This window comes from Battus philenor, unplaced genomic scaffold (genome assembly GCF_028537555.1).
Source record: "Battus philenor isolate CCGP_79_NKW_IND1 unplaced genomic scaffold, ilBatPhil1.0.hap1 SCAF_4, whole genome shotgun sequence".
NCBI lineage: Eukaryota > Metazoa > Arthropoda > Insecta > Lepidoptera > Papilionidae > Battus > Battus philenor.
Window position 1 is genome coordinate 3,949,164 of NW_027181704.1, and position 144,179 is coordinate 4,093,342.

The following is a 144,179-nucleotide window of genomic DNA, read 5'->3' on the forward strand; positions in this document are numbered from 1 at the left end:
TACAAAATAAAAAAAAGCATAAACTTATTTTTATATCGAAAACATTGTTAAATTCAACAGTTATGTCGGCACTGCTTCCAATTATTGGATGTCGTTTACTAGTGCACTCGGCTGGATTGGTATTTTCTCGCGTTTTCAACACAGAAGAGGAAATTAATTAAAACACGGATCTGAAATTGAAATCTTGATTTCATGGAAGTAGTGGATTATTGTTTTTACATTTTATCTACTTATTTATACAGTTACAGCACCGAGGCTAGCAATATTTGGAAGAGGCACTTCGCTGTAATATGCCGCTGGGGAACGATATATCAGAATACTTCTAGTAGTTATAAATAGAAACTTTTAATGCTAATCGGTGAAATCAATACGTTGTTTTAAATGAAAAATAAGATTATTGCTTTTTAATACATAGAATATATAGGGTCTTTCTTGTTTTTTAAAAGGGTGAATATTTAGCTCATTTGTTATCGAGAAATATATGGTAAACACTAAATAAATTTATACTTTCAGAAATAAGAATTAAGGCAAGGATAATTTTGTAACAAAAAGTTTTAAAAATTCGGCTGTATACATATTAAAATGAATAATCATTTTCTATCTTTCCCTGCAGACTTTATATTGCTAGAAGTTATTAAACTGATGAATTCTTGTACAAAATATTAAACGAATGTGACATATTTTAAAGTGAACACTTTGTACAAAGTGATTAGAATCTGTACAGAGTATTAAAGCTTTTTTCTGGCAAATGTGTAGCTCTCATCTTATTAATACGTCTACCTATATAACGAATCAAAAAATTATAAAATAGAGCATACATTATAAATTTGACATAATTGATATTATTTCTATTGTCAACTATAATTTATTTTTATTACCTCAATTTGAACATAAACAGGATTTATTTCGAATATTTTGATGACGATTTAAAGTTGGAATCCAATAGTTTGAACAGAGATGAGACCTAGATTTCGTAACCTTGATGTGCACGCTATTCGCATCAAATCAAAATACATATCGTAGCGATATTAACAAACCAACGATGCACCCATGTTTGGCACATGATACCGTGTCAGCCATTTCCGAATCGTCCAAATTGTTGCATTCGCCTTTATCTGAAATTGTATTGCATGAAGCCTCTATAGCGAAAGCAAGATACGGTCTTATCTGATCCAGTTATCCGGGCTGCGGGTTCAATTGAGCTTGTTGGTATTTCAAAAGAATGGGAAGTCTTGCTCGAACGTTTAGTAGATTGCTGATAGCGAAGTTAATTTGATAAAGCGACTCTATTGTTATGATATATTTCGTTTTATGGACAAACATAAAAGCTTATGGTGTACCAAAAAATATTTTCATTTCTCTCTATGTTAAATTTGAAATGGTTTTTTTTATAAATACAATATACTAAAAGCCTGTCAGCAAGTCTTTTTTTACTTTAAACAAACCATGTAGTACTGAAAAACTGTAGGAGGAACGGACAGAGATCGATGACCTACACGGAGGTCTGACATCGTCAAAAAGATTGTAGTAATCCTTATTACTGATACTCTACGATATATAAAAAAAAAACAAAATACCGTGAAAGACGCTCCAACGCTTAAACAATAATGAAGAAGTAAGATCATGCAGGGTCATTTACAAAAACAACTCGTGTACTTCATGTAAAGAAGGCCAGAAGATCTCAATTTAAAAGAAACTAGAATCAGATTAAGTTACCCTTAAATGGTAACCTTCAACGTGAAGCAAACAGGGTGTTAAAGGCGCTCTGGTCTGAGAAGAACCTAGAAGAAACTACGACGGATTTTATGTGGCACTTTTAAAATATCCTTAATATAGTAACAGCTTAAAAAAATACAACTTCAAGAAAAGAATCACTCGTCGCATTCGAGAAGCTTCGAAACATCTTTTCGTCAAAAATAACACAAAACTTGAAGACGAACGTCTTTGGCAAGTATGTGTTGACACCAAGAAAATAATGTTCGGAGTTTCCGATAAGGGTCTAAAAATTGATCAATTGAAGTAGCAGTAGGCAGGCCACGTCGTTCGTGCAGCCGAAGGCTGTTAGGGCTGAGAGGTTATCTAGTGACGACAACGTAGACACGGCATGGATAGGCCCCGATTAGGACCTGTCGGGAAGTCGCTGGATACGAGTCCGGTCATCGAGACGACCTTTTGAGCGGCCTATGTCTTGCAATGGGTGTCTATCGACTGAAAATAAGAAGGAGAATGATAAAGCAATTGATTTTCAAGTTTTAATAACAGTTCTATTGTACAAGTTATTGTAACATATATTTTTTTAGTTTTTTATTAACGGAAATGTATTTCATCACCGTAAATTATTTTAATAATTTTTGGCAATTTAACAAACGTATTTTTGCTAGAAAATATCTTTAATTAAAGATATTTTGGTGCAACGTTATTGCTATTTTAAGTTAAACTTTTATAAATTACATGCAACCGGTGTGGTTGTAAGATTTATACGAGCAATAAGCGTCATGTTGAACTACGTCATTATCGGCTGGACTCAACTGTTGGCGAGTTTTGCACCGGTCCGTGCGACGACCGAACTATATATCGTCGTCTTTTATTTTATAATTAAAATGAGGTGAATTATAGTTACAGTTTTCACTTACAAGTATTGATATTATATTATTATCTCCATATGATCATGTACATCCTTCAACTTAAAGCTTCATGGTTGCTAAGTATCCATAACAAATCCAGACTTTTTTATGTGGTTATTGTTACAATATCCTTAATATTAATAGTGCAATTCCAAGCTATATTACCACTTAAAATATTAAAAAAAACTCTTTCACATCAAAGAATGATTTTCACAAGGTTTTGGTAAATAAATTCCTTCAATTAATTACGTAATTCACTTAATTTCTCTACTCTATGTTATAGTTAAAGCCTTCATCAATTACATAATTGACTTCTATACATTTTAGAGTAGTGATATTCCAGAGGTAGAGAAAGACTTGCGACCTAAACGAAAATCTAAAAGTAAAATCACACATTGTATATTACTTATAAAGAATTGCCGCTGCTCACCAACAAATTTCTAGAGTATGGGCAACAGCGTCCTCTGCGTAGTGTAATACTGAACTGCGACCGTCTTGCCAAGCGTGACTATTGTGCTATATCCCCCATAAATATCTTTGCGAGAATATACCATAATGTCATGCAAAAGATACAAAAGGATGAGAATAAAGTTGTATACTTACACCATTTTTTGTAATTTGTATACATAACTAAAAATAGTTTGAAATAAATAAAAAGATTTATCTCACTTTTATTTGACATTTTAATTACATGCACTGAATTATTCATAACTTTGCCTTTGAGTTCCATACTTATAAGTACTATTCAAAAACGTAATATATGTTTAGGAAATTGGTCAGACAATCCATGTCACAGATCCTATTTATCAAACCGACGACGCATTTTCGATTTTAAAATTCGAGAAAAGCTAAACTAAAACTCATCATCTTTATAGTCGTGGTAGGCTAGAGTTAAAGGAATGAGACTGGTGATCGTAGGTCACGGCTTCGATTCCTATACCTACATCCTAAATAAGAATGCTACAGCCCACAAACAAGTTTCTAGATAATAGACAGCATCGTCCTGCCTATATCATAATACCATACTACAATCGCCAACCTGTCTGCCAAGCGTAGCGAATTATGGTATATTCCCCCATAGACATTGTTGAAGGAGGCATGTGCCTTGTAGGGGGCGTCTATGGGCTAAAACCACTCTGGGATAGTTGAACCAGAGTTCCTCTCGTTTTATATTTAAACAAAATTATACGGAGTGAACACCCGTCAAACCTTACAAACGTTTCGAGAATACATGAGTCTCTTTCCCTCGTACAATGCGTCAGCTGTGAACGCTGCAATTATCGATAGCACGCACGTTAGCGTCTTTAAAATAATTATCATCACTGGAACTACAGTATAAACAGCAATGAACATAGAACATGCATTAATGCGCCACTCTAAGTTGAATTTTATCATTTTTAATCGGTGGCTCTAGCATCATTGTTCTGTAGTTAAAAAAAGATCTGTTTTAGTAAATAATACTTGGTTAAAAGGGAAAAAACGTCGTACACTACTGTGTATGTAATGTTTCTTATGATTATTTACCGTAGTTTTTCTTTATCATTTTATGGTATTAAATTAGGAAACATGGTTTTTGCTGTTTCTAACATAAACCAAAAAATGTAATTGTCTAATATTAAAGTATACACTAGTTTTAAGATACATTGTATGTTTTTTGAATGTTTGTATTAACATTGTTGGTGGATTGTAACTTCTAAAACAAAATAAGCTTACACTGGCCATACGGGTAGCACAAGACGGCTCATGCTAGTGATATTTTAAGGTCTTGCAGCGGATGTGTATTAGCTGACATAATGATGGTGATGAAATAACTTTTTGACATCATGTTAAATTATTATTATTCTCTTTGTGCTGTACTTTTATGCGTACACAAACTCTTTACTTACACTTTACCCAAATTCAATTTTTGATTAGTGATATATGCATGAAATGTATACCACGACTTTATAGCCCGGATTTATTTTCTTCGCTGTTTGAAATTTTTTATTATGGTATCGATCTTAAAGACTTTTATCTACTAAGAGTAAAGGTAATTAATATAATTGTAAATAAATTTTAAGAGATATAATTCATTTATATTTTTAATAAACGAATAAACTGATAATAAAGGATTATTCACTGCCTTTGAAAACTAACAAAATAACGTGTTGCAGCCTTATCTCTGTGAAAAGAAGAATTTAAGTTTAAAGTAACATTGCGTGTAGTGAATAATTTTTAAAACAATTTATTGCACTAAAACAGTAACATAATTGCTGACGTCATTTAGTGTAAACCAGTAGTTAAATTCACATTTGTATCTTTAGGGTAATCAAGCGGCCGCCGAGCTTGCAAATGAACTGACTACACAGTACAAACGACTTCGAGTTATTACGCGATGCGGCTAGCTCTACTCAAACGGTTATCAGCTATTTTGATCAGATTTAACGCTTTCATAGACAAATATACACATACTAGCTGATCCCGCAAACGTTGTTTTGCAAAAAAAATTAAAGTTTTTAATTAACAAATGTAAGATAAGGGTTGATCGTAGAGGGGTGAAAATTTAGATTTATATGTATTTTTGTAGGCTGTATCATAATAAAATAAAAACCAAAAAAATTGTCTAAAAAATTAAAAATAAAATTTAGGGGTGGACCACCCTTATCACTTAGGTGTATGGAAAATAGATAGTAGCCGATTCTCAGACATACTGAATACGCATGTAAAATTTGGTAAAAATCGGTCAAGCCTTTTCGAAGGAGTTCAAGTTCGAACACCGTGACACGAGAATTTTATATATTAGATAAAAGTACATTATATTAATTTATATTAAATTATAAGTTTATTTGCATATTTATGTATAATATGTATACATACATGTATTTTTTATTTACATAACGGTCGATTGTCCCGAGATAGGTAGGTTGGGAGTACCCACATACCAACCTCGTGAGAAATCCAATATTACTGAAAATTCCCCGTGTAAACTCAACAATGTAATGCGTGACATGAATTTAGATAATTTTTGCACAAATATTCCGAGACTCAAAAAGATTATGTGTGACGCATTATACATTCAAGTTGAATAGTATAAATATTTTACTATTATTTAATCCTAGATTCAAAATTTTTGATAATATAAACCAATACACGGAGCATTGGTTATTATTATCAAAAATTTTGTCATATATTCGCACATTTCTATTATTTTTCTCTGTTATTTTAGATATATATTGTATCAATTCTAGGGTATATCTATATATACCGTTAGTCTTCCCTTACAAATGAAACAACATGATTTCAATTTTTCTGAATCGCTTCAGAAAATAGGACGTTGAATTGAAAATAAAAGTAGAAGGTAATTACATTTTTTTTCTCAATTTACATTGTAAAAGGGTCCTAAACAAAGATATAATAAAGATTGAGAAAGGTATTTCACTCGTTGAATATGTCGAAATAATGGATGTTGAGAGATTGACGAAATTACTACGCGAAAAAAAAAATATAAGAATCAACAAGGGGCGTCCCAAGTGACTTTAACCAATATGAAAACTGTGCAAAGTTAGTATTTCTGAAAATAATATTACTTGAAGTAAATTACCGTCAAAAGTAAGTATTGAAATATTCCCTGTCAGTTTTATATTGATTTATAGTAGCATTAAAGTTCTTTAAAGTATATTCAAACATTATTCAATATACTCTCTAAGTAGATAATATGATTTACAGTTTAACAGACTGATGGTAATGAATATAAATTTAGAATAAATTTGAATTTTAACTTATTACGCATTGAAGTGAAATAAGCATAATAGGAATATTATACCTTAAATAAGCTTTTGTTTAAAATTTTCAATAATCGCGAAAACAAATTCCGCGAACAAAATCTATTTAAATTTAATATATAGGCCGGAATTTTCGTAATGTACTTCGACACAAAGTATGCATATTTTAAAAATTAGAACGTGTATTAAAAATATAGCTAAGGTCAACGAAATAAATAGACGTGAACTTGTACGGCGAAGGTAAGGCGTGGAGGTATGTTAGCAAAATATCTTAATAAACTGATAGAAGAATTTAAGTCTATCAACATTAGTCTGAGATGGAATTATAAAGTAAAATTGGTAGGATCATTTAAATAGATTCTGGTAAGAAAGGGAGAGAAGTCAGGTTGGCGAAGAAGAAAGACAACTACAACGCCAATTGCAAGGAGGCCTTCTTAAAGGCGAGTCGACAACCATTAGCACCGTACCTATCCACTTTCACTACAACACGATGAATTCTTGGAATGCTAAGTAGCCTTTTTCTATAAAAGGAAATTTCAAAGCTAAACTACGATTTAATGTATTCTTTGTGAATATTATTTAAAACAAGGCACGTTTGTTTATAACATTTTGTACGTTTATTTAATTTATCGCCTCGAGAAATAAAATAATAAAATAACTTTTCTTGAGAATAAAATCTCTGGTAAAAAATAATCATGCGAACGACAGTTTTATTCTTTATATTGTTTTTAGATCTAGAAAATAAATCTAATAAATGGGTCTTAAAAGTTTTAATGATCGACTTATAAGAAAATATTTTGAAAGATTTCATCATTGTCATATCAACCTATAGACGCTCTATGTAAGATATATGCCTCCCCCAAAGATTGCTACGATTATCGGCCTGGCTGCTCGAATCAAGAGACTTCCCCCGACCTTTATTATATCGTCAGTCCGCTTAGTGGAGGAGCTATCATCGCAACGTCTACCGGCAGTGGTTTTAAATTTACGCACAAAAACAGTAAGTAAAATATTTACTTCATTACACCATTTGCAACAGTTTCATACCGTCGTTATTTTAGAAAATCTTTGTACCGATTTTATGTAGTTGTAAATCCAAGCAAAAATAAATATATAACCCAAAGGGACAGAAACAGACTCGCTGGTAGTATACTAGGTTTTGCAATATTTACGCCGATGTTAATATCAAAGGTAATTGGAACGGCAGAAACTATTGGATAAATAAAGTAACGAAAATTTTATTGCTCCGAAAAGTCACGCAACGTGTTACTTAAGTTTCTTTCTTTGCTCGTTCCAATTCGTGATATCCGAGAAAATTTTATATACGTAAAAAATTGGACGCTTGAAAACTGTTTTTATTAATTCTTACCTATGTATATTATATAAAATAACTTTGTGTTATATGACGAAACAAGAAACTTTAGTAACACAAATGAGCCGTCGTCATCGTCAACATATCAGATGATAGATGTCCTCTGCAAGGAATAGGTCTCCCCCAAAGATGTATGAACGGTTTTGCGCTTCCCAGAGTACATTATATAAACTAATTATTAGAATTAATATTTACTGTTGAGTATCTAAAAAAATTGTTTCATCACCTTCATTTCAGCTACAAAAACTACGAATATTTCTGCTTATTTAAAAAATGATAAAAACTTGCGCTACTTTTGTGGAAATGTCATGTGCCAGAAACCTAAATGAGATATAGCTAGGATCTTATATTTTAAGAGATTGGGATAGTCTTTGTAATAGACAATTGTTTGGAATTGGTGAGAATCATCTTCATCATTTCAGCTGTAAAACCTGTAGGTGGTGGCTTATAGCATTGAACGACACTATAAATATAATAAAATCTAACTCGACCAAATTTAATTAACGAACTAAAATTAACTTTGTCACCATCGACAAATTATGTTTTGAAAATAACCGAATCATTTGCAATTCAGTTAAATTAATTTAATAATATTTAATGATCTCAAATCAGCAATTAACTTTTACGATTAAATAGGTATTATGTAATTTATTTTAAAATGGAATCATAACAGTATTATAGAGGACATACAATTTTGTATTCATGTATATATTATCTAAATATGATTACATTTTTAAATATTTTTAATAGTAAAAAAAATCGTATTAGCTAAAGAGAAAAAAAATGTTTTTATAACTATACGTAAATACATTTTGTAACGAATTAATAAAAAAAATAAATTGCAGTTGATGTATACATAAATAGAAAATTCACAAATAGAATAGTAAAAGAAATAATTTATTTTCATTCTAAAAACAAAACAAAAGTCAGTAACCCGATAGAACCGAACTTGCATCAGCTAATTAAAGAGGAACAAACTAAAAACAATGTAAAAGTGCTCGTGAAAGCCATCAACCGTGGACCCCGATCGTACGTGCTTAGGTTTTTTAACAATGCGAGTTGTAGCGATTCTATATGCTGGTATTTCTGAAGGATGCTAAAATGTTATTAATTGGATAAGGTTTTTGTTCAACATACTAGTAAGAGAGGGTTAGTCATGTTCTTTATACCTTATTGTATTCGTACATTGAAAGGCATTTCATGTTATAAATTCACAAATAGTGAAATTTTAGTCCACTGAAGTCAGTTTTAAGTTATTGTTACGGGTGATGGCTTTCGGCGCTGAAACGTATGTTTACCTCGGGCTTGATCGTCAAGCTTGATCAAGGAGTTATGAAGACAGCCATGCTCGAGGTTTAAATACGAGATCAAATCATGAATGAAGAGATAGAAACGAAAATAGCCGACATATCTCGACCGATTGCTAAGATCAAGTGGCAGTAACTCTATCGGCAAAATATCTAGTACATTTGAGCTACAGATATTATTTTATTTCCTGTATAATCTTCGGTGGTAACATTTTTTAAAAAAAAAAAAACCGTAATGAACATTTCGGTGAACACAAAATGTAAAAAATGAAACATGCACTCTTAAGCACACTTTTGCGTGACTTTAAATGAGTTCTGCTTTCATTGCAGTTGTAATAGTGTTTGTAAAGCTATCAGCGAAAATTACTTGTATTGCGTTTGTAGCACATTCCAGTTAAATTAAAATCAATGTGTGATTTTTAATTAACATTTAATACGATGACTACATATATTGCATTTCCACTTTAATAATGAATGTTTGTAGTTCGACTGAGATAAATATTGTTACACGTTATGTTTTCCTTCGTTAACGCTTCTTTAAGTTATTCACCTCAGGTCTACGTTGAATAACGTGACATGGCAATTAATACTTGTTAAAATCTTTAGACTCCTTGACAGACGATTTAAAATTTAACGAAGCAGTGCCGATTGATAAGTAAAAGAAATCTATGTAAAGTAAAAAGAACAATAGTGTGACTAACAATATAATATTAACAACAATAAACTTAATTCATCCAAAGATTGTCTGTAGAAAGTTACGAAATGCGATTACAGTATTGCATTGTGAAGGTCGCTGGGTGCAGGCCGCGAGGCCGAGAGGTCAAATCTAACAGTGGAAGTCTTTTGGCTAAAATGTTTACGATAGTGATGGCACCGTAAACATTCTGGTTTATGTTAATAATACAATTTATTAATAATACAGACGAAGAAATTACGGAAACATTAAATATAAATAAAATACATTTACATATATACTTTAAATATCATATTAAGTAAATGCTAAACAAAAGTTAAGTGTTAAACACATTTCTACGACACTGAAAAATAAAGCAGCTTTATAAGTATTTTTTGCAACTCCACATAGGTTTTTCAATCGTCGCATGTAGCACACTGCACGGACAAGCAGTATTACTTTTTGAGGAACTGTGTTAAATGTTCGTGAGTTTCGAGCTCTAGAATAGATTATTTCAGTGATCGCAAATTTCTACTACGGAAGAAGTGAAAGATACTCTTAATAATATTAGGACAATAAAAATACTAATAACTTATTAATTAATGTACTAAATTACCGCGAATTCGTTCAGAAATAGAATGAAGTTGTAACGTGTTAAATTAGTCATATAATATTGTAGGTTATTGTATTACGAAAACAAAACACGGAAATTTTCTTTGTCAAAAATATTATAAAAAATTTCTAGCTAAAATAATAAAAGCAACTGCCGCGTGGACGTAATATAAGTAAGGATAATAAATATATAAATTATTTATGTAGGTGCAGAATCAAACTTAAGTAAATTCCGGCAGTTCCATAAAAAAAAATTACATAAAATAATATGTAACAAAATCGAATATATCCGTCCAAACGAATAAATAGTATAAATGCTAATCGTAGCATTGCGTGATGATTAGATCAACAAATTCGGTTCGTATGCAAATAAATTGCTTTGATTATAAATTACTTTCACACCAATCCTATTAAAAACAACTGACAGTTGAATAGTTTTTATAGATTCAGTTTTATTTATTTCTCTATTAACATGCTACAACTACATTGCTACCGATACCGCTATACCGCGCCCCCGCAACTTTGCCAAGACCAAGACGCGTCTCAAAGATGTACTCTTCACTCCCATTCAGACATTCATAACACTTCAAGCGCTAACCATACAGCATTAACAGCCAAGCCAACACTGCGTTCTACACCATAGAGCAAAATATTATTTACCATACCACAAGATTCTTATTGAACGCGGTAGATATTGGGTACGGCCCGGATCCTTCCTTGAATCGCCGAGTGGCACACGCTGCCGTGCCAAACCGCAAACACATCAAACACACTATACACCTCTACACGAGTAGAGCTGTCTAGTACGTGCATGTTTGATCACTTTACCGATATTTTAGTTCCGTGAACTCAGATATGTTGAAGCTTTAACAGCCTCCGAGCTAACTACATCTACATCAAAAGCAACAGTAGCAACACGGTTTCAGTAACACGATAGATACACGTTAAGACAATTTTTTTTTAAATATATATACCATTAGAATATACAAGAATTTTTATGTTATAAAACTATGTAGCACTGAGTCTACGGTTAACATTAAAAGATTAAAAATAGTACGTTATTAGTTATGTTATTTCAAACAGTATGCATTCAGCACTATAAGACGACAGGTATCAAGCCAATAAACGCTAACGCAGTCGTAAAAAGTGTTATAAAGTAACACAAAACTATGTAATATAATTTTCATTTAACACTATGTCTCACAAATACGACAGTTTTTGAAACTACGCGTGAAAAAATACAGAGGAATTCCTTCTGATATTTTTTCCGTCGAGGAGCGTGAACCAATTGCATTTCACGTGTCTAGAAATACATTTTGAATTGTCATTCATAGTTTGGATGAGAGTTACATAATCGTTTCAGCCGTGGGATGACCACCGTTGGACATAGTCCATATACTACGTTTATATACATTGCGGTTTATATACCGCTTATTAATCAATAGTCATAAAGAAATTAAATAAATTTATTATTAGAATAAATTGTCAGGTTACTATTTACATTAACATAAAAGTATTTAAAGGTCTCTCTGTCTTAATGTGGTCCAGTTCATTGTTTAGAACGTATTGTGTTTTTAATAATTAATTATGGATAAAATTACCTTTCAAGCGGTGGCCAATATATATTATAATATAAATAAATTAATAAATACAAAAAGTGAATAATAATATATTATTCTCTTTTTGTATTTATTAATTAATTTTACAGACCTTGTGTAATTTTCAACATAAATCAATTAAATGCTATCGCTCTAAATATATATACATGAGAGATTTATAAACATTTCTACGTTATTTCTTTTTTATTACTGTAACCTTGATCACCCGAATACATTAGATATGTACTTATTTACATATACCTTAGTAGTTATGTTGTACCTTAGTGTTATTCCAAAGCAACAATGAATTTATGAACAATGTAAAATAATATCACAAATTCTCATTATATCTTTATTTTGCTTTCAATTTAATACAAATTTAAAGTAAATACACAATTATTGAACGGTTAGCACTGGATCAAATTTTATTTTGCTTTTGATTGAAACAATTACCGTGGCTTGCTATTGTTATGTTGACAGTTGATAAACAGAACGATCGTAAGTAGAACTTCACAATACATTGCACAATGTACTAGTCACTACGAACCGACACGCAGGAGATAAAGTGACTACAATGAGAAATAGAAAAGCATGTACATTATAGAATCTAGGATATGCATATTTTTTAAATTAATAATAGTTAAGATTAGTCAATATCAAACATATTGTATATATTATTGGGTATCTAGCTGTAGTTTCAAAGAAAAAATAAATAAGTAAAATTATTTCTGAGTAATTACACAATTGATTGAAAGATTTTGTAATATTATTTATAATCTTATTTAAAAGATATTAAATTTATTAATTATCAACTATTCCGTAACTGTTTTTGTTCTAATAAAAAAGATAAGTTAAAAATATATTCTATTAGGTATACCGCCAGTGAAATTAATATTTACATATAATTATATTTTAATTGCAGAGCATTACAGTACACGATCAGTGATAGTCCAGCGGTAGATGAAGAGACACTGAATACATAAGATTGCACACATTACAATCAAAACAACACAAAATACAATCAAAATTAGAAATAAAATTAAAATTAGATTACGATAGTAATGAGAATTATTAGTAGTGGTAGCTTAGCGGCAGAGGGCTTTGATTTGCGATCGCACGTCGCGACTCGACTCCCAGGATACAATATGATGTAATTCACACCTAGTGCATTAATTATACAAGATTGCCACTGCTCACAAATAAGTATTCAGAGTCGTGTTCTCGTGTCGTATCGAATATACAAACAAAAAAGTTGCGCTTAAGTACACCAACACCCACACATCCGTGGTGAGGTTGTGAGTTCTTTTGACCTCATGTATTATATTTTATTAATACAACAAATGGAATCTGCTACCTTCAATAACATAGTTTTTTCGTAAGCTACTGCTCTATATTAATGGTACTAGTGCAGAAAAATAAAATTGTTCTAAATATAAAAAAAACATGTAACCAAACAAAAAGGGATATTGTAAGTAATACCAATAATTAAAATATTGTTAAACCGTTAATTATTTTCTCAAATCCGATGTTAGGTAGACTTGAGGAAAGGGGCAGCTTGGGTAGCCCCCCAAAGGTGGAATAACAACATAGTTAAGGGGTGATTAGTAATTATTAATAACAACCTAAAGACGTGTAATAATTAAAAATATAACTATTAAGAAGTACACGCATAATCAACACATGATGTTTAAACACAGATATTAGCTGTAAAATATCAAGTGTTTGTACTTCATAGTATGGACGACTTTGAGAAGCAAATGACAGGGGTAAATGTCAAACGCGGCTTGACAAGCAATACAAAGTGGATTAGAAGAGTGATGTGTAAACGTCATTAGATTTGAAAGGGAGTTAATTTCGGCGCGGGCTGAAATAAAATTGTTCAAATACGCGTTAAGGTGGCTTTTACGTTCGACATATTTTTTCTGACGTTTCAATTCACTTTTCTTTGTTTATTTTTGTGTTAATCCACCGCAAAAAGCACAATTTTTCATTGATTTTATCAACATTGATAATTAAATAATGTTTAAGTGAATCATGTTGAATATTGGTTTTAGAATAAAAGGCTAAAGACTCAAGTGAAGTATCTGGTTGAATTACAAAAGACTGATTAAAATATCAGAAAGATATCATAAATATTAATAGTTTTAATTAGTAATATTTTGCGTTCATCTTCATCTTTAAATAAAATTTATAGATTTTGCAATGAATAAAAAGATCCTTAAATAATAATCTTGAATATGCCAAGTCTCAATAACGGGAACTTAGCAATCTTATTTATCTGTAATTAAAGAGAACACAATTTTCTTTCAAAATTATTTCTTCATTTTTTTATCTCATTTGTATTTCTGCCTAGAACCGTTTTCAATTATAGATAAAAGAAAAAAAATCCGGTGATTGTGCGGATAAAGTATTTAGTTTGAATTAGAAAGTGTTGAATTGAAAAGATTGTTCAATTGATTATAAATGGTACGTCCATTGCGCGCGGTAGCGGTATAGTCCCTATCCGTAAATACACTTAATATTTAAACACTTAATATGATATATTAATAATATTAAAAAAATAACTTGGGTAAGTTTTTATATTAAGTGATTTTTTTTAATTAGTGTTAAAGTTAAATTGTATGACAAACTAATCAATAACTAATGAAGCCTTTAAGTAAATTTTGTTTGTAACTTACTTATATTCTATGGATTCACTAGATTCTGAAAAAAAATTATTCATTCAATAAGTGTATTGTTATGATCGGAAGTGTCCGTGTGTATAAGAATGTGCTCCATTAAGGCAACGCCACCTTGCCGTTACCAGCGGGTATTGGTGTGATACCTTTGGTATGATTACTATATGCTCATTTATATACACTACATATTAATGACTACGAGGTAGTATCATCGCCAAATATTTACAAAAAGAGAATATCTATCTTTTGTTGAAATAGAAATATAGTACGTATGTCAATTTTGCAAGGGTCAAAGTTCAATTGAGAATACATCACGCAATGTGGCGCTTAAGATTTTATTACCTCCGTCATTGATTTCACAGCGGCCATATTTACCAGAGCGATTTCATGAAACTCCTACAACATGGAATCAGACCATTAGATCAGTTGATTGCTACCGAGTCGTAAACTTCTAAGGCGATACACGTGCGTTGTGGTAATTGCTTACTGTTTAGTATGTGAAGGTAACGGCAAAGGTTTTGTAATTTATCGCTTTCATAATAAATTCAACATACTGCCTAATATTGCTTTATAAAGTTTTATATCTCATTTACTTAACGTGCTCAAGTAACTTACAATTTTGTTTGAAAGTAGCTAACACGAGAAAACGCTTAGGTTTAAAATAACGAAAGGTTTTTTTTTAACTTAAATCTATATTAAAAACAAATATAACTTTGCTCTATTTTGCAGTTATAAATAGACTCTTTAAATATAAAAAAATAAAACGATACATTACTGTCTTTTATGATAGTGAAGATTAAACATAAATAAATCATTCACAGCTGGACATAGGCAGCCCTTATAGATTTTCTACAAAAACGGTCATATTTGGCATGTATCCAACGTCTTTCGGTAAACTTAACAAGGTCATCTGTCATACTTATGGGAGAACTACGAATCGCCAGTCCGTGGCGTCTAGAAGCACATAGCAACAGCGTCCGATTTCCACATACCACGCTACTGGGCTATCTATTCGAAGCTGTAGAGAAATTCCGAGCCAGAAAAGCCTTTGATTGGTCGTTGAGTTGACCTGACACTGCCATAAGTCGTTACTGTGTTCATAAACTGTTCGAAAATCTTCACCTTAAGGTACTAAGTGTTATTGACGACAAAAAATGTTATTGGATTATAATAACATAGTAGTGTATTCTTCAAGAATTCTCTCACTTTATTTTAGCCGGAACATTGTCAATATAAGAAGTTTATGAGCACTCAACAGTACGTGAGTGACTCCACTGTAGTAGCACTGTTATTGTAAGACTTCAACAAATTGCTCGTACAAAATCACTAAATACGATTTAAAAATTTTAGCAAAAAAATAATTAAAAATTGATATAAGTTCTTGCGTGCATACATGAAAATGTCTTTCCTTTTTTTGTTTAAGTATAATCTTCTATAGAGGATAAACTTTGTCATGTACTATTCAGTAATAGACAATTCTAAAACAACTAAATATTACATTTTCAGTAATTTTTCATATAAATTATAGTACATTAACAATGTCTAAATTATTTTAATAGTGTTGCCTATATTATTAACAGATTAGTTTTATTTTTCTTTTTGAATCTATTAGTTGAGCTAGCAGATAAAAAAACATAAATGCTAACATAAAAGCAAAAGTTATAGTAAATAGAAAAAAAAAGAATATTACAAAGTCAAATATTTTCTGTAATTTTATAATGTTTTCACAACGTCTACCATTTGTAATATAACATTATTTAAGATTGAAAACTAATACTAAACATTAACTTTAACTAAGGTGTTAACAGAAATAATAAAACATTTGACAATTTCAAACCAAATAGCGAAATAAAAATCAACATGACAAAAAATAATATAAAATCGTGTTTACTTAATTTTTACTCCGAATAATAAGTCGAAATGTGAATTTTAAACATAAAATTTCTCACCCACGGTTTAGTTGAATTTCTGAACTCTTGTAAGAAAAGGATTTAGACAAATTTCTACCACAAAGAGTCACTGGTCTGACGCTTAGCAAATAGACTTCCTTCCGGCAAAGAGAACATCTGGCAAAGGAACCCGAATGCAGCGAATCATTCTATTGATTTTTCGCGCGTGAATTTTAAACATATCACTTATTTTGGAAGGAGAATAAAATTTTGAGCCGGAAAAAAATTATGTTTTGCGAGTGTAAAAAAAATACTATGTAACAAACACTTAGTCAATAACGTTCTCTATTCTATGATCTCTCGTGTACGTAATAAAAAGAACGCAAGAATGGGTCAATTTACAGCAATACTTGAAGACGAAAATCTTTACAGCAGTTTTTCCGGTGATGACTTATGGGTCCGAGACGTGATCGCTTACGGTTGAGTTTATAACAAACTCAAGGTCACTCAGAGAGAAATATAGATATGAGTTTCCCTGCAAGATCGAATCAGAAATCAAGAGATCCGCAGAAGAATCAAGATCATCAATGTAGGTCGTCTGAGGTGGCAGTGGGCGTGGTCAATTATGGCCTCTTTGGTATTCGTCTGGTCGGAATGATAAGCACATAACGAGTTGCAATCCAAACTAAAATCTCTCGGGAGCTCTTTACCGGGAGATTTATTTTGTAGCCTACAAATACGGTTGAACAGACAAAGTAAATTAAAGCAGAGGCTTTAGAAAACGACCTTAAAGTTAGTAGTAATAATGCGGCCTAAACCGCTGTACCGCACCTTTGCTTTACACCGGGGGATGGGGGAGAACCGGCCACTACATTCCGTCAGCTTGCTATCATCGCTCGCGGTGGTAGCACCGATGCTCTTTACTCTTCAGCTCTCTCATCGTTGCGCTTTCTTTAGGTGCCGTGCAACGGTTTTGACAGTACTACATTTTTTTTACTTTAAACTATGCGTCTTCGACCCTCTCCTGTAGTAAAGCATGATAGGAAATAAAAATGTGATAAAGAATATAATTCAAAATTTTAATGTACTAAATCTGTGTTTAAATTTTAAAATAATGATATAAATAAATATGTATAATAATTAAATTGCCAAAAAAAAAATGTAAAACGCGAGGAATGTGGCGACAGATTGAATTCGATATATCCATGAATTGTAAATAAAAGGCGCGAGGGAAAGAAATTATGAAGGATTCAAGGTGAGAGAGCGGGAAAATCAGATAAGAGAGGGAGAATGCAAAAAAAAAAACAAAAAACCGGAAAAAAAAACTTAAAAATACGAGATCCTTTTAGTATAAGAAACAGGGGAATGAGCAGCCTCCAAAAACGGAGGTCATTTAACAAAAATATATGGTTAAATTATAGATAAACGGAACGATAGTAAAAGAAAAACAGTATTTCAATTAGAAAATGACAAAAAGCAAAAAGACAGATTCGCGAACAAAGACAAAATAATTCTGCAAGACAACGCCCGGCGCGGACTGTCGTATTTAACACTAGTACTTTTTTCCGGATATTGCTCTTTCTGTTTACTGGCTACATCGAGGAATGCAACACAAGTTGGTAAATCACTGTTTCTCTTCTATAGCAGATATCAATTCAATATATGCTTCAAAATACAAGTCAATATTTTAAGATTACTTCAAAAACTAATAGTGATAAAAATAAAACCAATGATGTTCGTTTGTGATAAAATGTATAAGTAAACCTAATTTTTAAAAATTAAGTTGTGTATCAGATACAGATATTTTTTTAGTGCGTACTCAGACAGATTTATTATATTAAATAATAAGAGAGAAACAATATAGAATCCCTTAGGATAAGGAGGTGCTGTCTTCTAGATCTGAATTATTGCTATTTTCAAGAACAATGAAATGTATTGTAAGTACTAATAGAATTTACTGTTCCCCAGATAAGTTGAAGGAATACTACGACGTAATCAAAAAAGGACTAGGAATAAATTTGAAGGAGTGAAAAGTTTATCAGGGAAATATCTCTATAATCTGCTAAAAGATTTAGGTTTGTTAACAAGTAATATGTGTTGATTTCTGTAACAGGTTTCTAATGAGTATTGGATAAATCATTAAAAATTGGTCAAATCGGGAAGTAGGTTGGACGGTGTGGTTACACATCGATTCATTAAAAAGAGACCTCCTAAACCTGCAGGTCGTCAATACAGAGCAACGTACTCAGTTCCTCTTACTACAAAGCGGTAGATCCAGTACCAGCATGATGAAACATGGAATACTGAAGAGTTAAGTATCTAAAAACGTTTCATTAGCACACATATTGGATCACATGGCTTGAAATCGAAAAAAATATCTCTTTAAAAATATTTCATTACGATTAACATGGAAAGTTATTCAATGAATAATATTAACTTTTTAAATTTAGAACACATGCTATGAGAATACTATAACAATATCGATAAAATATAAGATGAAAGTACTGAAGGCGCTTAGATTAAGTCTTTATAGTAACTATGCACGATGGCTCCTTCAGGAGTCTCGGCCTGGGTCGTTATTTTAGAAATGCTACAGTATTGGGAGGTCGTCAAACTTAAGTTACTTACATGAGAGCTTTGTGAAGTAACTCAGCTTCTCGACCTAGGACTGATTGTACTCCGGTATAAGCTGTCATTCGGTTTACGGATAAAATTCTGTTTCAAGGGGGTCAAATGATCGAATTTTGTCTCGTAGTATCAAAACCGTTGTAATGTTCTTCCGGTAAAAGCGCAGTAATGGAAGAGAAAAAAATAACTTGAGCCGTGAGCGTTGCACCACAGTAACGGAACAGTCTGCCAACATCTCAAAGGTACAGCGGTTTCGGAACAACTGTAACATTTATAGTAACTACTTGCGTAAGTAATGAGAGATAGAAAATGGAATCATATTGAGCTTCCTAACAATAAGCATCTATCAAGTTAAAGCTTTGAGATCCTGATCTGAGAAAAGCCCACAGTAAACTAAGAGATTTTTTTGTGTCGTCATTGTCGTTGTTTCAACCCATCGCAACGCTTGGCAGACGGGTGGGCGATCGAAGTATGCTATTATGATACGCAGAGGACGCTTATCACACCGTTTTAGTGGTTACTTTTACAATATTTTCAAAGCTATTTTATAGCCGACAAATTTTTTAAACTACAAAACATTTTTTACAAATTTTTGTTAAATGAACTTCTTGAATTTATTAAGTTATAAATTTACCGAGGTATTGATTTGAGATATTATGTTGCACAGTACTATATACTGTATAAACTAAGCAAATCACCAAGCCTTTATGGACATATAGCAATACTTATCATCAAGTGAATACGCTTCACGTCTCTTCGTATAAAAATATCAATAAAATCCAGACCTCTTCATCTCTCAGTTTCATGTATAGTAAACAAAGTACTATATTTAAATTTAAAATTTGCATGTTTCTTCCGAAGTTGTGTATTATAACTTGTGCAATAATGGAAGTGTTCTGACTTGATAAAAGCCAACTTTACGTTACACAAAGAGCTAACTTCGGACGATGAGTTCCATTAGTTGTTTTGAAGCTGAAAACTAAATGTTGAATACATTTTACATACAGCCAAAAATATTTATGTACAATTAAATTATAATTTATTTATTATCAATTAAAATATTTTTTTTATTCTATATCTTTAATAATGGTTGAAAAATCAAAACAAAAATTTCTAGACTTCTAATGTAACGTAAGGATGTTAAACAATGTTTTTGATTTATCTTTCTATATTTTTAAAATGAAGGATGACGTTAAAGTTAAAGTTATTTTGTTTTAGCTATTATAAATTATTTTTTTGGTATTCTCCCCATGGCGCATATAAGTGATCAGAAAAATGATCCAAGCGAGTAATATTTATATATTATTATTATAATCTTTATGTCTGGATTTTTGGTTCATCAAAAAAATAATCATCAAAAGTATTTTGTTAAATTTATTATTTTTTAAAGTATTTTTACCATACAATATAACTTTTTTAAGCATAGCGTGCATAAATCATTTTAACAAACCTAAAGAATAAAGAATTATGAGCAATTTAATGTACATTATTTAAAAATTAAAAATAGAGGATCATCGGTAAATGCTTGAAACGAACAAACACGACTGCGGCAAATTGTAGCTTTCACAAATATGTTTATATTAAATTCCTTATGCACAATAATGATTCTTATTACAATAACCATAGAGGCCACGAGTTGCAGTGCGATCTGACACCGCGGGTCGACTTAATCAAATTATTCAAATAACGCAGACTCCACTCGCCTTCCAGGCACCCGTCGAGTATTCAACAAATACGAGTATTTACTGTGTAGACTACTTGTTCTGGATTTCAGTCCATTCTGCGCACCTCAGTTTGCACGAATCTCGTGGACATGAAAGTTACTGAAACTTTGTGGAAACTCTAAGTGAAAACAAAAATGGAATAATTGTTGCAACTTTTACAACCGGCATAGTTGCTGTTTTTACAAACTTTTTCCGCTGCCAGAGTTCGCTATATTTTTAGCCTTTGTTTCGGTTTTAAACTATCAGCATCTACCGTGTGTAAAATTTATATTCTGTTATTTGATATTACAAATTTCAAATTGATTAATTATTTGTTATTGTAACCTCTATTTTTTATGTATGTTATGCTGTTTTCTTGCGATGATATTACTTCTCCATGTAACATGTTGCTTATGCTTTTTTTTTCTATTGAGAACAACTTTAATAATTGTAAGGTCTAAATCTGAATGTTATCGTTGTAAAAGATTTGTTGATAGTACAAAAAAATAATAGGAAACTGGTTTCCAATTGTAATGCATAAAGTGATTCATTTGAAATAATTTGGATTGTGAAAAGCTAATTTATCAGTGGATCCACGAGAATGAACGTTAAAAACTATATGTAAAAAATGTCTTCAAAGAATTAATAAAACAAATGAATACTTTGCTAAAGAAAATATGTAATTTTACGTTTCAATGTGTATCTACTCCTAAAGCTTTTATACTCATTAACAATCACTAAGTATAAATATATTATTATTAGTACTCGCTAAAATAACGTGGTTAAACGAGTGCCTATAGCAAGTGTTTGTTAATGTAATTATGGCGTAAACTGAAAGTAGTTATTAGTAGGTAGTAGTAGTAGTGGGTACATCAATTATAAAAGCGGGCCTTAGTATCACAGAGACACCGTTCGACATAGAACGTGATTAGAGACAGAGTCTTGTAGAGTTATTCTTAGTAAATACAATACGTCAGGTGTCACATGTGTCGGAGATTTTAATTTTAATGTATTAACACGCGAATTTTGGATTCACGAGTTTAAAGAAACTGCAAAAGCCAAAAAAGCTAAAGGCTGAAGGCTAAAGTTAACAAAACGAGTCGAATAGCATAGACATGGTTCGACGAGTGTTATTAAACGCGTACTGCTATAGTTTTCTTTTCTTAAGAAAATAGTATATTAAAGAAATGTCGTTTTCTTAAGTGAAATTCACACGGCTACATTAAAAAAAAAGTTTTTATTTCTAATCAACAATACATTAACCTTTGTTATCAACAACCTTTTCCTATCTAAAATACAAATTTTCAATGCCGGAGCGGTAAAAATCAATCGATTTTTCTGTAAAATATTTCGACAGAAACGACATTACTTTTCGGTCCTTTTAAAATATCGTATGTATAGTTCCTTGTACTAACTTAGAGTGTAGTGCCTTTTATTAATTTCTTATTTATGAATAGTTACGAAGTACAGAGCATGTCTTACTTTAAGTACTTCACTCTTACGAATAAAAAACATACACATCGATCAGTATAATCAACGGTAAAACTAAAGAGTTTAAAGATATTTAATTTAGTACCCCAAATACTTAATGAAGTGAAGCAAATATCAGAGAGCCTCATTAGATTTTATGCTCTATAAAAACGGAATAGTACCCACTGGGACCGCAGCCAACGTTTGTGAGGTGCGATAAATATTGCCTCGAATAAAAGAACATTTTAACGACAACTATGTTCATTTAATCTCTAAACATTTCAATGAGATTTTATCATGATTCTAGTAATTTTTCATTTATTTAATAAATTAATTTCTTTTTCGCTGAGAGATTTGTTACTGATAATTCTATTATTTTAATACAGTTATTGATTAATAAATATGAATAATTCTAGTAAAATGTTATTAATCTATGATTTAAAAGCAAATTGTCGACAATACATACGTTCGGTTTTATCACACACTCCCATCTAAAATCATTAACTAACATGTAATAAATAAAAAAAATGTAAATAACGTTACAGTCGTCGGAAGACGCTTCTGTCTAATTAAAACGTATGTCCAACCGTGGACGTCTTACAGATGAAACGATTTAATAAAACGTGACATGGATGGGCTCCCCACAAGGGGGAACAAAAACGTAGTCAAGGTCGCGAAAAGTCATCATAGCGATCTTTGGGGCAGGCCTGTTCCTTGCAGTGGGCGTCCATCCAAAAGAAGAAGTTAAACAAAAACTTAAGCGATAATAAAACTTTGGAATGGATTAGTTAACTTCTTTAATATAGATATCATAAGTGATCAAAACAAAACTAATCGTCTGAGTTGATTGTAATCTCTTCTTAGATCAGAGGGAATTAGAATCTTCGTAGCTTCAAGTTGAAGAATGTAACTATCATCATTATAGCCGATAAAAAACTGTTGCTAGGCATATGCTTTCCTCATAGATCGTTCTGATAACCAGTGTTGAATTGCCTGCATTAAGCGAAATCCCGAGACTTTGACTATATCTTTAGTTCACCTGGTGAAGGGGGGTACTCACGCCGCGTCAACTACTGATTCTAGTACTTTTAAATTAAATTCTCCTAACATCTTTCTCGTAATTTACTTAGTATATGTGATCACTGTAAATTTTCGGAAGTGTACAGTATTAAAAAAAGTGTTCTAAAATTTTTAAGGTAAATTTTTCATTATACAAATTCAAATTTTCACCAATCAATATTTTTCAATATTAAGGCAAGTATTAAGAAATGTTATTAAATTAAAAATGAATATAATAGAGAAGTTGTAACAAAAAGGCTTCATTACATCCCCGCACCAACAAATACTAATTAAGGAAAAGCGGAATAAAAACAATAAGCATTCTTGAAAACCATCAGCCTCGTATCCGGGACGTACGTGCTTAGCATCTCAACAATGCAGAGTAAGTAATAAAGGAATTGTTGGCCGGAATTTCTAGAAAAAAAAATTAACGATTGTTACACAATTCAGTATAAATTCACTCGACAGTTATTTACAGTTAACAGTTGAATGACTTTATTGGACGCGTCCAAAAATCACTAGCTGTTACGTTAAACTACACTCTAACCTAAAAACTATTAATATGCTATTTAATTACTTTCAAGTTTATGTGAATAATGTCATTTTAATGCAATCGTTCATATACAGAGTAATTGATTATAGGTGTAAAAGCTTCAAATGGGTGAATGTACAGCTCATTATTAATTAATTTATGATAGCCAAAAATAACTGTTTCAAGAATAAAAATATCGTAATTATAATACAATAAAAAAAGAGTTTTCAAAGTTCGAATTAGTATAAATTAAAATCAATTATTATTTACTGTCTCTGCAGAACTTGTACTTCTTGAAATTATTAGCCTATCGCATTTAAATAGACAAAATTAATGTAACCTATGTAAGAGTGATCGTGTTATACGGGGTGATTAGAAATATATATTTAAAGCGGTTTTCTGACAAATTAGCCATATATTCACATCCGTTTCAGATGAAGGATTTACATAAGTTTGAATTAGTATATTAATATCAATTATTGTTTACTACCTGTCTCTTCAGAATTTGTACTACCAGAAGTTATTGGCCTATCGCATTTATCTTCAATAGATGAAACTAATTAACGTAACATATGTCAGAATGATTATTTTATATAGATTGACTGGAAAAAGGAACTAGAGCGGTTTTCTGGCAAATGAACCATACATTCACCCCTTTTACGTTACACCTATAACCACTTACCAAATAAGACGATAGGATAGAAAAAGGTAGTTGTGAATATGACGTTGTTCTTGACCTTTCCATCGCCAATTCATGCCTATGTTCAGCAGTACAGCAGAAATAACTACAATGATCGTCTATTCCAGACAAGATTCAACAATGTAATGTTTAGGTATAACTTAAAAAGGAATAAAATAAAAAAGAACCTTAGTTTATAAAAAATGCAATATACAGAGTAAAGCTTTATTTAAAGATATTTAGAATTAAATTTAGTTGTCATTTATATGAAATGCTTACATTGGTCTAATACTGTCCATGACTGTAACAAAAATCAATACATAACTTTCTCTCTCTGCCCGTAACTGGCAAATTAAACTGTCAATTTATTTACTTTGGCAGATGGATCGTTTCCCGTCTGGCGATACCGTGGCAATCATAACTTGAACCATTTCAATACGTCAACGTTTTAGATAGAGCTCTTATTTTGAAGAATATATATAGACGACGGAGTTTCTGCAGGCTGGTGCGTGCAATGCTTGTCAGTTTTGGCGGACGGGCGGACTTCCGAGGTCACGTGATGAACCCATTCCGTATCCGGTGACTGCTACGTTCGACTAAATATATACACAATTTTATTGTTCACAACATTCAAAATATTAAATGTACCTAGCTTGTAAAATTTAACTATAATTTGTTATTAGATTCCAGATTAGATATAGACGCAATTAAAATGTGCACATAATTATATTAGGGGTGGTAAATATTTTAATATCTTACTAAATCTCTGGCTTAATTATAAAATATATTACATAACATCTCATAATATATCTTTAAAACTTGACTACGATTTAAACAATCATGAATGTAACAATCTTTTTTAAATCAAGAACAGCATTGCGTATCACGTAATGATGAAACAAATACACCAACACCTTACTTTGCGTTGTGTCGTTTTGCGTATTTTCGAAGTAGCGTCGCTGCTTAATTAGTACTAATTTTCACAGTACGTCATTAGATTTTCGAGGTGGCATTGTTTTGGATTCGATTCTTTATTTATTTTTTTATATTTTCTTTTTGTTCGTAAATATGGCAACACTTTTGTTTCTAATTGTGCCATGCCATCAAAACTCGGGGTTCCATTTTTAAATAACAGCTGTTCAGCAAACATTGGACCAATTTTTGTGAAAGAAAGCCGGTGACGTGATTAATTTTAATTTTTACATGGTTTGCTATAGAAAATCTTAATTTACTTTGCGTCGTGTTTTTTGGAACGTAACCACTACGCAAAGTAAGGGATTGGTGTATCTTATTTTTTAATAACATATTTATGAGATATTTTTGTGAGATAGAATATTTATACCATTGAATTTCTGGAGATCGAAATGCTGTGACTGACAGAGCTCTTAAAAAATCTGCATTCATTCATTAAACGTATTTAAAATATTCATCGATGAAAAAAATTGAAGATTATTTTTTGCTTTGCTTAGTTATAAAAATTTTTTTCTTAAAGTTTAACTCGTAATTTAGCTGAAATTTTATTACTAATTAAAAATAAGAAGTATCTTTTGTAAGAGGCCGTTTAGGTGAAAGTTATTGCTGTGTCTAAATCTGCTACAAATCAGGAAAAGTTTCAGCTTTTCTTTCTTCAGGTTTTATAATGACAAATTATCATTAAAGAAAAATTATAATTGTATATATTTCTTACAGAAGGTCATTGTTACCTTACTGACATTCACAGATTCTGCGGATTTAAGGCAGTAGAGCGAGAGCATTTAGCCTTGACCTAGAATTTGATAGTGAGGCTCGAGGACTCCCTCAAGAACTTCGATTCGGACTGCTACATATTATTTTCATTCTTGGATTGCCATTATCTTATTTCACTGTATTTGAATTTCATAATTCTATTGCACTTACAAAATACGTAGGACAGATGGCCGCTGGGGCATTAAGATTTCAAAATGGAGATCTCGAACCAAGAAATGCACCGCAGGATGTCTATCAACTAGGTTGATGTACGCTGGTCGCTTCTAACCGGTTTTATTGGAAATCTATGCGAGAAGCCTATATCCAGCAGTTGTCGTCTTATCGCCGATTATAATGGTGACAAGCTATTCACTTCTATACAACAGTTTTGTAAAATCTTATATTCAAACAATGCTTTAGTGGATTAAGATACATCTCTCTTCTTTTTGACTCTTCAATGCGACGTTATTTACGCCCGCCTACTTATATTCATCTGAATACAGATTACAATGACAACTACCAAATGTAAACCTGCACCTATCCTTGTCATTTGTAAAAATAATGTTAATTTATTAAAAGCAATTCGTGTTAAAGTTGTAAAACTCACGGATATCACGCAAACTGTTAAAGAAATGCCTATTTAGGTCATGAACGATTGATTGATCGGCCCGTCTGGTCGTATTTCAATATTTGTCAGACAACGCAAACATTTGTTCTGAAAGTAATAATACTTTGTGGTGGGATGCGACAGCGAATTTATATTTATGTGGGCAGGTATGAAAGTCATAGGAGTGCCTACGTAAAGTACATCGGCAACGATATAATCCTGTTATAGCTTTGTGAGTGAATTAAAAGCAAATACTTCTTATCCTTGATAATATATTATTTACGTTTTTATTTTATTACTATGCCTTTCGTCCAATGCTACAAATTTATCAAACATTTACTAGTAAAATAGTTCTATACATTTACACCTGCTTATTAATCGTGTCTACAGTACTATGGTACTGACCGGTAGATAATGCCTATAAGACGTTACATACGCTCTGCACGTGTAAAAAGAATAAAATAAACAAAATCTTATTAGTTGCTCTCTCTATTATGTCCCTAAGATATTTGTGGAAGCGATCACATAATTGAATTTTTGTTGGTTTTCTTCAAATCCAAATGTTTTTGTCACCCTATGTGGGTGTATCATATATTTTGTCGAAAAATGCCATACAAAGGTGTTCCATTTAATTCTAATTTCTCTCAAATTTTACTCTTCTGGAAATTTTATAATAACATACACTAGCGGTCACGATAAATGATCCTATGTCATTAAAAATAAAATGAATAAATACCACTTATTAGCTAATAACACCAAGTTAGTCGGGTGGTTTATGAGTAGAGATACCATTCTAATTTTTATTTCTATGCATTGTCCAATACAAGCTAAAGCAGCAGTTATAATAGCAGATAAATTTAAAATATATGTATATATGTCGTTACTGTCGCGGAATACGCGATTTTTCGGTCGCGTAGTTAGTGAAAATGTATTAAACCTCTTTTGTCACACTGGCAATGTATTGTCGCTATGCAATTTTACTTTTTTATAAGAGATTATTTCAAGATGAAAAAAGAATGAAGTACGAATTTTCTTTGGGAAGACAGAGCGAGTATTTTTTCAGGATAAAGAGGACATGCGTTGGTGAGGCATGTGTTGGCGCACGTAGTGTGCGCGTGTGGAGGAGAAACCAACATGCGTTGGTGAAGGATGTGTTGGCACACAAAGTGCGCGTATGAGAAATGCACAGGTGGCGGCTCCACCAGTGTTGTGCTGTGACCGATTGGTAAAACTGTTACAGGCCTCACGTGGTAAGATTCTTGCACGATGACGGTTTGTTCGTACCTACCCTTGGCCCGGGTAAATTGCACAATCCATTGGTACATTGATTGATATTATGAGATGATGTATATCGAGAGACAGATTAGAGACCATATTGAGATGATGGTGGTTGTGGGTCTGCAGGGGCGCGTGTGGAGGACCCTTCCGGATCAGTGATCCGCCCGTGTTTGACGATAGCTTAGGACGATGGACCTACCTGATTTAAACGGGAGCCGTGCCCGGGTTTCTGGGACTAATGGGTAGGACTGGGTATCCTAGGTATATATGTGTGTGTGTGTATATAAATACATATAATTTTCTATCAATTAATGTTCTATCAAAAAATAATGGTTTTATATATATACAGTTATAATAATTTAATAGAAAAAAGCGTTTTAAAAAATCGTAAAACTATGTTTTAAAATCGATTATAGTTTACTATCTGTACACGCAAATTTTGTACTGCTATTATAGAAGTTTTTTTTTATATTTATTACCTGTTCCCCTAACGTGTGTGGTCAGGGAGATACACAACATATACAAATAAAAACATCAAACTGTTATTGAACTAAATTTGATTGCAGAACTAGGTTTGAGAGCCTATCTCTGTAATTATTATATGTAATATTTATAAATAAAATCATCTTCATTATGTCTAAGTATATATGTTACGGCTTACTTTTAATTACTATTTGTTTGATTTAATTACTTTGTTATCTAAGTTATACAGAATTTTATAAACCTATGTTTACTCTTTTATTGCTAATCAGCTTGTGTATATTGGACTTCTTTATCTATGTATTCAATTATATTTCTAAATCATTTGATATTCTACTCTACAGAGGACAGTTGGTTATAAGTATTACATTTTGACTCTCCTCAGAGGCGCAGGCGCACGTCGGGATGTCCTTACATTTAAACTTACATAATTACTAAGAAAACACGCCGTATTCCGTAAGCACTTTATTGAGGACTGTGTCGAACTCCTGTTTTTTAACTACCCGGGTGAGCATCAACCGCGTCCGGAAAGGTTATCTTAATGGCCTATCGGTATCTACCCCTGCACGGGTAGAAGTTACTGGTCTGTCGCATTCCAATAAAAAAATATAAGTGTAATATATCTACGGCTGATATAATATATCTATCTTTAAACTTTCTACAACTTCTTTCGGGTCATCCTACATATGATCTAACAATGAGAAATTCTCTGAAAATTATTTATAACCAACTTAAATTTAAATACATTTAACAGATTGCTTAGTTCGTACTTTAAGCATGGAATACGTAAAGGTATTACGTCATAATTTTATGTATTCTATGTGTCGGATAATCTTTACATAAATCTGCCACGAAAGTTCATATAAAATGAATCCTTATTTTCCTTGGTTAAGCAGTAACTTTCACGTGAAATTTTATTTGTTCATAAGTTTAAAAACACACAAAAATTAAAAAAAAAATTTGACCACTGTTATACCTTACATGTGACAGTTTGCTATAAACTTCGCGCCATCGACAGTTCACTTTTAAATTGATTATTCATATCTTAGTATGGCAGATCAGTTATTTGGTTATAAATGTATCGTATGAAGCCCTAAAATTCAAATATAATCAATATAAAAAACAATTATTGTTCATTACAACTCTTGTCGTGAAAAATAGATTTATTAATCGAACTATTAGATACCTTTAAAATTAATTTAGAACCTTATATCTTTGATATTTTTAAATATTATTATGCGTAAATATCTCAGGCAAAGGTTCTATCTATTAAACCAGATTGAAAGTGAACAGTCTAGGCATATTACTAACTGGCCTGGCATGGCGCCAAGCGTCCCTTTCTGTACTGAGAATATTGAAGCAAGATGACCATTCGATGCAAAATGCATCCGATATAATTAAATATACTTACTGTTGGGCGGCAAACAGTTAATGCGAGGCTACTTAGACAGTCGTTATAAAAATATCTAAGTATTATTTTGTATCAATGGGCACTGAAAGAGGAATCTTTCGAGTCAATCTTACTAAGCCGAACAAGTACACCAAGCGCAACGATAGCCCACAAGATTGACAGACAGCTTCTTTAAGATTGTCGGAAGACACTGAATGCAGGCCGCTTCCACCAAGTCTTATGGGAAATCTGTTAGGGCAGTCCTATGTCCAGCGGTGGATATCCGGATGAAATGATAGGCGTGATAAAGCTAAAAAAGGTACTCATAAATTCATTTAACTTACCTGATGTAACTTTTTACCACGGAAGAGTTACTATAATTATTTTTATTTATTACGTAATGTATTGTAATAAAGGTAAGATTTGAAAAAGGAGATAAAAATAAATTGAATCAAAAATCAAAAGTGTTTAACGACGATCTTCGCTTTATGAATGGTAAAGAATCCGTAGCAATAAAATATCCCATCCTTTATACGTTTTGAGTGCCGTATTCTTTGAAATAAATAGCAGCTATTTGAACCCACAAATACAGGGAGCACAAAGAAATGGTACATTATATTCACGAGCTCGGCGATGTCGTTCGGGTTTTTATATTACAAATTATATCATATTACATACATTTACAGTTCTTGTTAGTTTAAAAATTACATTTAGACTTTACCTACGTATGTCTGTTACTTATTTTGGTAATCAGATTAAAAATCCTCAAAAACTAACCTGCGTTTGTTTTACGGTCAAAGTATTTTAGTCAAAGGCGTCGTTATATAAAGCTGCTGTATACGCAATATAATTACTTTTTTTGTTAGGTTTTAGTCCATCTTCTTCTTTTTTAGTGTTTTTCTTATTTCTCAACTTTTAGTGAACCGTACTATATAGATGACAGTAACTGTCACCGCCTTACGTAGAATACTATATAACACTCTACATTAAGACTGTACCGTCATAAAAAGTGTAATCTACAATCAATCTGCTTCGCATATCAACTTTAAGTTTAAATAGAAATTCAATTTGGTGACAAAGGCACGTTGATATTTACCGAGAAATCGAGACCCAACACAAGTAAACACATGTAGCCGAATCCGCATTGACATAAGGTCGCACCCGGGAGCCACCAAACGGTGCACGGCCTCCACAGGACGGGCACGCCTGCCGCCAACCACGCTTCAGCCACTAATGTTTACCAATTCACATCACTACAGAGTAACACCGATAGCGGAACACCCAGATACACCCAGGAGTCCCAGAAACCCGGGCACGGCTCCCATGTTAAACCGGTGAACCCACTGTTTCAAACACATCGGCTTCTACCTAGGACACCCAGTCTTACACAGGGGTCCCAGAAACCTGGGCACGGCTCTCAAGTTAAGCCGGTGAACCTACCGTTTCAAGCACATCGGCCTCTACCTAGGACACCCAGTTCTACCCAGGAGTCCCAGAAACCCGGGCACGGCTCCCATGTTAAGCCGGTTAACCCACTGTTTCAAACACATCAGCTTCTACCTAGGACACCCAGTCCTACACAGAGGTCCCAGAAACTTGGGCACGGCTCCCATGTTAAGCCGGTGAACCCACTGTTTCAAGCACATCGACCTCTACCTCGGACACCTATATATATATATATATATATATATATATATATATATATATATATATATATATATATATAGCAAGCTTAGCTCCTTCAAAGCTTACACACATAGACAATTATCCAGTACAGTGATTATAAAGAGCAAATTGGCGTTGTTGTACGTAGGTTTCCATATCGTGGTTTATTATTAAGCCGTCCGAATAATAGCGAATTTGTTACAAAGTTTCAATTATACAACTATGTTTTTGTGTCCCCGCCCTAATTCGAAGTTAGGCAAGTCACGCGGGGTAATTTGGTAAAGCGCCGACCATGCATAAAAGGAAATGGGTGCGTGTAAAACGATCGATTGCGGTGATTATGGCCGCCTTTACCTTTACGAGTTTACACGCCAAATCGTTGGACTTCGTAATGGCCGGAGGTCATTTTAAGAGAATCGACAGGCCCCAATTATTTTTGAAGGAGATGTAAAAATGATGCTTGAATCGTTTAAAGTATAAAAATCGTATTTTTTACACATTTCCATGCAAGTACATAGGTACATTTTTTTATCAGTTAGCTAGAGGATGCCTGTCTACCGAGCTGCTTCATATTTCGTAAGACAGCATTTTTATTTGTTTATTTAAAACTCTTTATGTTCCATGTATATAAATTGAAATGAAAAAAAAATGTCACTATGATAAAGAGAAACAGCAGCAATAGAAAGTAACGAAAAAGTCAAATTATACGAAAGTTTTATTAAAAAAATTATAAATGAATGTCTCTTTATGATGAACGTATAACAGGTCGCTAAAATGATTGTGTAACAAAATACTTAGACATCGTCGTTGTTTCAGCCCATAGACGCCCACTGCCAGCCGTGGGCTGATGTGAAGATATCAATGGGGGTATACCATATTAGCCACGCTTGGCGGTGGGGTTGGATACCGCTATGTGGTATAATAGTTACGCAGAAGTTACAGCTGCCCATTCTCTGGAAGCTTGTTTGTGAGCAGTGGTAATCCTATATAATTAAGGCAAGGTGTAATTTGTTTAAGGCAAGTCTCAGTCCTCTACCGCTGAGCTACTACCGTTCGCTTCTATAATTGTTTATAGAAAAGTAATATGTGCAGGCCATATGATAAAATGCCAGCAGTCGCCATCGTAAAGAGAATATGTAACTTTTTTAAACTTTATTAAATGATGTGTTGGTTTATGTGGAGTTTCTTCCTGCTTGTTATCCACAGCTATAACACCTGAAGCAGAATAGAGTAAAAAAAAATATAGGTAAAAAATAAATAGATAATAAGTTGATGATCAGATCAATAAGAGTTCTGTTAAGAGTTACAATGTTGAATAAACGAATTTTATCTTTATCTACACTTAGTTTATTCACACGAAAGTATCATATAAAATGGCGGCCGGATTTTCGCCTATAAGCGACGACTGATTCCCCGATCACTTTTAAATATACGGTTATCGCAGCGTGTAAAAGTCTTTGTGAATTAGAGAATACATATTTTATCTTTTTTTCGGTGCGATTAGGTATTCATACGACGGGGTTTGGTCCGCCCGCTTTTCCGACCCTGTTTTTTCCAACAAATGGATTCTGTTTTTCTCCTCTATGTAAACAAAAACTTTCTCTGCTTGAGAGTAATATGAATCTATAAAACATTTTTTCTTTTTTTTTCATTTTTCTTTGCCCAAGGGTGTTATCTGTGCTTTATTTTTACCCTTTTGTAAATCGCGAACGTTTCGTTCCTTCAATCTAACATTTATATAACGGGAGTGAATGAAAATCATTGCTTTTTTTAAAACTTTATTTCTTTATAATGTTTATCATACATGTATTTTATGATGTACTTTCCGCACAGTCAAATATCATGATACATACAACAAATTTAAATACTATTGTTACTTGTATACAATAATAAACTTCTGACATAATAATAACTGGTTATATCAAGTTCTCTATTTTGATACCATATTTCGAGAAGACCACTTCAATGAAATAGTTCATATTATAGATAATGTTACATCAAGATTAATGAGTTACTGAGAATTCTATTGGACAACATGTAGATGACTATTTACAATTGTATCTAACGTCTATATTAAAAAATAAATAAAGATTTATTGACAGTATCTGTCTTTAAAAGCACTTCAATACCTCGACTTACAAGACGTGAGGTAATTTTATAAGACATGTACAGGGACGGGGAACGCGACTAGATTTATTAATTCAAAAATATTATTTTTCACTTAAGCGAGAAAAAAATCATGTAACACAACAATCTATACGTTACTAAGGAGAGTAGATAAAATAATATTAATTATTACGTCGAGTATTGGAAAGTTTATGCTGGAAGGGAAATATTTTATTATTTATTAGTACGAAATATAAATTAATTTTTATATTAGCCTTCTAGTTTTTTTATAATTTCTTATAACTACTCAGCTTACTAAGATCATAGTTTAAGTTACATGAAAGATCTACTACACAGGAAATTTCCACTAAAATTGCGTTACTGTTTAACGTGCTATTTCAAATTTTTTAAACAAAACAGACATTTTATTATCATTTTTTATTAGACAGAGTAAATATAACAATATATAATTTTTTAAAACCAGAAACTAAAGTCACAATAAGTTAAATGAAATGTAAAAATATTGATTAAAAAAATATTTTACGTAAGCCTGTGCAGTGTCTTTCAACGATACAATATTTACAAAAACTTAAAGTTTAATCACCGAATGCTTTACGCAAAGTACTTACAATTTACATCTCTTAATATAGTACAAAGCTAGATATAGTGATTCGTATATCTTGGCTCATCATTACACGTTTATGTACAATCAATGTATTCTCTAAACATTTGTGTTAATATAGTATTGTCAGCTGTTTATCATTCCTGTGTCGTTATCCATATGTCTCAGTGGGTATTCTTCAGACGTGTTACGATAATCTGTAAGGAATCCTCTACTCTTATAGTTCCCCAATCTCTAATTCCAATTTTGAATAAAGGATCGGTGCTCCGTCATAATATTGTTAATTTAAAACGATTATGACATTTGCAACGTTCATTTTAACAATAGAATCAAATGAAATCAATACAGACACTTGAATATCTTAACTAACAATATTTACAGTTCTAAATGAGTGAAGCATTTGATCTATTTGCACAGGGTTTAATATTTAATTTTACATAACACAACCCAACCCTATAAAATAGCGAATATCTTTTTTACCTGCTCGCAAATACATTTGTGATCAAATTACCCAATATAATATTTTTTTTTGTTTATTTTTCTTCGTTTCTCAGATTTGGTCACAAATATTATAAACAAGGAAGTACGTTTAAAGTCTATTTACACCGCCGCAGTTAAGTTTATTTGTCAGGAAAGAGTTATTAGTAGACTCACGACAAGGACAAAGCAGTGGGCGGGTGACGTCGGAGCAAAGGCTTGCCCACCTCGCTGCATCGCCGCCGGGTATTCACCTGACAAAGGAAATATCGAATTTGCTTCTTTGGCAAAAATTAAAACTGTTCTCAAATAAACCAATAACTTTCATTAGTATGATATGAAAATAGTTTAAACTTTAATCGCACCTAACGTTTGAAATTTGATGTCGATTCGTATTAGTATAATGTGAATGTAAATGATATTACGATTGGAATTTACGAATCGTGATTCGAAACATCGATATCAAAGTTTGGGATTGCAAATCGCAGATCATCATTTAGGGGTTAATCGCCCATTGTATCACAATTCGAGAGTTTATTTCATTCATTTGATTTATTACTGCCGTTCTTCTAATCCTAGCGGTATGATTCTAAAAAACACGCTTTTTCTGACCGAATTTATAACGCCATTGGATTTTTTTGTAATAAACTCATACTATTTACGGAATATTTAGCAAATAAAAAACGTTACAGTAATTGCCCTCTATATTACAGGTGTATTCAGTTCAATATTCAAATTATAAGTAATAGTTATTTAATACGCAAGTATTTAAATATACTGTTAGTCTATAAACGTTTATGGTGCGAATGATTAATAATTTAAAAAAAAAGAAGTGAAATAGTCATAGAAATTGAGTATACTCACCATTTAAAACATGAACCATGACACTTTTGGATTGTGCGTTACTCGGATTACACTGATAAGTCCCGGAGTCCGACGGTCTTGCTTGTTGTATAAGCAAAAACGATGTAGTCGTCTCTCCCTTCTCCGTCACTACTGATACTCCACCTCTCGGGGAGTCGTAGCTGATTATCTGTTGATAAGTATAAATAGATAAGTTCCTACTATTACTGACTTTCTTTGTAACTTTCGTTAAAACCATCATCATTTTAGCTGTAGGAATATCACTACAGGACTCGCTCCATAGATTTGTAATAGGATCAGTAAGAAGCGGCCTATGTTCAGTATATTTTGATGACCTTAATAAATTAGTGTGTCCACTTTGAATGTGCGCACCGACACTGCCCTTGCCAAAGTTTTGGGCGCTATGTGGCATTTGTTATTGCAAATTATCAACATTTTAGCTAAGCCGGTTACCTTCGTTCGTCTACAAATCTCATTTTTGGTACAATCTCGCCTTAATAAATCTCAAGCATTGCCTTTTCTATAATATGAGCTCACCAATTAGGCTCAAAGTGGGAGATCACATTTCAATGCATATTCATCACTGGTAGCACACTAATCGTAAACCTTCATCTTAAGGCATAGAGGGATATTGGTCTAGAAGATGTTTGTTTTGTAGTTTGCCGTAGTATTACAAAATTACAATGGTTAAAAATTGTATATACCAAAAGGAAACGGATGATATCAGACACAGAAACTACTATGATTTAAGAGTAAATATTTTAAAGTATAGGGGCGTTTAAATCTGGTTTATAGTGACGTCTCTGCCCGTTAACATTAAAGCTAAAGTTAGTTTAAATAATTTATTAAAAAAAACTTAATGTATTTTAAGTACCTTTTGTTAATAATAAAAGTTACGGATGTATATAAATCAACAAACTTTACCGCATCATTATGATTCCAGAAAATATAGGCCGGTGGTTCCGGCGAGTACAGAACCACGCACGTGAGATTTATGGTGCTCCCGCGATCTATATAAAGGTCCGGCCCACCAATTATCTCTGTGGTCGGCTCTGAAAAACAATCGCAGTTATTTTGTTGTTTGAACGTAATATATGTAATTTAATATATGTTTTTATTTTATAATTAAGCGAGAGTAAGCAAACAATTTGCTTAATTAAAGGCGTGGAGATTAATTAGAAGAAGGCGTCATTTGTGTCAAGCCGGAATCAACGCCCGGACGAGCCTTGACTTTAGACATTAAGCTTTCGCTATAAACAACGTTGATTAAACCGAATTAAAAAGTAAAACAAAAAAACCTGTTATGAATGATTGTTGTTTTTATTGGACTATTAAAGATACTATTGTTGTACTAATTATCGCCATAGCAATTTAAAACTATTTTTAAAATACAAACATTTAGACAATTATTATAAAGCCATACAAAAACTTAATATAACGCTTTCTCGCCAAATTTTTTTTAACCATTTATAAATTTCATACTTTTATATTTGGAAATAAAGTAGAGAAAAACATAATAAAACAATTCAAAGGAAGTTATTTTAATCCAATAGTTTTACAAGTTTACCTCTGATTTCTACACAACTTAGAGAGCTAGAGAAACTTCAATAAAGAAGAAAAAGAAAAAAAAGAACTTTCATTTTAACGTAACACTTATAAAATATTTTTAGAGTTTGTCTAAAATTGTTATCAAAGTTGAAAAAAATATTTGCAAAGATCTTCTTTAATTAATAAAATAGAATAGTACAAATATTTGTAGATTACGCTGGTTCTTGCTACCAAAACTTCCAACTAAAATATATAAAATATAAAAAAAATTTTTGCTATTTCAAATAACATACCAACAACGTTCAAGTGTATGAAATGACTCATGTGTGGTGTTGTTGATATCTGGCACTCGTAAATACCCGAATCCCTGTGCTGGGGATATTTTATCTGAAACAATTATTTACAATGGCATTATTATGCAAAATCCGAACTCACATAGTTGACTTTTCAACGAAGTTTAATTTTACCGTCTGCTGCGCAAATTCCTCAACAAAGGATTCTATTTGCAGTTTCGCTTGTCGCTCCCGGTTTATATTTAAAGGATAATCTAATAAATAAGTTTCTTACGGTTGAGATTACATTTTTTGCACTGCGCATTTCATAGTTCGCAATTTCAGATGCACCATAAAATGATAATTTTTAAACAGTTTCATTCTTTACTACGATCTCCATAGTCGAGTCGTAATACTCACGTTTTTACGTGTAATCGTTCTCATTTAAGTGTTATGAAAGCTGTAGAATATTTTTTATAGTCACTTATTTTAGAAAACGTGCTTACATTGAGTAAACAATTCTAAAATCAAATTGTTTTTTTTTTATCAACTATATGCGAAAATGATTTATTTTTTCTATATTTGAAGAAGAAACCTTTTTCCCATATATCTTGAAATAAAGGAAGATATGTTTTAATTTCAAAGTAGGGAGCCTCAAATATTACGAATAGGAAAAATCATAAACAATTTATCTATTAAATATACGATTTTATTCACGTTTACTCGAGTACTGTCTTATTTAGATTAAGTTGTTGACTTTGAATACTACTTAAATACGAATTTATATATTGCAAACACTCCTACCTGTAATGTCCAATCCTCGGAGTGTGGGAGGTGAATTGCTCGAAATCTCTGGTCACTTGTGTAGGTATATCTCCCCACAGTCAACAAATGAATATCTCGGTGCCGGACCCAAGAGACTTGCATATTAAGCTAGATATGAACAAACCTTAGTATTAAAACAGGACTGTTTAATATATGTACATATATACACAAGGAAAAAAAATACATGTTACGTATTAAAAAAATTAAAAGCAACCGACACAGGCTTGATTTCTCAGCCGGATTTAGGCCTCCCTATAGATTCCCAAGAGGACCGGTTGGAAGCGGCCCGCATGCGGAGTCTTCATCACATACATAATCATCATAGGATTTAGTAGGTTGAAAGCTAAATTCCTCTCAGACGAATAAGTTTTTATTAGTCGACAAAATAAACACTTGTATTCAATAACTATATAGTCTTACTATCATTTATATTTATAAGAAGCATTCACAACATTAATTTACGTCGATTAACAATCATATGAAATACAATTAAAATGTATTAAATAATGAAATTTAAATCAAAATTATAATCGAAATCAAAGATGAAATTAAAATTAATATTACCATAGCAATGATAATTAACAGTGTTAACTCAGTGGTAGAGAGCTGAGACTAGCAACCTTAAGTCGCGAGTTCGACTTCCGGGGACACAATCGTATATAATTCACACATTGTGCTTTAATTATATAGGATTGCTACTGCTATCAAACATGTTTCCAGAGGATAGGCAGAACTATCCTCTACACACCATAATATCCTCCGATCGACAACCCGCCTGCCGAGCGTGGTGATTATGGAATACCCTGCCATTAATATCTCTGTGCTAGGTCTATGCTTTGCATTGGGCGTCTATGGGCTGGAAACGACATCGAAAGATGACGATAGTTTTAAAAGGTTTTTCTTGGTTGCTATCAAATTTTCCTAAGTAGAGATTTTTATGCCAAGGTACAGTTGGAGAATTTTTCTGAGTTGGTTTTTTACCTCGTTAGTTGTAGCATATTGATTAAAAATAAGCTTAACAGGGGAATTAAGACTGGTGATATTGAATTGAACGCCTTCCAGGAGATCAGCACGCTATCATTCGGTTAGGATGTTACCGGTGATGACAGATGATAGACGAATATTATTTAGAGTGTCAAAAAACTATCCGGGTAGGAATATTTACAGTTAAATTGACTACATTTAACAATAGATACTGTTAGCTAAGTGTCTGTTGAAAGATCACCGAAGAAACACAATACGTTGGGGACATTTGTAAGACCGATATGAAATTACGCTACCAAATTCAGGAATACTTTATACTAATGCATTATATAACAGTATTCAAATACGCGAACCTGAAGTCTTTAGTATTACGTATAATGAAACAAAACAGTAGAGAGAAAAATATTAAAAAACAATCGAGAACATGAGTATTTCTATGAATTACGGCCCATATTCATAGTCTAGGTGTCAAAGGCACAAAGCCTGAAGGTTTATACAGTGACATACACGATGACTAAATGAGTAGCTAAATTATTAAACGACCTTTTGTAAGAAACCACTTATTAAAGTACTGTGTCATTAAATCGATCGATAAGCAACTAAAATATGTTTAAACTTAGTAAAAACATTACAGAAGAAGCTACAGAAAATTATTTTACGTCATCAAGCGATTCTAAATAACATCAGAAACATCGCAATTTCTTATAGTTATTTAAAATATATTATTCAAGAAATAACATTCCATAGGACAAATATGTAAGCCACAATCATAAATCATTAACCGGTCAACAGGGGCATTACTTCTTCTCCTTTCGCTTTTCAGAACGTTCCATTTCTCTAGGCTCTCCAAATTCTTTATCACAACTCTTACCCTCGTTCTCGTTTTTCTTAACAGCCTATATCAATGTCATTTGCAGGGGCGTTTTTGGTTCAGTAACTTCTATTATAACCTTTCCGTCGTGTAGTTTGTTATTTCGGCATCTTATTGATGCAGTTCTTTTGCACGATGATCTTAACGGTGACCATGAAAATCTTTTAATCTATTTTAAGTGAAATATCTCTTCGAATTCATATGTTGGAGCTGGTTGTGCTTCCTTTTTATGAATATTTCCTTTGACCTCAAAAGCACATTTCTTGTTCGATAAAATTTTTACTTTTATATTTTGTAACTTTAATTTCCAGCGGTTACTACGTAACACAGTTTTAAAGTTTAAGCCGAGCTCGTAAACGCTTAAGAGCAATTTTGTTACAATTTGAAGACGCCATTAGCGCGGCGTATTGTTACAAATAATTATAGCCCCTAACAGCGATGAGGTACTGTAATTGCGCGTTACACGCACTACTTACTGTGACGTGCTCAGCTGTGCTAAATAGCCCATGTTTTAAGTGGTTTTAAAGAGATATGTACTGAAAATTGACAACGCTCTATCTATCTAGGAACGCCATCGTCCAATCTAAATCCTTTTATTTTAATATTTTGCCACTCTACAGATACCAAAATCATGGGAACTGAAAACAGACTACAGTTCATCAGTTCATTAATCTATATAAATTATATTTTTCTTACTGTGTAATCTTTCTACATTAATTGCTATAAGTTTTGTAAAAAAGATCACATTATAGAGATGTCGATTTATCGATATTTATATGCGCGTCTGTTTGTTGTGTTTATCTAGGAATAGGCTTGTTTTCTGCGTAATACTTTCTATATATTCTTCTTTATTTCTTCTAATTTATTTTTACATGTCATCTTTACTTTCTCATATATTTTTTTAAATTATTCCTTATAGGCACCTTAGTATATTCTTATTGTTGTGATAGTGTATTCTGTGTTCTAAAAACTATCTATATTCAATTTATATTTGAATTTACCTTTTTCAGCTTATTATTTTTTACAATAAAGATTAGGCTTCTTAATGTTTTTATTATTGCGACAAGAATCTCTACCTAGATTTATATATCGGCTTTAGACAAACATACAAAGTAAATTGGTGGATAGGATAAACTTTCCAAATTTGGTCAATATATTCAGTTACGACTTTTTAAATCAAGAACCTATTGAGGATCGAAACTGTAATCTTTGAAAATCAGCTATAATCTCTAACTTCAGCTCCTATAGTTTTTGTAAATTATCATATTAGTATTTTTAGTAATGAATCTAAATTATCCAACGATTGGAATTCAATCTAATCTTAAATGCAAAGTAGTTTGTATATATTGCGCAGAAGTAAGAATATCACACTAATGTTACGTTACATTAAAAACTGATAAGAGTAAAAAGCGAGTTAAGGAACTCGTTAGGTCGCCTTATTTATGGAGACGTGGCATCGCAGTCTAATGAGACTTATATTTATAAAGTTGGACTTACAATGGGGGAAGGTCTTTAAAGTTGCATTGTACTATTGTTATATCTCATTTTAAACGAGGATTTTGTGGTACGGCGCTATGTAAATTGGACGTTGGCTTTGGAATAAAAAGGAAACTCGTTAGTGCGAACGCGTTTCACTTATTCTCATTACTGTGAATGAGTGTTTGCGACAACAATACTTTAATTTCAGAGGACAAACGCATTTCACGAGCTTACTGTGTCTTTTACTTTTATAATAGACAAAGATAAGTTAAGATACCCTCTACTACTAAGCTACGGCTTGCCTTTAACAGTTTTTCGCTTTTCGTCAGTAATTTAATATTATGGCATCTACAAACTGGAACAGTAATGTAACCACATAGTTATATATAGGTACCTAGCGTTTTTTTTTTGTACAAATATCATCCTAATCATAATAATCATACATATTTTATGTTTTGCACAATAAGATGAATCTGTTTAACTGCACTGCGACTATTTTTATTCCCATTATTACTAATGCTACTTAAAGAAGTATTAATTAACTAACAGGATTAATAACTCTGTTAATAAAAATAATAAAACAATAAAATTGCTTTTATAAAAATCGAAATACATTTCTTTACATATAAATAATTTACCAAATGTACAAAAATTAACTTTCGCCGAAGTCTTATTAAGAAATTTTCCTAAGATTTATTTAAAAATTGTGTAAAATAAATTTAAATCATATCGAATAACGGATCAACATGTAAAATATAATTACAAGGATAAATAGGGAACTGAAAAGAAAATAAGCATTGAAAGCCAATAATGATCTTTGTGGTAAACCGAAATATCTTATTGAAACCTCTTACCAATAATGGATTTCTATAATCAAAATCGAAGTAATGCCAAAAGACCCAATTATCGTTCAGAAAATTTCTTAAAGGAATATTTGTATGTTTAAAGAATAAAAACTTTTACCGTTTTATTTCCTAAATTCTTCACTCGGCAATTTAGATATGCGGTCTTGCCAAGAAGCGCTGTGACGTTCTTCGACGCGGCCAAGTCAAAGAAGGGTCCGGTGCGCGGAGTCGGTCGCGGGCCGTCGCCTGTCGGTCCGGATCGTATAGCGTTATCTCCGGAACCGGGCGTGGCTGTCGCCGAGGCATTTGCGGGAACGCCCTTGCCTAGTTCCCGCTGCGCCGACGATACTGCGTCAAAATGAAAGGGGAGATTTTAATTAGCTTTAACTGGAATTTTAAAAAAAGAACCCATACACAAATAAACGTTTTCCATTTTGCTGTCTACATAATTATTTTTAATTTAGTTCAAAAATCAATAGTATTTACTTTTCATGACTTATCAAATAAATACTTAAACGTATGGTAAGTAAAACGTTTCCATTTATACATTGATTGCACAGTAAATTGGTATGCGCAGAGACGTGTAAAAAAATATTGCAAATATTAATTTAATTCATTTAAAAACAAATATCGTTGTAGCAAATGCGGAAATTGTTTTAGTGGAAAGAATTTTAGTTAGGAAGTTATAAAAAACCGAAAATAAATTAAGCCATTCGAAATAAAAAAAATCTCTAATCATGTATTGCTTATATCTGTGGTAGCTGTACAATCTTTTTGTTTAATAGGTAGGTTCTTAAATGCTATCACAAGTATAATTCTTCATAAAACTAAACCTAAAGCTTTTTTATATTCTATTGGCTGATATACCAGGCGTACAGAGACATGCTGAGGATGCTACTGCCCATTCTTTGGTAACTCGTTTGTGAGCAGTAGCAATCCAATATAATTAAAGAACAAATTGCGAATTATATTGTATCCCAGGAAAAGAATATACATATACATATACTATCCTGCTATCCCGCTACCACAACTGGATTATCGGTTGGTTTTACAGTTATCTTAGCTTAAGTCAAAATATGTTCAGATATCTGGTGTTTTTCGCCTTCACGACCTTGACTATGTCATTTGTCCGCCTTGTGTAGACTCTACTCACGCCGCATCTACTGGCTCGTGGTCACCGCTCGAGAACCTTTCGGCCTCATTGGCCGATGGTTGCATATTTGAGTGGAGATCCGAGTATAGTCGTCTCCATTGCTCTTTATGTGACTTGGAGGCGTCCTTCAAGGCTATTATATAGACTAAAATATGAAAGCATCTGGAACATTATTAAATAGAAACGGATAATTTAAATCGAAAAACACTTACGCGTATGCGAATCAGCCTATATTTCTAAAATGCTTGATATATTCCAAATACATCCAAGCATTATTGAAACCTTTCAGAAGCGTATGCTTATACGACATTAAGTGGCTCTTGTCACTGTCAAATGACATGTCATTTTGGCATTCGACGGCAACGCGGCTTTTAATAGCGTTCGAAGTACGACTCATCCCCTTTCATCCCGAAATTATGGCAATTTGACAGTAATTACTATTATCAGATATTGCTTTTCTCCTTAAGATTATGTTAACATCGCGTTCTGTGGTATTCCATTATTTTTTATCGCGTGGATTCAACGCGGTTACGTATACTATATAATATTTTTTTTGTTTAAATTTATATTTTACAATAGAGTTTCATAGTTATTCAACGTTTAATTTATCGACTCAATCAATTAAGTAAAGGATATTTGTACCTTTAAATAACATAATTAAAAAAATAAAAGTCATAGTTTCTCCTTCAGTTTATAGCTAACACTCCAGTTACGAGTAAAACAACTAAAGACTTTTCACCGACGGCCCGAAAACTAATCAGTAGGGTGATATTCATTGCTGATACAAATGTTTCAACGTTAATTTACGCTGACGCATTAATATAAGGTAAATATTTTTCCTAAGTAAAATGTTTTTTTTTTTTTTAATGAAAATGGATGTATTTTATACCACTTTTTAGATCTATAACAAACCCCACGAAAATCTGTTTGAAATGGTCTAGAGGTTTGATTGTCTCATGAGAGATGTTAATGACAGTAAAGGTCACTCAATTTTGTATTTCAAATCTTGGGTCACAATTTGTTTCATTAGGGAGATATTTTATATGGTTGAAACAAAATAACAAAAAAAGAAATTGAAAACATGTAAACATAATACTGTATACATATGTTACTTTAGTAAGGTGTATAAACAGAACAATTTGCCAACATGTAAACATAATTAATAAATAAACAGCTTAAATAAGAATAGTATCTTGTAAATAGCAAAATTCATGGCACATAAATACGGCCCATAATACCGTAGTGTCTGGATACGTAGGTGTTTGACTAATGTGTGTTGTTAGTGATGATATACGAATCCGAGGTGTGGTTGTGATGATGCGTTACGATGGGCCTCATAGGCAAGCTCAACCAGAGTCACTCAGAGAATAATAGAGAAGCCTTTGCTTGAAATTTCACTGCCTGATCAAATCGGAAATGACCGACGTAGCTCGAAGAACTGCCGAAAGGTGCTCGTGTTGGTAGACGCAGTGTGGGTAGTCCAATGGGTGGACCGATGACATATATAAGGTCGCGGGAAATCGTTTAATGCGGGCAGCGCAAGATCCATCATGGCGACGATCTTTGAGGAGACCCATGGCTTGCAGTGGACACCCACCGGATGAAAAGAAGCAAAAAATGGTACAATATAAAATGATTAAGTTACTTTAACAACATTTATAGGCTTGTTTTGATATTCTAATAATATATAATAGCTAATGATATAAAATAAATACACTACGAATAGTGTTTTTTATACCAAGTGGTGGAACAATGTTACTTCCGTACAACGGTAAAGTACGAGTAATGCCAGTTACCTTGAAATAAAAGGTCGATGGTCTACAGCGCCTACAACGCCTACGCTAACTGTCTTTACTAGCTACGACGCTATGTCTAACAATGGCGTAGTAATATTTACACAATATTCTTACATACAAAATAGAGTCGTAGAAGTGTTAGTCATTAAAACATATAAAATATTTTTATAAAGTATCCTAATAAAAGTAAAATAATGAAACACAGACGTACTCGTAAGAAATTGTTATTAAAGGGGCATCGGATGCACAAACGATGTAAAGGATCTACAAGATCTACAATAAGCTCTTTACATGATTCAGAGGCTGTATTGCTACCAAACCTGTTTTTAATGTTAGTAGTGCAATTAATAAGAAATATAAATCGTTACAAAAATGATTTCTAATTACACAAATAATGTATCTATCATACGAAATTACACATGTTATACTATAATCGTAAAAAATAAAACAATATATATATAGATGACAATTTTCTCAGCTTTTCTAAGAATTTGTGAAAAATCTATATCACACCAGGTTATTCGAAAGTGAGCGCCCTCGAGGGCCGACAGGCATTTAACCGCGGAGCTCTTTGGCGTCGAATTTTATTTAAATTTCAAAGCTTATAAAGTTTAAAGTACAACAGAGGCTACTTGCCTTTTATTTAGGAGGTTCTTTCATATTGGCTAACCGAAACTTTAGTGAACCCTTTCGCTAATAAAAGATACGTCAAAAATTTTTCTATAACATGCCCACTATTGGGGAAACAAGTCTTTTACCATAGAGGTCTGTAGTACAAAACATTATCCACACTACAGCGTGTGCCTATTCAAGCAGTTGAACGCTTAATTATATTTTCTAGACCCTGTATTCATGACACCGTAAAGAACAATTCACATAAAATGACACTATTAAGATTTATAATTAAAACATTATTGTTGTAATTTCCTTTTAAATTATTAATTTCTCCATTAATATCTTTTATAAATAATCAAGAAGTAATGTCTTATTTATAGAATATCTAAGTCTTGTTCAAAAATTAATTTCTTAGTAATAAGTAAATTATATCATTGATTTTTATTTAAACACAAACAGTCAGCTAATTCGAAACTAACCGTAAATATTCATCTTTGAACACATAAAAATGTTATTTGAAATTTCCTACGTAAATTCAATATAAGGAAGCGGATAACAATGTATATTAAATTGTAATATATTTTGATTGAATTTTAGAAAAGGGGGTTGCGAATGTCGATTGAATATCTGGCCATTTATAATACTGCTCACAAAAGGAAAAAAGGAAAAATGTCGCCATGAAACCAATCCGCTGGTTCCGTGATGAAATACAACCTCTCAGGTAAGAAAGGTCCTAACCTAATATTTACATTTGCACGTGGATAAACCGCATGGACAATAGTAAATTGGTAAGGTATTGTGTAACTCTAGTTCAATTTTAATCTCAAACAAGTATTGTTATCTATTTTCCATTTGTATATTGATACTACGTTAGCTATAGAGTAGAATTGTAAACATACATTGTTTTCTCCGAATACAATATGACGTGTACAGTTTCTGGCAATGGAAATTTAAATGCAGGCACAAAATTGATCTATTGTTTTAGATGTCCAAAATTACAACCATCGCGAACAAAAATTAATATTTCTATTTAAAAAAATTGAAGTAATATTAAAAATTATCAAAATCGACTCAAACGCCTTATATACTTAATTATCCCTCTATGAAGTGTGCACTACCATGACTGAGATATCGATATCACATCGACAACTATTGAAGGCTCTTAAAGAGTCATTTAGTGCAAAGTGTACCGTTCAAGAATCACGCTTAAAATGTCTCATACGATAGAGCGTATCACAATGGCTTATAATTAAAATGTCGTTCAAAAGAAAGAAAATAGTTGGAAGAAGTGGAATAAAACAAGTCGATCATGCTCGCGTGATATTTTTGTTTTCTGATAACGCGGCATTCGTTGTTCATACGCTTTACTGTTTACACTATTTAGACCTTTATTTGATTTTTGTTTTTCTTTTAAGGTGAAAGACGGCCTCTGCAAAGCATGGGCCTTACCCAAAGACTGTTACGATGATCAGTCTTGCGCTGCTCGCATCCAGCGATTTCTCGCGACTTTATTTTTTTCTTCAGTCTACCTGCTAGAGGATAGGTAGGCCATGTCGCGTCTAGAACCTTTCTGTGCTAATGTTAATCGGTTGCACGAGCGACGTAATCCACCCACTTCCATACACTTCAGACATACTTTCTGCCTTTTTTATATACTATTTTAAATTCGATGATGTCTTGGCTAAAATCTTGATAGAAAGAAAGAACTATGGGATCGCTGTTTTTAATACTTCACCGAGGTCTCTCAAAAAAACGCGCCTATAAGATGTTTTAGTATGTCTAACCGCCTGTCAAAATTTAAAAAAAAAGTAACAATAATGTGATAAATAATCTGTGATACTTTAGAAATAGAGTAGAAGGATTAAAGGCGATGGTTGAAAGAATGACAAGAATACTTAAGTAATAAAAGATTTAATGATAGATAAAAGGAAAAAAGCGTAATAGTCTTTGTGAGGGAATAAAAAAGACAAATGTAAATAAATATATACCTGAAAAAATTATTACCCGAACTTGTAAAGTCCCTGTCCCAAACAAATTGGGGGGGACGAGAGACCCTTAGAGGCTATTACAAAAAAAGAAATACCGCCGGATCTTATACATGACACCCAGCTTTATGCCAGCTAATTTAGCCATACAGTCAACAACCAACAAGTCAACACCAGGAGCTGAAGGTAGTCCGCCGCAGGTACAGTTTATTATTATAAGTAATTATTGTTATTATATCGACTTATTACTGATGTGCCCACATAGGCTAAATTTTAATTAATCACGAACCTTAAACTTGCTGGGAAGGCTCACATCGATCTTCCTTTAGCGAATACGAAAGTTAGTATCGCTTGATGTACTGTTGAACAATTAGTTTTGCTTCTACTAATTAGAATATAACATATATCTTACAATACGCCAACTGGACCAACAAGAAAGTGTATTCAAGTTTGAGGCTTACAATACATAACATTGACTGATAGAACTTTTAGAGCAGTGGTAGCCCAGTAGAGGATTTAGACTCGCGATTGTAGATCTTGGATTTGATTCTCCCTATGCAGTCTTATATAATTCACACATTATACATTAAGTACATAGGATTGCCGCTGCTCACAAACAAGTTTCCAGACGATAAACAGCAGCCTCCTCTGTGTACCTTAATACCCTACTGCGCTCGCCAATCCACCTGCCGAGCGTGGCGACTATCTTATAGCCTCCATGGATATCTTTGCGGGATTCTTCGGAACTTTGTTGTATTAAATTGTTTTTTTATGATTACTATCTGTCCATGCAGAAGTTTAATTACCAGGAATAATGGACCTGCCGCGTTTATATATATTATAATTATATATAATATTTCTCAGTGATCATTTCATACTAAGGGATCGAAAATCGTTTTTGGCTCATCTGACAATATTTTTGGTGTCAAATAAGCCAAACAACCTAAAAAAAGTCATGTATTCACCCCTTTGTAACGTTTGCACCTATAATCATTCAGCCTATATTAATAACGACACAGTACAAAGTTTAAAGCGTTCAGACCTTTCAAGACGTTGTGACGCTCATATTCGACTAAATATGGGACTCTTCGAATCTTAGTAGTTCTAATATTAAAAGTTTGTTGGTATCACCAAAATTATGTTAGTGTTTTAAGGCTATTTCACTGCCTTACATAATATTTACCACGTGTGTATAAAGAACAAATATATTTATATATATATATATAAATATATATATATATATATATATATATATATATATATATATTTATGTTCTTAGTTAATAGGAATATAGCCTTAAGATGTAAATGTAAATTTACATTGAATTTTACCGTCTTAAAGAAATCATCAAGTTGTCGTTCCAGCTCATTGACGCCCACATCTGGGAAAAGGCATACGCCAAAGATATCTCCATAGATATCAAGCGTGGTAATTATTGTTTAATCTCCATAGATTAAACAATAATTACCACGCTTGACAGGCCAGTTGGTGATCGCGGTGTAGTATTACGGTACGCAAAGGACGCTGCTGCCCATCCTCTGGAAACTTGTTTGCGAGTAGTTGCAATTATATATCATTAATTCTCAAAGTGCTAATTATATAATGATTGTTTTCTGGGAATCGAATCCGCGACCTACGATCGCTAGTCTGTCATCTACCGCTCGGCTATCATTGCTCAATTTATTAATACTTAGAATCTTCCATTTTGATCTGCAAAAAATGTGTTATTTTTACTCATCAATTGTTAAGTTTAATAATTCTCAGAGAAATACATTTGCTATAAATCTAATGTGACGTGTTTGGTAAACCCTGTTTATTATATCTTCATTTTTCAGTAAATATGACCAAGTAAAATCGCGTGACTAGCTTATAGTGCAATAAACGATTCAGTGATCTGAGGCCATTAAATAAAAATTTGTCTTCGAAACTAAACTATAAAGAAACTTATATAAAATTGCAACAAAAACCAAGTTATAAAAGATTTACAATCGTCTTTCAAGCTAGCATATCCATTTTTGTTATTATATATATATATATATATATATATATGTATAAACATATATGTATTGTAATCCATCATTCGAAACCGCGACCAACTATCACAGCTTAAGTCCTCTGCCGATGTGTTATTACTATTAAGTTAATTGTTGAGTTGGCTGATTCATTATTACAATGAATATACCTATAAAAGATCGACCAAACATTGTTCATAGATAATTATTTAACACAACCATAGACAAATTATTGATAAACGTAACAGAATATATTTCACAATGAAGAAAATTTAACATACATTTGGAACTGAACTCTTTAGCTATAGCGATGATATATAGAAATGGCGTGGAATAAAATAAAACCCTAGAATGGATAGCTATAATAAAAGTGACCGTTACCAAAGTAAACAATATTAGAGAAGGACTCGTAGCCATAAATCTCAACTCGAATGTCTCGGCAACGTAAGGAGCTAAACGAAGGTTACGACTACACAACATCCTTTGCAATATAACATTTTAATTCCATTATAAAATATTTACTATCAATCGATTTATCTTTATCAAAATTTATGTATTTATTCGGCCTGTTTTTATAGAAATAATTCCTTAGATTTTGATTCGAACTCGGACAAGGCCAGTTTCTCTCTACTAAAAACATTACATGGCAAATAATAACGTTGACAAATAAAATGATCTCTTTTAACATGAGTTAAGTATGAACTTATACCCGTAAGTGTAATATTAACCAAGTGAAGCTTACAAACAGTTAATTTCTAAGAGGTAACAAAAACACCGTGTTCATATAATGTAATACGCGCTGGATGTTTTGGATAAACGCTAATCTAACTTCTTAAAGTTAATAAAACTTTCCTTGTTTCGTATTCGCATGAACATATTTTAGGAAGCCATGAATAATTTTACGCGTGGTAACATTACATTGAAATATAAATGGAATACGTTCATACATTTTACTCAAACCGGGTAGACAGTAATCAAAACTGCATACACTTTACAGAGCAATTTCTAATAAGAAACATTGTACGCCTTGGGCGCCCACAGCTGCATATAACATAGGTCTTTCTAATACTTACAGTAAAGAAACGGCCTGTACCCAGCGTCTTTCGACGAACTTATCACGATCAACTGTCTATTTTGTGAATTTTTTTTTATTCAGTCTTGTTACTCTTGAGTATTTACGAAAGCCAATGTAGATAAGCTTGACCAGACTAAACTTACCCTGAGACACTAGGACCTCTGTGAATTGAAGTAGCAGTGGGCAAGCCAAATAAAGAAAAGTTGACCGCTGCAGCTATAAGATTCTGGATTGAAAATGATGGTTCGTGGTAAGCGCAGAAATTAAAGCATAAGCCGTTATGATGAATTTCCAATGTAATCTGAGAAAAGCCTGCATTCAGCGTCTGACAACGTTTACAAGGTCCAACTTGTCGGTGGACTCCCAAAACACTTGTGGGTCCCTTTTTTCCCTTCAGAATCTTATAACCCCAACATACATCAGTTCTTCATTCTGTATAATATATTATTAAAAAATATATCGGCTGATATCTTAAGCAATATTTTTTTTTAAATTTATCGATCACACATTTATTTAAAATAGATTAATGTAAACGGATCGAGAGCTGAAGGATTTTAATTTCAATGAACGCTGCCTGAATTCAATTTCCGATACTGATGGCATCAAAATTGTTATTTCCAATTCAAACAGCTGATATACGTGCTCTGGTGTAGGATAAAACCCGCAAGAAAACGTTGGTGTAATAAATAATATGTGACGCAATATCGCCGGCTAACCAAGTCAAGACGAAACCGGAGGGCTCATCGTCTGGCGTTATATATTTTAGTTGTATAGAAGAAAAATAAATACGTATTGTTAATAATAAATCACGATAATATTAATTACTAGTTTAACCAAGGAATAATTATAAATCAATTATAATCAAATATTATACATAAAGTGTAATTGTTACTGTAGAAACTTTTTAGAGATAAGTACCACAGAATAAAAAAAATTTTTTGGAGGACCGGTGTCCTTCCCTATAACGACAGTTCCTCTCGTGAAGCGAATCCGTACAAATTTGTCGCATAACAAAAGAAACCGAACAGTTATCAGAATTCCGCTGCATGACCGATCTTGATCTTTTGGGGGACGTTTATTAGGCGTCTCTTGTAGTGGGCGTCTATCGGCTGATGACGATTATAAAGTGAAATCTTTTAAATGCTCATGCTCATGCGTCTTTTGACAAGAGAGTATTACTTTTATCCATATAGTTAGACAGGAGTGTTCATTAATATCATTATAATTTCAGGCGCACAACTTCCTCTGCTATACATAGACCTCCGCCACTGATATCCAATAGGATTGGTAAGGGATAATAGGCTAATGTCATAATAAAATCATAAAAATCACCTTCCAAGGAATACCATAGTACAATTGTAAATTCATATAAAATATATTAATCGTATATTTGTAATATTTAGTATGCATTAATAACAGTCCTATTACAATGCCTTTTAAAAAAATCTCTATTATTTTTAATAAGTGTCGGGTTTTGTCCGTAGATATGACAACTCAATAACTCAATCAATCCTATCGCCAAATATATCATCATCATATTAGTCGATAAAAGCTCACTGGGAGGCATAAGCTTCCTCCAATTATCGCCTTAAAGACCGGCCTTCCGTTGTCCACATTCAGCGACCGGGTGGTGGTTGGTGCAACCTTAACTATTTCGTATAATTTACTAGTGATAAGCCTACCCACACAGCGTTTACCACCTTGTCTACAATTACAGGCAACAATGTTATATTTATTTAAACATAGTTTACTTGACGTGAATATAATGACACTGTTATACTAATTTTAATTATGACGTATGTACAAAGTTCAGCGTACAATCTAAGCCGTAGTGCCGTAACAATTAATATCTGCGGTAAGCGGTTAAAGTTCCGCACTTATACCTACAGCGCGAACTATCGCTTACAATTTGATTAATGACTGCGCAACGTAATAGAAAACTACTGTATTAGTTTCGTTTTAATTAAAACAAAAAGAGAGAAATATTATAGAGTTTGTTGTTTATGTTTATCGCGTTATTAAAGACAAAACTTTTGATTAAGTTTTATCTTCATTTAAAGTTTTTGATGTCAAGTCTTTATTACGTTTCACTGTTTATCATAGGCTATACTGGATGATTAGTTATAGATATAAAAGCTTTAAAGTGGCGAAAATATAATTCGTTTGTAGTCAATTAACGTGTGATGCAACATATCCAAAAATCAATAGTTTCAGAAATAATAAAAGTCGCGTGTATGAAAATCCTTTTTTAAAATTCGGATTACAATTTTTTTTTGTTATTTAATATCTTTTCCTGCAGAATTTCTGCTGCCAGAAGCTACTGGCCTATCACATTCCATTACGAAAATTAACTAATGTAACAGTATTTCAGAGTGATTGCTTCATATAGCATATTTGAAAATTGGTATAACCCTTTCAAAAGTTTTTATATTTGTAACCCATCAACCTATATAAAGAAGTTAAATGAAACTATTGGATGAATTTGGCTAGTAAGGAATGTGCGTGTATACATATTATAGATTACTAATAATACAAGGTACTTACAATAAAAAATATTACATAATGTTATAGTGCATAATGTACACATACGAGTAATACAATGTATGATATGTCCAGATACATGCAGAATTATTCATTTCTTCTTATTATGGTAGATATGAAAAATACTATAGTGATGATTTACTAAGCAGAGTCAATAATAATCTAAAAAAATTAATAAGTTAAAAGTTACAATGTTGAATAAACGAATTTTATCTTTATTATTAGTCATTAATATTAACACTATTTTTGTCATAGTATTTTTTGACATAGTAGGTCTTTATTGACATAGTATTTTTTTCACATATTTTTTATTCATACTCATGTTTCGGTCCTCTCAATGTCTTTTATTCTTTCATTTAATTTCCTTTACAATATCTCTCATTGCTTTCCATAATTTTCTTCCATAAATCGCATCACTACCTTCGCCTTCCCACCAAGGTTTTACAATTTAACATTAATTATTTTTAGAGAGTTTGAACCTATGCATGTAACCGGAGATTCCGACATGCTCCGTGAATATTTAGACCAGAAGTCACGATTATAAACACGTATTTAATATCGTCTAATTGAAGCTCTAAAACTGTTTTTAAACACAAACGGAATGAATTGGTGTTGAAACAGAGGAAAAGTACAATATTCCATACACACTCAGGAACCGCCCGTATTTAAAAATTTACGCACGACTTTTTAAAAACCTTACGTAATTTTATTAGCTATGACACCTTTAAAACTTAATCACACTCTATGTAGAAGTCTTCATCAGTAAGGCTCATTGAGGGAAATATTTCCAGAAAGTCGTTATTAAATAAACATATATATTAGAATCCACTGGGTGTCATGTGTCATCCATCAGGATGAAAAAGTGAAGAAAATTGCAAATATACTTTATTTTTTTTAATAACATATATAATGTCTAGACGTGTATTTAAAGTTGACTATGAATATCGCACGATTGTCAGTATTAATCGATGATAAAATTATTTATTCATTCCCCATTTATTCAATAAATAAAGAGATCACATAGAAAATGATACATTTTTTTTCTGTTGGAATTCGACCGATCTATAACTTCTGGCAGTACAAAATGTATTGGAACAGCTAGTCCTTCATAAAAATAGAATTTATTTATGGCGTCTTTATATTTATTTCGTCATTATTTATATAAAAGAGAAAGTTATGAGGAAATACTCGGTACTTACTACGTATTGTCCCCATTTCATTATTTCGGCGTGACAAGATTCGTCGACAATTTTGATACAAAATTAATTAGGTTAGCGAATGCGCCGAAACGTTGCCCTACTTGCTGATCGTGTCGCTAATAAGAAACTTGCCTCGCGTTATTACGTGAGTTTACATAGTTGGTTTGCGACTGAATGTCGTTATACGAAATAATATGGCAAAGACTTTCCTAGAATTTAACTTGTATTATTTTGCAATACAATTTCGTAGCAAACTTTTCCTTTAGTTTCGTCGACGATTTGAAGTTATTTTTTTTAGTAATACTGGAACTTTGAAACCATACAGGCAATTTCTACATACAATAGTCAAATATTGTAGGTATACTTTGTATATTCCGTGAAAATTATAAAAACAAGAATAAAGTAATCTTGTCTTTAAGATTCGCCTACTCGAGACTGAGGGTCGCGGCTCTTATATGTGTCTTCTTTATATCCATGATCATTACAATCGTAAGATGTCCGCTGCAAGATGTTTGCCTCCCTGTAGAGATTTACAATAGGATCATTTAGAAGTGGCATACATCACGAGGGTGTCATCAAACGCAGAGCTTTCCAGTCGGTGGTCACCACTATAATAAGATGAGTCCGTAGCTGCCACACGTTCTATACTGCGTCTTCTTGTGTGGTATAAATGCGTGATGATAGATATAAGATGGTTAAATACTTTATGTAAATTAAAGTATCTATTTTGATTATTCTATTTATATAATATCACTGTAATGGAAGTATAAAATATACTATTAATCTACATGATTGTTTTTATAATTAATTAAAATTTGATAGCTTTTTTTGTTGTTATTTGAAATTAAGTTTCGTTAAAGTTTTTTTTTTCCTTTTTTTCATTTAGTTACACCTTCGCATAATTATTGCCAAGGCTTTGCGCGCCTACAATAAGCAAATATTTTTTAAATTTGTACAATGTTATACGAAACTTATGTAACCGTATATTAAGTTTTGCTGTTGGCGTGCCTAATTAAAATAAATAAATAAAAAGGTGCCGAGGAAAACAACAGCCAGATTTTACTGTAATTTAAAATTTCATTGAAAACTTAGCCAGACCTCAAAAAAGATCAGCTATTTGACAAAACTTAGGCTATTAAAATATGCTACCTTCTTTCAATATTATGCGACGATTCTGTAGTCATTTGATTTTAAAATCTAAACTTAGTACATTTATACTTTGATTAAAACTCACTTTTAATTTTTCGCTGTCATATCTTAATACGGATATTTCGTAGCCAGATTAACTATTTTAAAGTATTTCTAACAACATTATCGGATAAAAAGACAACAATATCTTGTATCCTTTGGACTCTGTTTACACTAGATTACATTACTATACACATAAAGTATATTTCATATTTGAAATTAGAAAAGTGTCGATTGTATGATGAATGATATGGTCAAAAATTGAAGGTTTTCTGAGTACTTGTTTACGTAAGACCGATTAAAGTTGATGGTGTTGAACTTATGGTGACTATATTAGAAATGGACAGTCCGTTTTTTTATTGTTTGATACCAAAATTGTGAATTTACTTTACTAATAAGATGCACCATTTTATTTGCCTCTCTTTAATTTATTTTGTATCACGTCATTGCGATCAGATTTCTCGTATCGAAGCGTACAAGGAGTCGACACAGTAAGTAATGAATAAGACATGAGGAGTGCCGATAAGCTAGAGACAATGCCTAACATAAACTGCCGACTCTCCAATACCGGCTGTCGCGACTGCTCTGGTGACTCTACCACTTATCTAGTCTCAGTCTTTTTAAAAACCTGTTTACTTCAAGTGTAACGTACAATCTTCTGTGCAGAAATTCTTGGAAGAGCACAAAGATGCTGCTCCCGTCCTTCTTCGGTGTACAGAGTAAAACCCTACAGGACTACATATCTCGGATCACATAATCCGCACTGGTGCAGTCCCAAACAGACTTTTTATTTTATATGTCACATTTCTCTTTACTCATGGACATAACGCTTACGCATTTCATATAAGCTATAGAGCGTTTCTTCGCGGCCTTTTTGGCAAAAAATAATTATCATAAGTAGAGGTCACACTTCCAAATTCTCAGCATGTACAATTCCTGAATATTTCCTCGTCTACGTGGTCACCATATTTTACATTAGATTAAGTGGACGGATAATCGTACAATTGCGTGTGTAGCTATGGGTTCTTATTTTGTGCGGCCTCAGCTATAATTATGTTTATTGAGTCCGGACTGTATTCGATTTCTGTAATTTAGCTGAGGGCTTACTATGATTTAATACAAATTACTTGAAAAACTTTTGAAGTCTGTTATTTGTGTATTTTGTTTATGTTAAAGTGTTACCTTATGACACGATATAAGCCGAAAACGGTTACGATGTTGGTATTGATTTCAATGAAATTGTTTTTCTCGACCCTTATATGATACTTTATCATATATATATATAGTTAGTGTACATATAAAGTCAAATATATATATCAAACTCTATGATTATCACCTTCATTTCAACAGTAATATACCCACTGCCTCTAAAGCCTCGCATTCCATTCAAAATCTTCGAACGACCTTAACAAGGTCGTCTGTCTACCTCGTGACTGCTCATCCTACGCTGCGCTTGTCGGTTCATCGCCTCCACTACAGAAGCTTACAACGACTATACGTTTCGGATCGTTAAATAAATACAAACTAATTGCAATTATAAGCAGAGTTCAAAAACCTAAATAATCTACACAGAGACCAGCGCTAATAATTATTAATATTTTTATTATTAAGTCCTTGAGCATTAAAAGCACGCACTCGAGGAATAGATTTCGATTTTGTGCATAAATTAAATGTATCGCTCGGTTTTTTTTGCACGACCATTCTTTTACTTCATGAAATTAGTTATTCGATAGACTTCTATGTAGTGCCTCTGGATTGTCATGTAATAAAATTAATAAAAAAAAAAAACAAAAACTTGTTAAATCGGAGGTAATTTCTCTTCTACTATGTTGAGAATATTGTAAGCGGTCAAAAAACATAACCCGTCCGAGTATGTTTTGGCTTCTTCTCAGATCATGGTGCATTTGTGATTCTCGTGGAGCTCAAACAGATTCTGGTTCCCATCAAATTGAGCTTTCTGGTATTATAATGAGGTAGACAATTTATCAATATAAATGATATTTTAATATATTCACGTTTAACACTTTTAATAGAAAAAATCCAAGTTCCTTTCATGTTATGCGTCTAAAAAAAATTAATCCGTTAAGCTTATAATTAAAAAGTAATTTTCACAGATTGCAGTCCGCAGTCACATAAACGCAAACGAACTCCAATCACTAAATCCGTACCACTTAGTCGCGCTTTAGCAGAGCAATTAATTTCGAAGTCATTATAGTTTTACTGCAACCGCTAAATTATTTTTATTATTTAGCAATTCGCAAAGTTGTTATTTATTGCGGCTTTTATCGCTGTTCTAAACTATTGCGAAGTTTCACTAAAGGCAAACGCGATATTAGTAGGTACAGGGACCACCACCGCGAAGTCTTTTGTGGACTGAAACTATTATTTCTTTCATTTATTACGCATAGCATAGAATCTAGTTATTAAATAGTTACAACTGAAGGTCGCGTATTCGATTCGGGAATATATAGGAGCAGACGCAAAGCGTTTTTTGTGAATTACAGTACATATTATTGCGATGAAAGAAAACGTAATAAGAAAACTTGGAAGTATTTTAACAATTTCGTGGTTATAAAAAATATCCATTACAATAACATAAAGGTTTCATCTATATTTCATCGTGATTAAATTTTGCGGAATGTACAAACATACTACACTCGGTAACAAAAAATACGAGAACTCAACTACCCGCGGTAATGCGGGAAACTTTTTTCCATTACCAGAGTGTAATCACACAACAAACATTAATTTGTACTGATGGCTAGTCTGTCTATAATGATACAGTGATATACAATGTCACTATTACATACTTTGCAATACCATATCTGAGTACATGTCCTGCAGACGTGATTTAGCACATAGAGTTCTACTATGTGATAGTAGATATAGAATTAAGAATATAAATAAAGAACTACTTGTAAAGTACGACTTATTTCTTCAGCTGTTTTTTAAGTAAACATGTAATACTTTTAACAAAGACTAAGAACTGATCCGAACGCTTTCAGAGCACTCGGCGTACGTGCCCGGCTTTGTATCGACGCGCACCTTCATCGCATCAGTAAGCCTAGACCCGGTCGAGGTAATGGAAAGAATACTTACTGTGAGAACTTTTAACTGATTGAAAAGGTTCAAACATTTCTTTTGCAGCTTTGATATATATTTATATAGTGACATATTCTTTAATTTAATTCAAATATAAATTAGAAAAATTCTTCATTAAACATAGGATGGATACCTTTATTATTGACAAGATGTTTACCACCTCTTTGGTTGATGAATGCCTCAGAATATAGAAGAACTGACGAAAGGAACTCATTTAGACCTCATGTATTTTTTTTTAAATAAATGTAATCACCTCTTTAGTTGATGAATGCCTCAGAATATGGAAGAACAGACGAAAGGAACTCATTTAGACCACATGTATTTTTTTTAAATAAATGTAATCACCTCTTTAGTTGATGAATGCCTCAGAATATATAAGAACAGACGAAAGGAACTCATTTAGACCTCATGTATTTTTTTTAAATAAATGTAATCACCTCTTTAGTTGATGAATGCCTCAGAATATAGAAGAACAGACGAAAGGAACTCATTTAGACCTCATGTATTTTTTTTAAATAAATGTAATCACCTCTTTAGTTGATGAATGCCTCAGAATATAGAAGAACAGACGAAAGGAACTCATTTAGACCTCATGTATTTTTTTTAAATAAATGTAATCACCTCTTTAGTTGATGAATGCCTCAGAATATAGAAGAACAGACGAAAGGAACTCATTTAGACCTCATGTATTTTTTTTAAATAAATGTAATCACCTCTTTAGTTGATGAATGCCTCAGAATATAGAAGAACAGACGAAAGGAACTCATTTAGACCTCATGTATTTTTTTAAATAAATGTAATCACCTCTTTAGTTGATGAATGCCTCAGAATATAGAAGAACAGACGAAAGGAACTCATTTAGACCTCATGTATTTTTTTTAAATAAATGTAATCACCTCTTTAGTTGATGAATGCCTCAGAATATAGAAGAACAGACGAAAGGAACTCATTTAGACCACATGTATTTTTTTTAAATAAATGTAATCACCTCTTTAGTTGATGAATGCCTCAGAATATATAAGAACAGACGAAAGGAACTCATTTAGACCTCATGTATTTTTTTTAAATAAATGTAATCACCTCTTTAGTTGATGAATGCCTCAGAATATAGAAGAACAGACGAAAGGAACTCATTTAGACCTCATGTATTTTTTTTAAATAAATGTAATCACCTCTTTAGTTGATGAATGCCTCAGAATATAGAAGAACAGACGAAAGGAACTCATTTAGACCACATGTATTTTTTTAAATAAATGTAATCACCTCTTTAGTTGATGAATGCCTCAGAATATAGAAGAACAGACGAAAAGAACTCATTTAGACCTCATGTATTTTTTTAAATAAATGTAATCACCTCTTTAGTTGATGAATGCCTCAGAATATATAAGAACAGACGAAAGGAACTCATTTAGACCACATGTATTTTTTTTAAATAAATGTAATCACCTCTTTAGTTGATGAATGCCTCAGAATATAGAAGAACAGACGAAAAGAACTCATTTAGACCACATGTATTTTTTTTAAATAAATGTAATCACCTCTTTAGTTGATGAATGCCTCAGAATATATAAGAACAGACGAAAGGAACTCATTTAGACCTCATGTATTTTTTTTAAATAAATGTAATCACCTCTTTAGTTGATGAATGCCTCAGAATATAGAAGAACAGACGAAAGGAACTCATTTAGACCTCATGTATTTTTTTTAAATAAATGTAATCACCTCTTTAGTTGATGAATGCCTCAGAATATAGAAGAACAGACGAAAGGAACTCATTTAGACCACATGTATTTTTTTAAATAAATGTAATCACCTCTTTAGTTGATGAATGCCTCAGAATATAGAAGAACAGACGAAAAGAACTCATTTAGACCTCATGTATTTTTTTAAATAAATGTAATCACCTCTTTAGTTGATGAATGCCTCAGAATATAGAAGAACAGACGAAAAGAACTCATTTAGACCACATGTATTTTTTTTAAATAAATGTAATCACCTCTTTAGTTGATGAATGCCTCAGAATATATAAGAACAGACGAAAGGAACTCATTTAGACCACATGTATTTTTTTTAAATAAATGTAATCACCTCTTTAGTTGATGAATTCCTCAGAATATAGAAGAACAGACGAAAAGAACTCATTTAGACCACATGTATTTTTTTTAAATAAATGTAATCACCTCTTTAGTTGATGAATGCCTCAGAATATATAAGAACAGACGAAAAGAACTCATTTAGACCACATGTATTTTTTTTAAATAAATGTAATCACCTCTTTAGTTGATGAATGCCTCAGAATATATAAGAACAGACGAAAAGAACTCATTTAGACCACATGTATTTTTTTTAAATAAATGTAATCACCTCTTTAGTTGATGAATGCCTCAGAATATAGAAGAACAGACGAAAGGAACTCATTTAGACCACATGTATTTTTTTTAAATAAATGTAATCACCTCTTTAGTTGATGAATGCCTCAGAATATAGAAGAACAGACGAAAGGAACTCATTTAGACCACATGTATTTTTTTAAATAAATGTAATCACCTCTTTAGTTGATGAATGCCTCAGAATATAGAAGAACAGACGAAAAGAACTCATTTAGACCTCATGTATTTTTTTAAATTAATGTAATTATATATTGAATAAACATGAAGAAAGCCTGGTGCGGAATACAACAATTCCAGTGTATACCTTTTATGAAGTTTTTTTTTAACTCTAACATTAGAACCTTCCTGTAACAATAATCAGTATTCAAAGCATGACCTAAAGAAATATTTATTAATTGTGGCTTCTATAATGTGAATTATAATATTAAATGTTTAAATTTTAAAAATATCTTAACATATATAAAAAATCTTTTAGCTTTCAGCTATATGCGATATTTTAGTTCAAAGAAGCTGTAGAAGACGTAAAGATGATAATGCTGAAGATACAAATTTTCATTATTATCATTTCAGCCGGAGGACGTGCACAAATGTCCCCGATAGAGTTTCAATAAGACCGTAAACGGCCTGTATCCAGCGTATGCCAGTCTGCGGTCTGTTCTCCGAAACTATAAGGCATCAATCGTCATTTTATTCCACGCATACGCATACAACATCAGTACAAAATAGGTTTACTAAACATAGAACAACATTGTAAACGAGCGGTGCGAGAATGATTATAGCTTAATTATGTTCAATCTTATAACTTGCGTGGCTTGGAGATGTTAACGTGGAAGTTATGAATAAAGAATCAGGGATGAGCCGAGTGAAGATTCTATAAACAGACATTCGAAAATAGAACGCGGATAGTTAAAAATGGAATTATTTTTCTACGCCTTATTTAAAAGTATATTAGAATTTAAATTCGCAGACATAAAACTACGTTTGACTTCGTTAAATGAGTTACTGAAACTCCAAAACTTTGTGGTGGAAACCCGAAAATTTGTTCTCGTTCTGAAATAATTGCGTTTGCTAACAATTTACGAGCCCGTTTAGTTTTTTAGTGGATATACAAACAGTAAACGAGAGACTACTAACGAATTCATAAAATATATATTAAACATTAAAATACATAAATAATAACAATTGTTGATTAAAATTGTTCATAAATGTTTTAAACATAAACCGTATGTGTGACATGAAATAACAATTACTTTTTGCCGATGCCTTAATGGGAGAAGCCTATGTCCAGCTGTGAACATACTACGGTTGAAATTATCGTGACAATGAAGTATCGTGAATGAATAAATCTGTAAAGTCCGCCTTCAGAATATGGCATGACGACAAAAAATAAGGATTAACGTCATAAATTTTGAAATAAATTTAATTTGCCTATAAGCCAGAAGTAAATTAAGTGAAATCAAAAATATTACGCAAGATTTAATTACAAATTAAAGTTAAATATAACTTACATATGATACAAATCAATGTGTATTTTAGATCGAAGATGACTCAGCATGCATTACGTTTAAAAATAATTGCGAGTAGAATTCAGAAAGTAGACAAAAAAAAATGAATAAAAATAATTATTTGACACACAACAACATTTTGTAAGAACTTAAAAGTGTGAAACACTATTACGCTACATCTACGTTCGGATATTTTCCAAAATGTACCATTTAATTTTTAAAAAAGGAATTACCGATGACATTTATTTATGGTGACACCGTTGTAAGGTCAATACTGACGCATGATTTAATTTTGAACAAGGGCACTTATAGATAAATGTTATTTTGATTTCCTAAAGACATATTCATTTGTTCTTTGTATACATACATAATAAAATGTTAAAGTCTGTCGTGTTATATGTCTTTATATGAATAAAGGAAGTAACTTTATTGTTCCGTTCTAAACACGGAAAATGCTAACTTGAACTCGATTGTAAATCTTTTGTAACATGATTTTTGTTGCAATTTTATAAAAGTTTCTTTATAGTTTAGTTATGAAGACAAATATTTATTTAATGGCCTCAGATCACTGAATCGTTTATTGCACTATAAGCTAGTCACGCGATTTTACTTGGCCTTGGTTACGATAAACAGTTTTAACTAAAATAACAATTTTACTCAAAAATAAAAATATAATAAATAAGCATTCCCAAACACGTCACACTAGATTTATAGCAAATATATTGCTCTGTGAAGTTTAAATATTGATGAGTAAAAATAACATACTTACTACAGGTCAAATCATAAGGTCCTAAGCGTTAAAAAACTGAGTAGTGGTAGCCCAGCGGTAGATGACTGAGACTAGTGATCGTAGGTCGCGGGTTCGATTTCCAGGAAACAGTCATTTTATAATTCAACCTCTGTGAATTAATGATACATGATTGTTACTGCTCTCTAACAAGTTTCCAGAGGATGGCTAGCAGCATCTTCTGCTTAACATAATACCACACTGCATTCTCCAACTGGCTTTTCAAGAGTGGTGATTATGGTATAACTCCCATAGATATATTTGGCGTACATCTATTCCCAGCAGTGGGTATCTACAGGCTCAAACGACGAAAGTATTGAAATAGTCATACTTAATAAATTATACCGCTAAAAGTATTAGATGATAATATCAATATTAGGTGATTAAAATAAAGCTTAAGTTTTTTTTTCTATCAATATGTTTCGTGGTTAAGACGTAAATATTAAGAATAATGGCTAAAAGTCTAGCTTAGAACCTTTGAGGTATCTAAAATAGTAAAAACTATTGTAAACCTAGAAGAAATTGTTAAAAAATTTAAGAGAGTTGTCACGTATCTATAGGCAAACGATTACAAATATTTCTTTACCCTATCAGCTCCAAATGCTGACTAATTCTAAGTCAAATGGTTAGTAGAACCTCCATTTCACGTTTTACGGCTAATAATGATAAATTGATTGCGAGAATCGTTTGCTACGTACCATATTCCGGGTAGGTGATGCAAATGACCACTGCCAGGAAAAAGCCAAACACTTCGCCGGAAAACAGTTTGGCGGCCATTTTTCCGCTTAATCCTCAACCGACGCTAGAATTCACGAACATTGTCATTTTCTGTATGAAACTAATTATTTTTAAAAGCCTCTCTGATTCACAGTCATTGTTTGTTCAGAGTTTGACCATTTTAACGGCATTGTGGACGAGCGCTAAAACCTCCATTCCGTTTAAGCGTAGGGTCGTTACACCTGAAACAAAATAAAGGATTTAAAGTTGAATACATAAATGAATAGAATAAGAGATAAAACGTTAAAAGAACATTGGTGTATTCGTAATGGATTCCAGCCCTTAATCTCTTAGAAGTAAATTTGATAAACCTAGTTTGTGCAACCCTTTTTCAGTTATAGTTAAGGATTTAAATTAAGAACTTTATTTTCAACTGTACAGTTTAAATAGTTTTTTATAACGCAGAACAGGTGATAGCCGTGGCCGTGCAGCTTTGGATTAGAAACTATGAATCGGCCCGAACAGCGTAAGACATTCCCCTACAAGATTGAGTGACAATTAAAAAAATAATATCGTAAGACGCTAAATGGTTTAAAATTATAAGTTTGCAATTTATTTTATAAACTAACAAATAAATTATATTGTGTATTTAAGAGAATAACGCTTTGAATAAAAACTAAAAGGAACGGTTCGTACCATTTTTCCTTCAATGAACAAGTTATAATTATCTATTGAACATGCCGCAACTGGAAATGACCTGAAAAGAACGACGTATAATGTACAAAGGCGTCCAAGGCAGAAATTGTATTGTGTACCGGGCGCTTTATGCTCGCCGCGGCTGTTCGCATACTCGTGTTCACCGACTCCTATACACAATTCTCTGTCATGTCACCTAATTAATAGCGCTTCTTGCGCACTGTTATTCTATGCCATTTCTATGGTGAAATCTAGCGCAACTATTTGTGTTATTTGTTCGGTTTATGTCGAGCGTATTGCAAATGTGTCCCGTTTTATTGCAGAACACAAACGCGAGACAAAGATGTGGTTATATAGCTAACATTATTCATCTAAAACGCTTGTAAATAGACGGCAGAACTGCTATATAACACCTTATTTGTTATAAACGCTTGAACTGAACACATAGAGACAATGTTTTCAACTTATTTTATTTGTTTTAGTGTTATATGCCCGAATAACTTTAACCAGATAATGTAGCCAAATAATTAACTGCCTTGGAACTTCAGGCACTTATATATAACAATTTATAAGCGTTATATATTTTATAAGTATCTTACCTTTTTTCGTTTCTGGTCAACATTCATCTCATGTAATAAAACCGACAACCGTTCTCATGCATTGTTTCTCCATTTTTGAAAATATAATAATAATGTAGAGATATTGTTGCTGTTCGCGAATATTTCTAAATTAAGAAATATATTATATGTATAGTAATTCTAGTACTATTTTACATACCTATGTGGTATGTACACAAGCAAGTACTGCAGGACATATGTACCGTTTTAGATATATATCGCTTTTTACTTCGCACATGTAATTAATATCTTATTGATTATTAAATGCTGAAATTTATTGTGTATTTAGTGTGTACATGATCGATATAAAAAAGGAATCCTTTCTTAAAATAAAATAGTCAAAACAATGTTCTTCCTATAATAATTTATTTATCAAATAAGCGAACATTCATGTGTTTTTGATGTCATATGTATGTTTATGAACCAAAACAATTAGATGAAACGTTCCAAATTTATTTCAATATGTTATTTTTATTACGAAGCTTGACGTTCTGTTTGGAAATAAAAATGATTTACGTTTTATTTTCCTATGAAAGTGTTTTATTCGTTTTAGCTTTTAGATGTTTACAAAACTCCCTTCAATTTAAGTAATCCAAATGAAGTAATCAAAATTATACAGAAAAAGGAATAAAACGTCGAATTTGTGATTACTCAAAGAGACAGCAAAATCCCATCATTTCCTTGCCGTTGAGGCTTTTTTTTTTCAATTCAATTCCTCTTAGATGTTAATGCAAAGGAAACAAGATTTATTTCATTTCACTTGCTACCTTTGGTTAATGTTTAGTCAAACGACATTAACGGATATTATAATTTAATAATACGGATCAAATGGTGCTTTCATGTAAATGAATTTTCAAGTAAAAGAAGTCCATTAGGACAAATCATCGTTGTTCTATTATTTCCCTTCTTATAAGAAAAGTAAACAAACGATGGACATGGTGTTAAATTGTCTTCCACGATTTCGAATGTTCACAATATCAGGTTTTTAAAATTGCTTTGCAAATGTCCGCCATAATAGGTTTTTTGTAATAATTATTATACGAAATGTTTTCAAGTCGAAAGTAAATTAAATGACCGGCTTTTATATGCAATAATGTTATAATGAAATAAAATAGTTAAATTAATTTTTCCAGTTTTAGCTACGGATCAGAAAAGTGGACCTTAAAAAACACAGATTGAGATCTGGTGGTTACTTTCAGGATGCTGTGCTGGAGAAATATGAATCTCTCTTCATCATGACAATGATGATGACTGGAAAAGACGATGGAGAGAACATTATCGCGTCAGTTGGTTGGACCAAATCCCTTCGTCACTTGATATAATGATCCACATATTGATCACAAAGATTACTTATGTCCTTGGTGATTTCTGATTCCACCCTTCAGCAATGAGGATAGCAATGTGAGGTGAAGTATCATCATCATCATTTGATTCATAGGAAGTCCCTTGCTGATCCATACTATTCCTGAACTAGTAATTCCTATTTTAAAATAACTATAAACAATTTTTATGTAATTATAGAGACCAATACGTCCCTTTATCAATTTTTATCACAAGCATTAGCGGTTCGATGTGGTCGTGTACTCGTTTGTAATACAACCGTTTTATTACAAAGAAATAAATACGAGATTACCGACACCCATCAATAGCAACTCGAGGACTTATAAACACGCCGTAAAAGAAAGTTTTGTGCTGCACATAAAACCTTTTACAGTCTTCTACTATCGATTCACTACTAAGGAACAACGGCAGTCTTTATCGCTAGACGCCAATATTGTAAGCATATTTCTTTATTATTCTTTAAGTTGAGCCAGCACTGGCGGAGGAATTTCATAAATATCAATACAGTCTCCTAACAGCACTTCAAATATTTCCCAATATCTTCAAAGTAATCTTCGCTTTGACACTTTATATCCCGAATGTATGTTACATCCAAAGGGGAAATATGTCACGTGTAGTGTACATAGTACAGTCTTGCACGAAAGCGACGAGCCAATTCTTATCCGCGAATCAGGGTGCGAACTCACGTGGAATATCAAGTGAATTCTGAGATCTGGAAATTCCGTCGACTTGATGGAAGTAGTTACAAATACTGAAATCGGGTATCGTAGACTTATTTTTATGGAATGCGAAATACGTTTTTATTATTATATTAGATGTGATTTATTATATTTTATATATTTTTTATTGTAAACATTACTTCAATCTTAATAATTCAGTTCTATGTCTATTTTATAGTAAATCGGCTGCTTTTGAATTAAATACATGAATAAACATTACTCTTTTGTTTTTATTACCTTTTAATAATACACTTCTGTCAAACGGTGGTAGCCCAGCGGTTAGGACCGGGACTTGTGATTATAGGTCGCCGGTTCGATTACCGAAATACATTTTTATATAATTCACACTTTATGAATTAATTATAAAACATTGCCACTGCTCACAAATATGTATTCAGAGGATGAGAATGTTCTCTACGTACCGTAATGCCACTCAGCGGTCGCCAAGCCTCCTTTCAAGTATGGCGATTTTGGTATAGATATCTTTAGAGAAGTTCTGTGCCTTGCAGTGGGCGACTATAGGCTGAAAACACGACGATTCTCCTGTTTTAGAAGGTGAAGAATTTGTACTGAACGAAACTTAAAAACTTTCAGAGTCAACTATTCGATCAAAAACGAATACATAAAGAAAATTTCTATGCAATGTTTTTATTATTGAACGCAAAACTTAAATTTGAACAATTACTATACTTAGAAAAACCATATTTATATTTATAAACTTTACGCCTATATTAGGCCTAGAGATAAATAGAATACAGTTAATTTACCAATACCTGCAGACGATATTTTAATAATTTGTATGCTCACTTGTGCGAATATTTTAAATTCAAGTGCTAACTTTGTATATACGTTCTCCCCTTGATAAATTTATATGAACACAGGTCTGTCTGAAACCTTTCCAACTTATCTTTAGGTCCGAGCTTAGCATCACGTTACGTCCACTTGTAGGGATTCATACAATAGCTTGAATAACAGAAAGTACAACTCCATAGTTCCAAAACTAAGAAATTCTCAAGTGCGTACTCTAGAAATCTGATATATTTTATCCTGTTTATATATTCCTTTATGCGTACGTGAGCGCCCAATCTTAAAGAACTCTTACGAACTTTTTAATATATAATACAACATTTTCTTCGTTTTTATGATCAAATTCTGTATTTTTCCGATATTAAACTGCTAAAAATCTTCAAATAACGTTTACGATATCGTGAATAATAAATATAAGTAAACATATACGTTAAAGTAAAAACTTATAAACTTATATATAACATATTGTTATTTTTAAAATCGACAGTTTTATTAAGTGTTAATGGCCATATATACTTTTTTTTAACTGTAGGTTTTATTTTATTGAGGTAAACGAATTTATAACAGCATTTACTTTGATATCTCATATCGTCGTCGTCTCACGATGTAAGACCTTCTCTAAAGATGGGGGATATACCATAATCGCCACGTTTGGTAGGCAGATTGGCGATCGCAAAGGACAAAGTTAGTTGCTCATCCTCTAGAAACTTATTTGTGAGCAGTGGCAATCCTGTATAATAAATGCACAAAGTGGTAATTATAAGATTTTATCCCAAGAATCGAATCTGCGACCTACGATCGCAAATCTCAGCTCTTTTTTCGTTGGGCTACCACTGGAACCCGGAGATGTCCCATATATTTAAACAATTATATTGGTTTTGTGTATTATTATTTTTTTTAAGTTTTTAACGATGTGAATTAGAGGAAAACATTTGTCTGTCTAATACTATTTTTAATGGAATTATTATTTATACCGAATCGGTAAATAGAAATGACAATGCTTTCAGCAAATAGCGTCCAGAACAAATAGCTGCAGGAGCCTTGAGTATACACGACAGACCATCCAGCCTCTAGGATGGATAGACGACTTTTTTAAGGCGGTCGCACCACGCTGGATGCGAGTCATTTGCAATTTATTGGAAATCTCTCGAAGGACGAGTGGGGGGTTATGTCCAGCGGTGAGACGTCTTACGGGTGAAATGATGATGATGAATTATTTATACTTAACGATAAATTTAACTTATGGTGATGGTAACCTAGGGTTTGATATATAAAGATTCGGTCGCGTCAGGGTCCGTTGCGATAAATCGCCACGATGTCTTTTTATGCCAAACACAATTACCTGGATAATATTCCCGTTCGGTGTAATGGCGACAACAAAATGATACCCATTATTTACGAGTATTATTTTTTTTGTTACAAAACATTGCGTTTTGCTCGTTCCAAAACGGCTCGGCGATTACACACATTACTGTAATGCGGGATAGAACATTTATGGGTCTGTTCAACGAATTGGATAATATTTTTTGCAAACTCAGCTGAACGCGTATAATCGGTTTTATTAAATTACAAAACAGCAAAAGATTTTTCATAATGGTATGAGCGCGCGATGAGTTCTATATAAATATACTATATACAGAATGTTACATCGTAAATCTAGGTTTATATAGTTGCAGTCTATACATTTTTCTTAACAGTAACTTTTTTTGCGTATATCGTCATTTTTGTAAAAGCACCCTGCCCTCTAGCGGAGTAATAATAAAATCGCTTTGTCGATATTTAACTAAAGAAACCTTCCAAGAGTTTATTAAAATTTATTGTAGTTCAGTAAGTTTATTGTATTAATATTTTTGCGACGATACATGTAACAAAGTTTTACCTAAATAATAATTTATTTTTAATTTAAGTTTGGTTAAGTAGAGAGGAGAACCTAATCGGCATTAGCGTGTATTGAAGTATTTGTTGAAGGTGCAACATTGCAAGGCCTCCTTACACATGCTACGCAGTTCGTCAACCTCAAGTACCGTAACTAACATACACATACATATACAAATAGTACGCATGTACGTACGTTAAACTACTTTTAAGAACATACCAAAAGATATCAAGGAATAAAATGTATATTAATACGCTAATTATGTTATTTGTATTTGAAAAATACCGATATCGTTAAAATTTTGGACTAAATAAAAAAGTAATACAAACATAACAAGTCATCAGGTACACGAGGTAATTTTTAGTAACATCAGATACATTTTATATTAGAACGGGGACATTCATTATTACATATAAATAGTTATTTAGTTGGATTAGAGCAAACACCTTAACCTAATTAGGGTGTTCGCATTGACTTACAAGGGCAAACTTAATAACAATGTAGCATTCTCTACATAACACAAATCATATAGTACGCAAACTTAAATACTTACGTATGTTAAATATAACAGGTATTGATAGAAGAATAAACATATATAATGCCGCATTCAATATAATTTAATAGACTTTGATCTAAAAATAGAAACGTATTTAATGATCTTACACAAAATATTTTTGGATAACGCATAGCAAAGCGTGAAAAAATAATTGAGGAAACGAAAATAAGGTTGCATTAATCGTGATAGCGAGCGAAATTATTCTTTCAAAAAAAATGTTTTTAACTAAAATTTTGTTTCGAATACCAAAAGTATTTAAAGAAAAAAGTGATTAATATCATTATCGTCATTATCTATTTGAAATTATAAATACAGATCATTTGTCTACGCTAAGAAACTAATGCATAATAAAGAAAATTTGCCTCCATAAAGCGCGTCCTTTTGTTTAATATTAGGCTCAGATACGGTTCCAAACACAAAATTCTGATCTAAATGCCCACAAAAAAATCTACATAACTTTCTATGTTTGGATTCTCAATTAAAAAAAAAACACAGTCGGATTTATTTTTGTGATACAAATGTACGGTATTTGGGAATGAATTGGTCTTATTTTGGTCTCAGAAATTTAAGGGTATACACGTTACAACTAAACTGATAATGATGAAGAACTGTTTAGTTACAAAATTAATTACATGTTATTAAATATTAGGGAGATCGGGAAGTAATATCGTTTCAGTCGACATATTTTACAGAAAACCGATTGATTTTTACGCTCCGGCATTGAAAATCTGTCTGTATACTAGATGGCAAAAGTTTGTTGATAACTAAGGCGATAAGAAATGAAAACTTGTTAAAATGTAGTCGCTTGAATTTAACTTAAGAAGGCAACATTACTGTCCGGTCTGCCTAATAGAAAACCTTTTACACTGAGGCATGATTTTTATTCTACTTTTTATTTATTGAGCTTAATTAATAACTGAAGCGTTTTACGGTACGGTGGTATGTACATTAGAGGTAGGTACCTGTTTAATACTGACCCAATTGCTTTGATAATGTTCAATTCTTATTGTTGTTTCTCTTTTAAGATTTCATGTTGTTTATTTTAATTAACGTAATTCGTAGCTGAAATTAACCTTGCTTTAATATAAGAAGCCGTAATAATGAGGTCGATTTATAAATGATCTGGGTCAACATTTCGGTGAGACGCCTCGTATTCAGCTAATATCGCTTGTAGCCACGCAATCATTTGCCATAAAATACATTTCAGAGATTTCTATAGTTCTCATGCAATAGCTCTCTTATGTTTTATAAATATTGAAAGTTTTAATTAATACATATGTACAACATATTAACAACTCTGCAAAGCGAAAACAATGATGATTTCTAATAAAACTGGTAGTTTATTTAAAGTTATTTGATTGTGCCCAGAAGAACCCACAATAAACTGTTTTTTTTTTTGTGTTCACTTTAATAATATCTTTAATGCAGTAGTATAAAATGAACATGCTTAAAACATTACCGATTGGAGAGAAATATACGTGCAGTTGTGGTACCTATCTAGATGTCATATATTTAAAAGATCTATAAGATCTATCATAGTGTGAAAATACTTATCTATATTAATTATTGTGTACAAGGTTTTATATTTTGACTGGGTTTCTTTTTATTGTTTTCTAAGTTTAAATTCATTTAAAATAATTAAAAAGTATGTTTTTTTAAAAATGTTCTTTTGATCTACGGTGTATCGATTCCTTAGTAGTACGCTCGTGGCGTCCCAGTTGTCATGGGGCACATTGTACGGTAATATCATCCTCCATCATCTCTCTCATTCAAAGACTTTTTGCATGCAGATTCAGGAGTGACTCCGTGAAGGCGGCCAGTTATTCAGTATATTGCAAAATTCAGCGACCTCTCGATCTTGAAACATTGCAATTACGCAGATTGCTTTCTATTACGTACAATCCGCAAACTATACCGAAAACCGCTTCGTAATAATACAATTCAAAACAACGCGATTCATTTTGATTTACGATCGCCTAGTTAACACTGAAATCGGTCCCCAAGTGGCGACTCATAACAAAACTAACCTGAATTCGGCGCTATTAATATAAATAACATAGATTTAGAAGGTCTTTTGGGAGCCAAATTGCCATTATTTCCCTTTGCACAACGTGGAAAAGCTTTGTTGTAACAATTACATTGAACCTCAGTGTAATTCAACATTAAATTTAATTAAACATTAACACTTTTCTTACGCGATGATACTTATTTTGTAATATTTTGTCACTGTCAAATGAAAACACAACAGACAAAAAACATTAAGAGCTAGAAGATATTAATTTTACCATGGCCGCTGCAGTCATCACTATCATCATAATTTCAAGACTAAACTGCTATACTTAAACCTCCTCTGTAGATTCAGAACTCCAGTAGAATCGGTCGAAAACGGCCTCTACAAAAACAAACATTTTTAGGTTCCTTCTTCAATTAGACTGCCGGGAGTGATTTAAAGAGAACAAAAGCAAAGAAAAAAAATCAATCCCTATTTCGCGAATTATTTAACTTAAATATACATAATAACAAGCGTAATTTCTGCTTAACTGCAGGTTGTTATTGAGACCACTAGAGCTTATTATCTTTAAAAAGACGATAGCTTGTTAGTGGAGCCAATTCGATAATTGAACATAATTTTAAATAAAAGCACATGAACATGGTATAATTTTTTAAATTATTTATATACTTCACTAATTTCCTTTACGCTCTTGCGTAGATCTCCTCACTCTCGCATAAATTTCCTCCTTGAAAAGGGTCGTGGTCACCTGAACGCGAAATCATCTATCTGTCGCTGTGCTATGTGACCTGTGTATTTTTGGAATCGTGGAACAGATCAAGTAGTTGACTACTATGAACTTTTCATTAAAGGAGTGATTTTCTTGGGCTAGTCAGCGAGGGGAACATCCGATTCTGAAGGTAATTTTGAGAGGGATTCAGGCTCACTCAGTTCTGCAGTGGCTACGTGAATTGAGATGTAGACATCTCGATTACCAGTGAACTTAAAAATGGATATGACCAATTTCATGGCATTTTATTTGCTCATTTGAAATAATTTACTTTTTAAGGAATAATTTTAGTGCTACGATAAATAAAAAATGTGTTTTTAGAATCATAGGGTAATTTTAACGTTATTGCAAATAATACTACAGCCTTATATAAATGATTTAAATAAAAACATGGAAAACTGGTTCAGTGTTTGATTACATTTGAATATGTTACTCTTTAATAAAAAGTCATTGCCTCAATGACCTAACGTTGTAATACCAACGGGCTGGAAGCCAACGATAGGGTGATTTAGATTCATCCCGAATGGGGACTACTGGAACATGTAACCCAGCCGTTACCCGAATCGTAGCTATTTTTAGAATACGAAAGCATACTGTGAGAAATAAAATCTAAAACAGATATTTTGCTTGAATTGATTTTGTGATCTGGCGACATTTAGTATTGTCTATTTCTAGTAATTATTAATCATTAAAAAGCATGTCTCGTTAGCTTTTTCTAAATACACAAATTTTTAATTTCACTTTTAAATTCATTTCACATTCCACTTCATCACCATCGTCACAGTCGGTAGACATCCATTGCAAGGCAGGACTTCCCTGAAAATCGCCATAATGACCGGCCTTGCACTGTCCTTTTCTAGCAACTTCCTAAGGCCTTGATTATTTTATTGGTCCACATAGTAGGTGGCGTACACATGCCGCTTAAAAAAAGCTTAACCTTCCGTACAAATAATTTTTAAAATAGCATAATGCGTTGCAGATTCTACATGTATTAAATAAGAGTATATTTATATGTAATCTAAAAGAGAAAAAAAGTATAAATATTTCGTGTCGGTGCATCTTGGCGTTCCAAGACTTTCCAACACGTTACGAAGCCGGCGCTATTTCACTAAGCCAACCAGCGGAGTTACATATAAATTCAATTGTGACAAGTTTTTGTGAAAACTATATATTCAACGATAATTTATGTTTTTTAACGAAAACATCACTCAATTAACTCATAAATCTAACGTGCTCTTGGACTTGTACCGTGTGCTCAAATGATAAACAAAGATTTTACAACGAGTCTAACATATATGTGTTTAATTTTATAGTTTTCATCTGTCTAGTCTTACACTTATAATAAAACATAATATTTTTCGATAGCACACTTTTTACACTATTAGAAACATCGAGTTTTACGAGGTCATAGTTCGGAATAGCAGTGAGCAGGCTATATATCGCGCAAAATAGATGGCCGTTTAGTACTTATGGATCGAAGACCACAGACCGGTTAGCGCTACGTAATACGTCCACTCACAACCTGGACAGACTACTATGTTAATGTCGTCGGAAGATGATAGATATATTCAAATTCCCACTGGTCCTATGTCCAGCTGTGGACGCTATACGGTTGGAATGACGATGATAGTGATAATGAGCCTTCGACACTAGGCAAATTTTGGCAGTGGTCAAACTACATCTATTTTACAATCTTTTATTTTGACAGTAAGTAGGAAATTCTTATTTATTTCTTATTTATTTACTTTATTGGAGATAGACAGTAACAAAAGGCAGTAATAAATTACAAACTTAGAAGCTTAGAAATATAGAATTAGTTACAGTTGTTACCAAACAACTGTAACTAATTCTATATTCTAAACAGGGATCGAAGACTATGGTTTATATATTTATATTATGGTTTTAATTACATTATATGTACGAAATTGTTTTTTAAAAGATACGAGAGCACGAAAATATGTTAATGTATTTATCTGAATATTATATGAATTGTGGAGGTCATACATTCTGTATAAGGGTGCACGTTTACCGATATTTGTCTTAAAGGTAGGACTGCGGCACATGATCGAAAGTCACATTAGAGCTCATGTTAATACATTTTCTGTCTGAATTATAACATTGACTAATAAAAATATTGCTTCCCGCATAGCCACGAATACCGGCTTTGCGCTATCTGCAACTATGTCATCGTTCCACCTGGTGGCCACGCAAGAATATTTTGGCCCCAAAGGCCATCGGTTGCACGAGCAATGTCCCCGCCCACTGCCACTACAGACAGACATTCATTCGAACTAATGTAGTTACTTTGGTTCTTCTCCTCGTTGCAGATTTGATCACGCAGCGAAACTAAGAACATAGCCCTCTCCATTGCTCCCTTGGTAATGTATGTGAATATATTTATAAACATCCTTCTACTTAAATATTTGTTTATTAGTAATCAGTAAGTACAGTATTTTACTTATTTTTATTATTTCTCTTCAAAATTGATAAACCTTCCTTCTCGTTATCTCGTCACCACTCTAGTTTGACTGGTAGAGAATGCCTAAAAGGCATTAAATTCCCAATAAAATGGTTTGTTAAAAAGCGAATAAGTAACTCATGCGATACGACCTATTCACAGCAGCTGGTAGACAGAGTTTGAAAATATAAAATAACGTTACTTAGTTACGTCTGCAGTCTGCTGTGTATTTTTTTCATAAAACTGTGGTAAATAATTTTTATACCATATTAAAAAGGCTTTATATAAAACAATATTAATTATTCCTCTAGTACTTAAAGAGTAATATACAAACGTTTACACAATATTTAGTATTGAAAGTTCAAAACTATCGAAAAATCTCCTACAATAATTTTAGTTATGATTTATCAAAATGCTCAATTTCGTAACATAAACATACGTTTCAAGTTTACTTATGCGTAAAGTATATGTAATAAACTTATTGATATTATGAAGGTAGTCATTATTTGTATTATTTATTAATTAAAACTTTTCAAATTAATATTAGTCAATGTTTTTCTCTCTACAAAGCCGACTGGTACGTTTTATAGAGGTCAACTACAAGAGGTCGGAATCGCTTTCTCAGCGGCCTAAAATAACAAAAACTGATTTTAGGGGGAATATTTCTCCCTACAAATAACAAAAATTCATAATTAAAACTATCAAGAAAATGTAATTCATGTTACGTACAACAACCAATATAATATAAGAACGTATAATATATATGCACAAATTTTTTTTATTTGTTGTTTAAACAAAAAACTGTTTACTAATATATTAATATTAAATTTACTCATGTATCTGATTGTGTCAAATTCACTCTAAAATGTGTTATGATTAAATGAAGTTTACTCACTTCACAACGTTTTTAAATTGGTGAATGTTAAGGATAAATAATAGGAAAGAGAATATTATGAGCAGTGGTAGACCAGCGATAGAGCACTGAGACTTGCGATCTTAAGTCATGGGTTCGATTCTGGGGATACAATATTGTTGTTAATACTTTGTGAATTAATTATGTCGCATTTATACTGCTCTTAAACAAGTTTCTAGAGGATGGGCAGCAGCGTCTTCTGCGTATCATAATACAATACAACACTGCTATTGCCAACCCTCCCAAAAGTGATAATTATTGTATATCTCCTCATGGATGTCGTAGGGGTAGGCTAATATCCTACAGCAGCCGTCTATGTGCTAAAAAACAGATAAAGACACTTTAAATTTGGCACATCTGTACTGACGTAACACGACTTTGCTCGAACAGTTTTAACAAAAAATACAATATTTCTTTACTTTTTTATTACTACAGTCATGAAAAGTAATGCTTAAAGTTTTAGGTAAACTATTCGGCGTACATGTATTGATACGACTTATTGGAGTTACAGTTCTTTATTGCTGAATGTCTGTATTCCTATAAAAATCCGTATATACTTCACCAATTGACTTTAGTGTAGAAATAGCGTATTACATAAATGTATAATTTTTCCGTCTCACGTACAAACGTTTACTTCTACCATACACTCACGTCTGCCATCAAAGCTATAAGCTATCAAATTTTCTCTAGCGAGCGCTTTGCGTGTTCACTGTACCTTCAAGCGAAAGGCAATTTCCTTAAGCTAAATTTCACGAGCATATAATTCACAAATAATATTGTATCTTTTTCGAGTGAAATTTTTTTATTATTTATCGCTCTACCTAATTTTCAGTTGACGAGTAATCGATTTGAAACTAACTGTGCGGAAAATTTCATTTTTAGATTCCTGCCTGACCTTTAAAGGTTTAACAATGTCAACATGTTAGTATAGAGTTCAAATTGATAATATGAAAAATGTGCAAGTAAAATAAGAATTTTACAATATAATATACGGAAGATTTTTATAGGCAACCTTTAGCCTACTTGAGTATAAATATCTGATATTTATTGTTAGACTGTAAGCTCTCTCTTGTCCTGCAGTGGGTGTCTGTAATGTTAATAAAACTCTTGTGAAATTGAAGGTTAAAGTTATATATTTAACAATAAAACAAAAGAAAGAATTTACAGGAATTAAAAGTTAAAAAGGAACAGTCGGGATTGGAGAGTCACTAATCTTTGTTTCCAGGATAATCCGGCTACCGTATAACATTCGCAAGGGTAATCATAGTGTCATAAATCATCTGTCAGTGTTCAAACCTAGGTGCAAACGTACGTCACTACTGAAATACAAAACTATCACTGCTCGAAATGTGGCGACAAATAGTAAATTATAAAGGATTTTTTTTAAAAATTCGATTTCAAACATGTATGTATAGTTCTAATATTATTAACAAAAATATATTAACTGTACTTACTTCAAAATAATTATCATCTACATGATATGATTACAAATTTGCGATTTATTTAATTTAAAAGACCTAATGCTGTGATTAAAAAGTAAGGTGAATTTCTTTATAAAATGAAAATTCTTTATTTATTCCCATCCGAATAAACGCACTTTTGCCAACGCTTTTTCCAATCCTCGAATGAATGGGAATAGTCTTCTTCCGGTACAGCCTTCAAGACCTTCTTCGATTCGATTTTTATCTCCTTAAAAGTGTCAAAACAGTGTCTCCGAGGTGGTATTTTTAAATTTGCTGAATAGACAGAAGTCGCAAGAAACCAAATCAGACAAATAGGAAGGTTTTGATTCAAAAAAAAAATGTGCGATTTTGCACCAATCGAGACTTGAAGCGTTTGAGATACACAACCTCCTTCAAAATGGTTTTAGCTGAGCCAAATTTTATTGCATTTTTTATCAAACAGACGCTTGAATAATGTTGTATATAGTACTACCAAACTAGGAAAAGAAATTACCTGTGATGTTGATAATGAAGTATAAAAGACTAAAAAAAGGCCAATTTCTACCAATTTTAAGTTTAATTTTTCTCACCGTGGCCACCAAAACGAGAATAAAGATATTATATATAATCGAGATATTTTTGTATTTACTTCACTAAGTGAAACATTCGTTGTATGGGCAAGTTTGTACCTAAATTTGTTAAACACGATGGTTTGGTAAATGATTAGACATACGAGTACTTCACTTTAATGAATTTCTCTCCATATAATTCAAGTTACAGGTTACAGGAAGCTTAAAGACTCTAAAATTCAATAAATGCTCATTTTAAAGTTGTATTATTCTATTAGTATTAGTATCTATTAGTATTTTATAGTTCAAATTTTAAAAATAAATCTCGTGATTGACTAATTACTTCAACAATTACTAGTTAAAAATCTCGTTTGCGGAAAACTAGGTCATGTGTTATAATTCAAAAGAAGGTGCAGTTTGTCGCTAACTTTTTGCGTACGTATATGTTTACTTTAAGTTAGAGAACGAAGGTATAGTGTTGCAATAGACAGAGCATATCACATAAATATTAGATTAAAAAAAATACGATAATGTATTGAATAAGATGGACAAACAGTTGCCTAGTTTCGGTGGCATTTAGTTGCTAACACTACAGCAAAATGTAACTGGCAACATTCCAAAGCGCTGCAAAATGTAGAACACATTGCATGTTTTATATCTCAGTAAAGGTTTAAGAAAACGTCCACGTTAACGTTTTGGGTGAAATGTACATGCTACTTGAATCTATCCGAATGTACAATGGAACTTTATGAACTAGTTCTAGCTCTTATTTATTCACATGTCACGTACGGCTATTGTTAAAATTTATTAATTTAGATTAAACATTTTCAAACGATACTTGTAGACAAATAAGTATGTCAATGTCAATAATATGAGATGCATTATTCATTTTACATTATAAAAGACCTGATTGAGATCAAAAGATTTACCGATCACCTTTAAGTATTGTAATAATTTACAGCTACTGTTTACTAGCAACACCACTCTACTGATGGTAGATCAATTCCAAGATTGTCTGAAGAGAAGAGTAGAAGCATCAGAAACGGCTTAGAAAAGAAGAAAGAGATACTAGTAAAACATATTCATCTACGACCAAATAAAATACGTAACATTTACTTTATTTATTAAAACGCAACGCTTCAATAAACTTCTTTCATTTACAATCACAAATTGATATCTCTGTAATCGAAAAATCTAAGTAATTATAGTCTTTCCTTTGCAAATAAATTAAAAAAACATTGAGACCGCGGCAAACGCAGCGTTGGATGTCCACCCACAAAGCGGCTAGACGACCTTATTGAGTTCGTCAGATCACTCTGAACACATGACGCTACTAACCGATCTTATTGTAACTTTATAGGGCAGACATGTGTTTAGTAGTGTATGTCTCATAATACTACTAACCTATATTTCATTTGAAAGTGCAAGTACTTTGTTATAATATATTTAACTACATTACTTTGAATAGCAATGTCGTGTCGGTATGTCATACTATCAGTTCAACGCCCTCTTCGTCTCATCACTTTGGTGAATTTTAATGAAGTTTCAGCGCAAATTACTATTTACATTAATTCGCTTGTTCAAACTTAGTGTACATCACCGATAAACTTGTTAGACATGTAATATCCAAGAGTGTGCAGTTTCTTCAACAGTACATTAGTTTCTAAGAACGAAGTATAATTTTATAAGAACTCACTTGCTACGGTCTTAAGTCTTTGAATGAATATTAGATCTGAATTGTTATAAAATTCTATAGATCAAAAAAATATCTAAAAGAGAATTCTTTAAGTTTTTAAATCTATTTAAAGTGTAAAAGGAAATTGAACATCAAATTACTTTACAAAGATAAATTTAAAAACAGATATGATCTGTGATTAACAAGGCTATATATAATTATTACTTTGAAATTCTTAGTAGCTGCTCAGCCGTGTGGGTTTTTTCTGGTTGAACTGTTGCTTGAAATGGAGCATGACCTATATTACACATCATTTTAAAGTTACTAGACTTTAAGTTATACAGTTCTTATGAACATTACACAAACTCAGTTTTCTTTTTTTTTAACAAACCTACAAAAAATTAATACCTAGTTTATTTTATAGTTAAAGCGAAGGATTTTCGTAGCTACCTTGTCAAAATCTAGAGTTCTAATGTATGTAAATTAGTTATATTGGCAAAAAAAGTGTTATAAATGCTACGCCGTTGAAGCGTAGTAGTGAAGGAGATTCGTAGCGCCACGTAGCACTTGTCATACGTAACTAATTCTTGATATAAGTTTTTTCACATACATATTTGTCGTATTTAGAAAAAAATTGAGCTCGTCTGCTATCGTAAAAATAAATTATTATTTGGAATACTCGAGAAGTCTTGCCGTAAAAACACTGCAGTAACTATGCATACGTGGGGACACTTCATTCGCCAACACTGCGCATAAAATATGAAATTAGGGTCGTTATATCCAAGGAAAAAACTGTAAAACGTGCAAAATGTAAGTAAAACGTGCCGTCAGTGTGTTTCCGCCATAAAAATATACGTTGCTGATTCGCCTTTAGCCAGTAGCAAGCTTTCGTAAATGGCACTTAAACAAATGTGTCATTTCACGAGCTTCTATCGCTATTGCTAATGTTACTAAGAGCTTTTATGTTTCGTTGCATATTTTATGCCGTGTTTAACAATATTTAACGTCTTTTTTACTGGATTTCCTAAACCATGGACGTTTGTCTTCTTAACAACGTTTTTACGAGTGACAAAGGAATAACAAGTCGTTTATGGTAATAAATGAAAAATTAAACATTTTTCTTCTGTCTGATGTAAGCGACACTTGAATTACGTGGTAAATTTTATATAAAATACTAAAATGGTATGTTTCTCAATGTAAGAGAAAAACGTTGCCTTTTATTTCGAGAAGAAATCCCTCATGGATTGTTCAACTGCCGCTGCAATGAAAGAATATATCCAGTATATTCTTACCGAATAAAATGACACGAGATCCCCTACGGCACTGTGTATTGGGATAACGTAAACGCGTTCGCACGTTTTTAGTAGTTTTATACGAGCTGGCTTTTTCTATTCTAGTTTCATCAAGGGCAACAAGGGAAAGTCACTAAGTATTCGCTTAGTATTCTGAATACTACCTAAGAAGGTCGACTCGGTCGGTCGACTTTGGACTCAAATGATTGCTATTATTGCATCATATATGGCATTAAATATAACTAAGCGAGTCGCGGTCGTTCATCGAGCTATAGAAAGGACTATGGTGGAGGTTTCTTCGTGATGCCGAATCAATAATGAAGAGACGAACTAGGAAAGATAGAAAGGGAGCAGTTGAAGCCTTGCGGTAGAAAACTGAGGTATACCCTTGGTAGGTAGCGACTTTGCCACAATGCAATCATCAACTCGCCTGCCGAGCCTGGCGATTATGTTATATCAACTTAGTGGGCATCTATGGACTGAAACGAAACAACAAAAGACGTAGACTAACGAAAGTGGGAAATATAACTAATTTCAAATTACAGCAGACTAAACTAAATGCTCGTTGGGGCCATAAGGCTCTGTAGTGAATTTTACGGACGGGCAAGCGTAACTTAGGCTGTTCGTTCACAAAGTGGACAGACGACCTATTTAAGGTAATAGAAACACGCTGGACGTAGCCCGCTACATACCAGAACAATTGGAAATCTATAGAGGAAGCCTTTGACCAACTTATGGATGCGACTAAAATGATGATGAAGATGATTTAATTATAGTAACGGGGCGAAAATCAAAATTATCAGCATCTTAATTACGAATAAATAGCCTATTCTATATTCATAAAAAAAACACATTAAAAGTCGCACAAAATAAATATATGTCTGTTATTATTAATAATTGTTTATATCGAAGCAAAGTCCGCAGATTCGAGGTTGGCCTTAAATTGAATACGTGAGTAGCTGTATTTCCCCCGTCTCTGCTTGCACAAGTTTATTAATTACAATTTACAGTTTTGATTTACAGCGCACACGTTTTTCAATTAAGCCTCGGAGAACCGAAAAAGATAATTCTTTTTTAAATTCACGTGATTGATGTGATGTGCAATATTTAGGTCAAATATTTTCAAGTTTAGAAATAATTAAAATGCATTTTCGGTCAGTCTTCAACCTGAAAGCTCTTTATTTTTCATTATCGGCATTTTTCACCTCACTCGCTTTATTCCCTTATTGAAATTCATGAGCCTAAACTTCTCCGTTGTTGGTAAATTCTTACTATTTTCGAAGTTATTAATCTTTTATCCGGTACCGCATGTTATGCTTTATCCACCTTTAAGAATATTTATACAGATATCTTAATAAACAGGGGAGAAATTAATAAACATTTTTTAAGCATTAGACCTCTGGAGGGAGGACAGGGTTACGAGGGATTCCTACCCATTAAAACCCCTGATGATCTTCGCGGTGTGAGGAACTGCGGTTTCTCCCGGTCAGGGATCACCACGTAATCTTCCCTCGCGCTTGACTATTTTAGATTGTCTGTTCCGGGGTATGCGTAATCGACACTATTTCTGAAATCCTCGTGGTACTATCACGATGATTCGAGACCATATCGATCAATTGTCCGCCTCAGAGTCGCTGAAGGTAGAAGGAGTTTAGTGCCCCCACCATAAATATCCACGACTCCGAAGGCCCCGTTTATGTTACGGAATGTATAATACCTTTTTTTGGTTTCAGGGGGGGGGGGATTTTCCGGACGTTCAAGATGTCTCGTCTCTGGAGGGAGGACAGGGGTATGTGGGATTCCTACCCACTAAAATCCCCCTGTTGATCGCCCCTGCACTATACGGGGGACCGGGGTATCTCCCGGTCAGAGATCGCCACGCGGTCCTCCCTCGCGCCGTGCTATTTTACATAGCCCATCCCAAATGTATAATACCTTACCTAACCTAACCAAGAAATATATAGCTACTGAATTAATAAATATGATAATGATAATAAAGTACGAAGAAGCGTTTACAACATTCAAATTGCCACATATTAAAATTAATTATTTTTATCCCCCCTTTGATATTGGCCTCATATTCTAAAATAAATAATCAACTAACATTGCAGAGTAATCACTTTATACAAGTGATTGGATACAGGTGTAAATTTTTTTTTTCTTGACAAACGCTCTGTATTAAAATCTTTTACTACCTATTTGCAATTATTAATAGATTGAATTTACTAATATATGTAAATAGATTTAAAAATCTATTAACATATATAAAATAAATAATCAATTTCTATTAACATATATAAAATATGATTATCAAAATGATGATTATCAAAATAATGATTATCACAAATTATAAAAATAACTGGCAAATAGAGAATCTTTCCGACTAAGGAATTTATCCAACTTCATCGACATGGATTTAAATAAGTGAGTCGCGAGATCGCGAAAGATTGATTAACATTTTCGCTCGGCAGGTGCAATGAACCATAAAGGCTTTGCGTGTCACCTCAGATATTGTCTCCCCTTAAATAATAAACCTGACGACGCTTTCCGTGGCGTGGAATCGAAGCAATCTGCTCGATTAACTTGTAACATTTTGCGCTGATAAGGTTAATACATACTCATTTATTTGTTTGACAAATTATAACCTTAGTTGCAACCACAAGTAGTAACGCAACTTATATCCAAATATATTTGTAACGGGACGGAAGGGATTGAGAAGTTCGGAAGAAGAAATATGACGGAGAAATAGCCTTAGTGTTTTTAAAAAGTGTGAACTTCATGTTCACTACTAACTTTCAATGCAACAGTTTCGAAGAGTATTCTTATATTACGACCAACAACGTGACAACATCTTAAGAGAACCGAACGCTTCGTCGATTCCTACAACAACTCTTTCTCTTTCTCTCTGATATATATTCCGAAATATTCCGGAACTCCGAAATATGTCAGTATCGCGTTTTTGTTAATGATAAGAGAATTCATATACGTTTTATTATAACAAAGTCACTAGTAGCAGTAACTGTGTATATATGACGATATATAAGTATACACACCAGATAGACCGAGGACATAGGGTTATAAATCGATCTGGCATCGTGGTGACCTTTGGGGGAGGCATATTCCTTGCAGTGAGCGTCCATTTGCTGAGAATAAAAAAAGATATAAGACAGAATGATAATCGGTTACTCCGATGCCTTATCCATCATATTAATAACATTGATAATTTTAAATAATGATCGAGTTAAAATAAAATTTACTTATTTAAGTTTAAACTTTATTAAAGTCGTCTATTTAAATAATTTGTTTATTTACTTTTTCATTTCTTCGATTGATATTATAATGTGCATAAAAAATGTTGAATTTCATTTGAAAGAGCAAATGTTGATTTTCTCTCGGCTCTTTTCATCAGATCAGTATTCCGAGCCGGCGGTAGATTACGACCTATAATGTTAAAATAATCGACAATTCAAAAGAGCGTGTAAATGCCTACTTGAATAAAAGATATTTTTTAAAATTTGAAATAGAATGAACATTTACCAATTACTAAAAAGAAAGAGAATTCATTATAACAATTTTCTAAAACCCGTGTTACTTAGTAGATCAATATTTGAACCGAAAAAAAAAACGCTTCGACGAAAAAGTGTGGTTTTATTAATCCACCAGAAAAGACTGAATTGTTATATTCCCAGAACACTATTGGGTTAACTTTTAATAAATATCATTGCGATGTTTTACATTTTATATCTGGCACACCGAAGCGTAGGTAATATCATTTATTACTCTAGAGGATACGAGGACACAAAAATATACAAACGAAACGTAATGCAAAAATATAATTCAATATATTGCCATTATATTTTTGTTATTTATTTAGGGACCAGTGATAGCGTATAAATTAAGAACTGTGACCCTTACATGGGTGAATAGTTCAATTTTCGACAGACACGCATATTTTATGATTTTTTTAACACTCCAACTGATTACTAATCTCAGAAGAAAACATAGCCGTTTCAACCTATTCCAAGGCACACGCCTCCCCCAAAATTACCTATAGGAGTATGCCAAAATCGCTGCGCTTGGCAGGCAGGTTATTGATGGCAATGTGGCATTACAAGAGAAAGCTGCTGTCCATCTTCTGGAAACTTGTTTGTGAAAATTAGTAATCTTATATTACATATGAATAATAAATTTATTTACACTATTTATGAATACATAGTGTGAATTATATAAGAATATCTATCAGGAATTGAACCAGAGACCTACGATAGCAAGTCTCTGTCCTCTACCGCTGGGCCACCACGGCTTCAGAAACACTTTTAGTCAATAAATTTGAAATATATATTACTTCCACTATTCTGGATTGGGTCTACATGAATGATTTACGAGCCGTAAGCGCCCTGGTCTTTCTCCCGCTTCTGTATCTCAATCTATTACTTTCCATTTTTCATTATTTTATTTATGTATTCCTATCATTATCTACTTAGGGTCGGCTGCAGAGGACCCTCGCTTACGTGATAAGAGGAATGCTGGACAATCCTAACTTGAAAGTAACTAGAATCAAATTGAGTTCGTATACTGGCATCTTTTGAATTAGAGCTACAAAGTTCCAAACGACCTTAATCTAAGAAAATCTCTCAAAAATCTCAAACATGTAGATAGATCATTTCACAAATAGTAATTTTAGTAAATTTACAGAACAGAACGAAATTATAATTTTTGTTTATACAATATAATACAGCTTTGTTTTGATATCCAAATGGAATTATTCTCATATTGAACAATGGATTAAGCATCCAGGGAAACCATTTTAATACCTTCACGTAGCGTAGTGTATGCTAATGATACGTTTATGCTACTATAAGTATTTCTCCGGTTCGGTATCGCTTTGATTGTAGAAATGTTATTCTAGTCAATAACGCAATGTACATAACACTGGACTTTAGAACTTGTCTGGTCAACAATCATTTGCATAAATTAACCCGCGGTTTATTATTCTGACTGGACATTTAAGCTTAAAGTGAATAACTTATTAATGTACATTTACTGGAATTTCAAAAGTCGAGAGCAAATGCTTGAGAGGTCGTAGTTCCATCACTTAGTCTGCTCGATACTTAATACCAATCTTGATACTGCGCTACACTATTCCAAATATAATAAATAGTGTATCACAATTAATATATTTATTTATTAACAAATTACGTTTAACAATAAACATTAATTTTTTTTTTAGTATGCATCTATTTACATACATCTTTTTATTATAATTTTTAACATAACTATCTACGGCTGGGTTATAATCAATTCTACAAAATAAATTTAAAAATTAATACCATTAAAACACTTGGATTTTAATTGATTAAATAAAACTACAACGTCTGTTCTAGGGACAGTCGTAGAACGGCAGTAATTTATTGAGACTTGTTATAGCAGATCGCGGGTTCGATACTCGGGATACAATGTTACATAGTTCATACTTTTTGATTTAATTATAAAGGATTGCTACTGCTCTCAATTAATTTTCTAGAAAATAGGCAACAGCATCCTCTGCTTACTATTATACCACACTGGAATCGCCAACTTGCTTGTCAAGTATGGCAATTATGGTATATCCCCCCTCTTTGAGGAAGGCATATACCTTGAAGTGGACGTCTACGGTCTTCAACTCACAAGACACGGTATCTAGAGGATCACAACCCTCAGCAATGATGACGACAATCCGTACTAGCATACGCAAATAAAAGAGTGTATGTTATTATGTATCAACAGCTGATATTTTAAAGCCTAGTGATACGTAGTTTGAAACAACTGAAAAAATTCTCATTTTTAAAGAGGTCATTGCAGATTTTACTAATACAGCATATGCGTGTCCGATGAAAGGAGTACTAATTTTATTCGACTTATAGAAACAATGTACATTTTTTTAAATTTAACTGTATTCGCAATTTATGGAAAAAAATATTTATCTCTGAGCGCTCGACGATCATAATCAAAAGATTTAGGACACAATTTGTCAAAGCTGTAACAATTTACGTCGAAAACATTTTTATGACGGCGACTGGCCCGCATAGGATTTCACAGTTCCGCAATAACATATTTTTCAAAGTGAAGACGCAATTTAAAGTACGGCACATCAAACGTTGAGTCTCTCAACTTTTAAAATATACTAACTTTTTAGGTTTTAATACTTATTTGAAAAAAAAAAGAAAACTAAATTAGTTTACTCTTAACCAAAAGAATATTTGGTAAAACAGGGAGAGGACGGTCGGTAAACGAACGTCAATGTATTGCTAGGTTTACTTAAACTTGCTATGCAGGTCATCAGCCCTGAGCATTGTACACTACGTCCAAACAATGCGATGTACCTGGCACAGAGAATCCATAGAATAACAGTTAATTAGGACTCATATGTCATGTAATAGTTCAATAAAAGCACTAACCATAAGATGGAAGACACTGTTTTCAGGCAGCTTGGAACCGATGGAAATCTACGAGACTCGTGTCCAGCCGAAGATTTTCTTAGGATAAAATAATGACAATAACTGACACAGTTGTGCAGCCTTGCACAGATTTAACCCTTAACCCTTAATTAGGCGCATGGGGTCAGGGCCACTTGAAATTCAAAAAATTATGGCTTACAGTCTTCAGAGCGTACTAACGCTCTTTCTAGCTTCCTCATTCCCCCCGGGGTACGCGAATTAGTCACATCCAGAACATTAACGCATATGCATGCATCGCTGTCCTTTAGAGAGCTGACCCCATGCGCCCAGTTACGTTACATTTTTTGGCGAGGGTAAGTTTTTACTTTTGTGATTTTTTTGTGTTTATATTAGTATATTGTTTACTATTTATCTTTGTATGTGTGTATTTTGATACGGTATGATTTCTTTATGTATTTTTGAGTTTCTTCTATGCTTTTTCTTTTTTTTTGAATTGAAATCCTAACGACAAACAAGTATTGCAATGGCTGGATGAAGTGCTTGAATGAAGAGCAAGATGTCGCTGGTTCGGATTCGGAAGACGAAACTTTAAACGATACTGTTATTGATAGTGCTCATAATTCAGAAAGCGAAATTGAGGAGTCTGAACATATTCAAGACATCGGAAGACGGAAGATAATTATTCTTTATCTCGACATACTCAGAAAAATGGCCCGAAAGTGAAATGGTGTAAAGTACCACCATCGAACGCAGTAACACCCGAGCACAAAATATTATTTTACATTTACCTGGAGTATAAACATATCTGGCATTTGTCATACATGAAGCGAATATTGAGAAGAGTTTGACATATTCAAGACGGATTTTCTTGAAGAAAATAGCTGCGGCACTTGTGGAAGATCACCAAAAACGTCGCATACAACTACGTGCTGTACCAGCGACAACAAAAAAACGGCTCCATGAATTTTATAATGTGAACAAGGCGGTTTATCAATCGATAGCTAAGCGCGGGCGCTGTTCATCATGTCCTAGAAAGGACAACAAAAAAGTGCCAACAAAACGTTTCAAGTGTCGTAAATTTATTTGTCAGCAACACTCAAGCATTTACTGCGTCGGATGCAGAACAGAAGATTCCGCTGATGAGACTGAATAAACTTTATTTCTTAAGTTGATCTCGGCTATGTCAAAAAAATTAGTTTAAAGAGAGGTTTACTCTTTTAGTTTTTTTTAAATATTTTTGATGTCATAGTAAGTATTTGTTTCTTAAAGTTAAGTATATTAAAGAACTTTATTAATTACTATAGAAATCCATTAAATTTTATTCCTTTTTGATACTCCTTTCCTAATGTTTTTTTGGGATCATTTAAGACCCCATGCGCCTAATTGAGTGATTTTCTTAATGCGCCTAATTAAGGGTTAAAAATATACAAGTCTATACCTTCCCCAAAGAAATCTTGAGGGGAAATATCATGATGGCTACGCTGGGCAGGTGTGTTGGCGATCACAGAGATGTATGCAGAAGGCTTTACTGCTAATTCTCTAGAAACTTTCTTTCACAAAGTGTGAATTACATAAGATTGAATCCCGGGTATCGAACCCGTGATAAATAACTGCAAGATTCAGTCCTCTACCACTGAGCTACAACTGCCCACTCAAGGAAAGCCTTTATTATTGACATTACGCACTCACAGGAGATTTATCATTAGCACAGAAGCACAGAATTTTGTATTACTAAACACCCATATCACCTATGAATACCTAGCTAAAAAGTTTAGTAAGTAAGTATTTTAGTTAATAAGTATTAAGTAAGTATTATAGTTATTAAGTATTAAGTAAGTATTAGTTAATAAGTATTAAGTAAGTATTTTAGTAAAATAAAAAAAAATACTTTTATTCTTTGCATTCTAGTAATATTGTCGGTAGTTCTGCGGATTACAAGCTTATTACTGGTTAATTCCGTTAGTAGAATCGCTGATCTGTATTAAAACACCTATTACTGCCATTAATCAGTGGTAAACAAACGTTATGGTCCAATCTCATGAGCAAGCGATCGAATAAATGGGATAAAACAAGATAGTGTCTCATCTTAAACAGAAGAGCTTGAATGATACAAGTTATTTTCTATATAAAGCCAAATGTATACAGGCTAATTGGTTATAGCTGTAAAAGCTTTCAAAAAATAACTCATTTTTTAGCAAACAGTCTAATAGCTTCTACTGTTATTTTCAATAACCAATATGTTCAATTAATTATTTTTTTCTACTGGAATACGACAGGCTGATAACTTCTGGCACTACAAAGGGTGCAGGGACAGATGGTGAACAATAATAAATTTTAAAATGAAATCATTGATTTTTGTATAGGTTGTACGGTATATTCATTAAGAGCAAATCAGATATACATTCATATATTTGGAGCTTTTAAACCTATTACCAATCACCTGTATTAGACCAGGTGTAATAGTTAAAATAAACGAACTAAGTAAATATTAGTTCAATACGCTTTCTTATACCGTTAAGTGGGCGTATTAAGTTTAATACGAACTATACAAATTTACGTGTAAATTTTCAAATGCAACTGCCTTATTTCGTGACAAAACCACTCCGCAGTAACATTGCGCTTTCCTACTTCCGCGATGTAATTTATTCATCAAGATTTTATCAAACTTCTGTGGCGTTCCTCGGTACGTAATGTTTTCGTTGATGTACTTTTTATAGAACTGTTTCGAAGGTGCAATTTTGTTTTATTACAGTAATTTTAGTTAGTGTGTATAGTTTGTTACAGCCGATGCGCACAAAACTACAATCGCAACAGCTACGAATGACTTTACGTGTAATCATCAATATCATCATCATAATAGTCGACAGAAGCCAACTACAAAATCAAAGTTGATATTTGTTTATTATAGAAAACCATTTCAATCATCCATAATCATTAGCTTAGCTGAGAAAAAATAATACAAAACTCAGTATGGTTTCTGTTTTTTTGATGACTGTATAAACAGCTTTTTTTTTCTCAAAATAGGACGATTTATTTCTAATTTATCGTGAACACATTCTGAGATGGAGTAATATGCCTTTTAATAGACCCTGTGCTTCAATATTTCTTAAATTTAAACTACGAGATAAATTTACCGCGTCGATTTGTAGTTTGTATTGGAAACGTATGTATTGACCTGACTTACTGCATTACATGGGGCTCCTTCAAAAATCGCTCCGATGACCAACCTTACGCTGCCTACATCCAGCGACTCCCGAAACTTTCATTATGTCATTGGTCTACCTGGTTCGGCTTGTGGTCGTCTGCCGTCTATTGCCCTAGAATTGTGCACAAAATATTTTTATACTTTTTGAATCTTATAGGCAAAATGTTTAGTGTACAACAAAGAAAAAGTCCTTTAAAAATGTCTATAGTTGGTTAATAAATTCTGAGTCAATTAGTCCATAAGTTTAAATCTAGAAGCAGTCCAGGATATGTATTTTCTTATTATATATTACGTAATAATAAAATGATCATGTAATAAGAAAATGAGAAGTGTAAATTAAAAATATTTACCACTAAGTAAATAAATTTTCTGTTTATTTTGTAAATCCGGTAAGTTGAACTAAACATTATTTAAAATACATAACTACTTTTCAATCCACAAAAGCAAAATAGTAGCAGAAATTTATGATTTTTTCAACTAGAGCAGGCGCACATAAAAATTGCAATTTTTGCAGTTACCTTTTTTCTATTTTTAAAAATGACGAACTTTTGTACACGGATTTAACCTTGTATTTCGGAGAACTACAAAAAGCATGCACTCCGACTGTAAATATCATGTACGAAAATATCCACCACGCTATCTGATACAGAGGATGTCCTATAAATCAACGACACGCTGTAACACAGCGGTACAGAACTAACTCATGAATTTTAAGAAAAAAAATTAACACGATGAGTAGCATGCCATAATCATTTTTCTAATTCATGGTTTGACAAAAAATGTTAAAAAAAAACACAGTCTTTGGACACACTGGAACACAAAGATGGCAAAATAAAAAAAAAAGTATAAATCTATATAAGTGAACAAAATCCATTTTCTTTTTTCAAAGTCGATGCAAAATGTTAAAAATATGAGACAGGTTTTTTATCGGACTTTGGCTTGACATTGATTTAAGGGTCATCGACAAAACCATCCTTTTCAATTCCATTTTTGTGAGTTAATCGAATTAAATATATAAAGCTAAGACACATTGGTTAATAGCTAGGAAATCCTGTGTGACAACCATGTATTAATACAGAATGTAGTAAGTTGCAGTAAGCTCTTCTCTGAGTATATGAGATTAGAAGTAACAGTAACTTCAGAGTCGTTTCTGAATCAATTAAGGGAATTTGTGGTGGCTTTAAGTTTAGTGTGCACTTCTCGTCGTCAGAGTGCAGGGATTGAGTTTATTCGATACATAAAGAGCTTCATAAAGCCGTACTACAGAATAACTACAGAATTAAAGTTGCAACTTGAAAGTTATCTTCTTTAAATTTGTATTTTAACATTTTAACTTATTTTTACTCAACTCTGAAAATTATCTCTTTGCAGTTTCATGACTCCGTTTGACTTACTGCGTATATAAGACTTGAATGTTACAAAATAAGTTTTTTAGTAAATTTTTATATATGTATCTTTTTATTATCTATGTAAAATTCATATAGCAATGAACCGTTTTATATTAGTATTATATACTTAGTTATCATTTTACACACATTGGTCAAAGTACTGCGTAAAGGTGTTTTTAAGTTGTAGTGATTTAATCACAGTTGTCAAAATGCCTTCGCGTATCTGTCAATCCATCGGTCTACGCATGCGCAAAGTCTAAGGACGCGCGGCGTATGATTTGTAGGCGGTTGTCTAAACCGCGTCTCACGCCAAAAAATATTATGATATATAAAATGGGAAACGACGTCATGTGACATATGTGTTGCTTTTTGTGCATTTGTATTAAATATTTAGTGCTGTGATGGAATATGGAATTAAAGACTATCTTATATCAATTTTTACTACACGTTTTAATTTTTGTGCTCCAGCTCGCTAGGTGTTGTCTCTAACATTGCCCTCTTAATGTGTTAAACTCCACCACAGTGTTCATTCCTCCATAAGTAAAATAAAAAAAATTCTACTGAAATTATTTATCTTTCGGCTTTCCAATTTATACGAAGATACTTAGAAAATTATATATTTTTATTTCTGTACATCAAATACAATTTATTGACAATTACATTTTGGTAGTTATTTACATTGTAATTTATCGAAGTGCTTTACACATGCGTGTATATTACATTAATGATAAATAATACATACTTTTCTTTTTTAGATAGTTCGTCGTCATGTCGTTTCAGCCTATAGACGCCTACCGCAAGTATAGGCCTCCCCCAAGTATATCTATGGAAGTGATATGACTATAGTCGCCACGCATGACAGGCGGGCTGGCGATTGCAGTTTGTTATTATGGTACGCATAACACACTGCAGCCTATCCTCTGAAAACTTTTATGTGAGCAGTGGCTATTATATAAATTTAATGCATACAGTGTGAATTATACGTAAGACTACCTAGAGAATCGAGCCCGCGACTTTCAAAAGATCCACTCCTATACCGCTGGGCCACAAATGCTCAGATTTTAGACATTTAACTCGGCATTATATCTTCGAAAGATATGTAGAGTTAATAATAATAGTTATTTTGTAAATCAACTAACGCTGTTTTTGTTGAAGCATATAAAATGTAAAATAGTAAGAAATAATTAATTTGACTCACTATAGGAACGGCCTCGTATTCTCACGTTTACTAGTTATTACCATTCCTTCGTCTTATCACCTGAATAACGTGAAATTGAGTTAAGAAAAATTGGTAAATATCTAAAATCCATCGAGAATTTTTGTTTATTCATAAATCCTTATTATTAAGCAAAAGTAATATTCAGTGCACTCAATCAATATGTTATATTATATTTAAAGTAAAGTTGTTACAACGCTCAAAGCCTTATTAATTAACAATTAAATAAAGTGATACTAATGGAGACTTAAAAGTTCGTGTTAAGTACCGAAACGGGAGCCGAGGTAGGAAGTAATAAATAGGCTTTTATTTGATGTGTGCTGGAAGTCAAGCATTGTGTGAAAGTAATAGCACCCGAGGGTCATGTCGCAAACCAAGCGAACTTTATTTCGTGAACACCGACACGGCAAATCTAATAGACTACTGGAATCGTACCCTATATTCATAATAAAAGATTAAACGAAACTTTGTAATACAGTAAGTAGATATAGCATATTTAGACTACGTTTTAAGTTGCCTTAAAAGGTTTATGTTGGCGAATCTGCATTCAACCCCTTTAAAGGAGGTTGCGATTAAAAGTGTTTTAAATTATCAGTAAATACATATATTAAAGTATCATGTAAATACCATTCTAGCACATTCTGTATGACAACAATAACATTTACTGTGTTCATGTTATATCTATATTATGAAAGTCAGACAAAAAGCACTGTCTTACATATATGATAATATTACCTATTTGCATAGAAATATTATAATAATAATAATAAACAGTTATATTGGCTCCATTGAATAAGTAACATTTTTGTGGGCAGCTGTGTACAATTGCAATACACACTTGTATTTCTCTGATTAATCATGTTATAAATTGAAATAGTTCTTTAAACAAAAACCTTAAAAGAAAGTAAAATTATGTAATTTTAAATACATTGTATACTTCTATATCAAAAATTCTATATATGTGTATATTTTAAGATATTATACATCTACTACCACGTATGTCTTATGGTGAAGGCTTCAAATATGCATCATTTATATTTAAATCATGTTATATAATTTATTTTAATGTATTTACAATTAATCAGTTACAATAAGTTGAAAAACAAATGTAAAAAACGTTAAATGACATGTTATGTAATATATGACTATATTTCATGTGACATAAAGAACGTGAAGAAAATAAATCTTGCTTCCATAAGACGCTACGAGGCATGTCTTGTTCCGATGCTCCCAATCCGTTCAATTTTCCAATTTCCCCCTTTATTATTACCGTTTGCGCGTTTGAACCGGGAGGCCGTTTGTCCTCGACCACCAGCCAATTTCGCATTTGTTTTGTTTTTCGCTTTTTTTATACAATTTTTCGTACGGCACTGCGGTTTTTGCCAATAAATCTTCGCTACCAGTACTACAATGGAACGCCGTCGCCATACATCAGCGTTTTATTTGCCACGTGAATTCCCTACCACAGTCTCTTTGTAGAACAATTTCTATTGTTAATCCGATAGTGATAAATGACTTTGTGGCGTAAATTGTTTGAAATTAGGTCAAGTCAGGCTATAATTCGCAATAGATTGTAGTCATAATTTGTATTAATGGAGAATAAAAGTAGCAATAAATGCTTCAAACATTACTGAGAAAACCTAAAATGAAATAAATAAATGACAACTAGACAAAACACCATCGTTACACATTCAAAAAAAATAATTTTATACAGTTAACGATAGCATTTGTCTTTTACTATATAATAACATCTTCGACACTATTTATGTAAGTATTTACTTTTATAGAAAGGATTGTTAATATGAACGAATATATGTATACTACTAATATAATATACTCAAGTGGATTTCCAGCAGGGCCGGTGGGAAGCATCATATGTTTAACGTCTTTCCATCTTCAAACAAACACTTTTAAGAAAATTTATTTGACATACAGATTGTCTACATATATATATATATATATATATATATATATATATATATATATATATATTCGATATATAGATTTCGATGTCAAAATACGTTTATATATTCAAATTTGCGTGCTTTTCTTACATTTCAGTTAACCTTGCTGAAGTGAAATATAAACAAGCTGCATGCGGCTGTTATAATAAAGTTTAAAAGCAGAGACTGGGTCATATGCTCCCCTACTATATAGGTCTTGCAACTTTTAGAGGAAAATTATAACAGCGTAACCTACATTTATGACAGGATGTCAGTTATCTTCGTTCAGGAAAACAAAATATTACTTTTTATACACCGACGCGACTTAATTACAAGAACATAATGTTTTAACTATACTTAAAGTTATTATGTAAACTTCATTTCAATGCGTTAATATTAAATATGAGTCAGATATAATTAACTCACTCTCTTAATACAAGTCGAGTAGTGAGCCGAAATCTATTCTATCGGGCTATTCAACCGTAAATTGAAAGCAACTTTGAATACATCAAAACCTTAAACAATAGATATGTGAATATTAAATATCTCGGTGAAGTGTTTTAATATGGCATTTCAGAGCAGTGTCAATAAAATATAACAGTTATTTTGTACGTAAGTCGTTAATTTAACCGATGGATGCCCACAGCTGGACATAGTTCTCGTAGCGAATTACATTTGAGATGAATTCTTCAATTTCAAGGCTGCTTTTCAAGGACTCATTATTTATTATGAAATCTTATTACCACACCCAGTTTAAAGGCAGAAGTCAATCCTTCATATCAATTATTTTAAGTACTTTTATATACTCTGATTTCTAATCAATCATAGAACTACAAGAATTGCTCTCAATCTGACCCGATTAATAATATAGACATCTTAAAGGTTCATAATCAGAAAATTTAAATTCGAATCAACGAAGTCATCATTGGCAATATGAATTGCGTAGATATGCATAAGTGTAATATATTAATTAATTACAATTAAAATTTTTCTTAAAACCTATAATTTTTACAACAAAATGGTTAAAGACGAAAGTTAATAAAAAACTTTACACTCTAACACGCTGGAAGCTCCAGTTTAATCCTAAATCGTCGAGTCACTCGATCAGCGCCTTTTAAACTACGATAGTATGCGAAAACGTCGTAGCATAAACAAAATACGACAAAGAAGACCGTGAAGTTTTATAAGGTAGAAATCTGGGATAACTCTTTCTTTTCCGCAACAGTAAAATTGAGAGATTTATTAGTTTTAAAAAGACAATTACTGTGATACACACACCAAATATGCTTAGAGCATAAAATTCTCCAAGTGCATAAATACATAAGTTATATAAAAACTTGGAGGCAAAGTTATAAAATGAACAAGGTGATCATCTAGCGCTACGTGCTACGTCGAGCGAGTTACACAACACGCTACACAAGATTTTGTACTTTGAAATTCTACGCATCGACGCGTATATGCTTGCGAACTTCACACATGATATGGTAGCACTTCATTAACTTAGTACTTTCAATAAAAATGTACTTACTACAATAATAATATGTACTTCAAACTGTCTGTTTTGACCTAAAATAAAGGAGTAACAATTAAAAGAAATAATATTATAATGTATATACGTATATATATGAAAAGTTCACGTGAGAACACTGTTAAAGGCCGTTACGGACATAATTAAAAAGAGTTTAAAATTATAATTTTTTTTTGGTAGTAAGAAAAGGACAAATATTTAGCCACTTCCGCACATGCAGTCGTAGTCGTGCAACGTAGTGCACCGCCCGCCAGCCCGCTGATAAATGCGTATGCGGCAAACGATTCGAATTACACAACTACTACCGCTAAATCACTCATCACTTGTTTCACCCATCCACGGGGCATCTTCAAGAGTTATGTTACACCGATTAGTGCCAAACACAAAGCGTCACTCTGTGTTGTGTGCTCGACTACGGCTGCATGTGCGGAAGTGGCTAAATATTTGTCCTCTTCTTACTTAGGATGGACTTCCGCAAAATAACGCCTGATTTCAGTAAATATTTTTTTGGTTGATCAGAATCTGGTTTAATTTTCCTCGCCACTAAGAAAGAATGAATACGCACAGGGTAGTACAGGGTAATATATGCACCGCTCAAACATATATACAAACATATTTTTTTCATTTCAGAATACATAAGAAATGAAAGATCATATCTTAGTTTAGACTAAACTGTATAATATCCATAAAGAATTTTAAACAAATTTATCGAACATTATCACTACCGAATCTAGCACATAATGTTATATGACTTATGTGTATTATATGTCACTCGCAAAATTCTCGAAAATTAGAATTTATTATAGTAATTTGTAAACGATTTAAAGAAATATTGATAAAAATTCCGAAAACGTTTGAATTTTAAATTTGTAAAGCTCGAAACCTAAATACGAATAATTATTCTGTTGTATATATACAAGCATATAATGTAAAACAATTTTTAAGGTAAAAACAAGCATCGGTCACCAAGCGAGTGTAGTAACGAGGTAGGGTATATAATATGCAAGCTACATAATACTAAACCGGCCTAGCTAACTACCCATTCTGCCGCTACTTACCCGTAATTGGCATATAGCCCAATGTAGTCTGGGTTTTAAGATGCAAACACTGGTGGCATACGGCTTTATTATGCAATATCATATTGTATTAAGCTATTGCTCGTATGATTCGGCGCATTTACGATGACTGATTTTAGAATAGATATAGTCCAAATATAATTAAAAATATGAGAATTTTCTTCAGTTTTTTATATACCATTTTTCTATCTTTAAACATAATTATAACATCCAAAAATGTTATTGATTTTATTATTGCTTCATAACTCTTATTATAACTACACCAATATTTTTATTATTTATCCATTCTTTCATATAATTATCTAAATTAGACTTTCACATAACGTTTAAAATGACCATACGTATGTTATGAGAGGAGTGTCAGAAGAATTTAATTTGATGACACAGATTGAACTCTCCTTTAATAGTATCTTTCAACTTAAAGCTACAATGGTTCCGTATGCGCTTTTATCCGAGAAGACTTCACAGCAAAGCCAAATGAATATTTTGGGGTCAGTTTTACAACAATCATAGCAGATGATAACAATTTAGAATTACAATGCAGTAGGAATCAAAGGCCTTATTTACTAAGCTTTATTATCAATTAATAATCTTTTACACTTACAGAATGTTTGTAAAAGTTTTTTTAGTAAGCTTCTTACATTTATTACGCGATATTCAGGGGTATTACAACGGAGTGTACTGTAAGACAGTTTTCCACAAAAAGTTACTAATTTTATGCACCGCTTTTGTATATTCTGTAATAAATATTACATTATTGATATTTTAAATATATTGTAACTTTTTTTCAAATAAAACGGAAAAAAGCATTTAAGTCATCGGTCATATCACGTGATTTTAGCTATTGAATTGCCTGTATAAATTTAATGACAAATGGAAATGTTTGAAATACTTCTGTAAATTATGGCTTAAAAGTGAGTATCGATCCCAAAGCATCTAATGCTATCAAACGTTGAATCGAAATTTTAGTTTTCTATATATACAGATATCCACAAAAAATTAAACATCTGATTATCAATTCAAATATATAATAAAACTAAAAAGCAACCAAACTATTGTCTGTTTCAAACATTTACACAAAGCGAAAATTTTCAGAACATCCGATCGACGAACAGCAAAAGAACTCGTTGCTATTTCTGAACAAAATCAATAGCTCTCTGCATCCCCGTCCGACAGATTCCGGCATAAATTATGCTAGCCTTGATTAAAACTCAAAACAAAGAAATTTCACCGTTTATCTGAAAAATACTTGTCGTAACATCATAGCCTTTCACTAACAAACTGTTTCAAAATTTTTGCAACGCTATTGTTTTTCTCGTCATATTGGAATTTCGAAAATTTTTATTTCAGTATATATCGACATTGTTAACTCAATATAGGCTATGTGCAAAGAGCATTTCAGAAAGACAGCCTAGATAATTTTTATTAAAAGATGTCAGCTATGCCGACCACACTAGCGTAATTTCGGTCATAAATAAATACAAAACAATGGTCCCATATCAGTGCCTAAAGACAAAGTTATACTTTCAATATGTGTTACCAGTTAAGAATTACGACATTGAAACGTAGTCTCTCAATCAGGGCCTCATTGGAGAGGGTTATTCACGAATTTCTCTACGGAATCGAATCCCAAATGACTGTCGTAGATCTACGAATCTCGTAGACAAACAAAAGTAACCGATGTAGCCCAACGGATTGTGAAGTAGAAGTGGGAGTGTGTAGGCTACATAGCGCGAATAACGAACGTCCACTGGGGCCTAAAGTGAAAACTACGGATCGGCAAGCGTAGCGTAAAACAGTCACACACAAGATGGACAGAAATATATGGAGTAGAAGTAGGCCTATGTCCATTAATTTAAACCTTACAGGTAAAACTTTAATGATGATATTAAACAATACAATTTCAAATTCTAAAAGTTCATATTCAACGTAACAGCGCCTTTAGAGATGCCAACGCTGTGGTGGTTCAACCGACCACACTCATCGTTACGTGTAGTCGGTGTGACGTCATTTCTACTCACGTACTAGTAATCGTGAATGATCAAATTTCAACAATTTTACATATTTTTGACTCGATTTTACAATGCGGTCTCGCCGACAGGTATATATGACTGAGATGTATATAGTAATTGAATTATATGATATGTTTTATACGTCACTCATTTAATTCTGATTATAAAAGTATCAGAATAAGATGATTAATAGTATCAAAAGACATGCCCTGAGCATAGACTATTTAAGTAAAGAATCTTGAAATAACTATCTTTTAATTATAAATATTTCTGGTTTAAAACGTTTAACTTTTTTAACTCGTGTAATATGAAATCTTTATTATATGATATATAAACGAAATAAAAAAAAAACAGAAGTTAGTGTATAACATGCGTAAAACATGAAACTAAAATATAATGCAGAATTAAGCTTCTGCAAGAAGTTTTAAATTATTACTTATGATAAATAAACTTTTCAAATTTGAATTTTTAATATCCATATTCATTACATAGATTTTTTTTTATTCTTACAGTAGTCCTGTTCGTCAGTTTTATGCGGCGGAAGGCCTTAATCTTTGATATTACTTGCTTTGAATTGCATCTTCGCTTTGCGTAATATGTTATTGCGGAACCGTAAAATTCCATTCAGCCAGTCGCCGTCATAAAAATGTTTTCGACAAAGTTCGAAGAACATTAAGGAATTGAACTCTGATTGCAGAAGTTATAAAGGAGGAACACTAAATTAACTGAGTTCACTAAATCCTCTCATATTGTCTAGATACTATCAGTTCTTTGTTGATAACTTGGTAGAAATTATACCTGACCAAAATTACTTAAACGTAATCAAAATCACACTTGTCTCTGGAGTTATCATTTAAAGTTTTATTTAGATAATTAAATCAGCTTGACCGGACTGACTTACTCTTACAAAGGCTCCATTACTCATTACCATCATCAACATCTACCAAATATCAACACTGTGAATGGTTTTACGCTACCCACAACGGTTGAATTGATTAAAAAAAAATAAGATTTTGTAGTTTTTTTTTAAAAAAAAGTCTCTCTCTTCTATAGAAAAATATGTTGTTTTATCTTATATGTTCATATTGAAATAATAATAATTCATCTTTAATTCTTTTATTAATACTTTATTTATCTTCAATTCCTTAACCACTAACAAATTAATACCGTCAGATTTGCTTCAGAGACTGCGACATTAAAATCGACTAATACTTTCAACAGTAAAATATTCTACCGTAATGTTTTATTGAAAGAATCTGTTGATGTTTTTCTTCATAAATCTATTCAATAGATTTGGCAATCTACACGAACGTAACGAAAAAAGAGATGCAAAAACATAAAGCCGTATTGTTTAAGAGTATATTTATTCTTATACAAACATAAAAGTATTAAAAAGATTTTTAATAATGCGCCTGTATTTTGACTAGTTGGATTAAGAAGTTGCAGGCTTTTTGTGCTGTTCGTGGGTTTTATAGATGTTTCTTCTTTTAGTAAATATACCTTTATTATAAAAGAACGATTAGTTATTTACCGAACTTTATCATGTTCTGATATAAAACATTTTGTTTCTTTTTTAATCTTTATTAAGCTGGAAGTTCACTGTGGATATTGAGTTTGGCACTTTTAATTAAATATTTAAAAGGAAACTGCGAAGAGCGTTGAAATAAAATCATCTTTAAAGTTCAGATGGAAATTTGAAATTTTCTACTAAGCAGCCTTATGGGGATAAGTTTAAAGAGCTCAACCCTCTTAGAGCTTACGATATTACTCTGCTAAAAATATTTTTAGATAGCGTTTTGGCGATTTGAAATTTAAACTTACATTTGTAAGCTTCAATAAAGTTCTTCCATTTACATTCACAAGTTTATATCTCTGTAATTGGATAACCTAAGTACCTAAAGTTTCTTTTCCCTTCCTTAGGATTCAGTACTATGGTATTCCATATTTATTTAAAAACTAGCGTAAGCTTTTTCCGGTTGGATGTTCATTCACCATAGAAACGCAGCAAGTAGTCATATTGTTACTAAAAGAAAACTTATACTTTAACCAATACGAAAATTATAATTTGAAATAAATCATAATAATCATCATCATTTTTCATGTATAGAACGTCCTCTACTGCATATGGGCTTCGCCCATAGATTTCCAATAGAACTGGTTAGAAGCGGCTCACATCCAGTCTCTTCAAGCAACCTCAACATGATCATCTTTCCACCTTATGCGTGGAAGTTTTACACTGCTCTTACTGCTCTGTGGTCTCCACTCTACAATACTACTGTCCCAGTGACCACCTGTCCTGTGTAATATGTTGCCTGCCCATGCCACCTAAACTTACTTGTTCGTCTACGAATCTCCTCATTACTGTTTTGATCTGATACAAAAATCTCTATGACTCATAAATCTTTATTTAATAGATACTAAGCATGAGTCTAGAATAAATTCTCAGAGCACCTGTTTTATATTACATTATTGCTACAAAGCATATTTCCAAACCACTTAAAAAACCGATGACAAAAAACTTGCTGATAAAACATCAACATTGAAAGTGTATTAAATATTCCGAAAAATGTTTTATCCCGTAAAGTGACGTCATCGATTCGACACCCTCATTAAAATATGCTCTGTACTAAAACACGACGTCACTTTATTGTTGTGACCTTAAGACGTTCATGTATAGTAAGTCTCATTAGCCAAGGAACCTAATTACGTACGGAGCTTTCAAACAAGAACAATATAATACATTATAGAGCATTACTGTTCTGTTAAAATGAGAACTATTAAGGTACCCAAAGTTCAGCTACAACATGTACTTAAATGTAGAATATATTGTGTACTATTATTTTTATATAATATATATATAAACATTTTAAAATTTCAGTTCATAACGATATTACACAAGGCACGCAATTGCCGCGGTTTAACAGATATTCTAATTCATAAAAATCGCTTAACAAACACCCATTGGCTGGATAGAAAACAGACTAAGTCAGAAGTTGTCAGAAATATATGAAATTATTGATTTATGTTAGTGAATCATATAATATATTGTTACATCTGTGTTGAGTGTCCAATTTACCGCATACCGCAGTAATAGGTACCTAAAACATTTTTTTTTAGTTTGTGAAATAGTTTGTTACAAATAATTACATTTAATTTATAAAATTGCGCAAAACTATCACACAAGTTAGTTCAAGAAACAAGAATGTGTTTCACAAAACTGCTATTCTCTGACTATGCTATTTTGACTGGAACACAATGATAAAGCAATATTGTTTAGTAAGATGCTAAGTTTGTTTTGTATTTAGATTTTTTAAATACCAATTAACGTATCTCATTTATATAATAGGTAAATCAATGTATAGTTCGCTGTGATAGTTATATCATGTATATGTTGAACTAGGCCAGCTACTCTAGTATTTTTCAACATCGATATGTTTCCCATAAAAGGTGAAATAAAGAATTGGATATATCTAAGACAGTCCATTATGCGGCACACGTAGTGTTAACTATATCTCGATGCTGAAGGGAATACCTAGAGATCAGTCGGAATCATTACTGAATATATTACTAAAATAATTGTTAAATGATTTATCATTGGTTCTTCTTTAATAATTCTGACTATGATCTTTTCTTTTCTCATTCTATATAACAAAAGTATTAAATAGAATATTATATATATTAGAATTTATTTAAAAAAGAAATTTAATTAATATACACTTATATTAGTTATAGGAAATTAATTAAACTAAACTTGACCTCACTAATTAATAATAAATTAATTACTAAATTATTTCAGTTTACATTTTAAGTTGCGTATTTTTTTACGTTCTTGAATATTTTAAATGCTAATGGTTATGATCTAAATTAAACGCAGCGTGACCGACATACGCTAGACGTCTTTTTTAATTATATTTCAAAAATTTAACGGGATAAGAGCTTTTTAACTTATTTTTCTAGAATGACAACTTACATAAATCCGTGACTGTCAAATATCTTATATTTATTCACACATTTAATAGCCACTAATTAATTTTACACCTAATTATGTATTATATAAATTTTCTAACATGTTTTGTAATATTTCTCTTAATATGTATAAGCCAGAGATACCTTTATGTATGTAGAAATAGTGAGTATTTAAGAGAAAGTTTATTATTTAATTTTACATATTAATATTTTCGCGTAAATACAGACACGCCGCGAAAGCTATGGTAATTTTATTTAACAAAACAGCACGACTTACCGGAGGCAATTACCGAGATTGCAGCACAAGAGTTGTACAGCACGAACTCACTTAGTCGCACGCAAACCACAGGCGGTCACAAGTCACGCACAAGTCGATCACCGTTCGGTGACGGTGTGTTTGAAACGCATGTGCGGAACGCTGCACTTTATCACGTCACAGACACTATGGTAGGGCACAATTTTAATGGGCATTTGTTTGAGCGACAAGCGAACACGGGTCCGTCGCAGCTTCAACTGGCTGGGGCGACGCCAACGCGCGTGTCCCTAGCCCCCCGCCCTGGCTGCCCCGCTTACCTCGCGGTACGGGCAAATAGAAATAAAGTATGCGCTGTAAGGACAGAACGCGAAAGAAAAGGGTATCTGAATGCCTTCGGGATGAGTAAGTTATATGACGATGTTCCCTAAATTGAAATACAACTAACTTTAATATAAAAATACATACAGTTCTTCTTATGGATATAGCCCAACAAACACATTAGAAATATTCGACTTAGTTACTTTTTACGGGTTCTATATTAATTTTAAACAGATTGCTTGCAGATTTTTCAGCATGATCAGTTATACTTAGTCTGGCCATAAATACTGTTACTATTCAAAAAAAGAAAATATTACGTTTGAATTTGGAATCTGTCATTTTTATATGATTGCTTGATGTGTTTTCTTATTTTCGCGCCATTATATTGTTAAATATTTTGTTATATTAAAATGGAGTGGGGTGATAAAGAGAACCGAATCGCTGTGATTGCCTTACATAAAGTAGGTATGGAGAAAAGTGCAATTTTTAAAACCCTCCACCCGCTTGGTATTAGTCAAATGTTTGTTTACCGGGCTATTGATAGGTACAATGATACCTCCTCTGTTTGTGACAGAAAAAGATCTGGCCGTCCACGTACCGTTCGTGTGAAAAAGGTGATTAAAGCAGTTAGGGAAAGAATTCGAAGAAATCCTGTCCGTAAGCAAAAGATTTTATCTCGGGAGATGAAGATAGCTCCTAGAACCATGTCGCGTATATTAAAAGATGACTTAGGACTTGCAGCCTATAAGAGACGTACTGGTCACTTCTTAACTGATAATTTAAAGAAGAATAGGGTGGTAAAATCCAAACAACTACTTAAGCGGTACGCAAAGGGAGGTCACAAAAAAATTTTGTTTACGGATGAGAAAATTTTTACAATTGAGCAGTATTTTAATAAACAAAATGACCGTATTTATGCTGGAAGCTCTAAAGAAGCTTCGCAATTAGTAAACAGAGTACAACGTGGGCATTATCCCACTTCAGTGATGGTTTGGTGGGGTGTTAGCTATGAAGGGGTGACTGAGCCATATTTTTGTGAAAAAGGTATTAAAACGTCGGCACAAGTTTATCAAAATACCATTCTTGAGACGGTAGTTAAGCCTTTAACTAACACCATGTTCAATAACAAAGAATGGTGCTTTCAACAAGACTCGGCACCGGGTCATAGAGCTCGATCCACCCAATCTTGGTTGAAAACTAACGTTCCGGACTTTATCAGCACTGAAAACTGGCCGTCGTCAAGTCCTGACCTAAATCCATTGGATTATGATTTATGGTCAGTTTTAGAGAGTAAGGCTTGCTCTAAACGCCATGATAATTTGGAGTCCCTAAAACTATCCATTCGGTTGGCAGTGAAGAATTTTCCTCTAGAAAGAGTTCGTGCTGCTATTGATAACTGGCCTCAACGTTTAAAAGACTGTATTGCAGCCAATGGAGACCACTTCGAATAAACATTGTATATTTTTAATAGTTATATATTGATGTATTAAACTAACTCACTATGAAAGGAATAAATGTTACGTATAAAAAAAAAATCGTGCTTTTCTTTATAACAATATTTATGGCAAGACTAAGTATGTGTAGAAGCTTCAAACGGATGATGGTATATATTCATATATACCATCATCCGTTTATTTCAATTAATGTATGGTACACCCTATGCAAAAGTGGTTTCTCAAATAATAAATAACGTTAAAATAATACAGTAAGGAAAATCGTTTTCAAAGAACCGATTAATACATGCTAAATTTAAAGATTTATTTACTTTTTATTCCTACTGACTTCCTACTAGTAGAAGCTACGAGTCCGTCGCATTCCAATCGAACATATTTCAAAATAATTAATATTCAGGAATATTATTGAAAATAGGTAAATAGCTTTATAGCTTTTACGCCTTTAAATAATCATTCTGTGTATAATTTCTTGAAGGTTTATTGTTAGGAATTAATTGCTTTTGTTATATATTATATATAATGTATGATATTTCTTTATTACAAAACGAAAACTTGAGCAAATTATTAAATGTAAAATATATTCGCTGTCAACAAAGCAAAAAAATCTACGTTTAAATCACTCGTTAGAAATTATTGGCTCTATTTGTTTTATAACAGACAAATAAAACTTTAAAAATTATATAAAACACGTCAATTAAGTACATATCGATAAATAATTACAACTAAAATCATCAGGCTGATTGTTTAAAAACGGATTAAAATAAATTTTCCAATTTTCAGCAAGAGGCTTTAAAGAATTTCAAATCAGCCTGTATATAGTGTTCAATTTCAAACATGTTACATTGCTCTATTTTTATCCGAATGCTTCAGCCTAATAACTTCGTGGAAACCAAATATAATAAATTTTAATATGTAGTGTAATTTTAACATAACCATTACATTATTTATTTTCGAGAACATGCAATGTATTCAATCCTTTAAAGCTTTTACACCTGGAAGAAACATTTTGTATAGCTTAGCTAAAGTTTTAATATACTGATCAAATCAAATTAAATCACCTTACAATAACATTGAGAACCTGAATTCACTGTTTTATATTTTCTTATAGGCTAATTGAAGGGAATGAACTGTAAAATATCGTTCAATTAAACATCGAATAACATTGAAGAAATGTATAGAGCCAGGCAATTTTTATCCTTACTGTGTAGGTAAATAAGCCAAACCGAAACCCGGCTCCGATACGTTTGACCTACGCAATATGCCGTTCCGGGGCCGACGTGAAACGACCTTAATGGCCTAGAACGAAACGAAACAGTGAAATTAGTGAAGCGCTAATTAAACAGACATTAGTGATTAACGTGTAGCATGTTTTAAACGCTTTCTTATCCGACAAATATCTTTTTGGATTTGCCTATTTAATTTCACCTATTATTTTTTAAGAATTTATTTAATTAGGTTTTAGAGTGAAGACCAGAGGTAGGCGCAGCGTGGGTTGTCCACTTAAGGCATACTTTAAATTCATTATTGCAGGCAGTTCGAAAACTTGTGAGAGCCTATGTCTAGCTCTGGAATTCGGTTATAATAAAGATCTTTACGGTTATTTGCTTAAAAAATCATTTTACAAAACATAACGAAAAACTTAATGCCGAAATCTTTGTCTACCAGTTAACCATGTGCGCGCTGCAAATGTAAATTGATTAGATTAAAAATATATGACATATAAAAAATCTGGCGAAAATATACTTAAGAAGTATATAAAGTAAGTGTGATACATAATATTATAATAAATAAATGTTACTTACAACCCATACGTATTGTCATAAATTAGTAAACGTAATATAAGCTATTACCAGCTGTCTACCACCCGCAAATCGTGTTGTAAAATATATAGAGAAATATTAATTTTGGTTTCCTAGATACCTAACTATTCACCTCTTCAACCCCACTTGAGATTGGAATGTCGTAAAATACGTTGTTATCTAAGACGTTAACTGCTGGACATAGGTTTCTCCCACAAATTTCCAATAAAACTGGTTAAAAGCGACCTTCATTCAGCATCTTCTGGCGGCTTTAACAAGGCCTTATGTCTGGTGTTCTGTCTCCACTCCAGAATTTTAAAGCCCCTGCGGGTATCTGCTGTGCTCTGTATGTTATCTGCCAATTGCACATACGTTCGGAAATTCCTATTACTTTCGCGGGTCTACCTCCTTGTTGCTGTTTTTATCATGTACAGAAATTCTGATAATACTTTTTGCTAATGATCATACGTCAGCAAATGATGATTAGTGATTTTAGCAACTAAGTATATCCAAAGACCAATCAGTTATGAAACGGTAAACAATTAAAGGCGACGTATAATCGTTGCAATATCAGCGGAAGAAAACAAATAAAGCCTTACAAATGTTACGCTCAGTCGCTTGTGGCAACGAAACTTAATATATTACTCACATTGTCATCTGACTTCGTCCGTATTTATTGGACGGTATTATTGAATATATTTTATCGATTTAAATAATAGTTTACTATAGTGTTTATGTCATTTACGTTTGAATTTATTCACTGAAACCATAATTTTTGGCTGATCTTTTTAAAACAAAATAGAGTCAAGTGAAAACGCTATAATATTAGAGAAGATTTGTTTCGTGGTAGGCTTAATAAAACAGCAAAGCTTCATTGTACAATATTAATATATAACCGCTTATATGTTTCGAGTTGTAACTGTAGAGCATACTAGATTATTAATATTTAGCAACACAATGTCTTAATCCTTTTCAATGGGGCATCTAATGCAATACATTATTACCATAATGTTCTTTTGCAAATTTTTATTTTAAACTCGCCATATGTAAATAATCAATTATAAAAACACTAACGAACAAACTGACAAATACATGCTGCGATGTAAGAAAACCTAATTGTCGATTCATTTGAAACTTTATACCGTTAGTGTTATATAATTATCTCACTAAACCGTATAGTTCAGACTTTCGTGTAAAATGATTGATTTATATGAAAATGATTAGACGTTAATATATCTATTTATTTTTAAAAATATATATGTTTTTGATCAACGGATCCGAGTAATTCGTACAAAGTTTACGTGAGCTATCGATCCACGCACCCCTCTAGACGTCTACGTTCTCCGTAAGAAAGAGGGGGCGTTGTAGTCATTAATGACTAAACGAAATGCCTCATTAAGAGTAATTGGACCTGGTTTCCTTAACTCACCTTGCAAAGCATTACATCGTTAATTTACATTGATATTCATTTAAGGTAGCATTCATCGAATAGAAATCGCTATTTGTCTGTCGCTTATTATTCGTTAATCATTAATATAATAATTAGTGCCAGAATCTAATATTGATGATTCATAATATTCTAATAGCATTAAATAAATCAAAATATGCATAAATTATATTATAAATATTTAGTGGTTGCTTGTCATTAAAATATATGTAATATTGTTAATTTTTAGGCAATACTTTATAAACAAAATAAAGTGTTAGTATAGTACCATGTGAAATTTAGACTTACAAAATATATAACTATTATCCCTAATAGATAGACCGAGGATATAATTATGGTCACGGGAAGTCAGTATTCGCGGGCAAGACCTATTATCGTGGCAATGCTTGGAGGCCTTGTAGAGGACATCGATCGGCTGATATGATAACGATGTTTAAACCCAAACAGTCGTAACGCAAAGTAACATACTGCGTCATTCAGCTAAGGCTTTACAAACATAACATCTCTTATTGATCTAGAGCTCTTGAAATATGAAACCAACGAAAGTCTTTTCTTTTCTTTTTGCGACTTTAATGGTCTAAAAGTTGAGAATAGAAACTACGAGTTTTAAAAACTAGTACAAGAAATCATTATGTATTCTTAAAAGGTTTAAATATTCAATGAAAATATAATATAATATTAGTAAAGAATGTAACAAAAGTTTGTTATGCAATATTAAATCCAACCGCATCCGAAATAAAACTGATCGATCAAGTTTTCCTTGACCACAAAACCCTCGGGGGTTATGGCGCAACTGTATCTATCTTTAACGAGAATTGATTATTTAAATACCAGTAAACTATGTATTCTCTTATAAACTTTTTTATTCAACGAACTTTTGCATCTGTTGTCTTATAATTGTATACATTTCTTAATCATCTTCCGTTCTATCAGTTAATTAATTACCAAATTAAATATTACATTATGACTAAAAATAAAATTAATTTTGATATTATTAAAAGTGACTTTCTGTCCAAGTTTCTGCTTATGTATCTTAATTGACTTTACTAGACTATATAAAACTGTGTAAGTTGTCAGAGAATAAATAAAAACTCGCCTAACTTAATAAGTGTTGCGCTTCAGTAGTTAAAGAAGCGAAATTCCGACGTTTTCTCGTGAATATTTTTGAATTATTAATTGCTTACCAATTAAATATTGTTTTATTGGTAAACGTTATTTATTCATTACACTTTTCTTATTTAAAATCCTAGTAATATAGTATTTAAGCTGAGGGACGTTATTCATAATCATACTTGTCCAATGTTAGATAATGGCCTCCCCCAGAGAGTTCTCCTAGAAAAAAACTAAATGAGAGCGTCGTGCATCCAGTGTCTTTTGTTGATCATCTGTCACGCCATTTCAGAGTATTTAATATGATTCTAGTTTCAATTAAATGTAGCTCGTCTGATATTCTTTCAGACAAGTAATCGCCATAAACGCTTCAAAATTCAAAGTTATATGAATCATAATCATTTCATCTATATCACGTCTACTGCTTGTTTTACGTCTGAAACATGAAAAATAATAAAATAAATAAAAAAGTCCGTTTTTTTAGTCTTGCACGTAAGCCGTAGTATGATTGTTTATAGATGTAAACACTGTGTAGTACTGTCAAGGGGTGAATGTATTTGCTATCAATTATTTTATAGTACACCCTTTGCAAAAATCAAAAGTTTCAGATATAATAAATACCGTAATTATGATAACTATATCATAATTACGGTATTTATTATTGTAAAAATCCGAACCATTTTAAAATTAATTTTTGTTTTGGGACCATATGTACAGACTTTGTAATGCTAGAAGTAATTGGCCTGTCCATTCAAATAAAGAAAAATTGATCAATGTACACAGAATGATAGGAAATGTTGAATCTGCTATGAATTTACCGCTATAAAGCACATTTATAAACTATCACTTTGTATAACTACGAAAAGGAAGGGGTTGCGTGAGGACAGTTTCTGCGTGGTTGCGTAGAAACAGTACCCCACTCGCATGCATCCGACGTGTTCAATCAGGCCAATCCTATCAACATCCGGCACCTCGTATCATATTGTACATGCAACCAATACAACACGTATTATTCACATAGTCTTTTATTAAAACAGTCTCTACATACTGCGGAATAAATAATTCAAATAATTTTCAAGGCAAAGAAAACCTTTGGGAAATCAATTTCTCTTGAGCAGCGATAGCATTATTGTAATACGAGTAAAGGTAATAATAGTTCTTATTTTTTTAAAGATATCTATTGTAAATGTACAGTTGCTAAGATATATTATTGGTATTCTCGTTAAGTTTAAAATATCTGTTCGTATAAGTAAAATAAAGTCATATTTTTTTACTTTTTAGTGATGTACATAATAATTTGGAAAATATAAAGTTAGTCGTTTATATATAAGAATAAACTAAAAAAATCTTTAAAATTTCTGAGTCATTTTTTTTTTAAATTTACAGACGAGTGCTCGGTAACCTGTATGCTTGTTATTTAAATCATTATTTAAGCCATTTGAATACCAAAATTATTATTATTTTTTAAATTTTAAAATATTATTTTAAAAATTGAAGGTTTTTAAAGAAAAGTAAAACAATTCAAAACGAAATAATATAAGCACCAGCTTCTAGTAGTCAATCTTTTGACGTCAATCAAAACAAAAAAAATGATATTGATTCTTAGATGAAAGCAATATTCTCTTAGCTATAGCAATAGTCTTACTTTCGTAATATAAAACCTATTTTATAGTTATTGTTGTCAATTATTAATACATGAACAATCTGAAAAATTGATTGTATTTTTCTTAATGGATTGTTACAGGCAAATAACTACTGACAGTACGGAGCGTGGTAGAATAAATAGTAAATGTCTAAAATGGAGAAAACAGGAATGTAAAATTAACATGGATTTGTGATTTCGTGTTAAACATAAAACTCATATCAGTGAAACAAATCATCAGAAGGGTGCTTAAACATCAAATTAGCCATTCAATCTATTCATTCCACCTCACCCTTGGGGATTGGCGTCGTGTCCAGGGGTAATGTGATTTCATGGTTTCGTGACGCCCTTCTTTCATTTTATTTTACAAATGTTTTAATGAAAACCCACAGAATAAGGAGGTAATTATTTCGAAATGACAAAACTTATCTCTTAAGTCGTGCTGTATACAAATTTTGTAAAACAGAATGAATTCTTTTTAAATTATTAATTAAGCGGTAGAAGATAGACTTATTTATTTATTTAGGCAAGTGCAGAATAAATAACCTATGTAAATTTAAAATAATTTAGTAACTTAAGTTTTAAAATCCTGTACACAAATACAAAAAAAAATATTAAAAACTACTCAAACTCATTTCTTTAAATAATATTTTATATAATATTCTTTAAATAATATATATATATATATATATATATACATAGTAATACAAGTTAACCCGTACTTAAGTGTTTTTTTTTTTCAGTATCCACAGTACTTTTGATATGTAGTTGCACGAACGAAAACCTTCAGTGTTAGATTGAAAAGTCCGGTCGACAAAGATCGTAACTCAAACCCGAAACGTAAGCGAGATCGAACAATCCACAATAACACAACTGTCAACACGAGACGAGTATTCCAGCTTTGGAAACATTATCAGACAGGAGAAAGAGATCTATTTAAATTATTGAGATTACATTTATATTTATGTTTGATTTTAATTGAATAATATTGCAGATGAATTGCTTGTGTAAACCAAAACAAGGGGTCCATTCCTTAATATCAGCCTTTCATCTTCATCATTATTAATACGATTTCTACCGCAGGGCATTCACTGCTTAACATTGGCTTCTCCCTAGATTATGAATATATATATGACTGGACGTAGCGCAGCGTGTGTATATCAAAATCAAAATAATATGTTTAAATAGGCTATTACAAGAACTTTCGAATCGTCGATCAATATATAATGTCGGCATTGTTGTCCCTTCATGAAGCCACCTATACTATAAGCTTAGAAGGCAATTCTAGTGAGCCGGCGAAACACTCAACAGTTGCTCTGGACAAACATAGTTTTCTATATATAATAATAGCTTCTTGAGCGAGCATCAATATTTAATGCCACACATTAACATCTGTATAGTATTTTTAGATAGAATTTTATACTGTTTTCAATAACATCTTTTCAATATTGGTTTTAAATCTGTCCATTGTGTCGTACAGATGGACCTAGCAGCCATTTGTTTTGCAAGATATTAGACCTGCCTACTGCAGCTTTAACTGTTATTTTTGTCCGCCTATGGATCATCGCATTACTGATTTTATCTCGTAAAGAAACCCCAAGCAAATTCGTCTTTATGTCTTCACAGCTTGGTGATCAAACAATAAAATTTTCTCGTTTCGATGCATCTAAAACTTTAATCTTTAATTACAAATAAAATACGTAGAGTTCGTGTTCGTTTGTTTCAAAATCGAAAAACTTTCCGTTACTCCGATTGCTTTGAAATGTTCACTGAACAGATTCTCTTACATCGTTATTTCGAAATAGTATCGGTTTGAAAATTTTGTTATTCTTTTTATATTCTGTTTTATTTACTAGAGCCTTGCCACGTGTAATTAATAAAAATATTAAATGAAAAGACCCCCTAAAACTATTAACGTAGTATTTTCGACAATCTTACTGTTTATGCCGTTACCTATTTTTTTTAACTACTTATTTGTGTTATTTTTTTACCTACAATTTAACTTGTAATTTTGAATTCTACAAATTATGTTTTCTATCAACGATGGAACCGTCAGATCAGTGTAATGAACAGTAACATTTGTAAATTTTATATTAGTTTTTACTTAAAATTAGATTGATAAATAAAATGTACTATCAATATTATAATGCAAAGACACTTACTTTGTGGGATTATTATTCCATTATTTAGGTGAATAACACGTTTGTTTTTTTCAAACTAAATTGCTTGTAATAAATAAAATATTCCATTCAGTGTCAAGCCGCTTCATTATTTTATAGTGTATCATGTGTCTTTCTCTCCTGAATAATCTTTATAAAGGTTATTAAACATCGTATATCAATTTTTAAAGACAACAATATAATATCAAAGTAAATGTAATCCCCGGTTTCTAATCGTTCTCTGGAGGAGTTACCGTTTATATTTAAAGTTTATTTCTAATTTCCCGACCAGAACCCAACAAAGGGTTACAAGCAAGGGTCTGAATCATAATTACTATATTTTCTAGTTAATCTAAATACATTGCTCGATTTATAATAATACCTCCCAAACAGGTGTATCGCGAATCCCTTGCAAGAATACGGGATTAGTTTTTTGAATAAATATTTATTCTCCTGTTACTTTGGAGTTAACTCATTCTTGTTGCCTTCTCTCTCCTTTGAACTTAATTTGTTAACATATGTGAATATTAACGACGTAGGAAGAAAACCTTCCTTCGTTTCTCAGTGATTTTTTTTTAGGGACTGCCAGCAAAGTTTACAATATTAAATACGTAAAGAAATAATAATAAAACATTGGATTTAAATTTTGATGACAGACAACCTCATGCGCCATGTTTAACAAAAAACTTAAATAACCAGACAGTTAACAAATTATAAGACCTTAAAAAGAATATATGATGATTCCAGTTTTAAGTGGACGAAAAATAATAAAGTTTAAAAGATTTTTAGACGTATTTGTTTGTAAATGTACAAAACATCATCAGTTCAGCCGTATGACGTCAGAGTGCATGCATAGATTTTCAATAGGGTCGGTTGGAAGCGGCATATGTCAGAGGTTAATTGAGAAAACGACGTATGAGAAAATTATCATTAAAGCTGTGATACAGCTTTCTTCACTGAATATGTGTATATCATAAAATTTACTTATACTTTTAACTTTAATATATACCGCGTAATTACAACAAAATACTCATAATTTATTATTCAAACTTTTTAAAAGAATAGGTTAGAGTCGTTATTAGTCATACAGGCTAAGTTATTTTTGATGACAATATTAACTCTTGGTTTGGGTTAAACCCGTGGCCTACTGTCATTAAATTCGACTGTTTATTGGTCGGTAATAAATGATCAGATATTCTGATGTTCTGATGTGAAACGTATCTTATTAGCATTGCATGGATTCACCGAGTGAGAAGAGTCAGGTTCGATGCTCGGTGCTGATGACCCACCTAGTCGTCGACCTCTTTGAAATAAATTTACGTTCATCTACACCGATCACACTAATCTCCATATATATACAAATTTGAAATAATCCTAGCTGTGAACATCAGTCATCATTTCAATAACGAGCTTCTAAACCCTCAAAAGTAATAGTATTTTAAATTTGGATTACTCTTTACCTGTCTTAATCCTTAAGAGAGTTATAGAAAGGTTTTGCTGTTATTCCTCTCACTCAGACCTTATATATTATGATTTTATTTCTACTTACTTCGTTGATTATATCGTAGTAATTGTTAAATCTAGTTTAGTGTAATAAATTAAAACAGTAAATACTGTTAGAATACACATTTAAATGTTATCCAATAGTAATAAATCTCATCTAGACCTAACCGCCAAATTTTTCAATTACGAGGAAAACATCGAAATTTATATAAAAACTTTCTTGAATAACTTCCTCTTATTAATAAGAGGATTGAATAATAAGATTGAAGTTCGAAATCACGAAGAACGCCGGTGGAGTATAATTCTCGTTAACATAAAGTAAACAAAATATCGGATACAGCGCTGCATAAAATTGCAAATTTCTTTTATCCGTTTATTATTCAGGAGGGAAAACTAAAATGTTTGGCGCGCATGAAATAAATGCGAACATCCTATTAAGCAATAAAATCCGGCACATAAATAACAGTTGTGTTTATCTCAAAAAGAAAGGGAATTGCAATCTCGCCGGGATCCCAATCTCTTAAGTGTACTTAGGCCGATATGAGAAAATTGTTATAATTATAATATTTCTGATATTACGCTTTTATATTAATTCGCGAAGAAGGCTATTATTGTTAATTGTTCGTACGCCATAGATACGGTTTATTGGATATGAAATAGATTTATATATAAGATTAAAGGGAGGTTCGTCAAAACAATATTTATGAGTACAGTTTGTTACCTAACTGAAAACTAGTTCAAGGCGAAATGCTTGTATTTATAAAACTGCATGGCCATTTATACCCCGGCCGGAATACTAAATTAAAAGTTAATATACCAGGGATGTTAAAAGTTTCTTGAGTGGCGACCACGGGGTAATAGACGTGGCATTCAAGGCAAATTCAAGGTACCGAGAAATCGCTGAACGGACAACGCAAGACTGGTCACCATATTAGGGGTAGACCTATACTTTATTTCCAGTAGTTGACGTCCTGATGATCATATCTTTTAATTAAAAATGCTTACAAAAGCTGTACAAAACTAATTTCTAAAGAAAATATTGCAAGAAGTAAGAAGGTTATATTTACTTAAAATATTTGGTCTTGGCCACAATAATGTGATGCAAAATAAATGCAGTAATTCTGTATAAAAAGTAATTATTGCACACGACGCCTAATGTATCTCCAATCTCAAATGTCATACGCCATTAATTCTTCATTCGAAGTGTTTTACCATTACATTGGTTCCGGTCATCAAGGGACATTTAAAAAAGTGTAAATGCGAGACATTTACAAACTCGTGCCAACCGCAAATTAATGCCTGCAGTGCAAACACGATATCTTACAAAAAAGTTAATTATTTTTTTTATTTAAATTTTAACTTTTGACACAAAATGTTTTAAAAATGTTTTTAAAGTTATTCATTGTGTATTCATTTAGACTTATTGACGACTTATATAATAAATTATTAACATTTTTATAATAATTTACCTATAAGGAATAAAGGATATATTTACAAGATACTGCTTCCACTTATCAACCAGTACCACATCGGAAACTAGTTGATATAGTAATCTACAGTTTTGAAACATCGAGTTTTCAGATATTTCTTATTGTAATAAAAGTATTTAGATTTATTTATTAAAATTTTAGTGAAAAACCAACATTATCCTAATCGTTTCTATCAAAAGCTTTTTTGTTTATCTAATAATCATGATTATTGAAGAGCCTTCTTCACGCTATATTTTTCTGAAATACTCTCAGGCACACAATACAGGTTTAAGGACCTTTAAGCTACTAACTTTTCCAAGATTTAATCGATCAGTGGACTTACTCCTACATACTCCCTACGACTTCCAGATTTAAGGTGATATCATTGGTGATATATCGTGATGATCTAGGAGGTGATGGTGAAGTACTATGTTTTGCAGTATGCGTCTGTCGGCTGATATAATAATGATGATTAAACTAACAAGTCTTGTGCCATGTTAACTTTTTATTGATACATTCCGTAGAATGCCTATTAAATTTACTTTAAGTCATAAATTCTTAGCGCACTGTTAATGATTTTATTTTGAAATATGTAAGTGGTTACTAGCAACAAGTTTTTATCACATTTCATATTTGCATGTACACTTAATTACATTACTTCCATACATTATACCATTGCCATTTTATCGCATTTTTACACTGCGCCTCTTTAGTCGACTAGCGATAATAACGCTCGTGTGTTACAGACCGTCGCGTTCTAAATTCAATTCTTACGTGAGTATCAGGGAGGAAATACCGGTTTTTGTTGCTTTTCATTTATAATTAGCAAATAAATAATACCTTAGATTTACTATATAACATGTAGAATGACATCGCCAAATCTTGATAATAAGAACTCTGAACTGAAATATTATTTATGAGGCATTCTTTACCTGTTAACCAATTGTCAAATATCTAACTCAATTTATGAATTTCAAATTCAAATTAATTTTATTTATATATTTTTGGGAAAATGTTATTTCATTAGGTAGATTGATGACATAGTCGCGGGATGCACGTACGGAGCTTTGGTCACTTATGCCTTACAGAGGGTGTTTATCAGCTGACGTGATTGTAATGGGGATGATGATTTATATTTCAATTGAAACGTTTTATTTTTGGTAATATTAAAATTGTTTTCTTTAATAATTTTTATAGAAGAAGCTAACTTATAATCTAATATAATAAATTGGTACGGTTTCTAGTGAATTGTGTTAAGCTAGCGTTGAGGACACGTTAAAAAAAATTTAATTAATTTTACTTCTGTATTAAATTAATAATAAATAGATGCTTCAAAAAAGTTATTAAAATATATAATTATCAATTTTAAAGTTTTTAATATCAAACATTAATTATCTATTTTAATTTAATACTTTTCTTAGTAACTACGCTGCTAAGTGATTGTTGTGATTGTAAATAGAAATAAGTGATATGTAAACGAAAATAAAGGTTAAAAATGTTATACTTATAAGAGTAATCATTTTAATTTACAGTTTTGCTATAAAATTCTTCATTCGAACACTTTGTTGTGAGGACATTAACAAAGTAAAAAAACTCTTGCTCTTTAATTAACTTAATAGTAAAGTGTAACACCCCGACTAACTCAAAAAAATAAAAACAAAACCTTTGCGATGTCTACGAAAACATATACAAGAGGGTATAAAAGCTTAAAAGGGGTGTATTTTTTTATTGTGTAAGCCCATTTGCTGTTAATTAATGTAGGGTACGCCATATCCAAAAAAAAAATAAAAAAATATAACCTTATGATAAAATGGTAAGAAAAAATTTTTTTTTAAATTCAAATTCATTATCTTCATTTCAGCCGTAAGTAGTTCACTGCTGGACATATGGCTCCCTCAAAGGCTCGTAATAGGATCGTTTGGAAGCGGCCCACATCTAACCTCTGCCGATGACCTTAACAAGGTTGTCTGTCTGTCTTTATTACATATAGATAAAAGATTATTACATATTAAAATTAATTATCGTTTGCTATCTGTCCCTGCAGACATTGTACTGTTAGAAGTTATATTAGGCTGTCGCGATCTAATAGAAATAATAAAATAATGTAACTTATTTCAGGTTAATTACTTTTCACAGTGTGGTCCAAAATAGGCATAAAAAAATTGAAGATTTTTGCGGACAAATCAGCTATACATTCACTCTTTTACAGCTACAAATCTTCATTATATTAAAACAATTTATATTCTCTAGTCTCTGTTGGGCTTCTTCCTACATACTGCTCTCTACTGACCAGTTCAAGGAAGACTAAGGTTGACTATACTACGGATATTGAGATTTCTATTTTACATTTTGTCACAATAAAGACTGGTATCAAATATGTGACGTTATATTCAATAAACCATGAAAGTTTAATATGAATCGAATAATCGAAAGTTTAATATGAATAGAATGAGGCATATCAATTCGACATTTTTGGTCTTGCGATCTACTTCGATGTTTTACTGCCACTGTCTATGAACAGTGATAAAGTTTCGTTACTTTCTAAAGTCTTATAATAGTTAATAAACTTTGTTTAAAATTATAATTTATAAAATACTGATGTAGTTAAACTGAAATCAAGTTTATCAATCATGTTATTAAAGCTAACTACTTTGGTATGTTAATAAACGAAATAACAGAAATTTCTGTTGAATTTCAGTTGCTTCTTCGGGTGGTTCGCAAAATAGCTATGCTGCGTTCAGAGAAGTGAAGTATTTGTTTTATAATAAAATAACGTGTTCTAAACAAAGAATGCTACATTTAAATTTATATTATTACAAATGAATGTTTAAATGTTTTAGTAAGCTCTACAAATCTTTCTCACCCATAAATAATGATTCTGTATGATTATAGTTATTATATTCAATAGCGTGGCGCAGGTAAGTATAATTGGATCATACTCCGTATTCTCTCTCTGGAAAGAGGTTTTTATCTTAAAAATAGGAAGAAACAAAGCATATGCAATAATTCTTTTTAGTTTTCTTTTTAATTGTGTGCTTTAGTTAGAGCAGTTTTTTTCTTCTTTTTAAGATATTTCTAAACCTCAGGTTTCGCAATAATAACTTGTCATAAAAGGAAGCAGAAGCTGTCGTCCATACTACGTTGAATACATTTGTTCTCGTTTGATCGTACTTTAATAGGTGTCAGAGCAGCCAAGATCTTGAAATTTTTCGGCTTTTCTCAGCGTTTTCGTCTCTATTCATCTTCTCTTATGTAACATAGACAATCCGTTTATAACATGAAGTTATTTTATTGTGATTTATTTTTATTAATGATTATCGTTTTTGTTTAACAAAAATGTCATGAAACGATTTTTTACTAATGCATAACATTTTGCACGTGGGATCAATCACAATGACAAGGAGATCAAATTGGTAGAAACTAGAATCAGATTGAACTATCTATAATAGGATCCTTCATCTAAAAGCTACGGGGATCTCGCCCTGAGAAGAACCTATAAGAAATAAATTTTTTTTTTTGTTCTCTTTCTCAATATCTTGTACTACAGAAGCAAAGCATGTCATTCCTAAGTCACTTAATAAATCTTGCACACTATAATAGGGTTTTTAAGAAGATTTATAAACTTAAATTTCAAACAACTTGATTTAGAGACAATATAGAAGTGGAGAGCAGTAGTAGCTCAGCGGAAGAGAACTGATACATGCAATCGTAGGTCTCGGATTCGATTCTCGGAATACATTCTTGTATATATCACACTTTTGTCATAAATATATAGAATTACCACCAAGATCACAATAAAGTTTCCTGAAGATGTCAGCAGCTTCCTCCGTGCAACAAGAGTGGCGATTATGGTATATCATCTCATAGGTACCTTTGGTGGTGATTTATGCCTTGAAATTGGCGTTTAGGGGCTGAAACGACCAAGACGATATAAAAATAGAATATAATGCTGCCATCAATGAAGGTAGTGATTGGAAGCAAAAGTAGATATATATTTTTATATTATTAATTGGTAACAGTGGCATAGTGATTAAAAGTGGGCAGGCCTCGTAGCGTGAATGATGTATAGCTTTTCAGGCTTTCAGGTGACTGTAGACCACGGACTGGCAAGCGCAGTATCGTCCACCCGTAAAATGGATAGACGACTTCTTTCCCAGTTATCCACAAGTGATTTTATGAAGCCTAGAGATAGGTATAATAAGCTCTTCTTTATTTTTAGCGCTAAACTTATGTACATTGCCTTGTAAATTTATTAATATCCATCTCAACATAATATATCACTACCACATTCACTGTAATCTCATGATGATAAGCAATATATTCTAAATCTTTTTTATTTGAATCTCAGTGGTATTGATTAATAAATAAATCACGACAATTTGTTTCACTAATACCTCCACACTACAACGTTTGCACTTAACTGCTTGTAGCCAGTGGCAATATCCATCTAGATCACTTATTACGTGGGAGCCAATCAATAAAGCCTTAGTTGAAGAATATATTTTATTACATTTTATTTAATCTGGACAAGCGGAGTATGTTCTGATATCATTCCATTTAAATTTAGCATTGTAAAGTACGTAATAATAGTTGTTTAAAAAAGTTACATAAATTTATTGAAAATATGTAAATTAGGTTTAAAGATGTGAAATTATAACTTATTTAATGTCAACTAATATATAGTCCCCTATTCAAAAATCAATATAAAACGTAATGAAAATATAATAAGACAAAATTGATTTTAAAATTTGAATTACTTACTTTATGCAAATTTGATAATTATTAAAGTAGTCCAATAGAAATAAAAAAAATAAGTTAGCATATTTATAGGTGTTCGGTGACATATGAACCATATGTTCACCTATTTAAAGCTGTTAAACCTATTTGGAATCACCCTGTACACACAGTTTTTAAGAACGTACTCTGTTAAGTAAATAAATAGTAATATTAAAAATATTTCAAATATTGTACGTCTAGTGTTGTATATAGGCTACCTCCATAAACTTTCAAAAGACACGTTTGGAAACGACCTGTATCCAGCGTTTTCCGACTACTTTTACAAGCTGGTCTGTCCAGCTTTTAGTCGTCTTTCACTGTGTCCTGTATAAACCAGAATTCATACAGAACTTTCAAGGACTTATTGATCAAACGTTCAGTAAAGACTGACTAATGTTTAAATATCGAATAAATCGCTTTACTTGATTGCAAAAATATAATCAGTCAATTAAGCATTTCAACTGGATAAAGTTTATTTAGAAATTGAGCAATACTTTTTTAATCCTTTGAATGATTGCTAAGTGCCTCAAATATTGAAAACATTTTAGAGTTAGTCAATATAATTAAGAAAATGAAACTAAAGCTTAAAGTTTTATTTTTATTTAGTTCAAGTGATGTAATTAATGGTATCTGTTGGTCGCGAGTTCAGTGGAAGCGGAATGGATTAACGTCAGTCACTCACTGAGCGGTTTAACTTCGTTTTTAAACCAATGTTATGCAATTATTTATACAATCAGTACAAAATAATTTCACTTCGACCTTGTCCCTTGGCTTAGAAGATTGATTACGGTACCTGTTATTGCTTTTCTTTGTACCCAAGTTAATGCTATGTTTCGAGTTCGGGATCAATTAATGAAACATGGTCCGTGGTAGTAGTACAAAAGATTTATGTTCAGAAATACTAGACCTCCGATTGGCCTGAAATAATAAATTTTGTATAAATAAGTATGAAACATACTACAAAGATATTACTTTATTTTATCTTTTTCACTTGAACTAGTTACCTTTATGCTGATCAGAATACTTAAACGTCCTTTATTACATATACCATTATGAAATTAATTGTATTTAACTATGACTTAAACATTTATAGTAATCCTGCTGTAGAGAACTGATACTTGCAAAATCGTGGGTTCGTTCGCTTTAATTACATGTGTAGCAGCGTTCTTAGCGTACAATAATACCACACTGCGATCGCAAACCTGCTTGCCAAGCGTAGCGATTATGGTATGTCCCCCATAGATGTCTTTGGGGGAGGCCTTTGCCATGCAATGAGTGTCTAAAGGCTAAAATAACCGAAGGATGGTAATTTCAACAGTCATAGTATCAATATACGATTGATAAATAATATTATTAAATAATTTAAGTAAAGAAAGTTAATAATAAAAAAGAATGTAGAAGAGATACAATATTAAATACATCTCTTTTATTCCTTTGCTTAAAAGAAAGTAAAATCTAAAGGAATTCCGCACAAAAATTCATATCTTCATTTATCTCTGACAAAGATGCGTTAAGCTTCTCAGCTGCGACCAATTGCTACTCCAACTTCTTGGTCTGATTCACAAGGTTTAGTCAACGGAATCGCTCTCTTTGTCAAAGAAAAATTTGATCGGTTTGAGAAAATAAAATTCTTTGCGTTTTAAATAACTTTCACGTATTTAAAACGAATAATCATCATCTTTATGTAGCGGCACTTTATTTTACAAAATAATTATTATCAGGTGAATATTATCTTATTAATTATATTATTTATCGGAGAGGCCTATGCCTTGCTCGGACAGGACCTTTCCTTGCCAGCAGTCGTGTCGGCGATGCTGAGCCACCAGCGTTGAGGGCCGTGGCCTCTTTTTATGAGACCGTCATGGTCCGGAAGGAGGCGGCTGAACGGGATCGGCAGAGGACAGATCCCGCTTGGAGACGACGCTGTCAGCGCAGGGACGCACCTCGTGACGTCCCTCCGGTGAATGGTATTACCCTACCATAAACGGGGCCTTTGGAGTCGCGGGAGTTTAGGGTGGGAGCCTTAAACTCCCACTAGCTTCGGCGACTCTGAGGCAGACGATGGATCAACGTGGTCTCGAACCATCGTGATAGCACCACGAGGGTTTCTGAGGTAGCGTGAACCACACACACATACCCCGGGACGGACTATCCAAAATAGCAAGGCGCGAGGGAAGACCGCGTGGCGATGCCTGACTGGGAGGTACCGCGATCTCCCGTAAAGAAAGCCCGTAAAGATGGCAGCGCAGAGGGCGACCACCGAGGGGGTTTTAGTGGGTAGGAATCCCACATACCCCTGTCCTCCTCCCAGAGACGGGGCATCTTGAATGATCGGAAGATTCTTCCCCCCACCCTCCAGAAACTGAATAAAAGGCCTATGCCTTGCAATGGGCGTCTATAAGCAGAAACGTACTATTAAAAAATTTAGTTCCTCTGCATATTGACTTGTTTTGCATTCGGAATAGGCCATACATATATAAAATTCTTAACAATAAAAATCTTGAAAAAAATAAGCAAAAGGGGTTTGTCCCGATTTTTATTCATTACAATTGTAACATATAATTTATCTTACCTATCCATTAAAGTTCAAATCATAATCTTTCAAAACTGCCGAGTTGAAGTATTTTTATATACATTTTTTTAAATTTATATCTTTATATGTAACGATGGTGAAAACGAAACGAATGTTTATATTTAATCTAAATGTAAGCTGAAATAAAATAAGTCTGTATGCTCTTCTTGAATATTAAATATAGAAATATATAAATAGTACGCTTTGCCAAAAGTACTAAGGCAGCTCAGCGAGGGCTCTTTGCTTGAAGTATTTGTTTTTTATTTTCAGACATCACGGGTGTTATCAGGATAACTTATTGTACGTAATATTGATTTATCAAAGCAATATATTACTACAACATCTCTCTATTCATTAAGTGTAGACGCCTCTACGCTAGCGCTACGAAGCTACGCGAAGATGTATATAATCGTAGACAATAATATAATGAAAAAAAATTATCATTAAATAGAACTGTATATTGTTCAATGATATGTTGCAACCGACATAGGGTTGTTTGTGTTTGTCGTGAAACATGTGTGTCATTTCCTCAATATCCAACCAGTGCGGCCTATGAGAATTTGCAGACAATTTGGTACTTGGGAATAGCGGCAAGCGATTGCGCTTCTTAATCAAATTCCTTTCTTCATTACTTTGATTTAAATAATACAGTGCTTTTAATAAATGGTAAGCCGCACTCTCAAATATACATAATTATTTAAAGGTATGAGGATAGATACCTCATATGTTATACCTATGAAAAGTAAAGTCCATCGAAATTATTTCCTGTTGACTGTTGTTTTGAGCTTTGCACATTTGACAGTTCGCTTAAAACTTATTCTGTTTGACAGTAAACGTGCTTCAAATTTTTATTGACGTTTATCAATCATGCAATCACGAAATTAATAATTTTGACTTTAATGAATAAAAAAAATCATAATTCTGAAATATGCCTCATACACTTATTTTTCTGCTCGAATACGACTGGCCAATAACTTCTGAAGGTATAATCTATCGCGACGACTAATTATCGACATTTGTCCAAAATACATATGTGACGTAAAATATTAGAGAAACATGCAACAAACTTTACTTTTATTTTTAGTCATAAATATTAGTTTTATATTTTCAGTTTTTAATCAAGAACAAATATTTTTCTGCGAATTAAATATTCATAATGATTTACCCTCGATGTTGGAATTTGTAGCGGTAACATAAGATTTTAAGCTCCCGTTAGTAAAACAAAGTCTTTCTATTTCTTCTACATTTGAGTTACAGTGTACACGTGTTTACTATATACTTTGTAGGAAACATCTCAACACCAGCTCAACACGTTAAGCCATCTCGCATTCGAAGTACTGTAACAGCACCTTTATACCGTTATATAACAGGTCGCAAACTACTGGCAAGATGTAATAATACCGTCGCTGCTCCGCTCAGCCGATACAAGCTAGCGGAAATTAACAGCTTTTAGCTCGCAGCCTAGCCGAGTGGAGCGGTAGCGAGCGCTGCAGCGGAACTGCGAGTCGATTTATCGTTTACTGTAGTTGCACGTTCCACGTAATGGCGGGCTAACTCTGAGGTATCGGCCAGCAGTTTATATCCCAGATGGTTTCAGGTGAGCATTGATTTGTTTTCATAAAACGTTTTACAATATTGCAAATATGGCAAAGAACTAATAGGTCCAAGGCGGATTTAAGCATAGAAGAGTGAAGACAAATTCAAAATATCTTCATTAATGTAAACATTTACACGCACTTTTGAATCTTTAATATTTTTAACATGTTGTCAACAGTAGACTTTATGAAATGAAAATAAAAAAAGTTTATTTTTTAATTAACAATGACATTACGACATCAACCCTGCAAATTGGCCAATAAATCAAGTTACACGTGTTGTGATTGACTAAAAAGTTTGGAATTCAATAATAAGATTTATTGAATGATTTTATTTTAATACATCTTGTTGAATTTTACTACATGTGCATTAGCGGCTATTGTTACATGCAAATGAACAAAATTATTTTTTATATATTATTTAGAATAATAAGAGCGCTGTCAAATAGTGAATTAAATTGATCGAATGCTAGTGTCAAAATATTTCCCTAGATGGCGTTATGTAAAATAACGATAAAGTTTGTAACACGACGTAAACATATTATAACACGCTTATTGTTGTAGCGCTTACATTACAAGCTTTTTATATGCGGCTGGGACTTGGATCTTAAGAATAGCAAACTGGTTACGCCACGACTTATTTTTAAATGTGGCGCTGGAAGCGAATATTACGAAGTCAGTAGATTACTCGTAGAACCAGCGTATTGATGCTGATGAAACTCTATCGCATTTTCACTATATGAATACAGCAAATTTTTTTTTGCGTTTTTCTGTAATAAAGTCAGGAAACCACAGGGACAGGTAACAAAAACTATTAATTAACGGAAAATCAGATAGATGGACGGCGACCGCTATAATGCAATTTTGTGTCCTGAAGCGATTAGTTCTATAACACGCGCGTATCGACCCGAAACAAAGTACATGGCCGTGAACCGGCATTGACAAAGTAAGCGACAAATTTTCCAAAAAGAACCATGGTGCACAGTGAAATATTGTAATGTTACCAAGGCAACTGTCCAAACAGAGGTCCCCTCATGGAGCGCCTGCCTAATTGATGTAAGAGGTTGGCTGCCTCCCAATCCGGTAATATAGAATAATGTACCAGCTCGAACCAAGTCTCCCGAGAAAGCCCTCAGGCTACTTACGAAAGAGGTTTAGACGAAACGCCATTTGCGTTCTGCCCTCTCAAACCTGTGAAAACTGAAAATGCATCTTGTGCAGCAGTAAGTCCAATAAAAAATAGCTTTTATTGTATTTAAACAGCATGAGTTTTATTATAATAACATTCTGGAAACTGAAGCTTCAAACAAATTCATATATTTATTAATATAGTTTAAAGAGCAAAATTTAATAATCTTGTTAACACACATAAAAATTTTCTTCATCTTGTTCCTCTTATATATATTAAACATTTAATAATCAAAAACTAATTTCCAGAAGACAGGCAATAAGCATCTAACCCCGTTATAATATCTCCCTTATACTTATTCTAAAATAAATTTGTTTATTACATACTACTTGAGTAATGGTAGCCCAGCGGTAAGAAGTGAGACTTGCAATCGTAGGTTGCGGGTTCGATTCCCGGGAAATGATCTTGTATTATTCACACTTTTTTCGTCAATTAGATAGAATTGGTACTGCCCACAAAGAAGTTTCCAGAACATGGGCAGCAGCGTCAACTGCGTACCAAAATACTATACTGCGATCGCCAACTCGCCTGCTAAGCTTTTCGATTATGGTTTATCCTCACATAGATATCTTTGAGGGAGCCTTACAGTAGGCTTCTATGGGCTGAAAATAACGAATGACCACACGTCAATAAATTAAAACTTCTTAGTATAAGCGATTTATAATATCAAACCAAACAAAAACTTTGCTTTGTATAGTAATATAAATACTAATAAACTTTACTATATATACTAATAAACTTTGATTTATCTTACGAATCAGCTTAAAATTATTTTTACCATTTATTTTAAAAGAGACTTGCATCTCTAGATTACAAAATTATCAACATTTTGTTCGATTTAAATAAAGATAAAATTAAAGATTCTAATCTCATACAATTATACTCTTATAAAATGTATAAATATGATTTACTATGTATAGACAACTGTATGCTATATACAACAATATACAATATATTAATATTCTTTCATAAACATTCATTCAAGAAAAAGCTTGATACAGAAATGTATTTCTGCTTCTATAATATTTCTCTTAAGAGTAGACTGTATTACCATTTTAAAGCAATCAGCCTCTTATAACTTATTTGTTGTTGGGGCAAGCATAAGTGTATTGTGCGTTTTTTTTATTTTCTACGTTATTGTTTATTAAATTGAAAAATTATTTGTAAATAAGAAGAAAGAACACATGGCTATGTGAGGTTTCTATCCTTTAAAACACAGGACCAACCGTCCTTTATGTATTTTATCTACGAACTATCAAGTCAAATCATCCGAGGATATCTGTCATAGAGACAGGTACTACATTAGTTTATTTTTATTTATAAAAGGAAAAAATCATTGTTCTTTACATTTTGAACCACATTAAATGTTCGGTTTATTGGTGATAAAATTAAATTAAATCATTAAGTAAAGATTGTAACACAAATTAACAATTACTTAAATCAAACTTTAATAAACTTGGATGTAAAAAAAAACTAAATTATAGCAATAATATATAACTACAGTACAGTAGTGCAGTGCAATAAACAAATATGTTCAAATACAAGGGGAATAGACGCTCCTGTTCAGGTTGTCAGGGGGCGTCAAATGCAGGCCGCTTCACAACTTAAACCACAAATTACTGTATTATATGTAAGTATATGTGAAGTCTGTAAAAATGTTTATTCTATATGCATTGATAATTAACTTTTATATAGTCTTATATAGTCTTAATTGTTTGCATTAGCTTTCACAATTATTTTTTTCTAATTTTATAGAAACACGAATCAAGTTGCGCTTTCCTATAATGACACCCGCTGTGTATATTTAATCTTATCTCCGTTTATTTTTAAGCTGATTTAATGATGATTTACTTAATTACAAGGCATAAGTATACGGCAAAACTTATTCTGTTAATATTTCAATCTCAACGTCATTGACAAAAAAAGTATTTTGTTTACGTTATTGAGTATATGAATAAATTTACAGTTAAGGCAGCGAGGAGGTGAGTGTTCGCCTTCGCTTCCCTAATGGGCAAATGTCAGTTTGTGTTCCTACTACACGATGAACTGGAATGAATAATACGTGATATTAATTCGAGATTTTTTCATATATACTAGTTCATTGGAAACCATTTAATAATACACAGAGTATTAAGTTAAATTAATGAGAAAAAAGTAATGAGAATGATAAAAAACACAACAGTAACAATGACTTAATTAACAACAAACACTTAGATCTTAAATTTCCTTTACTAAATTCAGCCTGTATCGTAAATTGAATATATTTTGAATTTTGCGGTACGATGTTTTAATGGTTTTAGTGGTTTTATTTTTAAAACCTTTTAATTCGCTTTCCATTAACCGACCGAAACGAAGTTTTTTTTTAAATTTTACACTACATCTCTTTTTTATTTCTAATAGCATGGTGTGCCTGTTGTATGTAATGTATATATACAATTATGGTGTTAAGTATTGATGTTTATTATATATCTTAATGTCATATGGGATTTTCCTTAATTTTTTTTCTTCAACAACTCTGCAATTTTTAAATATCCGTAACTAAGCCCTGCCTGTTTCGTACATTGAACATTTTTTGAACTTTGCAGTACGATGTTTTAATGGGTTTGGGCTATTGAATAAAACAATATACACAAAGAAAACACAAATTAAAAATGTTTAGTATCTTATATTGACAGAAGTAATATGAAATAATGGATAAAATATTCAAAATGACTGGTACGTACGTGTTTATTATAAATAAAAAATATACACAAATTTTATTTAAAAATAAAATTAATTTGAAAACAAAATATTTTTGAATGTCAACATTTTTAATTTCGCTTTCAATTTCCGGTATATAAATGAAAACACCGAGTAAAAAATGTAGAGCTTTAATAAAATGAGATTTCACACCTTGCCGTTGAATATATTGGCAATATGAACCTATCTGCTACGTATGGCTTGCTTACTCGCACCCGATCAAGTGTTAACGTATACGACGCCTTCCTGTAATTGCCTGGCGATAATGAACTTCCGTACGTACGACATGGCACAGGGAAATTATACATGAAATTCACTATTGCGTACCTGGTAAGCAAGCCTTAGGCTATATTGAACGTGTGGCCATTTTCAGTGTCCGAAATAATTTAGGCATAATTTCGTAGAATCGATATAATATTACGGGCCGTTTATTCCGTACATCGTCACCATTATTGCAGCCGTAGGATTTTCAAAACAGGACACGAGTCTCCACATAGATTTACAATACGGTCGGTCCGAAGTGGGCTACATATAGGGTTTTTTTTTAAAAACAAAGGGGTTTTTTTTTAAAAAATCGTTTGTCCACCTGCTGAGTAGATTTCATTCGCAGTGCTTGCCGGTCCATGGCTTGCAGAAAACATGTTGAGAAAAGTAGAACCTTCAAACAAAAAATATCTCGCACCCACAGCTACGTATAAGACCCATGTGCTAAGCCATATCTTCTTGTAAACAGGTTTATCTAACAATTGTATATTACTCCTTACATTACAATATTGTTGAAAACCTACTTCATATATAAAAACAATGAAATTAATGAAATAAAAAATAAACTTCAAAAATGATTGATATCGATACTAAAGAGATTAAATAGTTCTATTACTACGGAAATATAAAGCATTAAGAGAGAACCACGTCGGGTGAAATAATCCGTAGCAGCTTACGCTCCGTTGAATTGCCGACGTCTTCCGTACAGATGTTAAAGTCAAAGACTAGAATAACTGTCTTAAGGGGGCGAACAAAGGCCTGCTTTACATTATACATTCTCGACAATGATTATTTTTGCTAGCTTTACTTAACTATTTAAATTACTACAATTAGTGTGAATTAGGTACTTTAAAAATATAACAGAAATATTTTTATTCATTCTTTAGTTCATTCTTTCGTTCATTCTTTCATTCATTCTTTTATTGATTCTTTCATTCGATCATTCATTAATATCAGGCTATAGAAGCCTACTGCAAGGTTTTGGCCTTCCCCAAATGGTCGATCTTACGCTGCCTTCATTCAGCGACTTTCCGTGAATTTGATCAGGCCATCGGTCTAACTAATGCGGTGCGTACCCACGCGACACATACTGACTCAAGGTCGCCTCTAGAAGGTTTAGGCCTAAACGGTTCCACCTGAGACGTGTCTAACTGCCTCTTAAGACAAACAATTCTAGCTATGTCGTTGACTTTGGTTCTTCTGTGGCGCTAATATGGGATATTGATTTGATTTCGCAGAGAAACTCCGAGCATAGTCATCTCCATTTCTCTATGGGTGACCTCGAGTCTTCATATAAGGTCCATCTTAACACTTAATAACTTTTCTTTTTGTTTTAATAACTTTGACATTTATAGATTGATCTGTTGAAGAAGCGTTGAGCAGACCATATGGCGTACGGAACAGATGGCCGAATGCGATAGACAGGCGTCCTTGGTGAGGTCATCAGACTCCACCGATTATAGATCAGTTTCAACTGGTTTTATTGGAAACCTATAGAGAAGTCTATGTACAGCCGTGGACATCCTTCGGCTGAAATGATGGTGTTAACAAATGACGGAAAAGCCGTGCTAAAAAGTGTTCTTGAACTGATTGATATATTCTTCTAGAACTAACATGCTGATACCTTTAAACTGCTGTTTTTAAGAAAAGTGCACATTCATTTTTTTCTAACAATTTACAAATAGCTGAGGGTTAACTGTGTGATGTAAAGTAAAAATTATTTTAGGAAAATTCGTCTGACGAGAATTGTTAATCACGGTTGCTTAATACCGGATTCACAGAATACGTTTTTATGAAATGAGTCCGTAATCTTCAAAGCTTTTAATTAATTACTGTAGTATTTTTAATTACAATTACATCGAAATTATATAATCTGTGTTAAAATTTAAAAAAAAAATGTTAAATATTCTCTTAGAGAATAAAATGAGTTGATATATCCTATTCTAGGTAAAACCAAGAATTCAAGCATTTTTGCTTTAAAAGAGCTTTTATTAAATCTGTAACAACAGCGTAACTCAAAAATGAACTGCTTATAAAAATATCGCAAAAATAATTTAAACTACATTGTATATGCATATGCCATTGCTACAATACTTATGACGCATTCCCACCTAATTATGCAATTGATATAAAAAACTTAGAAGCTGCTATATCAATCAAAGTTGCCCTTCGATAAGTTCCAGTCAACAGTCTTTTACTGATGACTAAACTACATATTATCACTATCAATGTCATAATTTTAGACAAAACATTTTTGAACAAATTTGATTCAACAAGAAACAAGTTTGATTATTCGTAAAGGACGAGACGTGGTCGACCACGATGGAGCTCTTAAAAAGGTCACAGAAAGCAATGGAGAAAGCTATGCTGGGCGTTTCGCTTCGAGATCGAATCAGAAATAAGGCAATCCGGAGACGATCAAATTTATTTTGACCTATAAATCGTCACTTAAGCAGCCCTCTACTACTACCGCTTCTGGTGCGGGGCTGAGTGTAGTGGGCGGGGCATATCGCTATTGTGACCAAAAGCCGTGGAGGCCTAACAGTTCTCGGCGACCATAAACCGCTCGACGCGACGTGACTATGGCCCTCTCAGGATGAACTGCCGTAAGGTAGCGGGAGATCTAGATGATAAATGCAGCGCTAAACTGATCTTCGTGTCGATCTATGTGGGAAACCTTGCAGTGAACGTCTATCGGCAAAAAAGAAAAAGAATCTTAATGTCGGTACGAAAAAAAATATTTTTTACAATTACCACATTATCTTCATCCTTTTCGTATAATTTTAATTAGAAAAAGAAAGAAAACATAAAGCAAAATATAAAGTCTTAATAAGCAAAATGAAAGTCTATTCATCAAAACGATTGCTGTGTAATACTTTTTCTCGCTCTATTAAATAAAATGTTGCATAGAGCAGAATTAAACTTCCAACTCGACCCAATAGTGCTATTTTCGGCTTAAAATCAATATCACCTCTGATCACAGTCTACGAGCAGCGTGTGTGTGTTGTTTGTTATATGAATATAACTTCGAACTATATTCCACATTAATAAAATAATATGACATGTAATTGAAAGAAAATTATTAGGATCAATAAATTGTTTCATCTTCATAAAATTTAAAGAGATGTAATCATCATTATCATTTTAGCCTTTGGTTGTTCATTGCTAAACATAGGCCTCCCTTGTAGTGTTGTGGAAGTGCTAGTCACCTTCCGAGGTGTATGATTGGCATGGTGGTAGAGATATACAAACGCTAAGAAGTAGTGTAAATAAAAATCTTATATCATTATCATCACTGCTGCCAAAGTACGTCCACTACTGCATATAGACCTCCCGCATACTTTACCGATAGAACCGGTTGGAAGCGGCTTACTTCCAGCGTTTTCTTACTACCTCAACAAGGACATCTTTCCAACTTGTAGGTAGAACTCCTACGCTGCCAGTCCGTGGTCTTTATTCCAGAAACTGTGGGCCACATGGGCCAACTTCCACTCGCTATGTGGCGTGCCCACTTCCAGCCACTGCCACTTCAACTTGCTAATCTCATTCCTGATTCGATCTTTTATTGGAATTCCGAACATAACTTTATTTTTACAGATATAGATATTGAAATCTAATGTTAATTTTATAAGAAAGGGCTGAAATCAAGAGGAGGTATACTTATTAGATGTAGATAAGTGAAACAATTAACTATACCATTATGCTAAATGCTAGACTAATAGATAGCACGCATAATTATGACATTAAAATTAAGATTCACGTAAAATGATAATCAGAACTGTAAATGGTCAGAAATGTATGGTCTGGTATACTACATGGTCTCTGCCGTTTAACGGTAAAGGTATATGGCAACTACAAAAAAGCAGATTTAGAGTCCGAGTATCTCGAAGTATATCAATTCAGCCAAGCTGATCTTTGTTCGCTGGATAAGAAAACAATGAGAGAATGTAATCAGGAGTCACATCCTCATTAGAGAAAGTTTCGTTAAGCTAAGTATACATAAAATAACTTAGCTTAAAAAAGCTATAGCCTCAACCACATGAAAAAGTAATGCATTGTTATAACATAGATTATGAAAATATTTCATAACAAATTATGGTGTTTTTTAATGGTTAGAATATTTTAATTAATATTAAAATATTCATTAAGTTAAATGATTACTTTAGTTTCAAAGTACAACCGCGTTATGAAATTTCAAAGCAAAAATTTAATTAATATTGTAATTTTATTTTATTGCTACGACAAAGCCTATTAATATTCAACATCCGTTATTTCAAAGAAGAAGATACGAATCATTAAATGGAGCTTACTGGGATTGCATCGCTGAAATTTTCCACAACGTTTTATTGCCTCTTTCTATTCATACTTACGCATAAAAATTCATTAGTTTGAACAATAATGCACCAAAATCATTATAAATACATTGGACAGTAAATAATGATAATTACTATGGAATAAATAAAATACGACCCAATAAGATTTCTATGGTTATAACACGATTTGTATTAAGTCTAAAGAAGGACAATGCAAATTCAAACAAGGCGAAACACCATCATTCATCCGCCTTTCTTTTATCACTTTTATCCTCATCATCTTCAATTCAGCCGTAAGTCCACAGCTGAACATAGGCTTCTTTCGTTGATTTAGTCAGTAGAACAAGTTGGAAGCAACCTGCTTCAGTTTGTTCCGACGACTCTAACAAGATAGTCTGTTGACACTACGCTGCGCTTATGGTCTAGACACCAGAAACTTAAGACCCTAGCGTCCATCTTTTCTGTGTACAATGTAGCCTGATCATTGCTAATATATAACAGCGAATGAATAAAAATAATGATGTTTTGTTACGAACTATATTTTATACTAACTCTACATATCTAACTTCTCAGGTTTTTAACGATGTCGTTTATCCCCCTTGTAAGACGACGCTATGCTTGCTAGTACGTGGTCTCCGATCACATTAAGACTCCAACGGTCCCCTGTCCTGCGCACTATGACGCCTGGCAATTTTTCATCACTGTGCCACTATCATCACTTGACAATATTAACAATAATTAATCTTATTGCTTGCTTCCTCATTGCTTTCAATCAAACAAAGTACATTAATATTTCCTATTACGTATTGGTTTCATAGCAATAAAAATACGTTCTGCGTTGTTTTATGGATGTATCGACCCTCTTTTGGTGACTTTAATAAATCCTTCATGGGTCTGAATGTACGCATATATAATAAATTCACACAAAATACCTACCTATCTTTCTTTTCTTAGTTTTAAATCTAAAATAATATTAAAGTCAAGGTATATAATTAAATAAAATTCATCATTGAGTTGTTATTTGATAGTAATGTGTGGAACTTGTTATGTTGACTTATTTACATGTTTTTTTTTTATTTTGTTCCTCTTGTCATAGTCAAAATCGCGACTTTGATTTCTTTAAAAACTTAATAATTTTCGGTTTTAAAACTTATGCCGAATTTTCTCCTCTTTCATTATTCACATTTCATCCCAAATTTTTTTTGCAATCCCTAGATTTTTACGACTATTTATTAATTTCTATTATATTACTTATTACTGTAGCTGTAGTGTAAGAATATTTGGCAGCTATCAGCCACTGTAACCCTCTCCTATCACGGAGACAGTGCTGCCGCTCTCTATTGTCCTTCCAGCAGGACAGCAAACGATTAAGTGCAATACGGTCCATCGCTGGGTCACAAGTACAGTGTGTAGAACTGTACAAATATTTTTCTTTCAAAGATCCCACATACGCAGTGAGCATTTAGTCCAGAACCGTGTTCAGCACGATTTTGTGGAGAGCACTATAGGTTGATTTCACGTCTGGGAAAAACACCTTCATTATCGAAGTTGTCTCGACTTCCACCTACCTATTTACATAGTTGATATTATATGTACAACAAAATTGTTATAATTAATTTTAAAAGAGCAACTGTTGTGTGTTTTGTTCAACGATTCAATAGCGCATGTAAATAGCCATTTAAATAATATTATGAACAAAATAATAAACAGAATAAACAGGCGTTTAAATAATATTATGAATTAGGATTTAACTTAGATACCTCTTTATATATATTTATTTAATATTCTTTATTGTACACGCTAGGATTCATTTAATTAGTTACATAATAGTAAACAAAAAAGTATAATGGGCGATTTTATCACGCGAGGCTATCTCTTACAGATAGTATGAAAAGAGTAGATAGAAGTATAAAAAAGGGATAGTTAACGTATATCAAATGTAAAATATTTTAGTTGATATAAAAGAAAATTAAAATCATATATATCATCTTTTGTTTTAGTTATTTAAGTCTTGTGTAAATATTTAAACTTTTTTTTTAAATCGTGCACAGGTATTGAAACATACGAATTATTCCTTTAAAAATGAATATTCATTCCATAAAACAAGGTCGTCATTTGTCCCTGTTGTTCTTTTTTTTATTTGTTTATTAATTCGTTCCGGTCGTGCGTGTCGACGCATACTAAACAATGGAACGATTAAAACTGTGTGAGTACATTGTTTTGTCTGGGAGGAAAATATTTAATAATTTTCTCATTATTGCACATCAATACGATATAAAACAAATGAAACGAAACAGACAAAAGATGACTAAAGTAAAAATGGCAATTTAATTGAAAACGGCAACTTCTTGCGGACAACCATCTGAAAGCGGACTTGGTCTATTTTTCCTTCATCAAGCGATTGAATACCTAGGCAGCCGCTGGATGTCCCTGTTAGGCTTAACTCTCCTCTAAATACCGCTGCAATGACCAGACTGGCGCAGCCTGTATTCAGGGACTATTCGCGAAATAAATGTTATACATAAATATTAGAGATTACTTATAATACAAATTACTTATAAATATAAACACCATAAAAACTTCATTTTATTATAATAACTAAACACAATTAAAGTAAAATATGAATACATTTTTTGACCCATGTAAAACAATTTAATAGAAAATTACATTCTTATAATTATCTTTTAAGTTATTTATTTTATATTGATACTTAAAAATTATTATTTATTTAATTTTAATATTATTATTTTAAATGAAAAATAAATATTGGGAGGACACTAATAATGCTCTTTCATGTTTTTTTAATCTTTTCTATATTCTTTACAGAAATAAAGGTTTCAGAAATAATATATAACCTTATGATAATATAGTAAGAAAAGCGTTTTTAAAATTTTCATTACATATTGTTTACTATCTTCTCCTGTAGACTATGTCGCAAAAAGTTATTGGAAGAAAATAAATTTATGTAGCGTCTAATAAAGTGATATCTTTATACAGGATGATTTGGAATAGATGTATAAGCTTTTAAACAAAATAATAATGTAATTATTAGCTTATTTGTAAGCTAAAATGTTGACTAACAAATAAACGAAAGCAAAGTTATACATACAAAAGGCTTGTTTAAAGGTTGTACACCTATTAACAAACATTTTGTATAAAAAACGACACACAGAAGTCGAAGTGTTGTCGCTTGAACCGCTAAAGCGTTCGGTTCTCTAAAGATTCTTATTTGTTTACATATTTACACTTTTTTGTACACCATAAACAATAACTATAAAAAAAGAAACAATTCATATGGAGGTACAAGAGGCGGTCTTATGGTAATATAACACATTTAAAAAATGCCACTGAGCTTATTTCTCCGACTTTCAATATCAAGTCTCAAACGTTTTTATGAGATTTTTTTTGCTGTGTAACTTTTATGGATATATAATATTTTGGTACATAATGTACCTACGGATACATTAATAAACTGTTGATGGATTGAAAATTCAAAATGGATGAGTATTGTATCAACAGAGAGATGTTGGCAAAGGTACAAAGACTTTTCACAAATAATCCGCCCGATACTCTAGCGTTTGTCTCCATTAAAAAGGTTAAAAATATGTTTTATTTAAAAGTATTTTGATGTATTTCGACGATCAGAATAATTTAAAGTCTAATACCTACTGATCTTTCTGTTAATTTAGAAAATAAATATACTTAAAGACCACATAAACTAAGTACGAACTTATTACCTGTTCAATAAAATTGATAGTCGATTAAAAACCGTATGCGGTGGAGCCATAGTAGCCTAGCGGTAGAGGACTGAGATTTACGATTCACGGGATTCAATCTTATAATTCATACTTTTTTCATTAATTACACAGGATTGCCACTACTCACAAACAAGTTTTCCGATGGATGGACAGCAGCGGCTTTTGCGCACTATAATACCACACTGCGATTACCAATACGCCTGCCAAGCGTGGCGATTATGGTATATACCCCTATATATCTTTGGGGAAGGTCTATGCCGCAGTAGGCGTCTATGGGCTAAAGCAAAGAAGCATAGAATCTCCATATAGAATTAAGAGGTATAATTTCAAAATCTTTCAATCACAAATCCATAACATGTAGGACCCGAGCTTGTCAAGAGTGAACATCAGCTAAAATGTAAAATGAGCTACAAAAGCAGCATTCAACGTCATACATCACACATCATATGTCGGCCGATAATCGCTGAGTGCAACGCATAGGTCTCCTTCGAATATCTTCACGATGAGTTGTTTTGCGCTACATCATCCAGTAACTCCGCGACCTTGAATATGTCGTGGACACACCTTATTACAAGCCTCCCTCTGCCGTATCTACCACTCGCAAATCTTTTGGTCCTAACTGCCATTTGTTGCACGAGCGATGTGCGGCGTCCAATGCCATTTTAGACAAGCAATTCTTAGAGCTATATTACTAGTCTTGGTGTTATATTGTAACGCCAAAGCAGCATTGAAGGGATCAATTCAAATTAAGTAAGGTATGGAAAGAAACCTAATCGGCGAAAGTGAACTTCGTGGTCGTCAGTTATTGGCACAATATTAGGTCGTGCTCTCCATATAACGCTGATAATTTACCTCTCTAAGTTACACGAATTATTAATTTTTTTTTGATTACGGAAGATATCAACGAATCTGTATAACTAGTAGATTCTATCAAGCAATATTTTATCCTAGGTCGACAACAGCAACCGATCAAAAATTGGCTCCTCTTGGGTAGTGTCAACTCGGAATACTAAACGCGTATTGAGTTATGAAATAATTAACCATTATGGTCTTACACCTCTGTTATCTGTGATTTTCATTACGAAAACATAGTTTTTTAATCTGAGTTTTTTAAATTAATTCTAATGATTCAAATCTAATTCTAACATGTACTTCTTGTCATCAGAAACAACGATCGGTGTATAGCCACGGAGAATATCTATCAACAAAGCTTTCGCTACGTTGTTTTTAATGCGTACAATAAAGGAGAGGAACAATTTGATTTCCTTAGCATCCATCAAAATATGACGTGGGTGCTTTTAAGAGAATAGTGAATAGAATTTTAGTTAAGAGTGTTTAATCCACGAAGGTCATTTTCAACTTTACCATGTTGAGATAGTCGACGCAATTATATAACAATGCTAATGTAAAATGGTTAAAAATTGCATTTACAAATGGTTTACGTAAGAGGGTTATAATTTTGATATCTATACTTCATCAATTCCACTGCATGTTAATATGTTCTGGAAACATCGTAAACAATATAACAGTGCATTCAGCTAAGGCACTAGTTATAGAGTTTCGTTAACTAATGTAATCTATAGATCTCTAAATATATTTCGGCTTAATCACCTTCAGCGGAGAACACTCTAATTTCTACTAATGATCGAAAGAGCCTTAGTTAAGAACTTTGGCAGATTGTGATAGCGCACCAATAAGCGTCTAGCATTAACTCGGAGCAATTTTACGAAGTTTGAATGGTGTTCTAGTAACTTTTTATATTGTATTTGCAAAAGAAATAACACACTCGCCCTCGTAAGAAAACTCACAGTACAAATATACTACAATACTTTTATATGTTATACATTGCGTGAAAATAATTGTACAGACTCTATGTTTTTAGAAAAAATATTATTGTATAGACATAGATAAAAATATTAATGGTTTCGTTATTTTAAAGTAAACGAATAAAAAGTCTTTGTCGTTTCAGACCAAAGATGTCTAGGGTGATTATGGTATATATATATATGTTATGTATATATATATATATGTATACATATATATGTATATATTATGGTACGTAGAGTGGCCTATTGCCCATCCTCTCAAAACTTATTTGCGAACAATGTCGATCCTATGTAATTAATATATAAAGTATAAATAATATTAGATTAAATCCCGCATAATCGAACTCAATCGTAAGTCCCATACGTCTACCGCTGGGCCATCATTGTTCTAAAATGTATGAAAGGCTAAGCCACTGAATAAATAGTAACTTGTTATAATTTGTTTATTAGTGGGTGTAAATAACGGTGTACAGTCTGCATAGTGTGTTCTTAGTTGTGAGATGTCCGCTATGAGAGACCACTTAAGACGTTGCGCTATCAATCGAATATAAAACGTAATCGTAATGAACAAAATCATACTAGTGACGTCGGATAATCTGATATGTATTGTATATATTAAATTGAGATACGATTTATTGGGAAATTTGTTAAAGTAACCTGTTTTTTAATTCTGTTATTATTTGGTTAACTACTCGGATGACTAAGAATTTATTAAAATTATGTTTTTTGTAAAGGCTATAAAGTTGTTTTAATAAACATACTACTGATATTGTTTACTTTGTAAATAATTTCAGGACCAGACCAGGGCAGCGAGTGTATAAAAGAAAAAGCACAAAAAATCGCAAAACAACTCCACGGGTAACATAAAAAATAGTTTTAGCAACAAAATAGTAAGTACATTTAATACGATAAATAGGGACCGCATAAAAAAGTGGTCCCACGTGGAAAGTAACTTAAAACCTCACGAAATAACTTGAAATTGCTAAAGTGTAAACATTACACTTTTTTGCGATAAACTTGTTAAAGTTGACGTTTTTCAGTTACCATGTAGTTGGTGATCGGTTTTTTCTACGACTTGTTTCGCTAGATGCTTATATATATATAGCTTTGTTTGTTTTGTTGTAGTTATAAATTAATAGTAATTAAGTTATAGTAAATATTAAAATGTTTAATGATATTATGATGTTCGCTGATAAATATCTAAACTAAAAAGCTATCGAAAATTTAACGTGCAATGGTAATACAATTTACTTGGACAACGGGTAAGCTGTGACATAAGCCACATAATAGCCGGTTGGCCATTTTGAGGCAACGTTCCATGCTACTAATATCACCGGAAAATGCAGTTTATGATGCCCCGACGTTATTTCACTCTCTCGCACTTAGTTTTATTATTTCATGTTTTCATTTCGCAAATTGCAAAATCTCTTCACAATGAATTTCAAAAATACTTAATTTTTTATAAAATTAAATTATCATTTTATATATTATTCATCATTTCAATCGCTGGACATGGACTTCTCCCAAATGCTTCCAATAAAACAGGTAAGAAGCGGCTTGCATCCAACCACCTTCGACGTTTAATGAAAATCGTTTACCCGTATTAAATGAGTCGTATATAGTAGTCTCACTAGATTAAAAAACTCTTGTGAATCATCTTGTACCTTATAATGACGAGAGTAAGCCTATTTGACTGAGTTTTAAATTTTAAAATCCACCTGGTAAACGCCACACCTATGTCGCTTAGAAGTATAGATATCTGGAGGTACAACCCCATTAGTTAAAAATGAAATTATAAATTACATTAGAAAAGCAGTTTTATACAAGATAGAAAACATTTGCGGGTTAATTTAAAAATATAACTACACAGGGGCCGAAGAAAATTACAATTTTCGCAAAAGTATCTAAAAACACGCAAGGAGATTTATGAGGCAAGATATTCGCTGTGAATCTTAGATTAAAGATAGGGGGTATTATTGTATTAATTAACAAAAAGTATATTCATATTTAAAAAAAAAAACATTACATCAATCAGATCAGACTTAATGTCAAAATAAATGCCTCATACACCACATGTCAAGCGTCGCCTAAGCGTTAAATGACATTTCAGTGGGGATATTTCATTAAATTACTCCTGAAATGTATCAACAAATAGGAAAACAATAAAATATCGTCTTAGTAATAAAAAAAAATAAAAATCTCTCTCGCAATTTAAATACTAAATGCCGCAACTCGCTAATCGAGCTTTTCTTGACATTTGGATATTAAAAATCAAAACATTGCTACAAGACGAAATAAATTACGCGAAATGAGAACAATTTCCTGACAAAATAATTAATTTCATTGCCCTCACAAACGATGAGAAAGTAATTTGGTTAACAATAATGAAATTGATGTTAACCCTCCTATATTTCTGCTCGTAATACTATTGTTGACAAGGGTGTTGTGATAAAATAAGACAATTAACTTTATTGACATTTCTGTTGCGTATAACTATAGTTCTTTTGTTAACAGGTAACTAATATAAAAGCTTGTTATCGAAAACATATACCGAATTACAACCTAAAATTTATAACAACTAACACATACCATTTACCGTCTTACAAATTTATTGCCTTCTGGACTTAATAAAGCAAAAAGTGAGATGTATTCAGTCCAGTCAGCTTAATATGCGCTCTCTTTGTATTTATAGTAGATAGTGATTAAATAATAGGGCGTCTGGCGAGGAGAATATTCCGTTTCTGATTACATAACACGTTTACTGGATTTCCATTTCAAAGGTACGTCGTT

At 32.3% G+C, this 144,179-nt stretch overlaps 1 protein-coding gene across 1 annotated transcript; it reads right to left on the reverse strand.

Annotated features, from left to right (window-relative positions):
* Positions 1–34,917: 34,917 nt before the first annotated feature.
* On the reverse strand, positions 34,918–105,621 carry LOC137928746 (neurotrimin-like). The gene is made up of 8 exons (XM_068771700.1): positions 105,478–105,621; positions 64,670–64,930; positions 42,742–42,971; positions 38,424–38,552; positions 37,641–37,734; positions 36,724–36,851; positions 35,800–35,968; positions 34,918–35,189 (listed from the first exon to the last, which is right to left on the reverse strand). The coding sequence occupies exons 2-8, from the start codon at positions 64,746–64,748 to the stop codon at positions 35,086–35,088; spliced, it is 933 nt and encodes a 310-aa protein (XP_068627801.1). The 5' UTR covers positions 64,749–64,930; positions 105,478–105,621; the 3' UTR covers positions 34,918–35,085.
* Positions 105,622–144,179: the final 38,558 nt, after the last annotated feature.

What these genes read in the sequence shown, in the direction of transcription:
- LOC137928746 (XM_068771700.1), bottom strand. Translation starts at nt 64,748, where the DNA reads ATGGCCGCCAAACTGTTTTCCGGCGAAGTGTTTGGCTTTTTCCTGGCA. An exon ending in AGAATTTAGGAAATAAAACG is followed by an intron (nt 38,553 to 42,741) that starts GTAAAAGTTTTT and finishes GTTCATATCTAG; the next exon opens with CTTAATATGCAAGTCTCTTG. An exon ending in TCTGGAATCATAATGATGCG is followed by an intron (nt 35,969 to 36,723) that starts GTAAAGTTTGTT and finishes ACTTATCAACAG; the next exon opens with ATAATCAGCTACGACTCCCC.